The 137,621-nt window shown below is 45.9% G+C and overlaps 7 protein-coding genes and 1 pseudogene across 26 annotated transcripts; 7 read left to right on the top strand and 1 right to left on the bottom strand.

The window, feature by feature from the left end:
• Nucleotides 1-55,143: 55,143 nt before the first annotated feature.
• On the top strand, nucleotides 55,144-74,632 carry Dusp11 (dual specificity phosphatase 11). The gene is made up of 9 exons (XM_021634514.2): nucleotides 55,144-55,400; nucleotides 57,518-57,593; nucleotides 58,201-58,332; nucleotides 62,921-63,044; nucleotides 64,018-64,078; nucleotides 65,628-65,674; nucleotides 66,090-66,186; nucleotides 66,385-66,555; nucleotides 68,765-74,632. Exons 1-9 carry the CDS (start codon nucleotides 55,300-55,302, stop codon nucleotides 68,901-68,903), a joined length of 948 nt encoding a protein of 315 aa, XP_021490189.1. The 5' UTR covers nucleotides 55,144-55,299; the 3' UTR covers nucleotides 68,904-74,632.
• A 6,292-nt stretch (nucleotides 74,633-80,924) lies between these two features.
• On the top strand, nucleotides 80,925-82,364 carry LOC110547171 (probable N-acetyltransferase CML1). The gene is made up of 2 exons (XM_021634543.2): nucleotides 80,925-81,061; nucleotides 81,510-82,364. The coding sequence occupies exon 2, from the start codon at nucleotides 81,582-81,584 to the stop codon at nucleotides 82,248-82,250; it is 669 nt and encodes a 222-aa protein (XP_021490218.1). The 5' UTR covers nucleotides 80,925-81,061; nucleotides 81,510-81,581; the 3' UTR covers nucleotides 82,251-82,364.
• Nucleotides 80,943-102,578, top strand: LOC110547168 (probable N-acetyltransferase CML1). Of its 2 annotated transcripts, none has more exons than XM_060383654.1 (2): nucleotides 80,943-81,061; nucleotides 100,601-102,578. In XM_060383654.1, the coding sequence occupies exon 2, from the start codon at nucleotides 100,673-100,675 to the stop codon at nucleotides 101,339-101,341; it is 669 nt and encodes a 222-aa protein (XP_060239637.1). In that variant the 5' UTR covers nucleotides 80,943-81,061; nucleotides 100,601-100,672; the 3' UTR covers nucleotides 101,342-102,578. The 2 variants fall into 2 exon arrangements, with proteins under 2 accessions (XP_060239637.1, XP_060239636.1); XM_060383653.1 differs by lacking the exon at nucleotides 80,943-81,061 and adding an exon at nucleotides 95,751-95,888.
• Tprkb (TP53RK binding protein) lies at nucleotides 84,640-95,828 on the bottom strand. 12 transcript variants are annotated; one of them, XM_060383659.1, is made up of 6 exons: nucleotides 91,776-91,914; nucleotides 91,541-91,623; nucleotides 90,613-90,775; nucleotides 87,209-87,331; nucleotides 85,985-86,161; nucleotides 84,640-85,255 (listed from the first exon to the last, which is right to left on the bottom strand). In XM_060383659.1, exons 3-6 carry the CDS (start codon nucleotides 90,751-90,753, stop codon nucleotides 85,169-85,171), a joined length of 528 nt encoding a protein of 175 aa, XP_060239642.1. In that variant the 5' UTR covers nucleotides 90,754-90,775; nucleotides 91,541-91,623; nucleotides 91,776-91,914; the 3' UTR covers nucleotides 84,640-85,168. The 12 variants fall into 12 exon arrangements, with proteins under 12 accessions (XP_060239642.1, XP_021490223.1, XP_060239644.1 ...); XM_021634548.2 differs by having other exon boundaries at nucleotides 90,613-90,772; XM_060383661.1 differs by having other exon boundaries at nucleotides 90,613-90,712.
• On the top strand, nucleotides 91,192-92,514 carry LOC110547170 (syntenin-1-like; annotated as a pseudogene).
• LOC110547169 (N-acetyltransferase 8-like) lies at nucleotides 93,260-111,863 on the top strand. Of its 8 annotated transcripts, none has more exons than XM_060383649.1 (2): nucleotides 93,260-93,397; nucleotides 108,844-111,863. In XM_060383649.1, the coding sequence occupies exon 2, from the start codon at nucleotides 108,916-108,918 to the stop codon at nucleotides 109,600-109,602; it is 687 nt and encodes a 228-aa protein (XP_060239632.1). In that variant the 5' UTR covers nucleotides 93,260-93,397; nucleotides 108,844-108,915; the 3' UTR covers nucleotides 109,603-111,863. The 8 variants fall into 8 exon arrangements, with proteins under 8 accessions (XP_060239632.1, XP_021490214.1, XP_021490216.2 ...); XM_021634539.2 differs by lacking the exon at nucleotides 93,260-93,397 and adding an exon at nucleotides 95,758-95,888; XM_021634541.2 differs by lacking the exon at nucleotides 93,260-93,397 and adding an exon at nucleotides 107,151-107,227.
• Nucleotides 111,864-124,433: 12,570 nt separating this feature from the next.
• LOC110547165 (N-acetyltransferase 8) lies at nucleotides 124,434-125,241 on the top strand. Its single transcript, XM_021634531.2, has one exon. It carries the CDS (start codon nucleotides 124,434-124,436, stop codon nucleotides 125,130-125,132), a length of 699 nt encoding a protein of 232 aa, XP_021490206.1. The 3' UTR covers nucleotides 125,133-125,241.
• A 3,164-nt stretch (nucleotides 125,242-128,405) lies between these two features.
• LOC110547186 (N-acetyltransferase 8-like) lies at nucleotides 128,406-136,263 on the top strand. Its single transcript, XM_021634562.2, has 4 exons — nucleotides 128,406-128,597; nucleotides 131,835-132,047; nucleotides 134,913-135,049; nucleotides 135,427-136,263. The coding sequence occupies exon 4, from the start codon at nucleotides 135,499-135,501 to the stop codon at nucleotides 136,171-136,173; it is 675 nt and encodes a 224-aa protein (XP_021490237.1). The 5' UTR covers nucleotides 128,406-128,597; nucleotides 131,835-132,047; nucleotides 134,913-135,049; nucleotides 135,427-135,498; the 3' UTR covers nucleotides 136,174-136,263.
• Nucleotides 136,264-137,621: the final 1,358 nt, after the last annotated feature.

Raw genomic sequence — 137,621 nt, 5'->3', positions numbered from 1 at the left:
TCTAAGGCATACAAAAATGGAATAACTTTTATTCCTATTTCAATGTTGACTTATTTTTTTTTAAGATTTTTAATGTATTGGTGTTTTGCCTGCATGTATGTCTATATGAGGGAGTTGGATATCCTGGAGCTGGAGTTACAGATGGCCATTTAGTCGCTGGGAATTGAACCCAGGTCCTCTGGAAGAACAATCAGCGCTCTTAACCACTGAGCAGTCTCCCCAGCCCTGACATTCTGAACTTATTTAGCTATTGGACACACATAAGAACATGTGTGCATGTAGTTGATGTTACATGACATGGCAAAGAAATCGCAGGAAGAAAACACAGTATCTGTACAAACACATCTTAACCAAATAAGGCAGAAGCACTCATGTCCATTATAATCGTCATTTCTGCACCTGGCCAGTGGCCCCAGCTGGTATTTATAACTGCCTTCCTCTACTACCCATTCTGTATTCCCTCCACCCTCAGGAAGCACCTCAGGTGGTCTTGGCTTTTTTCCTGGAGGACTGACTTCATGTGTGCCCTTTTGTCATTCTGCCTGAATTAGGTTGTTGTAGTTTCCCATTGGCTTTAATCTCAGGATACGGCAGCACCAAGAGGTGTCCTGAAGGATCTCTGGCCCTCCAAAGGTGATCTTTCTTACCCGCATCGTGGGGAGGCAATGTATCATCCCTATGTCCTGGCTGTAATTATGGCCTTTATTTCTTCTCTGTTGTATGGACAGAGGAGAGAGGTGTGCTCTGTTTATGTTGATGGAACACTCCTTGTGGGCAGAACAATATGTCCTTTAAGCCATAATGTTCATTTTTAAGAGTCCACTTATGAAACACGAACATAGGGAAGTGCTAACTCATTGGGATTCCTCCCATGATGCTCTCTTTCCTGATGGCAGAAAGTCTCTTCTCCAACCTCTGGCCACAGCTGACTAGAGGTTGTGATCATGGAATTTAGTGTCCGCTAACTGGATGGAGCATTATTTCTGAGCATAAGAATTTCTAAGGAAACCGATATATGGGTGCCTGGGCTCTGTGGGCAAGGCCCACTCTCAACATGGGTGGACATCACACAGCCAGTGGGACTGCACTGGTGCTGTGGTCATGAGGGGGCTAACAGAGACTTTTTCTCAGGAGCAGGCCTCCACAGAGGGTCTCCTCTAAGGCAAGGTGCAGGAGCATGGCAGCCCCTTGAGAATCTGGAGCTGCAGAGATCCATGTGCACCTGTAGTTTAGAAAAGCTGCCATCCTGAGACTGCCCGTGACAGCATCTGCTGGGCTGAACCCAGGCGGAGATACAGCGCCAAAATGGCAAATGAGAACAGTTCTAATGACAGGACAGAGAAAGGTTGGGAGGAGTAGCAGTGTCCAGCATGCATTGACCTCCCCATCTTGCCCATCTGTGCCACTCTGGAGGAGCAGCATCAGCTCCTTTCCCCTGCCCGGTACTCAGGATCTGAGGCTTTTGTCTCAGTAGCTCTGTGCTGCTCTAGAGATTTTGTCAGCCACAGAGACAGTGATGACCCACCTTAGGATATTATTTCTTGTCCTAGTGGTGACAGTTGTTTGATATTCGGTATGTTTTTGCATTTTCTCAACAAGAAGTCTAAGGAACCAGCTAACATGCACCAATAATGTCAGTGTGACTAAGGTTGTACAGAAGAAATGTGTAAACATCCAAGTGAGGCCCTGAGGCAATGTGGCTGCTGTATGTAAGATTCCAGAGGTGCCTGGAGTGAGAAGAGGCACACCCTGAAAGCCCTTGTCTGCTTTCATCCCTCCTTCATCCCTGTGCCTGGAGAGAGAAATGCCTGGGATCTTTTCAAAACCAGTCACTTGGTTTTGATGTACATGAGATGGGGAACAGAGGAAAGGGGAAGGCTTGGAACAGACATAGGAGGAGGCAGTAACACAGAGAATCTCCAGGGAGGGAAGGCAGTGGGGGAGGGAAATAAAACAACTCTCCTTCCATCTTTCCATGCCCACAAAATTATAAAAGTCGCCACTATGTTTGATAATAGAGCTGTAAGGACCGTTCTTGAGAACTAAGATGCACCAGTAGTGTCAGTGTGAATTGAAATCACTTTTAGGAGACATCCCAGAGGCAACTTAATGGGTGAGGGGGACCAATTCTATCACTAATGGTGGCCAGTGAGCCAAGGTCTAAAGTCAAGGATCTCCAGTGTCAATAGAGAGGTCTATTTGCCACCCCAAACTCCATCACCAAGAGAGGGACACAGTGGTCTGAGGAGATATCAAGGGACCTGTGGACAGGATTTTTGGATAGTTAGAACCAACACTGGACTTTGGCAGAAGGGCCACCAAAAGCAAAAGGAAAAACTGCCAACCAAGCAAAATTGAACAAGATGTGCCTGCCAGCCATTTGAGTGAGTCTGCCATGGCTGCTGAAGGCCATGGCAGGGTGTGTTCTCCCACACACACACACAAGACAGAGCCAGGATGACAGATGAACCACGGTCATAATCCACTGTTAGGATGGCTAGCAAGAGGAAACTCGCCAAGGAGCCCCCGTTGGATGAAGGAAGCACCGAGGCGGGATGGTTCAGAGGTGCAGTGGCATGGTGGAGGGTGGGGGTCCTACAGACTTGTTAAAGTGCCAATGAAGGAGCCTGGGAATTGGCACAGAACACACCCAGACACCAAATTCTCAGCACAGAGGAGATTTTATTTACGCTGGATCAGGCAGAGACAGCAACAGGTGGCTCTGCAGGAGCGGTTTTTAAGGAGAAAAGGGGGAAGTGTGGGCTGGGATGAGTTGGTAAGTCCTGATTGAAGGTCTTAGTGTAGCCAAATAATGAATTTTGATTGCTGGGCCTTGGTAATGCACCTCAAGAATGAGTCATGTGTAAGGAAATAGCCAAATAAGGGAAGGGCCCATGGAGGCTTGAGGAATATGAAACTGGAGGAAGGGAGATCTAGCAGTGCCATGCTTTCAGTACTTAGGCCTGCTAGAGAACCCTTCAAGAATAATCCTGGCATTCATAACAGAAAGAAACAACACTCAGATGCTATGTCTGGAGTGCAAATCCTTCAACACCTAGCACTTAAAGTCCCTTCATTTGCACCAATAGATGGGATTTCTTGAGGTCTTACCTTAGAAAACTAGCAATGCTATCACCGTATCTTCTAAGAACACCAGTATTATTTAGATGTGAGCCTGAAGGAAGGCTTTTAGAGCAAGCACTTAGGACATTCTGTGGATTTTATTTAGTTAGTACACAAATTTGAACCAGACAGATATTTGCTCCTGTACATTCCAGAACTGTCTCTGACATTCTCACTGCATTTGTGGGAACACACCACTGTGAGGGATTCAATCATCCACTGATATGCAAAATGGAATTGTAAATTAACACTGAACAGGAAGGCTGTCTGGGTGGAATGGTTCTGAGAACATGAAAAAAGCCACGAATTCTCAAGGAGCCCAGCCAGCCATGCCTGATCTACCAAGGAAGGTAGGCCAAGGAGCTTCAACAACTGACACCTGCCATGATTCCCCAAGTTAGAGGAAACACTTTGGTCTGCTAGGTTGAAAGGAAAGAGAGGAAAGCCTGTTTTGTTATCTTAAGTCATCAAGATCAAAATAAGCTGAGCATCTCTCAGTTTCTTCCTACATGGGTGCTCACTGAGGGCAAGACTCCTTTCTTCATCCAGGCTTCTACCTGGTGTGTAAACAGTAACATTCCAGCTTCTAACCCCTCTGCTTCCCTCCTGCCAACATCTAGCTTTGATTCCATCTTCACCAAGAGTTCCCATGACTACCTCAAACATGAGTTCAGCATTTTTCTGGGTCCTCAGCTGCCCGCTTCAGTCCTGCCCATGGGACCTGTATGATTTCTCCCTATGTGAAGAGGAGCCGCTCTGTCGTCCTGATGGGGTACTGTCTGACTGTCACATTACCTCACCCCCCTTGATCCCTTCCCCTCCTCCCCTGGCTCTCCAGGTGTAAAACCCACCAGACAGCTGCACGGCTGAGCGGGGGTGAGCCTTGCAGGCGTTAAGCCACGCAAGCAGATGTAAAGTTCCACACCTAAGCGCTGCATTTCACGAGGGCGAGACCCAGCAGTGCTGAGGTGCAGCGTGCAGGGAGGCACACTTAGGGGTGAACAGACAGGATGGTGGGAGCAAGAGAGGGGTCAATCTCAGGGGAAGGAAGTGGGAAAGGTAGGCCAGGCTCCTGGAAGCTTCCTGTTTCCCTTCTAAATAGTGTATGCACAGAGATGTTTGCTCAAGGAGTCATTACACTGCACTGTTCATGTATGTGCACTCAGATGTAAGCTACATTTTAAAACATCAAGCGGTTGGATAACTAAAAGAAGTCAAAGAAAAAAAGACAAAACAAACATTTCACAATTCCCACACATGCCAGTACTCTGTTAACCCAAAATTTTGCAGGCTGTTCTGCAAAGAGTGGCTTCATCACTCTCTCTGCCCCTAGATCCAAGCCTCAGTGTGACAGTAGTGACAGGCTCCACCATAGCCATAACTCTCATCCAATGACTTTTTTCTTGAGGCAGGGTCTTCCTGTGTAGCATAGGATGACTCCAAAGTCACCATCCAGCAGTCTTGTCCACCTGAGTGCTGGGATTCCAGGAGTGTGACAGTACACCCACCTTCCCATGATCCTTTAGACCTTGAAGGCTCTGCCCACCATGGCCCACAACCCATGAAGTCAACTTCCTCAATGAGCCCCAACTCCAGCAGGAGATGTGAATTCTTTCCTGCTGAAGCCTGGCCCTGGGTCACATCCTGAATTCCTTCTGCCACTATCCCTGCTGTGTGTGGCTTCTGGGAACCTCATAACCAGTTCCTATAGCCTTGTTCGTCCCTGCTCCCCTCTGTAACCTCCTCCTCAGCTGCAAGGGATCACTTCTCTTGCAGCCAGCTCTCCCATTTCTCAGGTTTCCTGGGCTAGCTCCAGGCAGAAGCCATCCAGGTCCCTCTCCTGCTTTCACCTTGCTTCCCAGAACCTGCCTCCAACTGCCAGCCATGGCCCCAGAGATCTGAGCTCACAAGTGCCTTAAATGACACACACTAGGACTAAACCCTACTTCCAAAATCAGTCTTCCTCCTGACACCTGACTCATGCTTATGGGAGGTCACTGCCATCCCCCCAGAGCCCAGCTTCAAGCCTGCCCTGTCACAGACCTGTCACACCCTAGTCCTCACTCCTTAGATCTCTGAGATCCCACATCCCCCACATATGACCATCACAAGCATCATTCAATGTTAACATCCTCAAACCTTAACTGACCTCTGCCCCTCAACCAGTCTTGCAACTCCTTCATTTCACCTCTGCAGTCTGGCTTTGGTCACAGCATTATTCTTCCGGAAGTAGCCTGAGGAGTTCTCCCTTTACTCAGAAGCCAGGTTCTTCCTGAGCACATGTGGCTTCATGGGGAGAGCATGGCTCTAATGGGTCCTGTCAACACATGCCTTTCTGATACCAACTGCAAATCCCAGCCAACAGAACTAGCTGCTCCAGTGCTGACCCTCCCTGTGAAACTCCCCACTGGTCCATCTTTACAAGTCACCATAAGTCACCTCAGGTGTGACCCTCTTCCTCTGAAACCCACAGTGCCTGCCCTGTATTTATCTCCTGAAGACTGTAGTACACTCTGCTTCATGTGAACAGGTGCTCATTTTCTGTGTGATCTCCCATTTGTGTCCCCAGGCACAGCATGCAAACCAGTAATGATTTATACAATTGAACAGGAAAGGATGAAGGCACAGGAGACTATCTCACGGTCAGCACTTCCTGAGAGCTGAGTTCAAGTGGTTGTGAGTCTAGAAATATGCCACCTAGCTGTGCATCTATACCTGTTACATCCCAAGGAAAGCAGTTGTTCTGTGGATTTCAGGTCTTAAAAGAACAACATTGAGAAACACACTCTAAGGAAGGAACTGTGTTTCCTTGACAATCATCAGAAGCATACGCAGCATGTGCAAACACTTGAAAATATGCATGAAGGAGCTCTTTGGGTGTGCAAAAAGGCAAGTCTGCTCCATAAAGAAAAAATGCAACCATTAGAAAGAACTCCCTTGGCTTATTTAAATGTTTCCAATATACAGCTTTCAGGTGTGAGTGCTATATGCTCACCTTTGCCTTGTGACAAATGATCTTCATCATCCGGGCTCACAAGGAACTGGAACTTTGAAAAAATACTTTTATTAACAGATAAAGTTTACACTTGTTTTAAAAGCCCTCCATGTTGGAACACAAACACTCACATGCGCTCAGAGAGCAAAGTCGTGGAATGGCTTGACTCAGCTGAGAGAAGGACTTGCCCAGTGTGCTTCTAAGGGACAAAGAGGAGCCCCACCGCTGGGGACATCAATTTGCTAACATGAGTCCAGCCTAGGGTGAGCAACCCCAGTTTGTCCTGAATGAAGAACAGCTCTCCTCATTCTGCGCATGACAATAATTAGGGCCTCTGTTCTGAGTGGGGATAATCAAGTGTGTTATGATGTACGCCTCTCTCACCTGCCAAGAGGAAACAACTCCTCACAATCCCCTGGAGCTCTCAGTCCCTCTCTCTCAGAGCACAAGTCAGTGAGGCCCCACCCACCCCACTGAATGACTCTTGTCCTCCCCCCTCCCTCAGTGTTTCACCACCTTGGCTGCTCCTGACCTCTGCTGGGGTACTGTATAAAGGCACAGATGCTGAGATGAACCTGAGATGTCCCTCAGCACATCCCGGGGCCAAGGGTCTTACTGCAGCAGCCAGCAGGTCTGCTCAGGGATCTTGAGGTGTTCAGGAAACAGCCCCATCCCTCTGCTGCCTGAAGCAGCTTCCCTGCTCCTGCCTCCTCATTTAAGGCCTAGGTGAGGTTTGTTTCACAACACTCACTGGTTTGTTTGGGAATGAGGAATGGGACCAAGCTCTCCCTTCAGCGGCCTCGCCTTCCTCACAGTTCCTACATCTCCTAGTGGACACACTGCTCAGCACTCTCCATCCCAGGTGTCTTCCATCTCTGCAAAGGACTGCACGCTTTGTGGACACACACGAAGACCTTGGATGATTTGTATCCCCAGGCCTTCCTCTAAAGTGGAGCTCAGAACAGGACACAAAGGAAATGAGTCCTCCTCCATCTAGAATTAGTCAAGAAGGCTGTCTCCCTGCCTCCTGCCTGCCTGCCTGCCTGCCTGCCTGCCTGCTCTCTTTTACTGTGAGACAATGCCTCACTCACTAAGTCTGGCCATGAACTTGTAGGAAGCCTCCAGCCTCAGTCTCCAAATGGCTGGGAACACCAGCATTAGCCACCACTAGAATGAATATTTCTAACCATCACATTGAAGCGAATTGTTCAATTCAAGGGTCTCTGAAAATCAAATACAAAGTGTTACTGGCCAACATGGCCAGGGCTGGCCAGACACTATTCCCTCTGTGCAGCAATATGTACAAACACAGACACTGGATATATTCTCTGAGAATCACTGGAAGCCAAGGGGGAAGAAATGATGTCAGGAAGAAGTTTTCCTTCCTTTCCGAGTGTTCCACACAGGACACTGCGTGTTTCTATCCCTCTCTGAACGTTCTTTCGGGCAAATGGAGGAACCGTGCTCACAAGTCATGTACAGTGACCACAGGGCACAGGAGCTGCAATGGCATCCTGGGAGAGATGCTAAGCCATTTGGATTTCCTGCATGAGCTCCCCCTCTGCCATAATGACCCAAAGTGAACAGAAAATCTCTTCTCCAAAGTCAGGCCAAGACTGATTGGGAGTTGTGACTGTGGACTTTGCTCTCAGCTTGAGAGGACAGAGCAATATTTCTGGATTTGACTGTGAAGTGATTTTTAAAGAAACTTCTGTGTGGGTTCACAGACTCAGGCAAAGGGCCCCTTCAACTCAGGTGGCAGAGTGAAGCCTCCTGGGAGTCGCACTGGACAAAGTGCTATAGAAAAGACACTTCCTGTGTCTGTCCTGGGGTAGATATGCTTTCTTTGTCCTTAGTTCAGATCTCTAGGCCGGCTGGCCTCTGGACTCTGAGGTGTGGGCTCAGAGCTGTGTTTCCCTGGGTTGTTGGGACTCTCAATTCAGACTGAGACTCATACAAGTGGCTTCCCTGATCTGTGCCTTTCAGAGATGGACTGAGCCAAACTACCAGTATTCCAGATTTTCGCCTTGTAGAACACCTGTTGTGGGAATGCTCAGACATACGGCCTCCGTGTCCCCAGCAGAGCAATGCTGTCTGGATGGGGCAGCGCCCTGAGACCCTGGAACAGCAGGGCGACCCCTGTACACACACAGCCTGGAAGTGCTGTGGCCTGAGGCGCCACCTGAGGGTGAAGATGGTGCACCAGACCCGGCAAAGCTGCAGCGATGGGTTCTCGGCTTAGCTGGGACCAGCCACCCCTTTCCTGATCATCTCTTAAGGATGAACAGGAACTGAGCAGCTTACTCCTGCTCCTTCATTGCATTCTGCAAGTGTGTAGACTGCTGAGCGCACAGGCCCACAGCTGAAGAAGGTATCTGACTCTCACCTGCATCTGGAAGTGTATGGACTGCTGAGTGCACAGGCTCCAGGCTGGAGAAGGCTGGCTCTCTGACCTTCATCAGGAGGTATGGTAGTTACAGCCGGGCAAGGCTGTCTCACCCATGTCTAAGACAGAGCACTGCAATGTGAAGATCTTCCTCATTCGAGAAAAGGTTTTGACTTATCCAAGTCAACAGTCATTTTCTCAAGACAGTCATACTCAGTACATGAGGTTCTGCGTGTGACCATGGAAGCAAACGAGACTGAGGACATGGATAAGGGAACCCAGCACTCTCTGTGGTGCTCAGTGCCTTGGACTTCAGACACCTGTCCACCAGCTCTGCCTTCCCTTACCAGTGAGCTCCAGTCTCCCTCCTGTGTGGCTGACCCAGATGCAATGGGGACCACTTCTACACAAGTCTTTTCTGAGTCAGGAACCGGTGGTGACTTACCTGGCCTTGTTGCCGTCACACTATCCCCAGGCTGAGTGGCTGATGACGATGTGCTGGGAGCTGAGTCCTCAGACCTTCCTCTAGGCCACACGCCAGTGTTGGCTTGAAAGGTGTGGTTCCTGCTGAAGAGGCTTCAGCCTTTGTAGGTGAGCATGCTGAACTGGGGCCCCCTCCCCACTCCTATTTTCCTCATCACTAACCACTGGCCCAGCTGGATGAAGGCCCCCTTTGGCAAATCCTTCTGAAGTTTTTGTAGAATGTTTTTTATATCTTCCCAGAAAGCAACATTCTATGCCACTTCCTTCTACAGAAAGAGAAAAGGACTTAAAATCTCAGAAGAAAAAGCTTAGCCAGCACAGAGATGACCAAACTGTAGTTCAGGCCTGACATCTCAGCATGGAGTCTATGTTAGCCTCCATAACCTTGGTGCCATTGCTATGCAGCCACCACCCCTTTCTCAGTTGCCATATGGCTGTGTTCAGTGACAGCTAAGTCTCAGTCTTCTCAGGCCCCTACTACACTCAAGTGTGAGTGTGTGTGCATGTGCAGATGTGTGCAAGTGAGTGTGGAGGTTAGACACAGATTTTCTGTGTGTACTTGCAGTGTGGTCTAACATATTGTCAGAGGAAGGTCTTTATTTGGTCTGGAAACTCACACAATTTACCTGGCTGGCTGGCCAGTGAGCCCCAGAGGTCGATTTGTAATTGCCTTCTTAGTGATGATGCTACAAGCATAACTCTGCATTGTTTTTTATTATCACTATTTTTATTAACACCTGGGTTCTTGGACTAGGGCTCAGATGCTCATTCTTGCCTCAACTGAGGATGTCAATTCTTCATTTTAATCTTTGCTATAATCTCAGGTTCATCTTCACTGTTCCCTGTAACCTGTCATCTGCAGTTCCTTGCTGTAATCTTGGTGAATTTTCACTGTAACCTGTCAATTGCAGTTCCGTTCTGTAATCTTGGTGCACCTTCACTGTCTGTCCCTCTAACCTGTCATCTATAGCTCCGTTCTGTAGCTGTGATGATGTGTGTATCTGTATCCCAAGCAAGGCTGAACAGTCAAGCCAACACCACAGTTAGACCTGCTGTCTTGGTCTCAGCTGAATTTGAATTAGAAATGAAGCCTCTATTTTTGCTGCTGAATATCCAGTGACATTTGAAACACAGATGTCATGTAATAAACTTCTTTCACTCAGTGCTTTAGAAATGTTTGAGTGAGTGGGCTGATGAGATGGCTCAGAGGTTAAGAGCACTGTCTGTTCTTCCAGAGGTCCTGAGTTCAGTTCCCAGCAACCACATGGTGGCTCACAACCATCTAAATGGGATCTGATGGTCTCTTCTCACCCTGCAGGCAGGCAGAACACTATACACACAATAAATCTTAAAAAAAAAAAATGTTTGAGTGAGAGCAGCTTAGCCCCTGCTGACCATCAACACCAGCACATGAACAGCCCAGAGAACAGATACACAGCCGTGTGCAGGGGACTCAGCGTGCATCCCTGGCAACCACCGGAGCACTGCAGGGCCCTGGGATCATCTTTGTGAGTGAAATTAACTCTATCCAACAAGACCCTCTGCATAGTGCTGGGAAGATCAGTGACTGCACAAAGCTTTAGGGCCGTGCTTCTCGGCCTTCCTAATGCTGAGTCTCTGTACTACAGTTCCTCATGTTGTGGTGACCCCCAACCACAAAATTACTTTGTTGCTAGTTCATTACCATAATTTTGCTACTGTTATGAATCATAATATAGATATTTTTGGAGACAGAAGTTTGCCAAAGGGGCCAGGACCCACAGGTTGAGAAGAGCTGCTTTAGGGACCAGCACCTAATCCAAATGTCCCCCCTGTGATCTGAAGCACCTTATGTTCAGTGGTAATGTTCACTGTGGTCAGGTTTCTTGCTGTAAATATGGCAGAAAGGTCACAGATGTCTGTCCACAAGTCACCCTCCTGAGTCCTCCATAACACCATTGGAAATGGCCATTATGCTCCCAATATGAACGAGGCAGTTAAACTCATAGGCTCCATTGGCCGCAGCACAGCACAGTCCAAAGGCACCAGCTGAGGAGCTGACACCCAGTCCTCGTCTCTGGGATCCTCACACTGACCTTCACCACCAGCTGCTTTCACTCCCTGGTGTACCTCTGTAGGAGGCGGCTCTTCCGGTTCTCAGTCCTGGAAAAAAAATGACATTGACAGTCTGAGACACAAAGCAGAAATGAAGAGTTAGAAGAGCTCTGTTAGAAAAGAGAGAAGACAGGCTGGGAGATGCAGCAGTGTTTCATGACTTAACCCCAAACCTGCCATGGTGATCCTCTCTGCTGCTCCCCTTCTGCCCAGTGCTCAGGGCCTGAGCATGTCAGGTTCTGACCTGACAGAAGACAGGTCTGTGCTGCTCTGGAGCTTTACGTCAGCCACAGAGACAGAGATGACCCACCTTCTTCCTTTGTCCCTGTGCCAACAGAGCATCTATATGTGCTGTCTTTATTCAGTTTTCCCACAAAGCATCTAACAGAAGAGACCAGACAGAGCACACACCAACATGGATACACCCTGCTTACCTGCCAACACTTGCCTAACAGCTGGGCCATGTGGGCACAGGCTCAAGAACTAAGTCTCCTACTCATGAAATTCTTGGGTCACGACACACCAACTTTGACCCTTGTGTCTTTCACTAGCACAGACAAGCATGTGTGTGAGCTGCCAGAAATGTGGTTAATGAGATTGTCAAGTTCTGTCAGCAAAGGTGAGGCGCATGAACAGGAGGCAGGATGAGTGAGGGTCAGACACGGAAAAGGAGATGGAAACTGCAAGTTTTCATGTTAGAAACTCATGGTATAGATGAAAGCCTCCTGTAGATGCCTGCTTTTGTAAAGTGTTGATGCCATATCTAGGACATTATTTCCCAGGCCAAAGTAGGAGGGACAGGAAATGTTTGAGTTGATTTTGACATTTTAGCCAAGATCACTTACAATCCTAAGTCACTTTTATTGTGAGAGACTGGTGATGGTCTTGATGACCACCAATGGAAATTTTCTGAGAAGAGACAGTAACATCAAAACTAGTCTCCTAGCATTCCAGTAGTAGCATGCATGCATGATCTTGGCTAAAATGTGTGAGAGAGAGAGACAGAGAGAGCTCTCTAGAGCAAATAAGACACCCACATGTAGTGAATCGGCTCAATAAATTTAGAACAAGCCCAGCCTGGGATATTCTCACTATGGGTAGTAAAGTGGTAGAGTAGGGACTAGGGACATCTGTGCCCCTTGAAAACAATGCAAAGAAGCTCTTGAGGAGCATTTAAGGAACAGACTTTACAAGCAGCCTATTTGTTGAGATTAGCACCAGAAGACTTTGTCGCAGTGAGTGGTTGTGCACACACACACACCAGAGGGTTGTGCATGCACATAGACTCAGCAGTCACCACATAGGCTCCTCCTGATACCATCAAGACAATGAGGGACACCTCAGCTTGGCAGGGACACAACTTCCACAATGCAGTCCCTGCTAGAAGCAGAAGGCTTTGTGAGGGGATGTGCTCATTCATTTGGCCAGTAATGTGCTGAAGTCTGCAGGCACACTTGGGGACAATGAGGAAGAAAAACTCAGGTCCCTTATTTGAGCATGTCTGGGACTAGATCTGAGAAGCAGCAGAAGGAAATAAACCTTTGAGAGCTGGGAGCTACATGAGCCAAAGCACTATACAAGCCTGTCAGGAACTTTGCTGGGGATTGAGGTGTCTGTGAGAAGTGTGATGTTCTCTAAAGACAAACTGGTCACAGTATCGACCTGTTTGCTCTGATCCACTGGCAACACAGAACATGACGGGACCACGTGAAGGGAAATGTGAGGTTAAATGTGTGGTTTAAGCACAGAAAAGGGCACAGGGCTTTTACACTTGCCACACGTGACTGCATGCAGATTACCTTTTCAACTGCAGTGAGACTTGGCTCACTTGGAGCTCCAGCTGTGAAAGACCCTGCAGGACCTGCACTGTTCTGTGGTCTGAGCGCCAGGCTTCCTTAAGGCTACTGCCTGTCACCAGAGAAGTAGTTCTGAAACCAAGTTCCTCTGTGTGGGGGGAGATCCTTAAGTGTGTGCATTGCTAAAGTAGCACAGTGATATAAACTCGTAATACTGCAGCTGGGAGGCTGAGGCAGGAGAGAAGTCAAAACATGCGTGGCAGAGACACTATAAGAATTTTAAAATGGGTCTGAATCTACACCTAAATTTATACATGAGGAAAATCCCTGTAATATAATAAAGCTTCACTTTATAAGCTAGGTTTTCTAGGACCTCATTATACGGCAGAGATTAGCCATGAAAGAGTGGTCACCCCCTGCCTCAGCCCAAGTGCTGAAGTGACACACCTGAACAAGCAGTCCTGGCACTATTTCTAGAGAGTTTGGAGGGTCACAGCAGGGAACTCAGTTGCTCTTGCACCCTAGACAGGAAAACAGTCCCATTTCTCTGTCAGAAAGGTCCAGTTCTAACTGTAAACCCCAGGTCCAGGAGGGTTGTACACTGAGCCCTGAGGAGGACACAGTTACAGCCAGGTCCACCAAGGGAACCCTACTCATGGAGGGCCGGCAGATGTGGCAGTCAGTTCCCTCACATCCCAACACACTGCTGAACTGCACTAACACTGAGATGCTACGTGGAAAACTGGAGGATGGCTACAACAGAGAAGCATCTTGGCTCTGAATGTGTCTGTCTACACCCTCAGCCCACTCTGATTCTGTGGAAATGCTTCTGGTGTCCTTCCATATACTTGTTAAGTCCAAAATCGCTGCATGGAGACCATCACTTACATATGTAATTGGCAAGAGTGTATTTTTTAAAGCAAACATTCTGCATGCAGAGGTCAGCCATGTTACAAAATGGCGACCCTAGATGTCAGCTTGCAGACCTTTTTATGGGTAAAGAGGGGAAGTCCAGCAACAGTTAGGTAATCAAAAACCCATTATATGGGTCAGTTTTTGATTGGCCGATGCCCAGGTGGCCAGCAGACCACATTCTTGTGTCATGAATGTTTAACCTTAAGATGAGATACCTAAATCATATAAGGGCATCAAGAACAGATGGCCAGTCCTGAGATGTTTTATCCACATTCCTGTGGTTATCTCCTGGCTGCCTTTTCTGATTGGCTGCCCCTTGGGTTGGGGCTGTTTATGGTCTGTTCCTGGAACCGATGACTTCTCAGGGTCAGGCCCGGTCCTATAATGAGGGCCAAGCACAAAACGGAGTTAGTCAGGTACTCTCATACTGTGCTCCTAAAGACTCATTACCTCAGTGAGCCCAGATCCCAGCCTGTCTGTTATTCCACTGAGGAAGGTGAAGATTCGTTTTGGTTGAGAGGAAATAATCTATTGAAAGTCAAAATCCCAAATATATCAGAACCAGCAATGAAGTTAGAGCACCAAATCCTAGCTCAGTACTTTCCTTTCTGTGACTCCACATTATCTGGACTTTGCAAGATATAGGGGGAAACTAAGAACTAGTTTCTTTACCAGACATAGCAGCATGGTAACAAGAATCGGAGAAAGAGATGAGAACACAGATTTTAGAAGGAAAAATCCCATGTAAGGGTGATGATTGCCTTAGAGAATGACATAAAGCTACATTGGTAGATCCAGTCCAAGACTTCCTGAAAAAAACTTAAAAAAAAAACCAAACACATATATGGGACTTGTTTTTTAAGTCCATGTCTTTTCCCTCTAGCTCTATAATTCCTGTAGAGTGGTGTCTTGTGAAGAAAATGACTCTGAAGATAAGAAAGTGGCTTAGCTTGAAAGCTGCTCCTGAAGGGACTCAGGTTCAGCCTTGATTTCTACAATTCCTGTGTTGTCCCAAGGTCAGAGAAGAAGGACGTCAAGAACCGTCTCTCAGCCCCTTATAACCTATTCAGCAGCATGGGCACAGGAAGAATTCTATTCTTTCCCAGGAATAATTTTGACTTTGTGGGCAGAGCTGGCTTGTAACTCAGAATTCATCCTAGAATTGCCACAAACCAGCACCAACCCTCCTGCATCAGCCACTTGGGAGCTGGGATTTCACCCGTGAGCCCAACACTGGGCTAAGAATTGTTATTACAATGTAGTTACAGGATGTCATCTTCAGAACTGTAAGCATCATCAGCCTTCTCTCAGTGGAGGAAAAGCAAACACCACACCTGTCCCAGCGGTTTACTTCCTGGTCTATTAACCTTTATGTTTACTAAATCCCCCCCCCCCCGCCCTGCTTGCCCTGCATTGAGCAATTTCCATTCTGAGTCTCTTTTTAAATTTATTTTTTTGATGAAGTCTTTGACTCCCTTCAACATTTAGTCCCAAGTAACCTGGGTTACCCTGAGAATACCTCTAGGCTCCCTTTCTTGAATTATTCCTCATATTTCTATTTTCTTTGTCTCCAGGTCCAGGTGGCCCGTTCTTTCTGTAAACAGCCTCAAACTTGCTTCTTCCAGATCACTAGCCCCTTCCTTACCCTGTGCTCTTCCCTCCACTATTTTGGGACTTAGGAGAACCCAGCTTGAGGCTTAATTAAGACACGGAGACATCTATATAGTTTAAAGCTGTTGGCCTTTTGCTGGGGCAGTCTCTCAGCTAGCTACTAATTTAACCTGATTCCTCACCCTCCATCTCTCCACTGTCTACCTCCCTGTTCCTTTCTATTTCCTCTCCCCTCTGTCTTCCTTCTCCACTAGCTGCTGCCAGAGTCTCTACCTGCCCAGAAGTTCTGCCCCTACTTCTTGCCCCACTCAGGTTGCCAGCTCTTTATTATGCAAAAAGCCACCTTCCAATCTGAATGTGAACGAATCAGCAACAGGACAACAGTGATCCATCATATGGGCAGGTGAGAAAGGACAAGCATTTACATAAACATTCTGCCAGCACTTAGCTCTGCTGGCACAGCAACTGAGAATTGAAAATACAGGGATACACTTTCCTACAATGTGGGGAAACTCATTCCAACACTATTATGTATATAACATTCTGCCTGCATGTGTGCCTGCGCACCAGAAGAGGGCACCAGATCTCACTGTAGATGGTTATGAGCCACCATGTGGTTGCTGGGAGTTGAACTTGGGACCTTTGGAAGACCTCTGAGCCATATATCGCCAGCAACCCAACACTCTCTATTTCTATTTAACTAGACAGAAAACATTGAGTATGTTGTCTAATTTTCTGAAACTCCTTGATTTTCCTGCCACCCTCCTCCTCCAAAGGTCTGAGGTTACAGGGGTGTGCCAGTAGGCTCTGACTAATATCCTTAAGATTTTGTCTGGAATGTCTGCCATGCTTGAGTAGCTACCTGTGAACTGTTCATCAAAACTATGTGGCAACCTCCTCTATCAGGAAGGTGGCTGTCCTTGACCCAGTGTGTAGCGTGAGAGGGAGCACAGCTGCCCTGTGTCCTTGACTGTGGCAATCATGCTCTGCCAAGGAAAAAAGACTTTCCTCTGCTCCACAGCGTGAAGGAAGACACATGTGCAGCCACCGAGGAGAAAGTGACATCTGCCTCGCCAGAAAAGGGCAGCCAGTCTCAGCTGCTGACTTCACAGTGGCAGATGTGTTATTGAGTCCCCTCTGATCACAATACTACTGTTGATCAGCAACAACTGTGAAGTACTGTTGAGGAAAACTGTGTGGAGGGCGGCCTCTGAGGGGAAGCTAGTTGCCCTTGAAGGTAGTGAAGGTGACAGGGCTAACTCCATTTTGTTTCTCAGACTCCATCTTAAGTTGACTGTCCTTAGAGTGACTTGGCCCCACCTTCAGGTTCTGAGAAAAACCACCTGGCCCTCCACCTGGAAGATTGTCGTGAATACCACAGAATGTGTTAATAGATAACTGTAATCAGGCCTCCACGCTGCTGGTTGTCATAAATACCACAGAATATGTTAATGGGTCCTCCACCCAGCAGCTATAGTACAGATATCACAGATATCTTGCAGTTTGACCTGGTGGCTCAGAACAAACAGCCTAAAGGTCACCTGGCTTGCTGACCTCCACCCCACACCCAATCTTACCCAACCCCCTATAATGATAAAGCTTGGAATTCCCCACTTGCGGTTTTTCCCTTTAAAGACTCTGCCCTCCTGAGACTCAAGGCCCTCTTTCTAACCTGCTGCGTAAGGGACGATTGGTGGCCTGAGCTTAAGCTTGAATAAAGCCCTTGTGTGTTTGCATCAGACTCGTGTTCCTAGTGATCTCTTTTGGGGAGGAGTCTTGTGGTCTAGACATAACATTTGGAGGTCCCACCGAGATGTCCCAGACCCCAGGGCCTTGATCTGGAGGGTCTTGTGCTAGCTGGAAAGTCTCTGTGCAATGTCTATGTTTTGTGTTTACCATCAGCTCTGAAAAGCCTCAAGCTGTCTGTACAAACGGCAAGACGTAAGAGCAGACGCACTAGAGAGTCACGGCCATGGGAGTCAGGTAGAATCCACCTGTCAATTTTTGATGGATGCTCAGGTAGAGTCCCACTGTCAGGAAGTGGGTCATATAGAACCCACCCAGTTGGAGAGATTTTCAGTGGACGTGGAATCCCACCATCTACTCTCTCCATGCTGCTCTTGGATTGCACGGCAGAGCCTGTGGGTCCAAGCTTTGGATCTATTTTTGTTTCCAGTCAAAGAGCAGCTACTTTGTCCATGTTTGTCTATTCTGTTCTTTGTGTTTGTAAGTCTTCGTTTGTATTAGACTGTGACGGACGCTATGGGACAAACCACCTCTTACCCCTTTGATTTTCTCCAAGCCCATTTCAAAGAAGTTAGGGCTAGGGCTCATAACCTTTCAGGAGATGTAAAGAAAGGAAAGCTGACCACATACTGCAGCTCAGAATGGCCAACTTTTTTAATGTCGGATGGCCGCAGGAAGGAACCTTCCATCTTCCGACTGTATTAGCAGTAGAGGACAAAGTATTTCAGAAAGCACATGGACATCCTGATCAGGTCCCTTATAGTAAAGTCTGGAAGGACCTGATTGTTAACCCATGCCTGTGGGTTAAGCCTTTTCTCTCCCCTCCTGTTACCAGCTCTTCAACAGGAACCATGCCAACTCTGGTAACCGGCAAACGAGAGCCTCCCAAGCCAGCAGCTCCCTGCATCCTGCAGGGTGCCACCCAGGAAGATCTCGTTTCCCCACCGCCTTATAGGTATCATCTGCCTGCGCCGCCAGGCAATGAAGCAAAACCAGCTCCAGTACCGCCCTGCCACCCCTCCAACGGCACCAGTTCTGGGAGCCGGAGGGGGATCATCAGTGGACACCAGGAGTGGGCACAAGTGCCTCCTGAGTGTACTCCACTGTTCTTCCCCTTAGGGCAACAGGGCCAGCAGATGAGCATGGGAATCAACCTCACCATTGTTGGCCCTTGGCTACTTCAGACCTCTATAACTGGAGGACACAAAATGCTCCTTTTTCCCGAAAGATGCTCCTTTTCCCAAAAACCCAAAACAACTTATTAACCTTTTGGAAACTGTCTTGTTTACTCACCAACCCACTTGGGATGATTGTCAACAGCTTTTGCAGGTTCTTTTCACTACAGAGGGAACACATCCTCCTGGAGACCCAGAAAAAATGTTCTGGGGGAGATAGGTGATCCCACTCAGAATCCAGCCAAGATAGATAAGCCTTTCCCATTTCTCACCCCAACTGGAACTACAACACAGGTGCAGGCAAGGATTAACCCTGGGTTTAGTGCCAAGCTCTATTTGCATATCTCAAGGTGGCCGCCAGATGGCTCACTAACTTGGCAAAGGCGTATGATGTCAGGCAGGAGCCTAATGAAAGCCCAGAAGCTTTCTTAGAGAGGCTCATGGAGGCTTACAGATGCTATACTCCTTATGATCCTGAACACTCTGACCAGAAATCATCAGTGGCCCTGGCTTTCATTAGCCAGTCAGCACCAGATATTAAGAAGTTACAAAAACCAGAAAGATTAGGAGAAAAGTCACTGAGTAATCTGAGGTGGCAGAGAAGGTTTACAATAACCGAGATAGCCCAGAGGAGAAGCAGATTAAGGCAGAAAAGAGGCAGAATAGGGACTTGGCTAAAGTGCTCCTGGCCACAACAGCTGAGCCTGGAGAAAGAAAGCAGCAGCTCCAACAACTTGTTAATGGGAAAAACCCAGAGGAAAGACACCAAATACCGTTCGGTAAGAATCAATGTGCATACTGTAAAGAGGAGGGCCACTGGGCAAGGAAAAGCCCAAAGAGGAGGCCCAAGCCCAAAGTCATGTTTGCTGAAGGAGAGAGTGATTGAAGGAGATGGGGTTCGGGACCCCTCCCTGAACCCAAGGTAACCCTTAAGGTGGAGTTTCTGGTGAATGCAGGAGCTTAACATGCAGTATGCCAAAAGGCTCATGGGCCTCTCACTTCAAAAAAATCTTGGGTCCAAGGGGCCACAGGTACCAAACAATACTCATGGACTACCTGAAGATCTGTGGGAATGGGACGGGTAGCCCATTCATTCATGGTCATTCCAGAATGCCCTAAACCACTTTAGAGAGGGCCCCACTAACCAAAATGAGGATCCAGATACATTTTGGTCTGAAAGGAGCCCAGCTACTAGATGATAAAGGTAGGCCTATCCAAGTTCTAATGGTCAACTTGGCCTCCAAATATGAATACAAATTATATGAGCAACCCCTTGCTCATAAGAGAAATATGGATCTTTGGTTGGAGGAATTTCCTCAGGCTTGGACTGTAACAGGGGGAATGGGACTGGCCAAACACAGTCACCCAGTGTTTGTGGAACTTAAGCCAGGGCCAGATCCAGCCTGGGTCCGCCAATGCCCAATGTCCCTAGAGGCAAAAAGGAGAATAACTCCACATCCAAAAATGACTCAGACTTGAGGTTCTCAGGCCTTGCCAATCTGCCTTGAATACACCTCTGTTGCCTGTTAAGAAGCCTAACTCAAATGTCTATCGGCCAGTCCAGGACTTGAAGGGAGTCAACGGGCAGGTGATGGACATTCCCCTCACTGTAACCTAACCCATATACTTTGCTGAGTTCCCTACCACCTGAAAGAGACTGGTATACTGTCCTAGACCTGAAGGACACCTTCTTCAGCCTCCCCCTGACACCCAAAAGCTAGGAATACTTACTTTGCTTTCGAATGGCATGACCCAGAGGCAGGCATCAATGGACCGCTGATTTAGACGCACCTACCCCGAGGATTTAAGAACTCACCATCTTCAACGAGGCTCTGCATGAGGACTTGGGCGAGTACTGGACTAACAACCCAGCTGTCACCCTTCTCCAGTATGTAGATGACCCCTTGGTGGCAGCCAAGGACCAGGAAGGCTGTCTGGAAGGGACCCGGAGTCTCTTACAAGTCCTGGAAGACCTTGGGTATTGAGCCTCAGCCAAAAAGGCGCAACTCTGTAGAACTGAAGTGACCTACCTCAGCTGCATCCTAAAGGGGGGACAATGCTGGCTCTCCAAGGCCAGAAAAGAGACTATTCTCAGCATTCCAGTTCCAAGCAGTCATCACCAGGTAAGAGAGTTCCTAGGCTCGGCGGGATTCAGCAGATCCCAGGCATTGCAGAAATAGCTAAGCCCCTCTATGAAGTCACAAAAGAGAATGAGAACTTTAATTGGACAACAATGGTCTTGCTGTTGTCACCAGCCTTAGGGTTGCCAGACATTACTAAGCCAGACATTACTAACCTGTTCGTGGATGAACGAAAAGGGATTACCAAGGGAGTTCTGACTCAAACACTGGGATCTCGGAAACATCCAGGAGCATACCTGTCAAAAGTTGGACCCAGTAGTAGCCGGATAGCTCCCTTGCCTGCGCATCATCGCAGCCACCACCTTATTGGTCAAGGATGCTGAGAAGCTCAGCCTGCAGCAAAGCCTAATTGTTACCACCCCAAATGCCATTAAAGGAGTGCTAAAATAACTCCAGATCAATGGCTTAGTAAGGCCAGAATGACTCATTACCAGACCCTGCTGACAAACTCTAGCAGAATCAGTTTCCAGCTGCCTACTTCCCTGAATCCAGCGACCCTCTTACTGGACCCAGACCTGGACCCCCCTCTACATGACTGCACAGAGATATTGGCCGAACTGCACAGCACCAGGCCAGACCTGATGGACGTCCCCCTGACTGGGGCCCATCACACTTGGTACACGAATGGAAGCAGTCTCATCCATGAGAGCCAGAGAAAAGCTGAATCAGCATTGACTACTGAAAAAGAGGGAATTGGTTATGTTCCCGGTCTCCCCACAGGAACCTCTGCACAGAAAGCTGAGTTCATAGCCTTGACCAAGTCCTTAACTTTGAGAAAGGATTTTGCAGTCAATGTCTACACAGATAGCAGGTACGCCTTTGCCCACGGCCCATGAACATGGTGCCACTTACCAAGAACGAGGCCTGCTCAATGCTGAAGGAAAAACCATCAGATATAAAGAGGAGATTCTGCAACTGCTCCAAGTACTCTGGTTATCTAAGAGGTTGGCTATCATCCACTGCCCAGGACATCAGAAAGGAACCTCCTCTATAGCCAAAAGAAATAATTTTGCTGATCAGATGGCTAGGGCAGCCGCTCTGTGAGAAACTGCCCTCTCTGTTCTAACCATTGTTCTACCCAAACCACCTAACCCCAACCTGCCAGAACAACCAGTCTATACTGAGGAAGAAATTAAATGGGCTAAGAGCCTGACCATGAGTCAATGTTTGGAGGGCTGGTGGCGATCAGCTGAAGGTAAGCTAATATTACATAACTCTTTAGTAAGAACCATTCTTAAGAAAATTCACAGAGTCACCCACATGGGCACCAGAAGATGGCAGATGTGGTCAGACAATCTGCAGTGACTTTCAACAACATACAGAACATCCTTGAAGACACTGTGACAAATTGGAAAGCTTGCCACCTAACTAATGCCTCTGGTAATCCCAAACATCCAGGCTCTCAACTACAAGGTAAGAGACGGGCCTATTGGGAAATTGATTTTACAGAAATCAAGCCAAGAAAATATGGCTACCAGTATCTGCTAGTGTTCGTGGATACCTTATCCAGATGGACAGAGGCATTTGTGACCAAGACTGAAACCGCAAAGGTAGTAGCCAAGGAACTTTTGGAGAATATCTTACCCAGGTATGGATTTCCTCACAGGATAGGGTCAGATAATGGACCAGCATTCATGTCTAAGGTAAGTCAGGACATAGCAAGGTTCACTGGGGCAGATTGGAAACTGCATTGTGCTTATAGACCCCAAAGTTCAGGACAGGTAGAATGAATAGAACACTAAAAGAGACCTTAACTAAATTGACCTTAGAGACTGGTGGGGACTGGATGATGTGCCTTCCCTTTGCCCTCTATTGGGTGAGGCATTCTCCTTGCCAGATGGGGCTCACCCCCTTTGAGATCATGTATGGTGTTCTAGCTCCCATTGTGCGTAACCTGCAGCCAGCAGCTATTGCAGAACTAGAAGATGATGACTTACAATTCAGAGTTAGAGCAACCCAATGGGCTCATCAATATGTTTGGCCTAAATTGCGTGACCTTTATGAAGAAGGCCCAGTTCCAGAGCCACATAAGTTCCAACTGGGAGACTGAGTCTACGTGAGGAGGTTTCACCCAGGCACACTCAAGCCCAGATGGAAAGGACCTTACATCATTCTGCTGACCATGCCAACAGCTCCTTTGGCTGAAGTTATATTACAAAATAGAAGAGGGTTAGACCTCTTATTCCTACAGCAAGGTGGGCTTTGTGCAGCCTTTAAGGAAGAATGCTGCTTTTACATGGATTGCTCAGGCAAAGTTAAAGATTCTATGGCCAAAGTACAAGAAGGCCTGGAAAAGAGGAAAAAGGGAACAGGACAATCCCAAAGTTGGTTCCAATTATGGTTTAATGCTTCCCCCTAGTTAACAACATTGGTTTCCACCATAATGAGTCCCCTCCTCATTCTGCTATTGCTATTAACCTTTGGGCCTTGCGTTCTTAAAAATCTATAACAATATATAAAACAAAGATCGGCCTCCCAAGTTACTAGAAAAATGGGGGGGAGGGAGATGAAGGAATTGAAGATAACAGGGCTAACTCCATTTTGTTTCTCAGACTCTATCTTAAATTGACTGTCCTTAGAGTGACTTGGCCCCCACTTTCGGGTTCTGAGAAAAACCATCTGGCCCTCCACCCCACAGGTTGTAGTGAATGCGACAGAAAATGTTAATAACTGTAATCAGGCCTCCACCCCACAGGTTGTCTTAATTACCACAGAATATGTTAATGGGTCCCCCACCCAGCAGGCTATCATACAGATGTCTTGCAGTTTGACCCGGTGGCTCAGAATAATCAGCCTGTAGGTTTGCTGACCCCATGCCTTCCCAATCCCATTCTCCCTCCCTCATCAGTTCCCATGCCTCTCCCCAAGTCCACTGATAGGGGAGGTCCTCCTCCCTTTCCCTCTGACCCCAGCATATTAAGTCTCATCAGGACTGGCTGCACTGTCTTCCTCTGTGAAAGCTACTTTTTCGAACTTGCTGCATCAGGGACGATTGATGTCTTAAGCTTGAATAAAGCCCTCGTGTGTTTACATCAGACTCGTGTTCCTGGTGCTCTATTCAGGAGTCTCACGATCTAGGCATAACACCCTCAGTTCTCCTGCCTACATACCCAGCTCTCTCTCTCTCTCTGCCTCAGCTGAAACAGTTCAAGGAACTCCCTGGCTTCCTCCTCTATACACCATGCTCCTAAAGACTGAATACCTCAGTGAGCCCTGAAAACTTCACCAAGGAAGGTGAAGACACATTTAGGTGAGTGAGGCAATGCTCTTTCCAATGTCACAACCCCAGGAAACATCAGGACCAGGACCAGATAGGGCACTGGCCTGCTGTTGAGAAGAACTCCCCTTTATCCCACATTGTTTGACTCCTCCAAATTCAGGTCTGTTTTCTCTCCTCCTGCTTTAATTGAGAGACCAAAGACTTAAAAATTAGCTGATATTGTTTTAAAGTCTAAAGCCTGAAGGAAGGCTAGCTAGGTGGAGACATTTCCAGTAATGCCCTGAGGGAAAGAACTGGCCTTACTGCATTCTTTCCCTGCTCTCTAATTATACAGTTGCTAGGAAACCAGCCCATATGACCATATGTAGTCTTGGCTCCTAAAGTGGACCAATCATTTCAAAAGTCAGTTTCCTTTACGCAATCATGTAATGTCAAAGCATGTACTTCACTGCTTGTGTTTTTTTTTTCCCTTAAAAACTCTGTGCCCCTAGACCTTGGGCCACATTCCTCTCCTGTTTCCACAGGAAGTTTGCACCCCGTGTTCGAAAGTATATACAATTAAAAAACCTCATGTATTTACAGTGGAGTCTATTTATTCCTGGTCTTTTGGGGTTCATGAACTGGGCATAACATTAAACCAAGTCTCACAGACCCCAAAGACCACCAAGGAGCTGATTCTGATACAAACACACTAGGGTCTTTTATTACAAGCTCGAGCTCCAGCCCACACCACCACTAATGCAGCAGTTCTCTAGTGAAGAGCCCCGAGCTCAGGGAGAGAGGGGTTTTGTTTAGGGTTATAGCACAGTTACACAATTGGGTGACATTCAACAAAGTGATTGTGGCTAACTAACATTGAGCAAGCTATCTATAAACCTCAGAAATGTTAGGTATTTCCATGCCATGAAAGTTCTACTAACAGTTTGGTGGGCTGCCCAGCACAGATGCCCCACCCTAATATAAGATACTTTCCCATTCTTGTGGTTATTCCTTGGATAGGAAATTTTATTGTCTTGTTCCTAGAATTGGTGACAAATGGCTTTGTTTCTAATGATTTGGGGTCAGGGGGGGTGTCACTAGTTCCTGCTGACTTCTGGGGATGTCAAGCCTTGTTCTTTCACTGCCAGTATCGAGACTGTAATATGAATAGAGTAGCAGGAATTGGATAATGGGATGAAATATGGCTTGTTAGGTTTGGAATCAAATATCCAGGACAGAAATGCTGAACACTGATGCAAACTTGGTTAGTCAGCTCCATGGGAACCCCAAGACACTATCGGGTGCTGATTAAATAAGATGGAGAATGACTCCTTACAGCAGGTAAAAGCCAATAGGAATCTCAGATGCCATGTATAAAAAGGGGCTGAGTTCCACCCTACAAGAAGGCTACAGCAGCCCCACATGGCTGCAACCTGGCAGCTAAAACACACAACCTAGACTTGACAGTTCCTTTCTCCAAGACTCATAGTTCAGGATGAGTGTTACATGTACAACTGCTGACCCATATACTCACATTAAACGGATAGCCTCAGTATATGGTATAGGGGCAGGTGATGATACCCTTGGTTGGGAAGGGAATAGGACTCCAAGCTGAGTGAAAATAATCATTCTGAAAGCTTGTCTTTCAATTTGATTTGTAAATTGACAGCAACTTTCATGAACCAAAGGACGTGTTTGAAAGATCCTTTTGTGGCCTGAGAAGCAGCTGAGCAGTTAAAAGCACAGACTGCTTTTCCAGGCCACCCACGCTCCTTTCCCTTCCACCACACAGCAGTGCACGTCCACGCGTAACTGCAAAGGATCCAGTGCCCCTTCTCACCCTTCAAATACCAGGCACCCACACGGTGCAGATCCACATGTGTGTGAAAAACACCTCTAATCATGAAGAGAGGAGAGAGGAGGGTGGGGAGCTCCTGTGGAAGCTCCATTGAAGAGAAGAGTGAGGTGCCCAGGGTGTAGCTGTGTGGGGTCCTAGCATCCTGGCTGGAGATCTCTTATTCCTTCTTGAGCTTGAGAGACCAAAAAGATAAATTAGCAGCTATTATTAAGACCTGAAGTAGGTGGGTGGAGAAGTCCAGTCATGCCCTGAAGGGAAGGACGGCCTTACTGCATTCTTTCCCTACCCACTAGAGATAACAGTTGCTAGGAAACTGGCCTATCCCCTCTAGGGAGGGACACCAGGTCATTATGGTCTGGGGACCTTCCTATAGCCAATCAATTCAAAATGTAGCATTTTGACCAATAGATGCTTGCCAGGCAGGAATCACCCCTACCTTAGGCATGCTGGGATGGACCAGAATCTGTATATCACCCAACTAACCTGGGCACAGTGTGCTCGGCTCCCACTGCTTGGGTGGTGGGGGTGTGTGGGCCCAAGCTGCAGCTTGTAATTTACAATAAAAAGAACCTCGTGTGTTTACAGTCAAGTCTGTTTATTCCTGGTCTTTTGGGGTACATGAACTGAGCAGAACAAGCTCTCCCTCAGAGCTGGGCTGGGCCAGGTCATCTCTTATTTCTAATTTTCTGTTCACCCGTGGTAACTGATCTGTGGCTAAGTCTTGATTGTACATTCTTTGCATACTCATGAAAGGATCTATAGAGATAAATACTGTGTGCACACAGAGCCTCGTTCACCTCTTCTAAATAGGTTTCTCATACATATCATCAAATAAGAATTCTTATATCTTTTTGTTTGTTTTGTTGTTGTTGTTTAGTTTTGGGGGGTTGTTTTGTTTTTGAGACAGGGTTTCTCTGTGTAGCCTTGGCTGTTCTGGACTCGCTTTGTAGACCAGGCAGGCCTTGAACTCAGAGATCTGTCTGCCTCTGCTTCCTTGAGTGCTGGGATCAAAGGTATGCACCACCACCACCCAGCAAAATAAAAATCTTCATGTCTTTATAGAAGGAAGAGCTGGCAGTACAGAGACAGAGCCTAAAGGGTAATATTTTCAAATGTGTTGTTGTTTTAGCTCAGTGCCATACTTCAGATACCCGAGGCTAAAAGCTACAGTTTCTATGTGGACCAGGTTGGCTTTGAACTCACAGAAACCTATCACCTATCTTTTGGGTGCTGGGATTAAAAGCACATGAGAGCGCATCCTCCTCTAGGCAACGTTTCTGTAAGTCACTGTGATCTCTGTTTCCCCTGTGTTCTCGTGAACATCAGGAGAACGCACAGCTGCCTGGGTCACGGCAGGCGGCACAGTAAGTGTGGTGTGACAGTCAGCTTTCTGGCGTGAGAAACACCGGGGAGAGCTAACTTAGAACATGAAGGTTTATTTTGCCTCTGTGCATTTTTGTCCTGTGGCAAGGGAGAATGTGAAATGCAAGGGACACTCAGTGGAGCAAGTCCCTTCTGTTGTCCTGGAACAAGAGAAAGAGGGCCTGTGTGGGGTCCTAGCGTCCTGGCTGGAGATCTCTTATTCCTTCTTGAATAAGGAGGAATAAGAGGGCCTGTAGGCGGTTCAGCTAGAGGCGTGCTAGCCCAGCAGCCTAGAGTACTTGGTGTGATAATATGTGCTCGAAGTCCCCAGTGTTTGGCAGGTGCAGACAGGAGAACCGCAAGTTCAGAGACACTCGGGTACAGAGAAAGTTACAAGAGAATTTGCCTATGTAAAGACGTTTGTGACTGTGTGTCTGTGTGTGAGAGAGAGTGGGGGGGAGGGGCATGGTAAGCTGGGTCCATTTCAAAGACAAACTCCCAGTGATCAGAAGCCTCTTCCTACTCCTAAATTTTGCATCCCCTTCTAATAGAGCTCATGTAGGACTAGACTGGAAACACAAGGACTTGTATGAGCATCCCTGATCCAGCACAGCCTGTGGAAGGGTCATGTCGCAGAGAGTTGATGCTTACACACTGAAGTATGTGCTTCCAATACTGCGTTTCCTGCCCTGCACAATCCGAGTCTCCTCTCCTTGTGTTAGTTCTGTGTTCTGCAGCTGTGCTGAAATTGTTGAGCATGCCTAAGAGTTTTCTGGCAATGTCTTTAGCTGTCACATGTAGAATCATATCCTCTGCAAATATGGACACGTTGATTTCTTCCTTTCTTGTTTGTTTCTCATTTCTTTCCCTTGTCCTGTTGCTTTGGCAAAGATTCCAGGGAGAACATTAAATGAGAGTGAAACAAGCAGACATCTTTATTTTGTTTCTGGTTTTAGTGAGGTTTGTCTGGCTTTCTTCCCTTTAGTGTGATGTGTAGCTGTTGGTTTGTCATGTACAGCTCTTCCCCCACAGACATCCATCCCTGCTATGCCACGCCTCTCCTGGGTTCTTACCATGAAGGGACACTGAAGCCCATCAAAAGTGCTTCCTGCATAAAGAGAAATGACCAGTGACAATGTGATTTCTGTTCCTGAGTCCATTTATTTGATATAGTAATGGCTTGCAAATGTTGAACCATGCCTGCAGCTCCAGAATGAAGCAATTTTCATCATAAAGAATTAGTCTTGGCTCTTTTCTTGAATTCCATTTGCAAGTAGTTTATTAACAATTGTTGCATCTCTGTTAATCAATACGTGAATTTTCATAGGTCAATTTATAGTGAGTTTGTCCTCACTCTAAGTTGTTTGATACTTCAGCTTTGAAGCAGAAGATCAATTTGGCTTTTATAGTTCCTGAGAGATTTGTGCCACAATTGAATATTTTCATGTCACCTATAGGCATCTGTTCTACTTGTTCTGAGGGTAACAGTCCAAGAGTTTTCTATTATTTCCAAAGGACTATTTTATCTGTTAATGTCAATTTAGAATGTGCATAATTCATTCTTACAATAGTTTCAAAGGTAAACAGATGTTTTCTGGTAACATGTGGCTTCTATTTCCAATTAGCAATTTAGTAATACTGACCTTTTAAATCATTGGGAGAATTTTCATAGTTGCAAATACACGTGGTTATAAGATCAACTAAAATATGACTATCTGCCAGAAGTTTTAACGAGTAGTCATCTGCCTGTTCATTCACTCATTCACTCAACACCTCTGACATTCCTACCAGATCTAAGTTGCTGTAAATGTCCTAGCAGTGGCTGTGAGGTCCCTTCAGAAATGACAAACTAGTGTATAACTGATTTCTTAATGGCTGCCGTAATGATCCACAGTCTAGGCTGGGACTCAGCCCACTACTCTGAAGTCACTTAGTAACGTGGTCACACTCCGACTTCAGATGTCCTGCCCTTTGTTTCTACTTGGAGATGACTCAGAGATTTCCTAGCAGGCACAGGAGCCTCTGAGCCTGAGTGCTGTGGAAAGCTCGCACTTGAGCGCCTTTTCTTCCTGTTCTCATTGATGTTTGCTAGAACATAAAGCCCTGCTGGGCACAGGTGCCATGACACTTGGATGGGTGGGCTGTCGTAAGTTTTGGCAATTGAAGGGATTGTTTAAAACATTAGCCTGTGTTTTGTTCTTCCATTGTATCCCTTCATAAGGCTGTCCATAGCACAATTTTCTGTTACAGCAGATCAAAATCACAACCAATCAATCAAACAAACAAACAAACAAAAACTCATGAACAGGCAGATGCCTGTCAGTACTGGACAGATTAAATGAATTCTGGTACATTGCATTATACTCACTACAACCAGTGAACTGCTCTGAGGCTTTTAAAACTAGTGTGGATATATAATATATATATAGTACATAATATATATATGTGTGTGTGTAGAATATATGTATATAATATGTACATCTGCACACATTTTGGGAAAATGTAGTGTTTGCTTTTATATACATGTGTTAAAGTAAACACTATAAACAATGCATAAAATGCCTACGTTTGCCTACATTGTGAAGGACACATAGGCACTGTGGCAGGGTGTGGGGAGAAATTGAGCGTGGCAGTGCCACGGGAGGGAGCCTTACCAAGCATACCTGCACTACTTGCCATGAGCCACAGAGGGCGCTGTGGGGCCAAAGCCCGGCTCCTGGACAGCCTCCACCTGTTACACTAGGGATGCCAGGACAGGGAGTTCCTTGCTCTGGATCTGGGGTCATCTTCTGGTCCCCCGGTGGTCTATGTTCTGGCGATTGGGGCCGGTCCCGCTTTGGGTAGGCGGTATCCCGGCACCCACGTAAACGGTGGCCTAGGTGGGAGCAGGACAAAGATGGCTGTGCCCCACCAAAGAAGAAGAGCAGAAACCACGTCCTGGCGCTCTGCAGCGTCGGCGTCGTGGGTCTCTAAGTTCCCTGTAATCTTGGTCCCTTCAGCCTCCCAGAGTTCTTAGCAATGCCTCTCCGCATTCTGGGGTCTCAGGTCTGACCCGACATGGCTCCGTCTGTGGAGCTCGGGCCCGCGCGAAAGGGCGCAATGGGGCAAGGCTGCCCGTGCTGGGTCGCCTCTTGATCATAGGAACCCTCAGATTACTATTTGGTTGTAAGCAGCGTGAGGGATCCGGTCTGAGCTGTACACACCCTGCCCTCAGTACCAGCTGGAGATGTTCTGTCACTTCCAGGACTCTGGAGGCGGAGTTATCATTTGAGGAGTTTCCCCTGCCTGTGCCAATGGTTAGTTTTACAATTTTGCTTTGGGGGGGGGGGGCGGGGGGGCGGGGAGGCGGACGGACTCTTCTTGCTACTGTTTGCTTCCCTCCCCAGATTTCAAAAGTGTCATTTTACCTCCACAGGTAAGGAATAGCTGAAACCAGACGTGGCTGGCCTCTTCCCACCCCAGAATTCATCAAGTCCTGTGTTCTTATCCCCATAAATGAGCAATACCTAAAACCCAGGATGCCTCTCCCCCAACCCGGACTTCAGTAAGTCCTGCGTTTTATCTCCTGGATATCCTTAGAGTCTGACAGCTCCCCTCCTTCAGCACTGCTGTTCGGAACTTGCCTGACTTACACATGAACATTTTTCTATTCTCCTTTCCCTCCAATGCATTTTTTTTTTTCTACAAGGAAAACCCTAAATACAGTGGATTCTTTAAAATGGAAATGGATGGAGGAGACGGCTCAGATACAGGAAAAGTTTTAAGAGATAAGAAGCCACCTCCTTGTCATGGCCTCTCACTGTTCTGGGGTCTGCTGTGTCTCCAGCCAGCTCTATTGCCACTCAGTCCTCACTCTCTGTGTTCAGTTTTACTGAATGAACCCTATTTATTTATAATTCATGGACAGAAACTACCTCAGCTCTTATTCTCCCCCCTGACCCCTTGGCATGACTGAAGTTCAGAGTGTCTATTATGCAACAACTTTGGGGCGTCTTTACTGATGGACTTGATATCAGTTGTCAGGAGATTGAAAACACTTCAGTAAAGGATAGAATTTGAGCCTTTTCAGCCAGTGTTTATGTATTCATAACTCCTTAGTATTTTTATATTAGTGCCTTAACTTGGCATACAAAATGCAGGGTTTCATTATATTTTCATGTGCACAATCACCACACTTTGCTCATGTTCACTCTCCCATAGTTCCCCTCTGGATCCCTTCCCCCAAATCTTCACATGATGCGTTGATAGCAAGCACAGGTGTGTGTATATGTGTATACATATTAAAATTTGGATTCCACATGTGTGAAAATACTGCCTCCCCAGTAGCCCCACCCCTCCTTTCAGACACTTCTATTCTCTGATATAATTTCCCACCTGCTTCATGTCCTATGTGTTACCTTAGTATTTCATGCCAGGCTGATATTTGTCAGGGACACAGAATTTGGTTAACCACAATCCTCTGTAGCAACTGGAAAGTAAAGTCTTAGCAGACAGCAGACACTTGGGGCCCATTGTGCTGATTTCAATATTCCTTTGCGAAAGGTAAGTGAACGGTAATTATGTATTCTTTCTGAACTCTAACTTCCATGTTTAGTATACTGGTTCTCAAACAGGCCACTTTCCACTTTTTTCTTTGTATAGTACAGTGACATTTTGATAACAGTTTACTAACCAGAAATAGATTCAGATCAGTCTAATCTCCATATAATTTTGAGAGAACACCGCTGTAACACCATTACTATAATACAACAAGGGGAATTTATGCTAGTGTGTTTCCATGTGTGAACGTGTACACTGAGCACACTGGGAGCAAACAGCACAGCACTCCTTGTGCCAGATAGACTGTTACTACTGAGATTCGCTGAAATTCACACTGGGCGGAAGAAAAGATTTTGAACATTTGTGAAATGGAAATAGGCACTAATGTTTAGATCAGTATGAGCAAATATATTCTACTCCTGTTTCAGTGTTGACATTCTGACCTTATTCTAGATTGGGGCACAAATAACAGCAGAAACACACACACACCCCTACACTCACACACACACACCTACACACACACACACACACATACCTACACTCACACATACACACCTACACACACACACACCTACACTCACACATATACACCTACACACACACACCCCTACACTCACACATATACACCTACACACACACACACATACCTACACTCACACATACACCTACACACACACACACCTACACTCACACATATACACCTACACACACACACACATACCTACACTCACACACACCTACACACACACACCCCTACACTCACACATACACACCTACACACACACACACACACACATACCTACACTCACACACACACACCTACACACACACACACACACATACCTACACTCACACACACACACCTACACACACACACACACACACCCCTACACTCACACACACACACCTACACACACACACACACACATACCTACACTCACACATACACACCTACACACACACACACCTACACACACACACACACACACACACCCCTACACTCACACATATACACCTACACACACACACACATACCTACACTCACACATACACCTACACACACACACACACATACCTACACTCACACACACACCTACACACACACACACACATACCTACACTCACACACACACCTACACACACACACACACACACATACCTACACTCACACATACACACCTACACACACACACACACACACATACCTACACTCACACACACCTACACACACACACCCCTACACTCACACACACCTACACACACACACCCCTACACTCACACACACCTACACACACACACACCTACACTCACACACACCTACACACACACACACCTACACTCACACACACCTACACACACACACCCCTACACTCACACACACCTACACACACACACACCTACACTCACACATATACACCTACACACACACACATATTTCTTTTTATGTGTGTATATCTTGGCTAGAGTTGTGGCGCCTCTGTGTGATCCCAGCATTTCAAAGGCAGAGCCGAGAGAATCATAAGTTCAAAGCCAGGCCAGTCTTCATAGCAAGTTCTAGGACAGCCTGACCTACAGAGTAAAACCTGCCTCAAAAAATCCATTATTAGGGCTTGGAGATAGCTCAGAGGTAAGAAACTTGTTATACAAGTGTGAGGACCTTAGTTTGAATATCCAGCTCCCAGTCACTGAGGGTAGGGCTTCCGGTCAGGGTAGAGGGTGGGGTATGCCAGCATATCACAGGATTTTTTTTTTTCATAAAAGCACACTGAATTTTATCAAAAGCTTTTGGTGCATTAACTGAGACCACCATGCTGTCCACTCAGAGTTTGAAACCACGAGGGAAGGACCCCCAAACAAAACAAAACTTAAAAGATAAGAAAATCAGTTTTCCTTTTCATAGCACCTTTGTGACAGGCAGTCTCCTTTCTAGTATGAAAGCTGCTGCAAAAGGGGAAGGCAGGGCTTAGAGCTGTTAAAGGTACAAACCACAATTGTGTCAACTCTGGGGACTTTTCTGCTTTGTTGAGGCATCATCATTGTTTTAGTGTTTTTTGTTTTGTTTTTTTTTTTAATTGTTTTTGCTGTTCTGAATAAGCCGTGGTTAATAGAGATTACAGAAGCAGAATGAACATCTGGATTTTGGATAACAATTACATCACAGGGGAGAGGCCCTGAGATCAGTTTCCTCTTTACATTGTTGTCAGGACTCAGCTGCTGATGGGTTGACCTTGGGCTCGTGGTCTAACATCTTTAAGCTAAGAATAAACGTGTGCTGATTCCTAGGTTTTCTTTTCTTTACTTTCTTTCTTTCTTTTTTACAAGAACTTAATCTGAAACTCAGCTTGCAAAGGAGCTAGTTTGCAACCTTTGCATTCCCCAGTGTTCTTCATTCTCCAAATCACATCACTGATTTGTGTTGAGTTACAGACTGACATTGAAACTGCAGGGCTACAGTTTAGTAGTCAGTTTTATTCCCAGCTGGCTTTAGGAGAATGAGTCAAATCTTGGGAATTTAATTTTAAGTTATCCATAGTGTTTGACATTGATATCCACTAGTGAGCTTTAGAATGCACAAGATCATGAGACAGAGAAAATAAACATCTATTTTATCCAGGTAAAATTTGATAAACAGGAAACAAGCCATTCATTCAAATCCCAACCTCCAATTTGAATAGCCCTTTTTATAAGTTTTGATTTTTGACAGGTATTTGTAATGCTTACTGGAGGCCCAAATGTGCCTGGCATGCCAATATGCAGCCACAGGTAGTGCTGCAAGCGAGAAGACAGATGCACATAGTATAACAAAGTTATATCTGAGTATGCTGGGGTTATTACATAATGTTTACACTTTAAACTTTTAACTACAGTCCTAAGCCTATTTCCCCATGGCTGTTCACTGCGTGACATATTTTAGCTGAAGGTTAGGTTTAGCTTTTTACAGAAGTTTTTGATCTGAGGGCTAGGATTTGGGGGAGACTCTCCAGCCACAGGGCGGATTAAGGTGGTGCCTCTCCAGATGTGCAGAGCAGAGCATTGCTTCTGGGTTTTGCTTAGATACTGCTCAGTGGGCATTATGGGGTTTTAGGATTGTCTCTGGTTATTTTGAGTGAGTGATGTTACTGAGTTTTAGTTATCAAATGCAGCCTTGGGTATAGTGGGGATCCTGATTAAGCTTTTTTTTTTTTTTTTACTTGTTTTTAAAAGACTTTAAACTATACTCATTGCATTTTTGCTCATTACAGGTAGTCATTTTCCCCTTTTGCCAGAAAGAAGAGAAGTGATTTTTCTTTCTGGCAGAAGGGAACTAGTTTCCTTTAGACCTGATATTCCTGTCCTTTGTGGAGGATGAGGGGTGATGTATTCTCTTCTGTAATTACTTCTTGATGAAATTAGGATGTCATTATCAGGGCCCAGGAAGACTGGAATACCAGTCAAAGGCTAGGTCAGAGCATACCTGGTTCACTGTAGGTTCTGCTGGACTACTGGGGGCTAGCAAAATGCAGACAGCTTTGGAAGAGTCTGGAATGCTGCCCCAGAGTGAGGGCTCAAGCCAGTAGGAAATTCCACCAGAAGGATCTGGTTAGCTGACCCAGCTAAAGACACAGGAGTCGACCACACTGGCTGGAGTGGTTTACATTTGCTTTCAGCAAGTCCAGAGCAACGTGGCCATTTTGAAGCAGTTTGTAGTCTGCAGCTGATTCCTGGATGGTGTCTGTCAGCCAAGTGGACATGTGCTGGGACAGATATAGACTAGGGACAGAAGTTAATAAGAATTTAAAGGGAAATCTGACATCTGGAATTCCCAACTCAGGAATAGGCAGTAGGTAGGGAAGTTTAGGTTGTCACCTGACATGATAGGAATACTTACCTGGAACCCATTTGACCTGGGACAGGTTGATCCAAGTCATGACTCCCTGAAGTGTACATGGATGTTTTAAGTTACAAAAAGTGTGCACAGAAGCGCACACCTGTAATCCCAGCACTCGAAGAGGCAGAGGCAGGTGGATTACTATGAGTTTGAGGCTAGCCTGGTCTACAAAGTGAGTCCTGGACAGCCAAGGTTACACAGAGAAACCCTGTCTTGAAAAACCAAAAAAAGAAAAAAGGAGAATGAAATAATAAAAGAGAAATCATTACTACTGTTTGTGAGCTATAATCAAATTCTCATTGTCTGAAAAGCAGCCAAGAAGTATCTGCAGACAATTGGATCAGACTCAAGTCTGATAGCAAATACTAAGGAGTCATAGCAAAAAATGATTGTTAGTTAAAAGTATCAACATTTTTTCTTCTGTCCAGAGGGCTGGATGTATAGATTGGAGAGAGATGTTTTCGGTATCATGTGCTTTTAAATTACTTCCTTAGACCTGGGTCTCTTCTGTGCTGCTGTGTCTGCCCAGCCAGCTGTGCTGTGAGAAGCCAGGGCTTCTTCTGTCTCCACAGCCCGTCTCTCCTTAAGAGAACTTTGAAGGTAAAGGTGGCCACCATACCCAGTTTCCGTGTGCTTTCTGGAGGCTCCATTGCAGCACCTGACACGGTCACTGCTAGGGCTTTGCCCACGAGTCATCACCTCCCTGGCCCTACGTGAGAATTTCCTGTGAGGTTGACCAAGTGCTGGAAACACAATCTCATGCAACTGAAATTCTCTTGACTCCACATCTCTCCTTATGTCCTAAGATTATCTGAGACTCCAGCTTTCAGAGAATAACAGCTCACAACACCTTCCTTATGACAGGAAGTGATTCAGTATTTTCTTAATGTGCTTAATGTGAGTCTTCACCTCTCCACAGAGCTCTTAGAAGGTGAGGGTCTGACTTTCCCCTTTCCAGGTCAGGAAGCTGACCTGGCTTTAATCTATGTCACAGGTGATTTTTACAAGACAGGGTGGCAGGACACAAAGGACAGTACTCATCACACGAGGTTCTGGTACCACAGCAGTGTTAAGTGTGACCATGGACAAAAACGAGACTGAGGACATGGATAAGGGGACCCAGCACTCTCTGTGGTGCTGGTGCCCCGGACTTCAGACACCTGTCCACCAGCTCTGCCTTCCCTTACCAGTGAGCTCCAGTCTCCCTCCTGTGTGGCTGACCCAGATGCAATGGGGACCACTTCTACACAAGTCTTTTCTGAGTCAGGAACCGGTGGTGACTTACCTGGCCTTGTCATCACACTATCCCCAGGCTGATGCTGATGACGATGTGCTAGGAGCTGAGTCCTCAGACCTTCCTCTAGGCCACACGCCAGTGTTGGCTTGAAAGGTGTGGTTCCTGCTGAAGAGGCTTCAGCTTATGTAGGTGAGCATGCTGAACTGGGGCCCCCTCCCCACTCCTATTTTCCTCATCACTAACCACTGGCTCAGCTGGATGAGAGCCCCCTTCGGCAAATTCTTCTGATTTTTTTTTGGTAGGTTTTTTCCCCTTCCCAGAAGGTGGCATTCTGTGCCACTTCCTCTTCTTTTTATTTCACATCTTAAAGGAAAGCAGCCTTGTCAGCATGGAGATGAACACAGTGTAGTTCTGTTCAGGCCTGACATCTCAGCATAGACTCCAGGCTCACCATGGACCACAGCTGTCACCTCCTTATTCAGCTGCTATATGGTTGTCTTCGGTAACAGCCAAGTCTCAGTCTTCTCAGCACCCCACATCCCTTTGCTATCCCAGCACAGAGCATAGAACTGGAGGAAACGGGCCATCCTCCTTAACTTCAAAGAGAAAATAAGGACACTGTGCTTTTCTGCCCCCAAGAACCTGTGGCTCTTTTCTCACACAGCACCTTGGTGTACTGCCTCCCGGCAGGGCACGCCTCACCTCAGAGAGCATCAGGTAATGGCGGGAGACACTGGGGTGCCCAGAGCCAGGAGGACCTGTGTGTGGGCACCTGTAGGATGCTGCACCCAGGGGTGCTGCTAACCTGCTCCAAAGCTGACGTCAGTCCAGGAACCCAGGAGGATTCAGGGCCGTGTCAGAAACTCTGCTTGAGAGGAGGGTGTGACCAGAAACTCAGTGTGACAAGCTGATGTCTGGAAGGACATGAGTCCCTGGTGAGAGCGGTTGTCTTTGGATGGGGGAGAGAATGAGGAGATTTCAAGAACAGGCCTTTACCTTACAGAATTCCAACAGCAGAAACTAAAAGAACCCCTGTTCTAAGAGTTGCACAGCCTGGGAATTGCAAACTGTGGACCCGAGCTGGTCTCTAAGCCCGACTTTCTCCTCTGTGGCACAGGAAGGCAGTGTGCCCACTTGGCACACACAGCCTTCTGAAGATCAGTGAAGTCATGCCCAGGAAACCCCTCCCAGCTCTAAGCTCCTCGGTGTCACGTGCATCTCCTTACCAGACTTTCTGCTTTACCAGACTCAGGGCTACACATGACTGGTAAGACTTTTCCTACCATTCCCTTCATCAGTCACACCGCACTCTTGTCACTGGGGCTTTGGGAGTCATTTCCTGGTGACAGCTCTGTGATCTTGTGTTTGTTCTGCCTACCTACGCATATGTACATAACAGCTTGGAGACATGCCTTACTGTGCTGAGCCACACGGACCCCAGGTGGTCCACAGTCCCCTGGTGATTGGGCCATGGGGCACAGACAGAACTAAATCTCCTACTCATGAAATTCCTTCTTTGTGACACCACCACCTTCAGTCCCCATGTCTCTGAAGAGCAAGAACAAGCATATGTGAGCTGCCAGTGCTGTACTGTCAGCAAAAGTGAGAAGCATGAAGCAGGATGAATGAGGTATCAGTCACAGGAAGAGAGGAAAACTTCAGGTTCTCATGTGAGAAATTTGTGGTATAGCATTAAAGCTTCCTCTGGATGTCAGTGTTTGTGCTGGGCTGCTGTTGTTTTTTTTCCCCAGGCCAATGTAGGAAGCCAGGGGAATTTTGTTGTTTATTTCGATATTCTGGCCAAAAGCACTTAAAATTTGGGATTACTCTTGGGGTGGGAGACTGATATATTCATGTCTAAGAATGGAGCTATTCTAAGGCAGAAAAGCAAAGACAGGGAATTCCAAACTCATCTTCTGCGATCCTGTGGTTGTTTTGTGTGTTCTGGCCTGCCTTCCTGATCAGGTGGGGGGGTGTCCAGGCTGCTCACAACTCCGAGGGCCGCAAATCTGAGTCACAGCTAAAAGGACTGGGAAGGTATCCTCGCTCTGAGGTGGGACAGAGTCCCACGGATATCCTGAGACACAGGAGCCCAGGAACCTCACAGCTCCAAGAGGAGGCCTCCTCAACAGGGGAGAATTTCCCCAACCCCTAAAGTTAAGGAGCCTAGGGGCCTGGGCTCTGGTCCTTCTTAGTTTCTTCTTTTTCTGACAAGTGAGTCAGAGTAGGCAGTAAATCTCCTAAAACAGATTTAGTGAAGGGACCAATTCAAGAGCGGCTGTCTCTGCTCTCAGGAGAAGGCAGCAGGGAGCTGGGGCAAACACAGCTTTTATATAGGAATTCTTAGCGGGTGGAGCCTTCTGGGGCACCTAGAGTGTTTATTGGTGGGATTTCCTGTTCAGGGATTTGTCAGTTTTCCTGCTCAGAGATTGGTGGGTTTTGTCCAGTCTTTTCACCTCAAATTTGCATAATCTGAGCTGAGTCCTACTGGAGATGAGAGTCACAGGGGTCTGGGGTGGGGGTAGCTGGGCTGCTTGAGCTTCCTCAGGCAGAGGTCTGGCCGCTTTTCTGCCTTGAGGGGTTATAAAGTATACAAAGTGTCCAAAATTTAGAAAGAGCTCACTGTGAAGGCAGTACACTGAAGCAGGAATGGAGGAAAGGTTGTCCTTATCATTGACAGCTCCCATGGAGGTGGCAGGAGGCATTCTGAGGCAGGAAATGTGTCCGGTTCCCATAGGCGGAGGCAGGAAGAGTCAGCGTGGACAGCTCTAGCTAGAGTTGCCCACCATTTGCTCGCCTGCCTCCACAATCCCAGGACAGGAAGGAGGGGCTGACTGCCCTGAGGCGGGAGGGGGGGCTGGCAGGGAACCACTTGCTACTACCTATTTAATTAGCCTCTAAACTTAGCTCTAGCAGGGTGCAGCGGGCCCTTCAGATTCCGGCTGCCTCGAGGGGGAAGTGGATCACCACGGCCTGTGGGGCATCAGGATGGCTTTGGGTGGCCTGCTACCTCAGCTTGGTGGTGGGTTGGGACGCCTAAGGCTTGGGATTGCCTCAGCCTGGGGTGTCCACTGCAGTGGGCATTGCGGGCTTGGGGTGGCAGGTTGTCTCAGCTCCAGCCTTATAACCCTGCCATTCTAGTGGTCTAGCGCACAGTGTGATTAATCCCATTTTTAAGTGTGTCACTGCGATGTAGGTTGTGACTACCAACCATGCCTTTGTTCTGAAAGGTTATAATGACCAACTGTTGTTATGACCACCTTGTTATGGCCACCTTGTAACCATGCCTTTGTTTCAGAAGAGGTGGTTATGACTAGTGTGTTCTGCTTTGTAACCCCTCCCAGTAGTCTGTCAACCCTCCCATTTGGAAACCCCCTACCCTGAGCTATAAAAGCCCTGAGCTTGTGCGTGTCCAAATGCTCACCTACTGAGCCCCCCATAGGGGGAGGCACCCTGTGGATAGGAATGAAAAGCTTGCTTTAATTAATTTGCTTTAATGAATTCATTAAATTCATGATGATTTGGGTCAGTGGTCTTTCTCCTTGCATCTTTGGGATTAACAATTATCACTAGAAGACTTTAAGAAATTATGAGTGGTGATGCACACACCACAGGGTTGTGTACACACCAGAGAGTTGTGCATAAGCATAAACCCAGCAGTAACCCCACATAGGCTTTTCCTGATACCACCAAGGCAATTAGGGAGCACCTCAATGTTGTGAACCCTGAGATTGCGAACTGTTTTTTGTTTGGTGTGGCTCATCCCTAGCACACACCTTTAATCCAAGAACTTTCTCTACACAGTATTTAATAAAGTTAACCCTAGGTCAAGAAGCAGAGAAAGAAACCAGCTGACAGGGATTAATTAGAAAGGAGGGGCATTGAGTTGAAGGATATTTAAGACAGTGTGGAGAAAAAGAAGGTTTTGGGCTCTTGTTTTGCCTTCCTGGGCTGTTGGGTGGGTTAGCAGGCGTTTTCCTCCTGGGCTGTCAGCTGAGCTAGCAAGCTCTTTGGCTTTTGGTTTTTTTTGGCTTTTTCCTTCTGGGATGTGAGCTGAGTAGGAAAATCAGGGTTGCTTTCTCTGCTTCTCTAAGCTAGTATTTTACCCCAGCATCTGACTCCTGAGTCTTCATCGGTAAAATTGAAGGATTTGGAATCTTTTTTTTAACAACACCTCAACAAGTAAAGAACTAAACTCATGTCTTCCACAATGCAATCCCAGCTAGAAACAAAAGGCTTTGTGACAAGGTTCCCTCAGTAATTTAATACATATCTATGATGCTCGAGTCTTCGGGAGCATCCAAGGGACAATGAGCAAGGAAAACTCAGTTCCTGCTGTTTAAGGATATCAGGGACTAGGTCTGAGAAGCAGCAGAAGGAAATAAACCTTTGAGAGCTGTGAGATCCTTGGACCACAGCACTGCACAACGCACTGTCATGAATGTTTCTGGGGAGTCAGGGTGTTTGAGTGCAGAAATACAATGCACTCTCAAACCGTCCGCAGTATTGACCTGATCTCTGCGACCTCAGTGCCAATGTAAAGAAAAAGTGAAGCATGACCACTTGGGTGAATAAATATGAGGTTAACTGGTTTAAACACAGAAAGGGGACCAGGCTTTTACACTTGCCACACGTGACTGCATGTAGATTACCTTTCTTTTCAACTGCAGTGAGACTTGGCTCACTTGGAGCTCCAGCTGTGAAAGACCCTGCAGGACCTGCACTGTTCTGTGGTCTGAGTGCCAGGCTTCCTTAAGGCTACTGCCTGTCACCAGATTAAACAGTCAGGAAATCAGATCCTTGGCTTCTCTGTGAATTTATGTTGATGAATGCGTTGCTAAAGTAATGACCACTTTGGCCATGGAGATACAAGCTTTTAGTCCTGCAATTTGGTGGTTGAGCCAGGAGGGTAGTCACCTGAATTACAGAGTGACACACTTGAAAACAATTTTAATTAACAAAACAAAACAGGATTGAATCTCTTTTACACAAATTTACAATGACTTTTAACACGAAGAAAAGATTCCTCTAAATCATGACAGGGTTTACTTCATACAGCATGCTTGCCAGGAACTCATACAACAGAGAGTGCTAGTCATGAACTAGTGATGACCCAGCTGCCTCATCCCCAAGTGCTGAGGTGATACACCTGAAGGACCAGTACAGGCTGGTCACAAGACTGATGATAGGGCACCAGGCTCTAGTTCAGTACTTTCCCCATATGACTCCATACTGTCTGGACTTTTCAAAATGTATGGGGAAATTAAATTTAAAAAAATGTTTGAGCTGGGTGGCGGTGAACACACACCTTTATTCTCAGCTCTGGGGAGTCAGAGGCAGGCAGTTCTCTGAGTTTGAGGCCAACTTAGTCTACAGAGAATTTCAGAACATCCAGGGCTACACAGAGAAACCCGTCTCAAAAAGCAAAAACAAACAAACAAAAAACACCATGATTTGGGGCTGGAGAGATAGATCAGAGGTTAACTGGCTACTGCAGAGCACCCAGGTTTAATTCTCAGCACCCACACGGCAGTGCACAACTCTCTGTCAACTCCAGCTCCAGAGGATAACATCAATGCATACATGCAGGGGGAAGAAACACCAATGCACATAAAATAAAAATAAATCGTTTTTAAAAAAGGTTTAAATGTTTTTCTTTACCAGATATTGTCAGGAGGGTAGTATCAACACAGTAACAAGAACCAGATAAAGAGATGAGAACACAGGTTTTAGAAGGAAAAATCCCACATGTCCAGGATCAGAGATGCTGGCACTGATGAGAATTAGGTTTGTCAGCATTATGGTGCTGGCTGAATTAGACAGAAAGTGATATCATAAAGCTACACTGGTATCCCTAGCCCAGGACACCCCCCCCCCACCCCCAGAAAAAAAAAAACAGTAAAAAAAAAAAAAACATAAGTGGGAGTTGTTTTTTGTTAGGTCTGTGTCTTTTCCCTCTAGCTCTGTAATTCCTTACCAAGATTGTAGAGTGGTCTCTTGTGAAGAAAATGACTGTGAAGATGAGGAAGCGGCTTAGCTTGAAACCCTGCTCCTGAACCTGAACTCAGGTTCAGCCTTAATTTCTACAATTCCTGTGTTGTCCCAAGGTCAGAGCAGAATGAAGGACCTAGCACCATCTCTCAGCCCCTTATAACCCATTCAGCAGCATGGGCACAGGAAGAATTCTATTCTTTCCCAGGAATAATTTTGACTTTGTGGGCAGAGCTGGCTTGTAACTCAGAATTCATCCTAGAATTGCCACAAACCAGCACCAACCCTCCTGCATCAGCCACTTGGGAGCTGGGATTTCACCCGTGAGCCCAACACTGGGCTAAGAATTGTTACTACAATGTAGTTACAGGATGCTCATCTTCGTAACTGTAAGCATCATCAGTGTTCTCTCAGTGGAGGAAAAGCAAACACCAAACGTGTCTTTCCTGATAAGCTGGTTCTCCTAGCCACACCCTGTCCCAGCCTGTTTACTTCCTGGTCTATTAACCTTTATGTTCAATAAATCCCCTTCTGCTTGCCCTGCACTGAGCAATTTCCAATCTTTTTAAATTTATTTTTAGTAAAATCTTTGGCATTATTTTTGGATGAGACCACAAGGTGTTTCTAAGGAAACTGGCATGTGGATCCAAGGACTTTGTGGGCAAGGTATACTCTCAACATGGGTGGGTACCATGCAGCCAGCTGAGAACTGCATAGAACAACAGGCTGAGGAAACTTCCTGTGTCTCTCTGGGGCCTGGCATGCACTCCTCTGTCTTAGAACCAGGTTTCCTAGACTCCGGACTATGGATGTGTGTTTTCCTGAGTCCTCTGGTCTCTGGCCTCAGAATGATAGTCACACAAGTTGCTTCCCTGGCCTCTACCTTTCAGAAGAAGACTGAGCCAAGCTACCAGTTTTCTAGAGTCTCCACTTTTGAGAAAGGCTGTTGCAGGAATGGTCATCCATATAGGCCAGTTCCTCTAAGTGTGGCTCTGGAGAACTGAACTTAGATATCAAAAAATCTCACCGCCTATGAACCCATGCAGAGACTTGTCTCAAGGGGAGAACTACACAGAGGGTCCTCTCGGTGGAAATGTAAGCATAGGATGACCTCTTGAGACCCTAGGACTCTAGGGTGGTCAGAGAATACCTATATTCTGGAAAAGCTGCAGTTCTGAGACCCCCCAACTATGAGCAGCTGGTGGAAAGAGCCTGGCAACAAGGTTCTGGATAGAGTTAGGCTCAGTCACCCCTTCCATGTTTTCTCCCCTCTGGAATAGAACTGAACATCTTACTGCTATTCCTCCACTGTGCTTTGGAAATGTGCAGATTGCTGACTGTACAGGCTCACAGCTGGAGAAGGCCAACTGTCTTGCTTGTATCTGGAAGTGTGTGGGTTGATGACTGCACAGCCTGGCCCATGAAGTGAGGACCACCTCTGCACAGGCTTTTCAGGGACCAGAGGTGACTTGTGTGGCCCTGTAAGCATCACACATTTCCTGCCTAAGTGGACAATGCTCATATGCTGGAGGCCAAATGTTTCAAAATAATACTTCCCCACTCTGAGTGGCTGATGCTAGTAGACTGGGGTCACATCTTTTTGAAGGTTACATTCCCCAGCATGAGTCACACCTTCATAGGCATCTTCTAGGCCATGCACCTGCAGTGGCTTGGTAGGCAGGGTTTCTATTTAACAGGCTTCGGTCTTGGTGACCCCTTTGTGGTGGAAACCTGCCTCCTCAAAGGGATTTTTCTGCATCATCTACCCCTAGCCCAGTCAGACCTGAGTCTACCTCAATAAAATCTTTAGATAACTGTTTAACTGTTTAACTCACGCCAGAAGACACCAGTCTGGGTCATCACTTCTTGTTCGTGTAGAGAGAGAGAAAAATATTTACATGCATAGTTCATGTCTCAGGAAAACAGTCTTCTCTTCATGGAGAGTTCAAAGCATAGTTCTCTGTGGTCTCCTCTGGATACTCCTAGAGCCATGGAGCACCCTTACTGAATTACCTACCATATAGCTGCTGTAGGAAGAGCTAAGGCTAACATTCCTGATAACTACTTCCCTTTTGTGTGTTCGTGTATGTGGATGTGGATGCATGTGTATGCATTTGAGTGTGTGCATAACCATCTCCTTTGGGTGTCCATCTTCAGTTGTGGCCTACTTTACTTTTTCTGGGAAAGAATCTTTCATTGGTGTTGAAATCACCCTTTTGTTGATACCATCAAGCACCAGGGATCAACCTGCCTCCTGCCAATGGCAGTACTGGGTAGCCCAGTCAGAAGAGTCCTGGAGAGCTCGCCCTGGTGGTGTGAATAAGGGAGAGCCAGTGGACTGACTGGCTCAGCTGCCATTGGGCCCAGATCCAGGGCTTTGAGTTAGCCTACCCCAAAATCTACATCATCTGTGAACTGTTGGGGGATGTGAAAGAACCAGCCCTGCCTATCCAAAACTGCAGAATCTCTATGACACAGGACAACAACAGGATAATTGGGAGGAGTCCTAGTGAGGATCCAATACAGAAGCCAGAGACCTTGAACCTAAAGTGACTTATTACAAGGAACTTATGCAAGTGAAGATATGTGGACAGAGGGCTATACTGTGGGACACACTGTGACATGCTACAGCTTCTATGATGAGATGTTTGCTATGTTCTGTTTTGTTTTATTTGTCTGTTTGGTCTGTTTTGTGTGTGTTTTTTTGTTTTTTGTCTTTGTTTTTTTTTTTAACTTCAGGGCAGGAAAGGTTGCCAGGGCAGAAGGCAGATATGAGGGGGCACCGAGATGAGTGGGACTGGGGTACATGATGTGAAACTCACGAAGAATCAACAAAAAAGTTGAAATAAATGAATAAATAAATAAATACATGTGTTATATAAGGGGAGTCTTCTGTGCTTCCCTTTATAATGGCTGACACTATGCACATGACAGTACTTCCACAGCTGACATCGAAAGTACAAGGGAAGTCTTGGTTGAATTTGATTTTGTAGCCAAGTTCAATTCTTCATTCATTCTTGTGATAGGAGACAGAGACTGGGTCACTCTGAGAAAAAGAAAAATGAGAGAAAAGAGGTAACACCAAAACCCTGCTCCAGCCATGCCAGTGGTCTAGCACAGAATGTATGTATCTCACCAACCTCTCCTCGAGATATTAGAGAATGTGAGCACCACATATGGTGACAACTCAAATAAATTTAGTGAACAAGTCCTCTGGGGACATTAACACTAAGGAAGCAGATTGGTGGAGTAGGCAATTGGGACTCCTGTTCCTGGAGAACATAATACAACACAGCTCTTGAGGAGAGTTGAACTTGAGGAGGGGAGTGACAGCCGAGATACTGAGATCATCACTAGAAGACCGAGTAGCCAAAGGTGAAACACTTCAGAGGGATGTGCACATAAACCCAACAGTAAGCACACGTAGGCTTCTGCTATCACCAAGGCGATTGGGGCAGCTCGGCTTGGCAGGATCCCAGCTCACGCCTTCTACAATGCTATCAGAGCTAGAAGCAAAGGCATCAAGGCCAGGCACCCTCATTCATTTAGTAATGACATTCACATTCCACCACTTTCATGTTTGTCTCAGCAACTGAAAGACAATGAGGAAGGAAAACTCAGGTCCCATTGTTTAAGAATGTCTGGATCTAGGGCTGAAGGGCAGCAGAAGGAAAGAAACCTTTGAGAGCTGCAAGCTCATGAGCCAGAGGACTTCATGGGGGAATCAGGATGTGTGTGAGAAGTGTGATGCACTCTAAAGGCAAACTGGTTACAGCACTAGCCAGTGTGCTGTGAGCCCACTGGGAATGCAAAAGACAAGAAGTGAGACATGAACCTTGGGGGAACTGTGACATTCTAAGTTAAGGGTAGGTAATACAATAAAACTGAGGGGAGGGTGGCCCTGTAGTGAGTTTTCTGTCATGTTAAACAGAGCAGGGAGCTACTATAAAGTGAAATGTTTACTTTGGCTCACAGTGCTGGAGATTTCAGTCCACAGTCACTTGGTCCTGTGGATTTTTGTCTGCTGACTAAAACTGACTTTTTTCCTTAAGTGGTTGTTAGTTGGAGATAGCTTCTTGGTTAGGAATGAAAAACTGTGTCCACTTCCGTTTGGTGCTAGGACCCCATCTGGATTAGACTTGTGCAGTCTTTGTGCATGCTGCCAGTCTCTATGTTAACGTGTGTGTCAGGCCTGTTGTGTGTGGAAAGACTGTATTTCCTTGGTGTCATCATCCTCCCTAGCTCTTGCAATCTTTTATCCCCTTCTGCCAAACTGTTCTCTGAGCCCTGGGGAAGGGATCTGATGAAAACATGTCAGTTAGGACTGAGTTTCCCAGAGATTCACATTCTCTACACATTGCCAACTAACTCCTACAAGCTGAAGACAATTTGAAATATGCCCAGTTTATGTTTACAGTCTTTTTTTGTTTGTTTTTCAAAACAGGGTTTCTCTGTGTAGCCTTGGCTGTCCTGGACTCACTTTGTAGACCAGGCTGGCCTTGAACTCACAGAGATCTGCGTGCCTCTGCCTCTCCCAGTGCTGGAATTGCAGGTGTGCACCAGCACTTTCAGTTTGTTTACATTCTTTTTAATTGTACAATCTTTTCAATTGTTCTGTTAATTTATGGCTTTTCTCTTTACAATTAGCAAAATACTAATATTGATCTCTTTTTAATTATGGGAGGATTTTCAGAATGGTAAATACATATGGATTTGAAATTTACTAAAATATGACTACCTCCCCCAAAATATTAAATGTAAGAATTTGGGTGTCTTTAAAAACCTAGTTGTGTTATGTAAGCATGCTTTTGTTTTAATTCCAGGTGTAGGTTGTGGGCTGTTTCAGACTGTCCACAGCAGCAGACTATTTGCCTCATATATGCTCTGGCAGGGTGGGATTCTGCCTTCTGAAGATTCTTTAGTTCTGGGGACTTAACAAGGGGTATAAAAAGACTAGAGCCCAAAGAGAGGGGTGTGGCTGTTGCTGATTTATCAGGTGGTTGAAAGAAAAAATAAGAAGTTGGAGATATCCTGATAAAAAAAGAAAGATCAAGAAACTCAGTGGTCCTAATCAGCAGGATGTAGTATAATTGTATCAACCACCCCCCACTAACCTCCTCTCTCTCCTATCCGGTGTTGGGATGATGGAAAGGACTGGGGTGGAGAAGGTTGGTAGATAAAAGAACCCAAAAAAGTAGCATAAACAAATATGCCAACATTTAGTGTGGTTTATCCATTTACTCAATACCTCTGACCTTCCTGCCAGTTTACACAGATCTAAGTTGCTGTGAATGTCCTAGCAGTAGTTGTGAGGACCCTTCAGAATGACAAACTAGTGTATAACTGATTTCTTAATGGCTGCCATAATTATCCACAGTCTAGACTGGGACTCAGTGCACTACTCTGTCTTCAGATGCCTTGTCCTTTGTTTCCACTTGTTGGTGACTCAGAGATTTTCTAGTAGGCACAGGACCCTCTCTGCCTGAATTTGGTGTAAATCTCACCCTTGAGCTCCTCTGAGACAGTGAACAATTGCCTTTAATTCCAGACTGTGGGAATTATGACACCCTCTTCTGATAGCCACAGGTACTGAATTCACATGTACAAATCCACACAGATACAGAATTAAAAGAAATGAAATGTCAGATGAGCATGGTGGTGCACCCCTTGTGATCCCAGTACACAGGGAGGCAGAGGCAGGCATATCCCAGTGAGTTCAAGGCCAGCCTGGTCTACCAACTGACAGCCAAGGCTACACAGAGAGTACACAGAGAGTACACAGAGAGCCTTGGTTTCTTTCCTGTCTCAAGAAACCAAAAAAAAAAAAAAAAGAAAAAAAAAAGAAAAAGAAAAAGAAAAGAAACAAAGGAAGAAAGGAAAGAAAGAACCTAACAAGAATCAATAGAGGATTCCAAGTAAATCAAAACTTCTCCAGATAAACACAACAAAAGGAAAAAGAGTCAAGGAATGAATTAGGCCTGTTGAGATGGTTCCAGGCCAGGAATACACAGAAACAAAAGAGGAATGCTAAAAACAGAGGCCACTAAGCCCTGTGGAATAACATCCAGGAGACAAAAACAAATAAATTTTGAGAAAGAAGGAGAGAGGGGAGAAGGAGAAGGAAGGGAGGAAAGAAAGGAGAAAGGGATGGTGGAAGAAGAGAGAGAAAGGGAGGGAGAGGCTCTCCCTCTTTCAAAAAAAGAGGTTTTGACTCATACAAAGTAAGATGACCCAATACTCCAGAAACTTCCAAAAAGCCAAGCCTGTCGGTGCACACTTGGAATTTCAGCATTTACTTGCTGAGGTAGCTGGGTCTCAGGTCAGACCTATTCAGGCTACAAAGCCAGAAGTAACAAATGAAAAACAAATGAAAAAATGGCTGAGATATCTGAGAACTCTTTTTTTCTGAAATATTTGTGGATTCCCCCTTTTAAGTCCTTATAATGATCTGTGTGTATTTGTATGTGTCTATGACCTGTGTTTGTGTCTATGACCTGTGTATGTGTTTTGTGTGTGTCTATAACCTTGGTATATTTTGCAGATGTGCACACTCACGTGTGTACAAGGACGCACAGGGGCTTCAGCATACCTGCAGACGTGAGCACACTGCCTAGAGTTCTGTCCTTCCCTGGCTTTTTAGTCCAGACAAGTCTTTAATGTGTCTACCCAGCCAGCTGTGCTGTGAGAAGCCAGGGCTTCTCCTGTCTCCACAGCCCGTCTCTCCTTAAGAGAACTTTGAAGGTAAAGGTGGCCACCATTCCAGGTTTCCGTCTGCTTTCTGGAGGCTCCATCACAGCTCCTGACATGGTCACTGCTAGTGCTTTGCCCACGAGTCATCACCTCCCTGGCCCTACGTGAGAATCTCCTGTGAACATGATCTAATGCAAACAAAATTCTCTTGACTCCACATCTTTTCATTATGTCAGAAGATTATCTAAGAGTCTGGCTTTCAGAGAATAACAGTTTACAACACCTTCCTTATGATGGGAGGTGATTTGAGTACAATCTTACTTGTGGATTTAGTCTTTCAGAAGTCAGTTTATATGCCAAGATCCCTCATAAAATACAGTTTGTCCCCTAAGAAGGCATTACCAAAGCAGCTTGTAAGATCTATCCAGGATGTCAAGAGCCATTTATGAACTCTGCAGAGAAGCTGTCTGGGATGCAGCAAGCTAGGGGAGGAAGGAACTTCCTCTGCCATGTTTTCATATTAAGAATCAAGAAAAGCATTTGTGCTACATCCACATATTGGACTGTAAGACCTAAAGCACTGGAGAGGGCAGCACAGACCTGCAGACTGAGCAACAGCACTTTGACAACTCACAAACTCCAACCAAGCCAGTGATCACGCAGTCCACTCTTAGGAGGCATGTCTCTGCCCACAGGAAACACAAAGGAGAAAGACTCGAGGCCTGGATGAGGAAGTTAGAACCTAGTTATTGACAAATGATGGCACTATAGGGAAATGATTTTTAAAATACTGAGAATAAAAAGATCTCTAGGAGTTTCATAGGGGTTGAATCAATCTGACTGAACAGACAGGAACTGGAGCTGCTTCAGGAAAACAGGGAAGGCAGAAGCCAAATCTAGATAGAAGCCAACAGACCTGTGGGTAGAACATAAGAAAGTGCTCCCCAGAGCATAAGGTGTGCAGGAAGAAGAAGTACAGGGAGAAGATTGGGAACGGGGTAGGGAACAGAGCCCTCACTCCTTCTTACAGGCAGTTGAGGCTGGGACACTCAGGTTTATGAATGAACCAAGTAACCACATGCAAGGCACAGTACTCACATTGACCAAGCTCCTTAGGGACACCTTTAGGGCAGGATGATTCTGTGGCCTTTTAAAAAAGCCAACTACTGCTTTGCATGTGGCACTAAGCATTTTAAACCTTTCTAGGAAGTGCAGCCATTAACCTCTAGTTCAGATCTCTACAGAGCTCTTAGAAGGTGAGGGTCTGACTTCCAACAAGTTTTCAGGAAGCTGACCTGGCTTAGCCTAAGTTAAAGGTCATTTTTACAAGACAGGGTGGCAGGACACAAAGGACAGTACTCATCACATGAGTTTCTGGTACCACAGCAGTGTAAGTGTAACCATGGAAGAAAACGAGACTGAGGACATGGATAAGGGGACCCAGCACTCTCTGTGGTGCTCGGTGCCCCGGACTTCAGACACCTGTCCACCAGCTCTGCTTTCTCTTACCAGTGAGCTCCAGTCTCCCTCCTGTGTGGCTGGCCCGGAAGCAATGAGGACCACTTCTACACAAGTCTTTTCTGAGTCAGGAACCGGTGGGGACTTACCTGGCCTTGTCATCACACTTACCCCAGGCTGATGCTGATGTGCTGATGGCTAAGTCCTCAAGGCTTCTTCTAGGCCACACACCAATGGTGGGTTACCAGGTGTGGTACCTACAGAAGAGGCTTCAGCCAGCCTTTGTGGATGACTATGATTCCGCAGGACTTACCTTCTCACAGGCATTTTCTGCATCAGCAACCTCTATCCCAGTTTGACCAAGGCACCCTCCCCACATCAAATCTTTAGTTACCTTTTGTAGAAAGCTTTTGATTTCTTTCGAGAAGGAAACATTCTGCACCACTTCTTTCTCCTTCAAATAAAAGAATTTAGGCTGATACTTTTCATCTTGGAAGAAAAAGCTTTGTCAACATGCAGATGCCCAAACTGTAGTTCTGTTCAGGTCTAACTTCCCAGCTCACAATCCATACTTGCCAGGATATCCCTGGAGCCATGGAACATAGCTGCTACCCCCTTCCTGAGTTACTACATAGTTGTCTTAAGTCACATGTTAATCTCAATCTTCTCAGGACTGTGTGTGTGTGTGTGTGTGTGTGTGTGTGTGTTGGCACTTGCATGCATGCACATGTGCTTGCAAATGAGTGTAGATGTTAGCCATCAACTTTCAGTATTGATCATCAGGTGTAGCCTGCATCACATTTTTTCTAAAAAAGTGTCTTTCATTGGTCTGGAAACTCACACCATTGGCCAGGCTGGCGGTCTCTACCTTCCCAGGGCTGGGGTTACCCATATATACCGCCCTGTCTAGATTTTTATTATCATTATCAGTTGATACTTGGGTTCTGGGCCCAGAGCTCAGGTCCTCACACTGTGTGGGAAGCACTTCATGGACTGACAGTCTCTCAGGCCTGCACTCTATTCTTTCCTGAAGTCTGGATGTGCCTTCACAGTACCTGATAACCTGCCGTCCACAGATCTACTTCATAGCTTTGCCAACATGTGTTTTCTCTATGCCAGCCAAGGCTGAACAGTCAAAACAGCTCCAAAGTTACATCAGCTGTTTCGGTGGTCTCTAGTGAATTTGGACTGAAAATAAAGCCTCCAATTTTGTTTCTGAAGATCACCTAAATTTAGTGACATTTGAAACAACACTGATGTCTTGTAATAAACTCCTTTCACTCAGTGCTTTAGAAATGTTTGAGTGAGAGCAGCTCAGCCCCTGCTGACTGTCAACACCAGCACAGGAACAGCCCAGAGGACAGATACACAGCCGTGTGCAGGGGACTCAGTGTGCATCCCTGGCCACCACCGGAGCACTGCAGGGCCCTGGGATCAGCTCCATGAGCCAAATTAACTCTACCCAACAAGAGCCTCTGCACACTGCTGGGAAGATCAGTGACTGCACAAAGCTTTAGGGTTAAGTACAGGATCCAAATGTCCCACCCCTGTGATCTGAAACACCTTATGTTCTGGTGAGAATGTTCACTGTGGTCAGGTTTCTTATTGTGTAGATATGGCAAAAAGGTCACAAATCTCAATCCTCCAGCTTCTCTTCTGCCCAGTGCTCAGGATCTGGAACTTTTAGGTCATCCACAGAGATAAAGACAACCCACACTAAGGATGTTCTTCCTCACTGCACTGGTGACAGTTCAACATTTGCTGCACTTCAATGGTTTCTCAACCAAGAGTTCAAGGAAAAAGATCAGAGTGACTAGGATGTACAGAAAAGATCCAAATGAGAACCTGAGATATGACTTTTGCATACAGGGTTCCAGGTGTGCCTAGAGTGAAAAGAGGCACACTTTGAAAGCCCTTGTCCCCTTATTTTGAATTATCAAATCTATCTGTGATTATATATGGAAAATTTGGCAATATATATATATATATATATATATATGGCCTAAGTCAGTGATTTTTTTAAAAATACTTTGTTGGCATATTTTTAAAAATTCTCTTACATTTATTTTATCTTTCTCCCTAATCCACCCTAATCCCTTCCAACACCAGGTAGGAGAGAAAAAGGGTTAGTGGGAGAGGGGGTGCAGTTCTCTTAGCTGCTTCCTGCTGGTTAGGGTCATCCTGTTCCTTGGAGCCAGTCCAATCCTTGTTTCAGGAGATCTCCAACTTCTTGTCTCACTGCAGCAACCAGGAGCTGCAAGCGAGAAGCAGGAGCAGCCTTGTTCCTTCTCAGAGCTCCCATGCTCTTTGGGCTCCGGCATTTATTCTCTCTCCAGAGTCCTCAGAATTAAACTATCTGTAGCTGGCAAAGAACTTCTCTCAGAGCCCGCATGAGGCAAATGGTTTGCTGCTGTGGACCATCTGAATCAGTCCCACATCCCACACCTGGGACCAAAACAAAAACATGTTTCTACCCACAACAGTATTTGCTTTCCTTTTAGCTCAGTGAAATACTTGAGATAGCCCACTTTCATATTCTACCTATAGAGGCTGATACATATAGTATATATGTCATATATAAACTATACACACACATTTTCTGCAAGCCAAACAAGTCTCTTATGGAAATCAAGAGAATCCACATCTACCACAGGTAAAGGTGGGTGCTATAAGACCAAGAGGAGTGTGATATTGTAGTCAGTTTTTTAATCATAAAAAAAAAAACACCTAAGATAGTTAGCTTATGAATAGAAAAGGTTTGTTTTGCTTCATAGTGTTGGAAGTTTCAGCCCACAGTCAGTTATGGGAGGGTGCCATTGCAAGGAACACTCAGTAGAGCAAGCTGATCACTGAAGGCCTGGACAGAGGACAGGAAGTGGTGCTGATGTGGCTCAGTTGGCAGAGTGGTACCTAATATGCATGGTAGTCCTCGGATTTCTCTTTAGCATTTCATAATCCTAGGTGTGGTGACACCTGCCTGTAACCCCCGAAGTTGTTATGTGAAGGCAGGAGGATCAGAAGTTTGCAGACATTCCTGGCTACATAGCAAGCTCAATGCTGACTGGGCTGCCAGAGCCCTTGCTTTTAAAAAGCTGGAGAATGGTCTGAATATGGTGGTTCATGCCTTTAATCCCAGCACTCAAGAGGCAGATTGGGGTGGATCGTTATTTAGCCTCGTTTAGTTTCAAGCCAGTCAGACTTACACAATAAGACCTCGTGTTGGAAGACAGAGAAGTGGGGAGAGAATGAGCTGCATCTCCTTATCCCTTCAATTGAATACTCCCAAAGACCAGAAGCTCTGACCCACTTTTAAAGGTTCCATTGAAAGGGTTAGGCTAACTTTGTAACCTATATGTCTTCTAAAGCCTATAGTTTTGAGTTTTAGGTCCAGGTTAAGCTAAAGCCTCTTAGTACCTTTCCAGAGAGTGAAAAAATGTGACCCTATCCGTGAGGACAGATATAAAAAAGGGCAAGCAAGCAATGACCTTCACTCAGCAAAAGAACGACCAGACCCTTGTCCTTGAGATAGCGTTTCTTAGCAACGAACCTAGACTTCTTCTGATTAGCTTTTGACCTCCAGCCAAGAGTCCGCAGCCCCTAATCTTCAAGGATGAGCTAACCACCCCCACCTTCAATTGCAGCTGCATCCACACTTGGCAGGACTGGCCAAGCTTGAGCATCTAAGCCTAACCAATTATCTTACTTTATAGCTTCCTCATCCAATCCTAAATTGCCAAGACTGCAACTTCAAATCTCCCACAATTTTTCTTTTAAAAACCTAAAGGCCTTTGTCTCCCGGGGGCCACTCTTTGCTGACCAGCGGGGGTGACCCCATTGTACAATGGTAAATAAACCTCTTGCTTTTGCAACGAGTCTTGGTCTGGGGGAGTTTCTGGGAAGGGCGCGATTGAACTCCTGAGCTGTGAGACCCCAGGTCTTACACCATGACCTAGTAAAGAACAAAGCCTGAAAAACACTGTAGAGGAATTTTAATCCAGAAATAAGGCTTTCCCCCATCCCAAATCCCTCTGAGCCGCTCTCCTAAATTCTCTTTTTCTGTCTCTTCTGCTGAGAGTTGGGCATATCCTATCCTGACTCATTCTATCAAATCCTTTTCTAAGGGCGTGTCTGTATTCTAGTCAGAGTAGCCAGGCTGCTGGATTAAAATACCTCTGCAAATATATATTTAAATAAGGAAAAATGTGTTGTAACAAACTTTTGGTATCCCCCCGCCCCGGAGGGAAAAGGATACTCGTGTGAAAGTAAATACCATAAATACTATACAAAATGTAAACAAGTGACGAGGTCGTGAAGAACTCGCAGGGTGGGGCTGGACTGTCTGTCCCCGGTCCTGAGCAGTTCTACAAGTGCACGTATTAATTAGCGTAGCTGTGACACCGGCCTCCAGCTTCAGAACAAACAGAACCAAGGGCGGGTTGACAAAACCCACTCTACGCCCAGCGTGTGACGTCATCACGACGTGGCAAGGCGCACGCAAATTGCGGAGGCACCGGACACGGCGCTTTCCTGCGCCGACGCTCTGGTCCCAGCGGCGTCTTCTGGCAGCTCTGAGGCGCCACTTTGGTCGCTCTGGCACGCCTGGCGTTGGGTGGGCGGCATTTCTGCGCCCACATGAGCCACTGGCATTATGGCCGCAGTGTTCGCGGTCGGGGCCGGGACTTCGCTGTCCGTGCCGCACCCAAGAAGAAAGGCGGAAACCACATCCCAGAAAGGTAAGGCGCTTTGGTTCCGGGCTGGGTCGTTCCGGCCGCCTCGGCGGCCTAGGTCTCGGTGTTCTCCCGGCCGCGCGCCCTTCCGCCTCCCAGAGTCCTCCGCGCCGAACCCCACCACACACTTCCTACTCGGCATTCTAGGGTCTTAGGTGTGTCCCGAGGGGCCTCTCTCTGTGGAGCTCGGGCCAGCGCGGAGGGGCGCCGTGGGGCGCGGCTGTCAGTATTGGGTCCCTTGAGAGTCTTAAGATAGCTTAGGCGCTGTGTGAGGCTTCCGCTGTGAGCTGTACACTCCCTGCCCTTGGCACTAGCTGGAGAGGTTCTTTTGCTTCCAGGACTCTGGAGGCGGAGTTGTCATTTGAGGGAGTTTCCCCTGCCTGTGCCAATGGTTAGTTTTATGATTTTGCTTACGGGGGCCGTGAACACTTTACTTCCTGCGACTGTTTGCTTCCCTGCCTAGGTTTCAAAGTCGGTCGTTTTATCTCCACAAATAAGGAATAGCTGAAACCAGGCGTGGCCAGATCGGCCTCTCCCCTTCCTAGAATGCATCAAGTCCTTTGTTTTATCTCCACAAATGAGCAATACCTAAAACCCAGGGATGCACTGAATGTCCTCTCCTCAACCCCGGACTTCAGCAAGCACTCTTTTATTTCCACGAATGAGCAACACCTAAAATTCAGGATGGACGTAATGTCCTCCCTCCCTAGACTTTTATCTCCTGGTTATCTTTAGAGTCTGTCAGCTTTCCTCCTTCAGCATCCCGCTGTAGAACTTGCCTGTCATGTTGCAGAAAACAGGTGTCCATTTACCTACTGTCATTCCCTTCCAATCCATTCCTTTTTCTATTTTTTTAAGATTTATTTATTGTGTATACAGTGTTCTGCCTGCACGCCAGAAGAGGACACCAGATCTCATTATAGATGGCTGTGAGCCACCATGTGGTTGCTGGGAATTGAACCCAGGACCTTTGGAAGAACAGCCAGTGTTCTTTACTTCTGAGCCATCTCTCCAGCCTTCTCTAATCCATTGTTAACATACCTTTATATGGTTCATTATGTAAACTAAATATTGAATAGTAGTTGGGAGACAGCTCACAGATGTAAGGTAAAGCTTGGCTTTAAAAATAAAAAAATAAAATAAAAAAACATAACAATCCCTGTCATGTCCTGTAACAGTAGGTTCCACTGTTCTGGGGTCTGCTGTGTCTCCAGCCAGGTCTCTTGCCCACTCAGTCCTCACTCTGTGCTTCAGGTTTACTGAATGAACTCTATTTATTTATAATTCACAGACAGAAACCAGCTCCGTTCTGACTCTCCACACTGACCCTGGGCATGACTGAAATTCAGAGTGTCTATTCATGTAACAACTGGGCAATTTCTACACATTGAATTGATGTCACTTATGTGGAAACCAAAAAAACTATGTGCAGTGAAAGTATTGAGTTTGAGCTCTTTCAGCTAGTGTATAGGTAGTTATTACTTCTTACTGTCTAACAGTTTTAGTTACCATACAAAATATGAATTTCATTGACATTTTCTACATGTGTATCAGACTTTCTTGTTATAGTAAGACACACAATACAACTCCCCCCCTTATTTTTCTAGTTTCTTTCCTCCTCCTAAATAATTCACCAATGTTTTCATGTCTCAAATATGTATATTCATTATATATTTAAAACTAGATTCTACATAGGAGGGAAAATGTACACTATCTGTTTTCCTTCCCCCTTTCTGCCTCTTGTTACTCTCTCCCCTCCCTTTAGGCCTCTTCCCTGATACAATCCCCCATCTGCTTTCATGTCTGATATATCACCTTAGTATTTGATGCTAGGCTGGATTTATTAGGGATACAAAGGTCTGACCATTCTTGCTTTTGGGTATTTCTTGTTTTGGAGACCTGTGTGCTATTTTGTTGTCTTGTATCTGTTTTCAAGATAGGGAAGCAGGTGGAAGGAAAGTGTAGGTTGTTATTTGTGCAGAATGAATAGGTTTGAGGGACGAAGGGCAGAGCAGAGTAAAGGGACATTTTGTGTGTGCTAGGTGCCCCATTATCTTGGAAGCTTATTCTTATAGGAGGCAAGGGTGACATTCAGTTTGATTAACAAATACGCTATGTCACAGATGGAAAGACTATCTTCCAGTTGGACAACGGATGCCTGGGACCCGTTTCATTGCTTTCAAAGTTCCTTTGCAAAAGGTAAATGAAAGTTAATTCAGTATATTTTCAGAACTCAGCGTTTCCCGTGGAGAACACTAGCTCTCAACCTGCTCGCTCTCCATTTTCCTGGTTTGTGTCACTTTATTGTCCTGAAACTAGATCCACAGATAGTAGAATCTACATCCATATCTAATTATAGGAAAAGACAGTGTAATTCCTTTCCTGTATTATAAAGAGCCATTATAGTATGTCGTATTTTGTGTTTGCCTGACTAAACTAGATGTGTTGATATAGTGGTCGCTCTACTGGGAATTCAGTAGAATTGGCGGGGATGGGGGATGTAGGTAGGTAGGTGGTTGGTTGGTTGTGAAATGCAATAGGTTTTAAGGCTTAGAGAAAGTGTTTTTTTTTTTTTTTTTCCTTACCTTTTTAACTCTGAAGTCATTCAGGCAGGGGGACACAAACACAGAAGTAAGTATATAAAAGTGAGCTTTTGTTCTTCCCGCCACTGGAAGAAAGACTGTTCCGAGCTTTCAGAAGAGCAGAGCCTGCCCTTTGAGCCGCGTGTGCTCATCGCATAGGGCTGGAATAATGCATAATGTGGTACGGACTGTAAGCAGGTGGCTCTCTCTTCACTCTCCGACAGAAATTTGAAGCGAAGCTTATGCCAGAAGAATGCTTTTCTCCTTTGGATCTTTTTAATAAAATCCAAGAACAAAACGAAGAACTTGGATTGATAATCGATTTAACATATACTCAGCGCTATTATAAAATAGAGGTAAGTGGACTTTCTAACTGAAAACAAAACTCACAGTAATTTAATAGTTTTCATCCTGTGCTGATGTGAAAACCATGCTTTATTCATAGGTAGTAATGATTTTAAAAGAAAAGCAAATAGTGTCCCTAATTCCATATTGAAATGAGATTGGAGGCCGGGCATGGTAGTGAATGGCTGTAATCCCAGTTCTTAGGAGCCTAAGGCAGGAAGATCACAAATTCAAGGCCAGCTTGGGCTATATAAGTCTTAAGCAACAGCTAAACACACACACAATTCCTTGGATACAGTAACTGAACTATAATATGTAGTAGTCATTACCCAAGTCTTTCATCAGGAAAAGTTCTGTAACCATTGAACATCAGTTCTTCCTTCTCCTACAGTCCTCTTACCTGCTTTACTACCACAGATTTCCTAGTTCTAGGTATCTCATACACATAGCACAATGTAGCATGTAGCTAAATGTTTTTAATTTAATTAAAGTATAGTTCTGTCATTTCCCTCTTCCTTTCTTTATCCTCTTCCAGCCCTCTTTTTCATAGCCTCTTTTTCTTTACTGTTGCTGTGTGTGTATGCAAATATACAAATGCAACCTGCTGAGTCCATTTACTTTTGCTTGTATGTTTTTTCAGGTTGACCACTTTAGAGTGCTTATTAGAAGGTTTAATTCTCCCTCTCTCTGTAGTTTTTAATTGCCTGTAGTTCTTCATCTAGGGGTAGGGCCCTTTGCAATTTCTCCCATCCATGTTGGCTTGTCAACTGGTGTTATTGTTCAGATCTTGTTTAAGCACCCATATTGTTGAAATTTCATGGGTGTAGCTATCCCTGTTATATCTATAAAGAATAATCTTGCAGCGGACTTCCTGGTCCTTGAGCCCAAGTCTTTCTACCTCCCTCTTCTGAGATATTCTCGGAGCCTTAGATGTAAGGGTTATACTTTAGGTGTATCGATTGGGCCTCACAGTCAGTTGTTCTCTGCATTTTGACTAGTCGTAGCTTTTTGTAATAATTTTTTTGCTGCTGGAGGAAAAAGTATCTTTGATGAAGTAGGAAAGTTATCTGTGGAGTAAATTTTTTGAGGTTTATTTTTATTTATTTGTATGAGTGTTTGCCTGGTTGTACATATGTGCACAAAGGACATGCTGGGCCTGTGGAGGGCAGAAGTGGGCATTACATCCCTATAACTGGAATTACAGATGGTTGTGAAATGTTGTGTGAGTGCTGGGAATTGAACCTGAGTCTTCTGCAAGAGTAGCCAGTGCTCTTAACCATTGAGCCATCTCTCCAGCCCCAGTATCATGTAACACTTGTCTTTTTCTGTCTGAATTATTTTAGTAATTATATTTCTGACATTTATTAAAGCACATACCAGAATGTTTTTCTTTTCTGGCTCAATATTAAGTTATATGTATATGCTGTGTTTCATTATTGCTCCTATCTGTTTCAGCCCATTCTGCCTTCCTTACTCCCTGACCTCTGTGTATGGGGGGAGGGCTAGTCTTTGTTTTGTTTTTTCACGAGAAAGAGTCCCACTATGAGGCCCTGGTTGGCCTGAAATTCATTATATACACCAGCTGGTCTCCAACTGCCTACTCCTGCTTCCCATGTGCAGGGATTCAGTGTGTGCACCACCACCTCCAGCATGTTCTGTCTTTATTTTAAAGGAACCCTCAGATGTTACAGAATTTATCTCTACATCTTTGGTCTGCATATTTAAGATACAATATGTTTTCTTAATATCAGTTCTTTTATGTAAGATAGGCAATCTGATAACTCCTAAGTATCATAAAAATTGCCAATTTGCAGGTAGTTTTCTGCCAAATTTGATTAAGTGTCCTGAATGCTGTCTCTGTCCCTTTTATTTTCTTGTTGTCCCTCTCTTGAATTCTGTGCTTTGAGAGACCCTGCTAGGCTGTAGTGTCTCAGTGCTGGCTGAGCAGCTCCCTGTGCTGGCAGACTCCTTTTGCTGTCAGCAACTGGGCTAGCACAGCCGATTCCAGACTGAGTTTTCCGTCCTCCTTCTCTCCCTCCTCTCTCCTTCTGTTCCCCTGGTTTCTCTTTTCTTTCCCTTTCCTACCCTCCTTCCCTCTCTTCCTTATATTTTTGTTTTGGGTTTAGTATTTGAAACAGAGTCTTAACATTTAGCCCTGGCTCACCTAATACTCCTGATCTTCCTCCTCAGTCTCTCTAATGCTGGAATTATAGATCTACAGCGCTCCACCTGCCTTGATTCTTTTCTTTTTTTTTGAGATGGTGTCCCCTATTGCCCAGGCTGTCCTCAGTCACCTAGCCTCTTGCCCCTACCTCCCGAGGGCTGTGATTATAGGCATGGACCATCACACCCAGCTTGATTTCCTTTTCTAAAAAGTATTTGTTTTAATATGTATGTTTGTGTCCCAGCATGAGTTTATGTGCGCCTCATGCGTACTAGAGCCTACAGATGTTAGATCCACTGGAACTGGAGTTACAGACAGCTGTAACTGGCTATATGAGTCTTGGGAAGCAAACCCTCACTCTGCCAGAGCAGGAAAGGCTCTGAGCTGAGAGCCACTGCTCCGGCTGCCTTGATTTTCTTTGTAACATGGCACTTTTGAGCATGTATATTTTGAGATGGGTTCTTGCTATGTTGCCCATGTTGATCTTGAACTCTTGTGCTCAGTTGGACCTTCTGCCTCAGCCTACTAAAACGCAGAGACAGCAAGGGCGCACTGCCTTGCCTGACCTGAGATGTTTTCCCAGCTGGTCATGTGTTAGGGTTAGATAATGAGTGGCTGTGTCTTATGGTATTAGCAGTTGTTGATGACTAATCTATCCATTCCTTTGAGGGCTCAAAAAGTTGATTTTCTTCTTTCTTTTTTCTTTTTTGAGACAGGCTCTTGCTGTGTAGCCCAGGCTGACTTCAAACTCAAGAGTGTCGTGCCTCAGCCTCCCAGAGTCTAGGATTACAGGTGTGCGCCACCATTCACCAGGCTGTGCAGGTGAATCTTACCATTCATGTTTTACTTAATGACGTTTTTTGCTTGTTTATTTACTCAGTGATGTCAACAGGGTATTTCCTCTGTGTAACAGCTTTCAAAATAATATCTTGGTTCCCTGATCCCTGCCAATAGTGGCTAGTCAGATCTATTTAATTAATTAAATTTTTTCTATCATTACAAATGCCCCTGCAATTGCCTTTTGCAATTAGAGTACAGGTGGAGGGCTTCCCGTTGGATAGTTGGAACGTCTCAGTATGTCTCCTAAAACCTTTTTTAAAAAATATGTTTGAGAATTTCATACATGTATAATGTGCATTTTGATCACAATCACCCCAACACCATAGCTAATTCATCCTGATTTTCACTCTCAATGTCATGTCCTTCTTTTATTTGATTTTTATAAGTTCAACACATGCATGAAGGTACCGTGGAGGGTAGAAGAGAGTGTCACATCCTCTAGACCTGGTTGCGAGCTGCCTCATGTGGGTACTGGAAACTGAGCCATTTCTTCACCCCACACCCATGCTGCCTTTTAAAAAGGAACCACTGCATCCAAAATTAGCACTGTTCAAGTGCACGTGTGTGAAGCATCTATTGGAACATGGCCGATTACCCAGGGCCACACTCCTGAGGAAGACTGGCTCCCCCTTCCCAAGCCGCTATCAGCTGCCAGTAGCTCCTCAGCCTGACTAAACCATTTCTCAGTGCTAATCTGTTGACGTGTCCTGATCATCTGTGATCACTTTTTCTACATGAAAGAAGTTTCAGGCTCATCTTAGCTGTTTCCTGCTCCAACTTGACTCAGCCCTTGCAGAAAACTTTGTGCTGATAATTTTCCAGACACTGTTGTCAAGCATATTCATTGTTAATAGAATGTTCTGAAGCTTTTCTTGTGGATAGAGCTAGGAACTCTGTAAAATTCATGTTAATGCTTTCCACCTAAACCCAGAGTTACAGATTTTCACATAACCTCTCTTTTTTCCCTGAGATTTCTTTTATTTGTGTGCGTGTGTGCATGCATGCATGTGTGTGTTTTGTCTGTGTGTTTTCTGTGTGTGTCTGTCTGCCACATGTGTGTAGGTGCCTGCTGAGGTCAGAAGAGGGCGTCGGATCCTCTGGAGCAGGAGTTACGGCTGTTGTGAGCCATCAGACATGGGTGTTGAGAACTGAACTACGTCCGCTGGAAGAACAGCAAGCACTCTTAAACTCTGAGCCATCTCTCCAGACCCACACCTACCCTCTTTGTTTTTTTGTTGTTTTTTTCCCCCAACCATAAACTCCTTTGCCCAGCTCATTACTACTTTGTGAAGGCACAGAAAGGTGAAATAACTAAGTAGAACTTGTTCATATAATTTTTAGTCACGCAATATATGCACCCTCATTCAAATTGAATTTGGTGTATTTTGTATACTTCATGACTGTTCTGTAGTTGTAATGAAAATCAAGTGCTATTTCCTAGTTGAAACGGCTTTGTAAGAAGTACCTCTTTATCTTTAGTCAGAATTGCTATCACAGTAAGTTTATCATTACCAGTTTATATTCAGGCTCCTCATATCTTTCTTTATCTACCTACAAATGAAATAATATATACTTTTCTTTGTTTTGCTTTCTAGGATTTGCCAGAAACTATTTCTTACATAAAAATTTTTACAGTTGGTCATCAGGTACCTGATAATGACACTATTTTTAAGTTCAAATGTGCAGTTAAAGAATTTTTAAAGAAAAATAAAGACAATGGTAAGTCCTTGTGGTTTCTTTTTCTTTTTATCTTGAACTCTTTTGTACATTTTGAATAGGTTTGGGGACTTTTTTTTAATCTTTCTTTTTTTTTTATTTTAATGTGTGTGTGCTCGTGGCTATGTGCATGTGAATGCAGGTACTCAGTCCAGAGGCATCAGGTTCCCTCCACCTGGAGTTATGGGCAGTCGTAAGCCATACAGTATAGGTGCTGGAAACCAAACTTGGGTCCTCGTCAAGAGCAGATGTCCTCTCAAGCACCGAACCATCTCGGTGTTGTCTTTGAAAATGTCCGCTGGTAGTAATAAAGTGTTTTTCCTCTTGTTGGCCACATAAAACAAAACTTAAGTGAGAAATGTGTCTATGATGGAAGTGTTTCTCTTATCCTTTTTGCTAAAGGATGAGTGGTAGAAGATTAAAAATCTCAGGGTCCGAGAGTTCCATAAAGAAGCAACAGAAGACACAGGTTAGGAGTGACAGCCCCGTAGGAAAACAGCACAAGTAGGCCTAGAGAATTGCATCTTTGTCACACATACTGAAGGTGTTTCTGTTGTTTTCCCATTTTGAGTATAGTTGTGGTTGTTACTAGCACAAGTGGAGGCTGGACTGAGGTCTGTAGATTAACTGCAGAGCACTTACCTGGCTTACATGAGTCCTAGCTTCAAACCTCAGCACTGCATATACAATCAATTCCAGTTTCCTCTTTATGTCAAGATAGATGGCTTTGTCTAATGCAAGTTTAACCTAATGGTGCCTCTGTAGTTTACATCATTGTATCTAACCAGTACTTGCAAAATTCCATAACAATGAGCTTTTGGTAGGTGATTCTTGATAACGTTTTTAAAGTCACTTTACTTTTCAACATAGCAGTAATATTTCACTAACTTGTAAGTGTTGCTCTTCAGAAAGTTTCCCAATTTATTTTTGGTGTATCTTGTTTCCTTTACTTAACTCTGAATTTCTTGTTTTATAGACAAACTTATTGGTGTTCACTGCACCCACGGCTTAAACAGGACTGGCTACCTCATTTGCAGGTGAGTTGCCAACCCAAAAGCCAACAGTGTTTAATGTGTCTGTGTGGTTGCAATAGTAGTGTAAGCTGGAAGTGGGTAAAGTATAGAGCAGTGTTGTCTCTACCCAGAGACTGCCATCAGCAGTATATTGCAGAGCTCATAAATGCAGATATAAGCACACCTATGTCTATCTGAAAGTACATTCAGATTTGCAATTTAATATGCAGTAGGTATCTTCCTGTGGAAGTATTTGGAGACCTTATATTTTAAAGGCTACACTGTTTTTGGTGTGTTTTTGTTTTTGTGTTGTTTTGTTTTGCATACTAATGAACATGCAAATCAGAACTTGGGGTATGATAAAATATAAAAGCGGTATGAGCATCTTTGGATCCACATGCCCCTGACTGAGCAATAACCTTACTTGACATGCAGATTCTGAATTCAGATGTGATTCTTAAAGAATTGTGTTGTGTGACTTTATGTTTGTCCATTCAGACAATCCTTACCGAGATCTGGTTTGTGTGAGCAGTGTGAGTGCTGGCAAAGAAATTTAACCTCCGTGTGAAGAAATAATGAAGACTATAATAATAAAAATAATAAGAATATAGATCTGTCACTGTCGTGTGCTAAGGAAGATGGGTCCATGGTACCATGAGATCAAATGATAGGGCAGTCTGACCTACCATCAAAACAGTACATTTCCAAGGAAGGGTTGAGCAGTACCTGACAGTTTTCCTAGTGCTAGCGGTGTAAGGACACTGAAGAGAGACTACGGCTCAGCCAAGACCCTAGAGTAGGAAGGGTATGCTGCACTGGAGGAGGTGGCAGTGCAGTAAGTATGGCATTGAAGTGGAGCTGCAGGTGTGGGAAGGCTCAAAACTAGGCCATGCAAAGTGGTATTTCAGTCTGCTTGTTGTTGCACCTTTTGGGGGGGTGTTGAACACATCTCTTTCTGCTGAGTAAGAACATTCTAAGGAGGTAGAGCAAGGCGTCATCAGGTTTTTGTATGAACTGAAGTGTGGTCACTTGGACCAGGATGTCGAGGCCATTTTGGTGGAAGGATGTTGTCATCACTGTCAGGACCCTGGTGGCAGATTGAGGGTGAGAATGAGGAAAAAGTGGGTGACAATAATGGTAGCTCCTGTTTCTGGCCCATATAAGTTGGTTTTCCAGTATTTTTAGCTATGTTACTATTTTTCCCAGTTGCTTTATGTGTTGTTGGTTCCTGATGAATATACAGTAATATTAAGGAAGCCTCCTGTTTTTAGTTCACAAAGCATTTGATGAAAATAACTACTGAATCTATCTTTTAAGCATTTTCCAGTTTGGTCATGCATTTCCTTTATTAATTATGTTGTTATATTAATGTAAGTACCTTTATTAATAAATTTCTTAGTCAATCTTTGGGTAGTCTTTTTTTCTATGGTCATGACCTGTCATTTTGTAACTGTTGGATTAGATATCTAGTATTTTCTTAGGATCTGTATGTCTCCACTTGTAAGTGAAATTGGACCTGTTTTGATTTTTTTTTTCTTATATTTAAGTGACCCAAATTATGTTGTTTTGTTAGATATTTGATTGATGTAGAAGGCATGAGGCCAGATGATGCAATTGAATGTAAGTATGAGGGGTGTCACTATTTTTCCCTTTCTATAAAAGCTAAATGTGGAAATGGTAGATCCACTTTTTAGGTTTTGGAAAAAATTTCATATCCAATATAAGATGCCAAAAAGAAAGTGAAGAGAGAGAAGGAAGGAAAACTAGCTCTTGGGGCTGGGGATGTGGCTCAGCGATAGAACATCTGCTGAGCCTGTGTGAAACCTGAGTTTGATCTCCAGTACCAAAAGAAAGAAAGAAAAATAATAGCAGCATAAGTTGTCTTTTGCCAAAAGCTTATGAAGGAACCTATCTGCAGGTAGTGAGGTGTAACAGCATAATGATTAGCCAGTGCATATGAGCTTTGGTCTCAACCTCTGGGCAAGATTTCTTCTGTGACATTGTTTCTGATAGTACATCTTCATCCACCCCTCAGTATTCAACAGGTGTCGGGGGCACTGCATAGAAAGACAGAACTACATTGAAAACCTGCAGAATCATCGTGTCAAAAAGGAAGTCTTCCGTTTGGTTAGGTGAGGTTTGTGGTTAGGGAATCCTCTTTGAAGTAATTCATGTGCTACATTACCCTGGAACTTTCTCACTTGCTGAGTAAACCCTAAACCAATAGAAATGGGGAAGATGAGATCATATGTTCACAAACCAAAATACGTAGTCACTAAACTAGCCACTGGAACTGGAGTCTTGTGACACTGAGGACACTTCTCTTCTAGAAACCGGAATGTTAGTACGTCTAAGTCAGGTGGTCCTGAAGACGCAGCACATCCTATGGCACAAGTCCATACCACTAACAAGCCTCTGCACCAAGGACCTAGGAACAACCGGCCTGCTGGCCGTCCACCACCTTTCCGGCGTTTTCATACCCAGACCCAGCAGCCACTCAGGTACCTGTTCTCCCTTTCCTCGAACTGAGATGGAAACTGTCCTTTAAGCCGGGAAAGTACATTGTGGTAGTGGCCAGCAGCTGCCGTTTCTTCAGATCAGTTTCAGTCACGCTGCCCTGCAAATGAAAACCTGAGTGGGAAATGTGTGGCTCTTCAGAGGCAGATGAGAAAAGGAAATTTTATTTCTTATTTGCAAATTTAGTTTTATCCAGGAGGAGTTAGATGGGGCCACTAGAAGATAAAATCTTACATTCTTGGGATCAGACCCAAGCCTCTACCTCTGAGATAGAGCCCTAGGCTTTGAGACTTCTGAATTCTTCAGCTACGTTGTGTTTGGAATAAGGAAGGCTGTTACTCAAAGAACAAAAAAAAAGCCAGGTGGGGTGGTGGGTGCCTGTAACCCCAACACTGGGAGCTAGGGACAGGGAGATCAGGGGCTCATCAGTGTCTACATAGTGAGTTTGAGGTCAGCCTAGACCACATGAGACTCTGTCTCAAACAGAAAAACAAAACAACAGAGAAAGAAATTTTGAGAGATAATAAACTCAATAGAGATATTTGCAAATGATTTGAGCAAATTAAATCATAAAAGTATTTCACTTAGGAAATGAGAAAATTCTTGGTTCAGTCAAAAAAGGATTCTCCAGAGAAAAGGAAAGCTAGAGAAGGGAGAGAAGAGGGTAGGCGGGTAGACAAGAGAGGCCTTTATTAAGGTGACTGACACGTATGACTGTAGGTGAAGTCCCTCAGCAAGTCCTCTGTAAGCTGGAGGCCCAAGGAGTATGGTAACTATAGGAGTTGTGAGGAAAGGCCTGAGAAGCCTTGGGATAGGGGGTGGAGGAGCAGGAGAGGGTAACTTTGCCTTTCCTCTGCCTTTGTTCACAATCCCATCTACATGATTTGTGCCTGCCCCATGCGAGGCAGATCACCCTTATTCAGTCTGCGCTTCATGCATCAGTCTTCTGTAGAAACACTCTGTTGACAAGTGCAAAAATAACACTTCACTAGCTCTGTAGCTGTTCCTTACTCTAGTCAAGATGCTATCTAAAATTAACTATCACAGCTTGCAAGATATTTTTGGCTGCTAATTTAGGTTAAGTTTTTATGAGTACTTGAGGGTTCTGTCGGGCTGGGTTTGAATTTGTCTCCTTACTCTGCCATTCATACTATGTGCAGTCTTGGGTGAGACCACATCTTTAATTTCCATTCTCTGAGGTGGAGATTTTCAAACACACAACCCATAACTATGGTTGTTGTTGCTACTTTTGTTAAAGCAAATTGGTACATTGTAACACTTTTTTTTTTCTTTTAATGCTGCTGGTGACACTGAGCATGGGAGTTATCCTTTTGACTTAATTTTGATGGCCATGAAAATGTTCAATTCTATTGAGACTACTTTTCAAATTCTGCTGTCTAAGACAGAGCTAGATGCACTGTGTATTGTAGTATATATTATGAGATGCTAATCCCCAAAATATTGATGGTCGGAAAACTCATAGTAGCCTGTGATTCTAAGAATGGGGAGACAGCTAAGTGACCATAACCGTACTGTGACATTTTATAAAGCTACTGAAATTGAAACTTATTTATAATAGTAAAAAATAATAGCAGGGGCTGGAGAGTTGGCTCAGCAGTTAAGAGCACTGCTCTTGAAGAAGACACAGGTTCAGTTCCCAGCAGCAACATAGCTGCTCACAACTGACAGTAACAACAGTCAAAAAGGTGAAAAGGAATAGAGACTAAAGAAGCAAATCATCCTTTTTGACAGAGTGGGATTGTGTGAGACAGAGAGAGCGCCTTCATGTGAAGTCAGAGGACAACTCCAGGTCACCCCCCACGCCTTCAGCTTGTCTGAGACAGAGCCTCTTGGAGTTCCCCTGCACCTGCTAGGCCAGCTGCCTTGGAGCCTCCAGGGATCCCCCTGTCTCTGTTTCCATATTGTCATAGGGATTACAGACACATGCTACTGTTTCTCGGCTTTCTATGGGTTCTGTGGTTCCAGCCCCACGTCCTCACACATGTGCCACAAGAGCTTTACTCACTGAGCCATTGCCCCAGTCCTAGCTCCATCTTATAAAAGTGAAGAGAAAGATAAGTGATTATCTGCTTGGGTCATTCAGGTAGGAAAGAGTAGGATCAGAATATCTCTTAATTTTATAAAGCTTATTATATGTTACTGTTGATAATGATTTATTGCTTCTTGTTTAAGAAAATTTTCACAAAGTCAGAGTGTTTTCCGGAGAGGCCTTATCCCTCCTCCTGGTCCAGCTGGAGAGGACTATTCACAAAGAAGATTCTTCTGGAACATGAAGCCAAGTGCCAGTCAAGCAGCCCAGAATAAGAAGTGAACTTCTGCCAGTTACCAGAGACATTTCTACCCAGCCTGCCGGGGGCGGACCCAGTGAGACACCCTTGGCTAGACTGTTTAGGGGCCACCTGAGACCAGAGCTGAACAGAAGACAGCTGGATGACTTTTAATAAAATCAGGTCAAATGAATTAAAACAATTTTAAGCATTTTTTAGCTTTTTTAAATCTTTGATTACTCCTTCCTGTGTGTTAGGTTAAAGATGAATTGCATTGCTTTTTACCTGCTGATGAAGGCACAGCGATAGCAGCAGTCCAGAACACAGCGTTCCAGGCTTCAACTTTACTCAAAGAATTTTCAGTGGATAAACTATTTTTTAATTGTCTTTTGCTTTCCCTGCGTATTTCCTTTGCTCATGCTTGTAAAGTGTGTGTAGATGCAGAGATTCATTGTGCTTTACCATTCTCTGTTACTGACAATCTTGAGGATATCTGTTTTTCTTTGACTGTTCAAATTTTCTACTAAAAATCTAGCCAGGAGACAAGTTTCTTTGCGCCTATTCTCTGTGCTTGTAGGACTCTGATCAGCTTTCTTTCCTTGGTGGTCATTGTTGGAATCTGACCAGCTTCTTACTGAACTGCCAAGTGAGGCAGCTAACACAAAGAAGTGTTAGAGAATTTTAGGAAATGATTTTAGGGAATGATTGATTGCCAACTTGGGCAAGAGAAACTAATTGATAAACCAGAGTTCTGGTTAAATAATAATTTACCTGACGAGGCAACTGCCACCAACTATCCAGAAGGCTTGAAAACCTCTAGATTTTGAAGGTTGAACAGACGTTCTTGGCTACCTGGGAAGACTAAGGGTGGCGCTGATCCTGAGGACCTGTGTTCAGGATCTCTCTCCAGTGGCCTCCCACACTGGAATGGTGCTCTTCCTCTGGAACACACTTCAGGCTACTTGGAGGTGCTAATTCCTTCAGCTGTAGAACTCACTCAGGAAGTTGCTCATCAGAACACACCGCAGTCCATAACAAGTGATTGTTGAATGACTGGGCGATTTGGCTCTTATCTTGAAAGCTTCTGGTTCTGAGAATTGTCAAAGTGAGCAGCTGATGCTACACAGAGTAGCATCACACAGTAGTTATCTTCCTCCACATGTGAACGTGGAGCCTCACCCTAACGGAGTCCCAGTAGCTCACCCAGCCTTGCCTGGGGCTGATTTGCTCCGCACTCAAACGATGGCTCACCACATTTAACAGATGCTTGCTATGAGGCGTCCCCTGCAGAATTGTCTCCTGGAATACACTTTTTAGGAAATGAGAACAGACAGTTATGAAGCAAAAGAGGACAAGGCTGGGGCAGGTGCAGACGTGCACCCTGTCTAGAAGGGGCAAAGAGCACCTTGGCCAGGGACTTCTGTGGGGGACACTGCCGGGAGACAGCTACTGCATGAGCTCTGCTGCCTGCCTGTTCCTCTGTCTTTGGATTACCAACACCTTAAGACCTGGTTTATCACAGGGTACCTCATAGCTTTTATTCTTACACACTGGTGTGGCTTCTGTCCATGTCAAACCATCCAAAGGCCTAGTGGAAGGAAGCAGCAGCTTCTTTTTAACACATTTCTAGTGGTCTGTGTAGTATTTTTAAATAGTATTTTTATTTTAGAAGCACACATGAGTACTTTCCCAGGTAGCTTTCCTGAGATTACCATGGAAAGGCATCCTCCTCCGTGTTACCTGGTTGTCAGGTCTCACAGGTAGCCAGCTTAAGTACTTCTGTCTTATTCTATTTATCTTCCTTCATTGTTTAAGTACTATTCTTACAGATCACCATTTCTATGTTTTTCAGTTTATGATAATATGTGATGATGAATTCTTGGCAAACGAGGATGTAGCTCTCAGCCTATCCACCCCACAGCTGTTTGCCAGGTTTTGATGAAATTCTTGATAAGTGTTAGTCATCATGAGCCATAGTGCTCCGTGGTTGTGGGTTCTTTTATGTCTTCACCTTCATGTTCTTGCCTCATTCCTTTGTCCTTTTCCCGTTGCCATGTCATATTCATCCCCCATAGCTGATAGTATTATAAACTGTCTCCGTGTAAGTGATGTGCCCTTGTGGTTTGACCCCTTTTCTGGAGCTTCTTAAAATGCCCTGGTTAGATACCAGCACCAGTTGTTAGGGCTGCCATGGTCGAGTGTCATAGATGGGGCAGTGTAATCTGCAGGAATGTTCTATTTCTCATAGTTGTAGAAGCTGGGGAAGACGGAGGCAGTGAGAATAGGATCTTGTAAATGGTTGGTACCTCACTGTCTTCTATGTCTTAATACATCTCTTAACCCCTCCCTCCCTTTTTTTTCTTTTTAAATGATATGCCAAGATGTATCCTCAGCTCTCCTCAAAGATGCCAGTCATTAGGTTCTTTTTGGAGACTTTATTTTAATGTTTTTGCCTCTTTAAAGATTGTACCAAATGCAGTGCTATTTCAGATACTGGGGCTTAGAACTTTAACAGGAATCTGAGGAAACACAGCTGTCCACAGGAAGCACACTGTCTATTCATTACACCTGGGACCCAGCTCCTGACTTGAGCCCTCTTCTATCTTACTTGTCATTTCTTAGAACGCCCTTATGTCTCCTGGGTCCCAGGGTGCTACTTTCATGACTGCAATTTCCCATTTGATCATTATGTCTGTCCTTCACTAGCTTCTGGGGCTGGGTGGGATGTCACCGCTGAATCAGAACTGACCTGTTTGATTCTTTCTCTGTTCCTGTACTTTGATTAGCTACAGGGTCAGGTAGGCACTTTCCAGTGCATCTCTTCATGCTGTTCCGGGTGTCGCTGCTGGCTGTTGAAATCCTCTATCTTCTGGTCTCGAACCTCTGTCTGTAACCTGTAATTTGTCTCTTGAAGTCTTAAGGTCTTCATCTCAGATGATAGAGTGTTTTCTATCCACAGTGACAGATAGCAAGTGAGCCCTTTCAGTATGGTGAATTGCAAGAAGTTTTTATTTACTGCTGTTGTATTAGTACTAACCCTAACCGTTGGCAGCTTCTGGTTGGATGTTGGGTTCCTTTCCTGGAATGTGCCTTTGATTTAATTATATTTTTTTTAACCTGTTCACATTAATCTCTAGTATTTTTTCTGATGTGTTGGAGATGCTGGGCTTGACAGGGTCTCGAGCATGCTAGACATGTTCTCTGTTATTGAGGCATGCCTCCAGCCCTCTTCTGGTCTATACATCTATATGATTTGTGTAAGCATAATAAAAACATAAAAGAAAATATTTCCCAATATTTAAATATATTACATATATGCTTTTTTAAAAAACCAGACACGGGTCTCAGTATGTTGCGCAGGGTGGCCTCCAGGGCTCCATCAGTCCTCCTGCCCCAGTCTCCTGTGCAGGTGAGACTTCAGGTACATGCTCTCGTGCCTAGCTCTAAATTTTAATTTCTAAGAGTTATCTCTAGTTTTTAATAACTACATTATACATCTTTTTAAATTTTTATTTAATTATTTATTATCTTTACATTATTTTGCCTGCATGTATGCCTGCAGGGCAGAAGAAGACACAGGATCTCATAGATGGTTGTGAGCCACCATGTGGTTGCTGGGAATTGAACTCGGGACCTTTGGAAGAACAGCCAGTGCTCTTAACCTCTGAGCTATCTCTCCAGCCCTACATTATACATCTTAACTATTAACACTCATTATGGAGGGAGGCCCCATGTGGGATCCTAACTAAATGTTCTTTCCCATAAAACTAACAGCTTCCCAGAACTGTGTCCTGGAAACAAGTTCCCATGTGTTCTTTCCTCTTGCAAGTGCCAAATGGCATATGGCTTCGGGGTTCCATGATCCTCTTTCTGCCAAGGTTTTCTGTGTCTAGCCTCAAGCTGAATTTGCTAGCCATTTTGTGGCTATAATAGGCCATACACTCTGCCTCATCTTTAAAGTTATCTTTGGTTGTCCCTTGGTCTGAGCCAGTCATTCATGCTCAGCTGTAGGAACCACTATAAAGTCTTCTCCCCCAAACCCTACCCCCAGTGAATGCTCTCTCTGTGTACACTGTACCTTGTGTCATTATTTAATTCAGGTTCTGTGCCACGATGTGAGAGTGGCACAGTATGACAGTATCTTTTGCCAGGGATGGGAGGCTGCACCCTGTTTTGCTTTTATCAAAAAAGTCTTTACATTCCCAAGCTAAATCTGTAATCCCAGCACATGGGAGGCAAAGGCAGGCAGATCTCTGAATTCCAGGCCAGCCTGGCCTACAGAGCAAAGTTCCAGTACAGCCAGGGCTACATAGAGAAATCCTGTCTTGAAAAACCAAATGAAAAAAACCAAAAAAAAACGATTCCCAAGCCAATTAGGAAACATCGACTCTGGTCCTGTGTGTTACTGTAGCCCCACACCAGGGGCTACGGTATGACCCCTCTTTCAAGTAAAGGGGAGTGGTACAGGCCAGGCCATGGGATCTGAGTTCCTGAGCTGCTACCAGAGGATGAGGTGATTATCCAGAAGCATGGAAAATCCACTGCTGGAGAGGACAGGAGCCTGGTAAGCAAACTCCTGTTCTGTCATGCTGTGAGTTGCTTGCGTGGTTTCACCTAAGGAGCCCTCTGGAGAGAGTCCGCAGTAATAATACCGTGGCAGAGAGCCTTGGCTGGCTAAAGCTGTGCAACAGCACATCACATGGCTTTGTTCTTTGCTTAAGATGCTTCCTTACCACTCTGTACCTTTTTGTTATTTTGTTTTTTGATTTCTCTGTGTAGCCTTGGTTGGCCTCAAATTCAGAGATTGCCTGCCTCTGCCTCTCAAGTGCTGGGATTAAAGACATGTGCCACCAGTGCCCAGCAAATACCAGTGACTTAATTTTTGCCTCACAATTTGCTTTCTAGAAGACCTCAGGTGTCTTATGGATCAGGCAGTCACGAGCTCTTAATGGTTTAACCTTACACATGCTTGATACACCTGGTGTCTTCTTCTGCCTTGACATAACTACAAACCCTTAGATTGTTTGAGACCACCAGTATCAGTTACATTGAAGATAACAATTTATCAATAATTAAGGTTTCATTTGGAGTTATATTTGCACGACATGGAGATAAATTTTAGAATCTGGATTAAAATTATATTCAGTTAATACAAGAACAATTCAAGCCTATCTTACAAACATAACACTCTGCCAAGCCTTCTGAACTTGCACATGCCATATAATGCTCTCCCTTGCATCTGTAGGAAGAGCGGAAGAGCAGTCATTAGCTCTGAGGTAACTTTAAAAAGAAAACGAAAATGTTTTGTGCATTCCAACAAAAAGAATATGCAACAGCCCCAAACTCCACCCTCCAGTGCCCCCACTCACCCACAGCTCCTCCCATCAACCCAGCCCCTGGCATCTGCTGATCTAGTTTTCCTCTTTTCTGAAGTGCTGTGCAGGTGAAATTAGTATATAGACTTCTGAGTGGGCTTCTTCATTTAGATACTTCTTTTAAGGTCTGTGCCACAGAACAGATCTGATGCTCACTCTTCCCTCTGTTGCTGAGTTACTGCTTTTTATGGTTGTCTTGCACTTGGCTTATTCCTTGACCAGTTAAAAGATATTTAGGTTGTCTGTAGTTGGGGTTTTTTGGTTTTTAATTTTTAAATCTTCCATAAACATTTTTCATATTGGGTTTTATGTGAATATCTTCATCCCCCTCCCACCTTTGAAGTGTAATTGCTGCCATGTATGTTTAACTTTACAATAAACTGTCAAACTTTCCCAAACAGCTGTACTATTTTGTATCCCACCAACAGGACGTAAGTGTTCCAATTACCCTCACTAGCAGTTAGTACTGCCAGTGTGTGTGTTCATGTGTGTGTGTATCCTCAGAAGGCACTGTCTACCATGGGAGTTTTTGGGTTGGTTGTTTTTTTCTTCTTTTTGTTTTTTTCTTATTCAGTTATTCAAGACAGAGTTTCTCTGTGTAGCCCTGGCTGTCCTGGACTCTGTAGATCCGCCTGCCCCTGTCCCCAGAGTGCTGAGATTGAAGGCATGTACCACTGTACCTGGTTCCACATTTTGTTTTTGTTTGGGGGCAGGGGGGTTGTTTTGATTTAAAGACAGGGTGTTTCATTGGCATAGAGCTTTCCTGAGTAAGCTGACTGGCCAGCCAGTGTCAGAAATCCACTTGTCTACCCTGCCCACCTTTCCATCCTTTCGCTGCCTGATTGTCTCTCCAGCTCAGATTTTAGCTATTTCAATGTAAAAAGATGTTGCCTGATTTTCAAATGATTTTAAAGATACAATTGATACACACTGTACATGTTTAAAATTGTTTTGGTATGTGTGGTGGTTTGAATAGGAATGGCCTCCAGAGAGGCATGTGTGTGAATGCTTGGCCCTTTAGGCATGGCACTCTTAGGATATGTGGCCTTGTTGGGGGTAGTGTCACTGTGGGGTGGGTTTTGAGGCCTAGGCTCAAGCTACGCCTAGTGTGGCACACCAGCCTCCTTCTGCTGGACCAAGATGTAGAACTCTCCGCTCCTTCTCCAGCACCATGTCTGCCTGCCATGCTTTCCATCGGGATGATAATGGACTAAACCTCCGAACTTGTAAGCCAGCCCTAATTAAATGTTTTCCTTTGTAAGAGATGGCATGCTCATAGTGTCTCTTCACAGCAATAAAACCTAAACTAAGACAGTATGTTTGAACATGTATGGAACCACAATGAAGGTAGCACATATCTGTAACCCCTTTCCATCCAGGCCTCTTCCAAAGACTTGCCAATCAGTTGTGACAGTATACATTTGTTTTATGTAAATGGAGTCACAGTGTGAACTCTTCATATGTGGCTACTGTTCATTCAGCGTCCTTGAGGCCATACCTGTCATGGGACATGTGTAACAGTAGTATAGTAGCCTGAGGTGCCAGAACAGCCTTCCTTAGTAACAGACGGCTCTTTACATCTTGACCGGCGGGTCCTATTGCCACAGACACCAATTATAAAACCTAAGGTTTGTCTTCTGGGCCCCCTCAGCTGTGTGGAAATGGGGCAAGTATAGGCAAAATTTCCTCCACTGTAGGCCGCTTTCCTGAGTATTGGGAGGCCATCTCACAATGAATTCCAGGCCTCCAGTGTGTCAGTGCCTGTCTGTAATTGAATGAATAGTTTTCTGTGTCCCACTTGACTCAGAAAAATGGTAACCAATGGAAGGCGAACCTGCTCAACACAAGCTTTGCTTGGGTGCTTTCACTTAGTGTTTATGCGTGTATATGGAAGCCAGAGTACAACTTCAGATTCTGTTCCTCAGGAACCATCCATCTTTTGTTTAATTTGATTTGAGACAGCATCTCACCATGCAACTCTGGCTGGCCTGGAACTTCCTGTGCAGACTAGGCTGGCCTCAGATTCACAGACATCCACCCGCCTCTGCTCCTGTGTGCTGGGATTACAGGTGTACATACCCAGCTCCAATCTATCTCTTTTTGAGGTGGGTTTTGCAGTAGTCTGAAACTTCCCAGGTAAGCTAAGCTAGCTAGCCAGTGACCCCAGGGGCTCCACTGTTTCTGCCTCACTTGAGGGATTACAAGCATGCAATATCATACTCAGCCATTTTTTTTTTTAAATGTGGGTTCTAGGGATCCAACTCGGGTCTCTGAGTGTTTATAATATATTCTTAAGTAGGTTTTCTTTACCACTTTCTCCAGATGCCAGCAATGCCTTACTGTGTAGATGGTTAGTCTTGAACTCACAGAGAGAGGCCTGCACCACCACCGGCCTTGGATGCCAGGCTTACTAAGTCATAATGAATTTAAAAATTAAAAGCAAAATGAGTATGTAGTTCAGTGGAAGAGTGTTTGTCTACTAGCACAAAATCCAGAACTAGGAAACTATGGAAACACTGTAAGCCTGCACACCTGTTTTCTCACAATTCTTACTGTTGAGCGAAGCGCTGCTGTCCCTGATAAATGGAAGACTTCCTTCCTGACTTCCTCCAATCACTGATTCAAAATGGCCCTTTCTGATACCCTTTCTTCACTATCATAATTAAAAGAGTAACACCAGCAGCCTAGCATTCCCTCTTTCAGCTTTGTCTTTATTGCATGTATCACCAGACACCTTCCATGAAAAGAAAGTACTGATAAAGACAAACGCCAACCTTTAGTCTGGGAGGCTTGCAGATTACAAATCACCTTCCTAACTTATTCTGGATAAAGGACTGTACTTCCTCAGAAGCAAATCATTGAGGGCTCTGGGGTCCAGGGGGGTGACTGCTGGGATATCACGAAGCAAACTGAGTCCCTATTGTGGGCAGTAATGCAAAGGGTTACTCATTTCATTTGGGTTAATACTTTGCTTATCACAGGAAGAAATGACACCTCTCAAAGGCCACAACATAAACCTTCAGTAGATTTAAAACCTGACCTCAACTTCCAGCCTCCACCCGTGAAGCCCTTCCACAGGAAGGTCTGGACGAGACTCTTGTCCTTTGTGTCCAATCTGCCCTCACACCAGCGGAGTCAGCAGAAGCACACTCAAAATGATGACCTGCTCCTCTAGGTCCGGAGATTAGGGTACTTCCAGAAGTGGAGGGACTTGTTTCTGGGGTGGGAGGGATCTTCTAAAGCTTGTCAGGAGGCTGGTGGTGAGTTCCTGTGACCATCAGGATAGGTTCAAATTGCATTACGAGTAACCAGGGCCTGGATGAGGACGCTCTTGGGTGCTAATTAATGAGTGATGGCACGTACATGACAGGGATGAATCAGAATTTAGACCTGGAGGTAGAGTCAGAACACTGACACTGGACGTATTACAGCGAGAGGCATCTGCTTTAGACCACCTTCTGTTGCTAATACCACAGTACCTCATAGGTAAGGTGAGGTGTGGTTTTTTTGTTTAGTTGGTTGGTTTTTGTTTTTCGTTTGTTTGGTTTTTAATGGCTTGTTTTTGTTAGTAATTTTGGCCTGAGATCCTGGAACCAAATTAGCAAGAAGAGATAGGTAGCAAGATAGGAGACCTAGCTAAAGTAGTTTTAAAAACACTCACTTTGGGGATAAGCAGTTAATTTGATAGTTGTACAGTGGGATTAATGCATTTATGAGGTTAAAGTCCAAATTGCCTTCCAAAGGTTCTACATTAAACTTGAGAGCCCAAAGGAAAAAAGATCAAATCCAGGATTGCCAGTTAGAGCAAGCTGTATTCCTGGGTGCACCCAGGCCTGGCCATCAGGCTGTCTTACCCTAAGTTGGGATTTGAGAGAGCAGCCCCTGCTGGCCTCCTGAAGTCCCTTTTATAGGAGAGATAAACTCTTCACATGGTGAGAGAGTAGGCTGTAATACATTGTCAGAAAGATACTGTGAAATGGAAGGGTTAAGGGTAGGGATATATATACATTGTGTGGATGGGATTGCAACTTTAATGTAATTTTTTTTTAACTTGAGTGTAATTTAAAAAACATGTTTTGCAGTTTACATGAGATCTAAAAAGAAACCGGAACTTAATTACAAATAGAAACCTTAACCTGCAAGGACTTACACTGGACAAACTGGAACTTATTCTTTAACTACAAATAGAAACTTTAACCTGCACAAGACAAATAGGAACTTAATTCTTTAATTACAAACAGAAGCCTTAACCTGCACAGGACAAACAGGAACTTGACTGCAAACAGAAACCTTAACCAACAAGACATGACTTCTGCTGAGTCACACCCTTAGTCATCAGTGAGCCTAGACCAGTGGTTCTCAACCTGTGGGGTCATGACCCCTCTGGGGTGTCAGAAGATCCTTTCAGAGGAGTTACCTAAAACTATGAAAAAACAGATGTTTTTATTATAATTCATAACAATAGCAAAATTACAGTTATCAAGTAGCAACAAAAAAAATTTTTTTTTTTTTGGTGGTCTTCACAATATGAGGAACGTATTAAAGCATCATGTAAGACCTGGGGTCTCACAGCTCAGGAGTTTAAGATCGCGCCCTTCCCAGAAACTCCCCCAGACCAAGACTCGTTGCAAAAGCAAGAGGTTTATTAACCATTGCGCAATGGGGTCACCCCTGCCGGTCAGCAGAGAGTGGCCCCGGGAGACAAAGGCTTTAGGTTTTTAAAAGAAAAATTGCAGGAAATTTGAAGTTGCAGTTTTGGCAATTTAGGATTGGATGTGGAAGCTATAAAGATAACTGGTTAGTCTTAGGTGCTCAAGCTTGGCCAGTCCTGCCAAGTGTGGATGCAGCTTCAATTAAAGGTGGGGGCGGTTAGCTCATCCTTGAAGATTTGCCTGGAGGTCAGGAGCTACTCAGAAGAAGGATTGAGGCCATCTGGGTTCGTTGCTAAAGAAACACTATCTTTAAGACAAGGGTCTGGTCGTTTTTTTGCTGAGTGAAGGTCATTGCTTGCTTGCCTTTTATATATCTGTCCTCACAGATAGGGTCACATTCCTCCATTCTCTGGAAAGGTACTAAGAGGCTTTGGCTTAACCTGGACCTAAAACTCAAAACTATAGGCTTTAGAAGACATATAGGTTACAAAGTTAGTCTAACCCTTTCAGTCACAGCGCTAGGAAGGTTAAGAAACTGCTGGATTAGACGCTCCACCGCAGGCTGGTCCCTACCTGTGAGGCTGTCCTGCTTATCTCTACCAGAATGATGCTGACTTTTTGTCATTTCTGCCCTTGATGCACCACAAGGTAGTGCAGATGTCACTGTCTGGCCTGTGTCATAATGGACAGGCCACATGAATCTTAGGCACGCTGCTAGTGCTGATGTCTCCTTAAATAATACGGAACAAGGTACCCTTCCAAACAATAAATCTACTAGATCCACATTTCTTTGGACAAACAAGACATTTGAGCAATGAGGAAACATGTTTGTCCTTCTGTCTAACTTACTATATGACAGGACACTTAATTTTCAGGGCACCTTCTTAGCCAGGGGCTGTTGCAGGATGCAGCCTGCACACCTGGAGACCCTTGTTTTGCCAGGGCCATCATCTGCCTCCACTACCACACCTATCCCGTAGCTTCCCAGCCAGATGTATACTCCTGACCTCAGGTGCATCTGGAATAGGGTATCCACACTACCTGACTGTGTGCTGGATCCTGTATAACCAGTTCTCTGCTGCTGTTCACCACTCCTTTAAAGATCCTCCCTTCCAAAGGGCTGGGCCTTGGTCCTACCTCTGGGAGGGTATTGGGGGAGCATCCTTGCTTCTCTCCTGTCACAGCTTAGGAGACTAACCTTTTCTGAGGTGTTGGCTCTCTGGGCATCCTTTCTGAAAAGCCTCACTGCTTTGACCCTGACATCTCAGCATCTTCTCCCCTGGTCTTTGTCATGGGTGTGAGGGTGTCCCACTCTCCCCTGGCCTCACAACTCCCTCAATGAATCTATCGTAGCTTCTCCACCTGTTTCAGAGAGCCTGCTTGACTGGCAACAGTGAGCCTGGGTAAGAGAAGGATAGTACAGCTCTCACTGGTCAGGGTTGGTGGCAAAGGCAGAGCATCCCTTCCAGAGGGACCGTCTATAGAGAAAGATGTTGCTCTTGTCTCAGGGAACTAACAACTTGGCTAATGCACTTGAGAAGCATAGCATGCACGTTCTGAGAGCCCCTAGTGCTCATATAGCTGTCCTCTGCCCAGAGCACGCCATCTGGAGGGCAGCGTAGCCGACTCTGAAAAGGACACTATGGCTAAATCAAGGCTGATGGTGAGGAGGAGGGGCATAAGGGCAACGTGAGGACTCTTAGGATCCATTTTATCAGGACCAGACACAGCATAGAGAGAAAAGTCCACTGGTAGACCTTGTTGCTGTGGGAGGACATGTGAGCCCAGAATGTACATGTCTTGATATCAGGCCACTCTGAGCAGTTATGTGCAGGGACCAGGCTGACTTCAAAAAGGGCAGAGAGATGCTGCAGCCTGAAGGGAATAGTAAGCAGGGTGGCAGGCTTCCCATGAAGATGGAAACTTGGGAATCCACCTCCTACTTTTCTCTATAAATTATTAAGCCAGAGTTCAGAAGGTGAATGGGTAGGACCACTGTGCTGTCACTGCTCAGCATTATGACCCTGGGATTCATGATTAACAAATATCCAGGTGCCGCGCAATGTGGTGCCAACTCAGATCTGCTCACTAGTTTTGAGGCAGTCGCAGACCATCTGTACTGCAAGTCACCAGAGGTTGATGCCATTCTGAACACTCCTGGCTGTGTAGTACCAGGTAGGATTCACATACAGCACTGTGGGGAGGGTCTCATTGTAGGCCTGGAGTCCCAGAATCTACCTGGGAGTTCGAGGACAGGGTTGGGGGTATTGTAGCAATTTTTTTGTTTGTTTTTACCAACTCTGTAACCTAACCTTTTATAATCTTTGGGAAGGAGAGTTTGTAGAGGTACACACTTAGAAATATAGTCCACAGACAGCGAACAAATGCTTGCTACATGGGGTCCATCTACGGCACTGTGCTGTGTTCATGTACCAAGAGGAGCAGAATGCTTCTAATAGGGTGAAGAGGGTATAGTCGGGTGTTGCTGAACAGACTTTCTACCAACGTTAGTGTCCTGCTTCCTCTCGTGACAGCAGAAAGACACACCCTTGAGCAGGGCCTACATGGGCCTGGGAGGTTGAGAGGGAGAGGTCAGGAGACTCACATGGCTCCTCTTCTGCAGGACTCAGGGAAGGTGTGTGGGCAGGTATAGCTGTCTCTCCTGGATGCCAAGATTTGGGACCCAGAAGTCTCCATGGCTCCCTACCACATCCGCCAGTACCAGGACAGCGACCGTAAAAGTGTTGTGGACTTGTTCTCCAGGGGCATGGAGGAGCACATCCCCGCCACCTTCCGCCACCTGCTGCTGCTGCCCCGAACCCTCCTGCTCTTACTTGGGGTGCCCCTGGCCCTGGTCCTGGTGTCTGGCTCCTGCCTGCTGGCTGTTGTAGGCATTATCCTTTTGCTCCTACTCCTGCGGCTCCTTGCCAGACAGCCCTGGAAAGAGTATGTGGCCAAGTGTTTGCACACAGACATGGCTGACATCACCAAGTCCTACCTGAATGCCTGTGGCTCCTGCTTCTGGGTGGCTGAGTCTGCGGGGCAGGTGGTGGGTACAGTGGCTGCTCTGCCAGTCAAGGATCCTCCATTAGGGAGGAAGCAGCTGGAGCTCTTTCGCCTGTCTGTGTCCTCACAGCATCGAGGACAGGGGATAGCAAAAGCGCTGGTCAGAACTGTCCTCCAGTTTGCACGGGACCAGGGCTACAGTGATGTTGTTCTTGAGACCAGCACCATGCAGCAAGGTGCTGTGACCCTCTACCTGGGCATGGGTTTCCAGAGGACAGGCCAATACTTCATGGGTGTCTTCTGGAAGATAGTAGATATTTGTATAATTCAACTGAAGTACTCCTTCCCTTCTGCCTAGGAAGCGGGGCTGTGCTCTATGTCCTGTGCACTCTGCTACAGGACCCAGTGAACGCTGTCATGTCAGTGTGATGAACAATAAAAGTTCCTTGCTGGTGTACACCAGATTCCAATACACGTGATGGCTGAGTGAGGGCCTGGGGGGTTCTGCTACACTCTAGATTTCTGGGGAGCCTGTGTTTTACTTACTGAGCCAAATATCACTGTTGTATTTGAAACAATGCAAACTAGTACTGCATGTATTTGTATAAACCAGAAAATTTCTGCAGGGCAAGAGGGGGCGGTTCACCTAGCCCATGTGTGTGAGCATCTAAGCTGACTAAAGTGGCAGATGTCTATGTGCCATGCTGTTCCAGAAGGCCAGCTGAGCAAGGCTCAAGAACTTTGCAGGGTAGCCAAAGTTAAGGCAAAGGAAAAAGAAACAAGAGTTTCCCAAGCAGGTGTCACCTGCAGAACATGTGAGACCTGGAGATTAATGTAGATTGTGTTTACAAGATATGTAGAGTCACAGATCAGAAGCTGGTGTGGAACTGAGAAAAGGACCAGAAGTTTGTTGTATCGTCGTCGTTTTTCTGTCATGGCAGAGGACGTCAGCTAAGATTGAGTGAGGACTGATCTATAAGAAAGACACCTCACGGCAGAGCTGCTGCTGTGGGTAGCTTCACAGGCCGACACCACTTTAAGTAGGCCAAATATACAGCTCTGCATTTCTAGAAAGATCTGGGGGTGGAGGCACCCTACAGCTGCCACTGGAATTCAGGCGGGACCCAGTCTGAGTTCAAAGGTCAGGAACTTCAGAAACTCAGGTGCTTTGTGCTTGGTTGTACCAACTTTCAAGCCTCTGACACAAGGCTGTGATGAGATGTGGTTCTGTGCATATATATGCAAGGCTGTCCCTTTCTCAGCTAGTGCATCCGGGATACTGGGGTGTTATTAGAGAGGTGGGATACCTCCCTATGTCTCCCACCCTGCCTAGAGACTGCTGAACACAGAGATCTGGGTACCCCTGAGCCAGTAATTATGATACTTGGGCATTATTATGGGTCCTGTTTCATCCTGGCATCACCTCTGATACAACTTAACTCCAGAGGAAACAGCTAAGCTAAACCTTGCCCTGGCCTGCTGACAAACCTTGTCATCATAGACAGACCAATTTCAACTACACAAAGACCCCCTTGCTATGCAACTCCAAACACAGGTGACCTGATTACTGGGACTATATGTCTCACCCTCTCTTGCCATGTGGCTCTCCTTGACCCTGACCTTGATGGTCACCACAGTATGTTTCTTCTCCATCGTCACCTAGGCCACCCTCCTTGGGCTTCTGTGAGACCTTCTCTATCACCCACAGCTCACTAGTATCTGCCCTAGGTGTCTGCATCCCCTGTGCTAACATTCCAGCTGTAAACTCAGTATGGTCCCTTATGAAAGCCCATGAGAGAGACGGTGACGCTGGGGGCATGCACACCCTCTCCATAATTGTTAGAAGAGGAATCAAGACATCTTTCTTTTTGGACAATCTTGGGCAAGTGTGCAAGTGGCACTTATTCTTTGCTCTGCACCATTTCTGTCCCCCAATGTAGCAGGCTTGTCTGAGTACTCAGAGGTGTGACTCAGAAAGGGATTCTAGGTATGGGGTACCTAGAGAACAACCCCAGAACTACACGATGACGGGAGTTTGCAGACCAGGAGTTCTAGAGGGGACTGAGAGTTAGCACTGACTGTGCATGTGGGAAGACCATGGAATCGCCATTTTTGGAGTTGTCTGAATGACATGAGGTGAGAAATATCTGTTACTTCCATGTAGATGCTTTTAAGCTACTATGCCTTCCCAGAGTTTCTGTTCAACTGTGCAGTGACCTAAAAGCCCAGGCTGAGAAGCCCCTATCAGGGAAGGCTCCTAAACACTGCTATGGGTTTTCCCTTGAAGATAACAATTTGTTTCCTTCTGCTGTACTGAGCCAGTGGGTGTCAGGGACTGTCACTGTAGCCTAACCAACCCCAAGCCCACAGACCACAGCCTCAACTCTAGAGCCGCACACCACTTGTTCAAGTCAAGGTTTACTGGACAGAGGACACTCACTATGTACACATCCTCTATAGCTGCTGTCAGACTGCAAAGGTGGAGCTGAGTAACTGCAACAGGAAACAGCCTTTGAGAAGCAAAGCACTTATCTGTTTCTTCTGGGCTTTACTGACCCTTGATCAAGGCTATCTTGACTTTACATAATCAAAATATAAGATAAAGTGAGAAAAAAAGAAAGCATCAAATACAGTTTTTTACTAGTTAAATGACGCTGGGCTATAGCTGATACTGCTACACTCTTTCAGTTGCCTTGTGTGTAAACTGGGCACAAAGACATTTCTGCCTAATAAAACCGCTGTGAGAATTAAATGAATTACTATTTATTTATTGAGATAGGATTTGACAAAGTACGTTAGAATGATCTGGAACTTCTGGAATATCCTGAGCTGACCTCGAACTTGTGACTTTCTCCTGCCTCAGTCTCCTGAGTACTAGCCTATAGGAGTGAGACAGCACACCCAGCTTAGAGTTAACGAAATTGTTAGGCATAAAACACTCAAGATCCAGAAGCTTAGAAAGGCAATGTGGAAAAGCCAGAAGTACCAGGTTAGTTGCAATGATAGGTGAATTGTAAGGAAGAGCCTTGAACAGTGTAGCCTTCACTAGGTGCTTGCACTTTTTATTCCAATTGTATAAAAATAAAATGTATTGAATATAAGCAGAAGACTATAAGTCAATGACAAAAACAGTGACAGGGGTTATCTTTAAGAAATAAAAAAATAAGTAGGGCTGGTAGTGGTTTCTTTTTCCATTTTTCTGTGATGACTATGTTAATTTTATAACCAGGAAAAAAAACCTAGTGACTGAGATTTTCTGTTGATATTTTAAACATCTTATAATACATCCTTTGTTGACATTCTACAAATGATTCCATCCAATAATGTCCCAATACTCTCCTCTTGTGGTGACAGCTTATATATCTGTAAAAGTGAATGACAATCTATGAGTTCTCGCATGTCCATTACATAAACATTTATAAGTGGATCATTTTATTATGGCATTAATGATTTGAAATCATAAATATGTTTACAGTATTCAAAGTAGGTGGCAACTTTGAAGTGTAGTTGTTAATATAAAAAACCAAATTTTCTGATATATAAACATTTGTATCAATTTTAAGAGTTCACATCTAGCTATTAACTTCATAAAATCACTTAGTATTGAAAAAGATCCCTTTTCTTACAGTTCTCATTCCACACAAACTTGAACATCCCAATTCTTTTCATTTACAAATACTTTCCAATTATCTAAAATTATGTTAGTATTTCTGAGACTTTTTAAAAATTTTACTTATATGGGTGTTTGCCTCTTTGTGTGTGTATTATGTGTGTGCATGCCCATGAAGGCTAGAAGAGACCATCCAATCCACCACAACTGGAGTTAGAAATGGTTATGAAGTCTGGCAGGAATCAGACCTAGGTACTTTGAAGAACAAGTGCTCTTAACTGCTGAGCCGCCTCCCCAGCCCCACACTATTTCTTAACAGCTCAGAAGGAATTGGGAGTAAACAAGGAGGCAGAAATGAAAGAGTAGTAACAGGGTTTGTGCAAATGTAGAGAATACCATTATCTTGTGTGCTACGATGATAACGGTCCAAACAGCATCAGCATAACTCATCTAATAAATTCTTAAAAATGTGTACTACAAACCTTTTTGACTTCTGAGAGCTTTGTTATATCTGGCAGACTTTCCAAAGGTACCTGCTGGCCTTCCACTTGAGATATTAGGTGTTCCTGATGTATTTGTTGTCTTCCCTCTTCAACGTAAACAATCAGGACTGATGTGTTACTTTCTGAGATACCAAATTTCTTCAAAGCCTCTGAAATCTATGATTTAAAAAAAAAAAAAAAAAAGACAATGAGCCAGTGTCTCCTGTCTGGAATACCTCCTGGCCTGCTCAGCCTAGCCTCCCAGTTTCTCATCGTGTACTTTCCCCTTCAACAATCCCTGTCCAGCACCTGCTATTGCTGTCCCTGCTTAGACTTGCACTTTGCTCTTCTGGATCAAGCCCAGACTTCTTGGCTCTGCACACAATCACCTGTCTCCAAGTGATCTTTCCAGGCCAAAATTTGTATTCCTCTTGTCATTTATTATTTATCTGAGCTCAGACATCTTTTTCAGTTTTAACATAAAGAATGCTTCAAGAACTTTCATTTAAAAATCACTCTTACTTTCATTTAAAAATCACTCTTGGATCCAGGCACTGTGGTGCACACCTGTAATAACAGCACTCAGGGAGGCAGAGACAGGTGGACCACTGTTGAGTTTGTGACTAGGCTGCTCTACAAAGCGAGTCCAGGATAGCCAATGCTACAGAGAAAAACCCTGTCTTGAAAAACAAAAACAAAAACCCAAACAAACAAACAAACAAACAAACAAAAACAAATAAAAAGCACTCTTGGGCTGAGGAGATGGCTCTGTGGGTAAAGTACTTGGCCACACAAGTATGAGGACCGTGGTTCAGTACCCTAGCACCCCTATAAAGCCAGGCACAGCAACACTGTCTGTAGTCCCAGTACTGCTACAGCCAGACAGGAGGTGAAAACAGAAGAACCCAGGAAGCTTGCAGGCCAGATAGCCTTGTGTACTCGGTGGCAAACAACAGAGAGACCTTGTCTGGAACAAGGTGAGGTCCTCTAGACCTCCACGAGCACATCATGGCACTCAGGCACCCATGCTTCCACACATGCAAACGCACATCCCATACCCACATACACTGCCTGCGCATGTGCGCGCACACACACACACACACACACACACACACACACACACAGCAGGGGTGGTGAGGGGGCAGGAAGCATATTACACTGGGGGAGGCTGGCCATATGCTATGATGACAAGACCAACAGAAATAAAGTCAGTCACCACATTACGTTATTATTTGGGGAGAGGTTGAAGATAATTTCAGTAGACAGAGTTCTTGTCTTCATTTTTCCCAGTTTGTAGAGATGAACAGCTTTGTTCGCTGCCACAAGTATCTGAAATGGATCAACAATCTACCAGGGAGAATACAAAAATTAGCACAGAGAGAATCAGGAGTATCCCTAACCTTATGCCCTGTCTGAGGTAACTCTAGTCCAGCTGTTTATTTGATCATGATTCTTATGGACTGTATTTAAAAACTGACCTCAAGGGCTGTTGCAACATAAAAAAATTATAGAACTTTAAAGCTACATGCTTCTTGATGGTGAACAGGGAACAGACCATATCCTAACTTCAACAGCATTGTTTTCTTTAATCCCCACACTCAATGAAAACAGTGTTTCTCACAGAATAGATGAGGTGCCCCTGTTTCTTACCACGTTGGGAACCAGGCAGTCTCACCTATCAGAGGGAGACTGCACATGCCTCCCCTTGCACGACTATTGAAGATTGTGTTAGGATATGCACCACACACAGAACAGGACACATCTGTAAAGCTGGCTGTGACTTCCTCAGTTGCAGTAAGTGGGAAACTGGTGTGCTCTCAACCCTTCTGCCATTTGTGTTGGTTGGAATGAGAATAGAGTCCGTAGGCTCATATACTTGAATGTTTGGTTCTCAGTTAGTGGACTATTTAGAAAGGACTGGAGGTGTGCTGGCTAGATTTATGTCAACTTGACACAAGCTAGAGTCACTAGAGGGGAGAAAGCCTCAATTGAGAAAGATCAACAAGGCAGGCCTGTAGGGCATTTCCTTAGTGATTGATGTGGGAGGGCCCAGCCCATTGTGGGTGGGACAATCCCTAGGAAGGTGGTCCTGGGTTCTATAAGAAAGCAGGTTGAGACCAAAGAGCCAGTCATTGAGTTCCTGTTAGAAATAGTCCCTGTTCCCCTCACTTTGGGAAACCAATTGGTTACTGAGCTAGCACAGGCTACATCTGAGTGGAGGTTCTAGGTTATATCCATACATGGTCCTTGGTTGAATGTCAGTCTCAGAAAAGACCCTGTGCCCAGATATATTTGGTCCTTGTGGAGCTCCTATCCTTTCCCCATCAGACGAACTCCCCTTCTTTCTTATGATTCCCTGTACTCTGCCAAAGGTTTGGACATGAGTCTTTGCTTTGAAAACACTGCTAGTTAGAGTCTTTCAGATGCGCTCAGTAGACTCCTGTCATACGTTCATTGGTCTCCCCACCCCCGAAGGGAGGAGCAGTCCTGTTAGGCCACGGAGGAGGGCTTTGCAGCCAGTCCTGAAGATACCTGATAAAACAGGATCAGATGAATGGGGAGGAGGTCCCCCCTATCAGTAGACTTGGAAAGGGGCACGATGGAGATGAGGGAGGGAGGGAGGGACTGGGAGGGAATGAGGGATCGGGACATGGCTGGGATACAGAGTTAATAAAATGTAACTGATAAAAATAAATTAAAAAAAAAAAAAAAAAAGAAAGCAGGTTGAGCAAGCCATGGGAGGCCAGTGGGTAAGCAGCACTCCTCCACGGCCTCTGTATCAGCTCCTGCCTCCAAATTCCTACCCTGTTTGAGTTCCAGTGATTTGGAAATGTAAGCCAAATAAACCCTTTCCTCTCCAAGTTGCTTTTGTCATGGTATTTCACAGCAGTTGTGACCTTAATTAATGATGGAAGTTAGTACCAGGATAGTGGAGTACTGCTATGGATAGGCCTGACCATGTTGTTTTGGGGGAGGACTATGGAATGAGTTTTGGACTAGAAGTCTCTGAGTGTTGAAAGTTCAGTGAGCTGTTCTGTAGGAGCTTGTGAGATAAGAATGTTGAAAGCAGTGCAGATGATGGAGGCCTGACTTGTGAGTTTTCAGAGGGAAGGGAGGACTCTACAGGGCCTTTTATGTGAAGAATCTGATCAGCTGGGACTGAAGAGTCAGCTGTGATTAACAACAGAGCAGCCCCACTGACGAGGGATCTTTGAGTTACTGGGACAACTGATGTTGGTTACCTGGAACTGAGAAATTAGCAGTGATTAAGAAAACACCTCTATCATCAAGGTGAACACTTCTGGGAAGTGTTTCGTGAGAGCACACAGAGGTAGTCAAGGTTGTACTTGTGCTGGCAGTTGAACTTGGTAGTGTAAGAGCCACTCAGGTGGTACTGGTTTTGAAGGCATGAAGGGGTCATGCAGGGCTGCTGAGGCTTGGCACTAGGAGAGGCCATTGGTGAAGGTGTGGCCCAGCTGCAGATCCCAGCATTTTGGAGCTGCCAGGACCATGGTATGACCCCCAAGAACAGCAGCAGTAGAATGGAGCCTGCCTGAATTCAGAAGACAAGCTGTGTGTAATACAGAGGGCAGAGCCCTGTGAAGGAGCCCAGAAGATTGTGAGTGGATCCACATTGGACATTGTGTTTTTTACACAGCTGCAATTTGATTTTGCTTTGACTGTGGCTGTGCCGTAGTTCTTCTCTCTCGAAATTTTATATTTTATTTATTTTATTTTATCTTATTTTATTTATTTATTTATTTATTTATTTATTTATTTATTTTAATTTTATGAGCCCAGAGTTGAGAGAGCTTCCCTTTTTCCATGACCTTTATATAGGCTTCTAAGCAGAAAGTGTGGCCCAGATTAGAGGTGGATTTTCCATCTCAAAAGATCTGGATTAAAGGTGTGTTGTCCCATCTCACAGATCTGGATTAGAAATGGATCTTCCCACTTCAAATGATTCAACTGAGCAAAGATTCCCTCACAGGCATATTTGGGTTTTAGTTCATTCCAGATGTAGTCAAGTTGAGAACCAAGAATAGCCATTACAGGAGATGTGGCCCTGTTGCAGGAGGTATATGACTGGCTTTGAGGTCTCACTAGGTTTGAGGTATCACTAGGATGGGCTTTTGAAACCTCAAAGCCCACAGTAGGTGTATTCTCTCTCTCCATCTTGCGGACCAGATGTAAATTCCTAGCTACTGCCTCAGTGCCAAGCCTGCCTGCCTGCCTGCCTGCCTGCTGCCACACTCCCCACCATGATGGTCACGGCCGAATCTTCTGAAACGGTAAGCCCCCAATTAGGTGCTTTCCTTTATAAGCTGCCTTGGTTATGGTGTCTCTTTCTAAGAAGAGAACAGTAAATAAAACATTATGCTTCTGCAGACTCACACTTCACATATGAGAAGCACAAAACTCAGAACACACATGTGGTCACACCCAGGCATAGCCCTTTCTATTTCCTAAGACAGCATACAGCACTTTAGACTCTACTTGCTGTTCTAAATTTAAAACTCCAAGTGTGACATGGGCACTTTTTATGTGAATATAAAATAATTTAGGGTAAAATTAACATATTCTTAAATGCCTGCCATGATTAATTCATTCTCATATTTTATACTTACCACATTAGGGTTTATCAATGAACCACTGATAGATCCTTCCATGGCCTTTTTTCTCAAGTCTCCTGCATTTTTTACATCTTTAAATAACAGAAGGGTCACCCTGCATTCGGGAAACAAGTCCAACTGCTGTGATAACTGCATTTCATAGACAAGGAGGACTCTACTAGACAAAAAAAAAAAAAAAAAAAAAATCAGCAGGTTATGGAAAGGATTGTATTCATCTTTCCCACCCAGTTTCTCCTGTCTTTCTCATCTGATAGTCTTGCTGTCCTATAACTTGCTTTGTACCACCATCCTCCTGCCCCTGCCCCTCAAGCCCTAGAACTGCATGTGAAAACACACTCAGCTGTAACCAACCTAACAAAATCCCTTGCGTTCTACTTTCCTGTTTCTGTTCTCACTTCATCTCTACTGCTGTGATGAAACATTCTGACCAGAAGCAACTTAGGAGAAAAAAACTTATTTAGCCTATAATTACAGGAACTCTAACCACAGAGAAACACTGCTTGCTACTCAGTCACTGGCTTCTGCTTAATTAAGGAGCTTTTAAAACACAGTCCCAGACCACTTGCCCAGGGAATGGTGCTGCCCACAGTGGGCTAGGCCCTTCTACCTCACCATAATTAAGAGTCAAGACAGTCTATCACACACAAGTCAGTGGGCCAATAATATCTACGTAATCCCTCAACTGAGACTTCCTTCTCAGGTGACTCTGAAGGCTATGTCACGCTCACAGTTAATTAAGTTCATAAACTGTAGAATTACTAAAGTAGAAAAGTCCACTTCCAAAGCATGTCTGCCATCTTCATAAGGCTACTGAAAAGAGGTGCTGAGAAGGCAGTTTAGTTGGTAGAAAGCTAGAATAACATGCATTAAACCTTGGGTTCCATCCCGAGCACTGTATAAAACCAGGTGTGACAGTGCTCACCTACAATCCAGTCCAGAGGAGGTCAGGAGAGGAGGATCAGAAGTTCAAGGTTGGAGGAGATGGGGAGCATGAGTCTTTACAGTCTGGAAAATGCCTCAAAGCAAAACATGTCTTTAACCTTCTCTTGGATATCTGTAGGTAATCCAAGCCCAAACTAACTTCTCCACCAACCCTGCCAGCCCAGCAATTTCAACAGAGGCTTCTGCTCCCATCATTCAAAATTAGAAATCTTTACCTTAAACCATATCCAAAGTGCTTCCAGATACATGGAACACAGTTTATATAAAAAAGAAGTATGTGCAATCCCAGCCTTGGTCCTTGGAGTAATAGCTCAGAGACAGCTGGTAGCAAGATCTTCCTGTGAACTATGCGGTGACACCTCTATCAGGTAATGATACTGGAATTCATAGAGCAGAAATTAAATGAGGGATCTCTGAAGTCATTTTCTGCAAGGATTAGGAAAAAAAAATGGGCTTATGCTGAAATCAAAAGATGACAGTCTATTGTTCAGCTAGTCCAGGCACACTCTGGCTGGTGTGAGATTTGGAGAAGTGACCCAGATAAATGCTGAAAACTCTTCAGGCTGGAGCTCCGAAAAGGCACCCAAGGTGCTCAAGCCAGGCTTTAGAGAAGATTACTAAGATGACTATTTGAGACAGGTCCTTCTAACAGATAATCCTTATACCTAAGTACAGTAGTGGGCATGTTGGTTTTATCTCTAAAAGTGTAAAAAAAATAAAAAAAATTAAACCGTGACTGTTGACAGAAACAATCTTCATCACTCAACATAACCTCTGTGAAATCAATGCACAGAACATCATTGGACTGAAGGACTGGCAGACATACCTGGAACTATGGTTACCATTACACTCCTGCCTACTTTTATATTTGTGCAAATTACTAAGCATTACAAAGACCTACTTCTGAGGCTCAGCTGCCATGCACATGTAAACACAGCTGGACTCTGCACATGAAGCATCTCTAGAGCCAGGGAGCATGGCTGAAGGAAGGCCTTTTCATCTCACACTATAGCTGGAATCTTGCCGTGGTGTGATTGGCTATCACCTTCAGATTCCAAGATCTGAAAAGCCTGATCCTGGTTTTATAGATATAAAACTATCTAAAGATTTACTGATTTTTCTAGAATAGTGTCTCTCCTGGAAACCTGATGCTTTTATAAAACAGCCTGATTAGGCCAGGCTACTTTTACCCCAAAGTAGCCTGTATTAATTTAACATCAATTTTTAATACATTACCATAGTCTAGCTAGGGTAGACTGCCTTGATAGTTGTTTTAGTTTTCTTGATTGCTGTGTAAAATGCCAACTAATGAAGAGTTCATTCTGCATAAACATTATTTCAAGAATTATCACGATTATCATTAAAATTCAACTATCTTCACTTAATGTGTGTCAACTGTTGTCTTAACCATGGTGAGCATCAACTGAGCATAGTGGCACATGCCTTCAATTCCAGCACTAGGGGACAGAGGCAGGTGGGTTTGAAGCCAGCATGGTCTATACAGTGAGTTCCAGAATACCAGAGCTACACAGTGCGACCCTGTCTCGAAAACAAAAACAAAAAACTACAGTGAGCAAATACAATAAAACCCAAAACATAATTACTGCTGCCATTTTAAACCCTGAAATGTTGGCTGAGAGATGACTCTCAACCAAAACAACATCACCTGAAATGTTAGTTCTGTATTACACTGGCAGGTACCCTTGCTTCAATCAGCTTAATGGCACTGAGGACAGCACAGCTGGTTATCTGTACTTGAGATTTTCCAGTACCTGCACAATGGAAGCCACTTCTAAATGTTGCCCTATCACTTTCTGAAAAACAAACCGTCATACAGGTAATGTAAAACTTCTTATACTAAAGAAAATTTTGGACTCTTTTTATTACATGTGTAGATTAAGTGGGTAATAGTTATCTTTGGTACCTAAATCCTAATTCTATGCTCCTGAGCTATGTTCGAGCCAGTCTTGGAATGTTTCCTCAGCATCCTAGTTTGTTCCAGTTTCTTACTCTTCCTTCTTGCAAACAAAATTGCATCGACTCTTTCTCCTGAATTTCTTCTTTGTTTATGCCTATCCTATTTTATCCTCGTAAATATGTATAAAGTTACATTTTCATCTGAAAAAGAGATCAAAGTCATCCTCAATTACACAGCTCCAGTTCCAGTCTAGCTTGGGTTACATGACATCCTGCCTCAGAAAACAAAACAAAACATGAACCACAGGGCTAGAGAGTTGGCTCCGCCATTAAGAACATTTGCTATAACTGCAGACAACCAGGGTTTGATTCCGACCGTTCACAGGTGGTTCACAACCATCTGTTACTCCAGTGCCAGGGGGCTGGTCTCCATTGGTACCAGGAACACAAGTGGCACATACATAGATACAAGCAAAACATCAATACACATAATATTAAAATTTAAAAAAAAAAACATAAAACTTAAATGTAACAGGAAGCTACCTCTTTATTTTCTAGAATTATCTGAGGGTTACTGTTACAGAACAAGAAGAATTTTGTAAATAATGTCCTGACACAGTCTTTTTTCATCTAACATCTAATCTGGCATTTCAGTTAGGATCATATTGAGAAAGGCTATGGTAGGATAGGATTAGTATGCTGTTATGTAAAAAAAAAAAAAAATGCATAGAAAAAAGTAGGAAATGTAACAAAATACAAAAAGCTTGAGTACTAAGGTCATTAGGTGACTTTTATTGTAATTGTAAAATATTCTGTTGTGCATGTTCTGAACTCTCTACAGTCACCAAACAAAACTTAAGTACTTATAATCAGGGAGTAAAATGATGTTCCCTGTTTTTGTTTTTAAGCGTCTTTTCAAAAATAGTTTGAGTGTCTGCCTCCATGTATGTCTGAGTACTACATTCTTGTCTGGACCTGTGGCAGCCAGAAGAGGGTGCTGGATTCCATGGAACTGGAGTTATAGGCCTTTGTGAAAAGCAATGTGGGTGCTGAGAATCAAAACCCTGATCTAATCTTTAACAGTAAGGGAAAAGAACTGTTAGTGTAAGAATCTTGTTTAGACCAAAAACTTTGGGATCATCACTTAATATTGATCTGGTTTGACACCTGTAAAAATCATTGGGAAATTCAGTTCCCAATGTGAGACAGTAAAAGGTGGGGCCAAGCAGGGCCTTCACAAGGTGCTCAGGGCATTGTACTAAAAATCATTAATCTACTCATGTGACTATAATAGTTTGTCTCGGGGGCAACCTGGACCTTGAACGCAAAAATTCGTTAATCCAGTCATATGATTATCAAAATAATGGCTTATATCTCCAGAGTGGTTCTGTGACGAACGCAAGTTTGCCTAGCCTCCTGACCTGTTGCCTGGCTCAAAGCAGAGACAGGCAGATATCTAAATTTGAGACCAGCCTAGTCTACAGAAAATGAGTTCTGTGAGTTCTACACAGAAAAACCCTGTAGCAGAAAACAAAACAACAAAACACTTCACCCATGAGGTACTGTGGTATTAGCAACAGAAGGTGGTCTAAGGCAGATGCCTCCCACTGTATTACCACTTCCAGTGTCCATGTTCTGACTCTACCTCCAGGTGTAAATTCTGACTCATCCCTGTCATGTACACGCCATCACTCCTCATCAGCTAGCACCCAAGAGCGTCCTCATCCAGGCCCTGGCTACCAGTAATGCAATTCGAACCTATCCCGATGGTCACAGGGCCCTTCAGGAGGAAGTCAGGGCTGAAGCTAAAGCCCTAACTTTATGTCGCAAGGTCCCGCGTGTAACATCTGGATCCTGCTTGATTCCTCGACTGGTCAGGCGTCCCTGGCCTCGGGGCTTCCCGTCGCCGTCCCTCCAGGGGAAGCAGGGCCAGGGGCAAACTCTCTGACGCGCCTCCCTCCAGCGCTGGGCCTCGCTGGGCCCCGCGGGCTGCACGCAGTTCCTCCAGCCCCAGCGTCCCGCACCGCCTGCTGGGGGCGACCACGCGAGCGCAGCGCGCGACCTTAGGGCAGGAGCCGTGCTCCTAGGGCTGCATCGCTCTCCGCCTGCGGCCTGGGAGGGCTGACGACCCACCCTGGCGAAAAGAGACGCACTCATCGCCCACAAAACTGTCAGAGCACGGAAAGAGCTGGGGTTAGGGCCGGGCGGAACTTACCATCAGTCTCCCGTCCGTCTCAGAAGACCTTCCCCTAGGAAACAAAGATCTCTTCCGGAAGTGCTCAACCTTCGCTCAGCTAGACACGTTCCGAGGCACTCTATTTCCGGATCCTGGTGGGCGTAGTCCAGTCTCGGTCCGTCTGAACTTTTGCGGACTCCTACCACCGCTTGCCTCTGCGGACCTAAAAGCTGAGGTATGGTGTGGAGTGTCGGCTTTGTTCTTAGTCTGTGTTGAACGCCCTCAGGCCCCCTTCTGTGGAAAAAAAAAAAAAAATTCACCAAGACGAGAGTCACAGTTTTTCAGAGCTTTTTTTACTGATTGTGTCTCGGGAGGAAGCGGGGATGCAGCGTGGTGGGGTCTTACATTGAAGGAGCTATTCCGGTGGTTGGAGGTCTAGAGACAAGTGGACTCTTAGAGCTGTGACAGAGAAAAAAGAGGCAAATCCTTGGAGCAGACGGGAGGAGGTGAAGCGGAATGCTGGGGTCAAGTCCACAGAAGCCACCGGCCTCAGGCAGGTGTGCAAGACCAGGGCGCTGCTCTTTGAGAAGGATGACCGCCGAGGTAGTGAAACCAGATATTGTTGGCTCTGGCTACCTGTCAGAGAACCCAATGAATAGAGGAAGGGATTGAATCTTAAAATTGCGGTATATGCAGAGAGAGCCAGCCGTATGAGAAAGCAGATTAATTATCCTGAAGACATGTATGCCACACCATCTTTACCCAGAAGATTGTATAGGTAGAAGGAGACAGGACTGGAAGCAAAGACAGCCAGTTATCCTGGAGCTCCGCTTTGCCTCCCTGGTCAAGTGGATAGCTACATTTCTGAGTTACGATGTCTGCGTTTCTTTTGTTACTTTTTGCACTCATTCCTCATTTGCGGATGTTTGGACTCAGGCACTTGTTGAAACTCAAAGGGAGTCTAATTAGCTTCTACTTAACCTTATACTCCTTCAGCGGTATCTGGGTTGGGCTGGGAAATTAACTCAAAACAAATGAGCGTGTGCCCATGATAAGCTAATAATTCAGGTTCCTTTCTACAGTATGGAGTACAAGTGTGTCTTCATAACACAGAATATGGACATGGCTCCATCTGTCCCCAATCATTCTTTACTGTCAATAGTAACTGAAATCTGTGTCATATGAAAAATGACATCCTGATACCACACACCTGGTTGATTGTTAGAATGCCTTCTTACTTGTACTAGAATTCTCTGGCACATAAAGATGTTCGCCAAAACATACCATATGTAGCAGGAGCAGCTATGGCTTGAAGTAAGAATTTCTAAAACATATCTTTGTCTGAAACAAATATAAACAAAAAATAAAAAGAATGAACCAAATTTGGAAAACAGTGTCAGATAACCATGCATAGAAAACCATTCCTCTTTAACTTCCTGGCTTTATTTTTGGACAGTAGTGACTCCATTCTTACTGTTGGTTTTGGGTCAGGATGTCATGAGGCCCAGACTGTCCTCTAGTTGTCAGTCTTTGTATTTCAGCTTCCCAAGTGCTGGGATTGCAGACAAGCAACATCATGCCAGTGTGACTTGATTCCAATTCTGACACCTTTCCACATCTCTGAAGAATGTCTCTAAAGACATTATTGATTGACTGGTGGTTTGATCCTGTCTCCCACCCCTGGGATGAAATCTGTCCCAATTGGTTTGATCTGAGTCTATGTTGAGGGTGTGAATGAGTGAGAGATGTCAAGGAATTAATGCCAATAAACCCTTTATGTCCAATTTTAGGCTACTAAGAAATATAGAAGGAATGGTTCTTAGGCTTACCTTGTCTGTTTTTTACATTGTTTATCCTGTTGGTGATGTTCTAGCGTCTCAAAACACTAATGGGAGCTCCATTAGAGGCTGTACTTCTGCAGAAAGTATGTATGTATAATGTATATATACATACATAGTGTGTACATATATACATATGTACATATATATACTTGTGTGTGTGTGTATAAGAGCCAACAACAGTTTGCATCACCATGGAAGAATTACACAAAACCAAAGTGCCTCTCACCATTATTTATCTATCAGTCTGTCTAGTTTTTGTCTTTGAATCAAAATGTAGGTTCTTTGGCTGGGTAGGGTAACAGGTCTACAGCACTGACTATTTAGAAAGAAACTTTAGACCCATAATGGGGAACAGTGTTAATTATCACACACAGATGTAGTGACTGAATTATGTTCACAGCAAGAAGGTATGTCTTTTGTCAAAGGGAAGACATGTAGACTGGGATTTTAAATGACAGTACTGCTCAATTGTGATTTGGTTTTGCTTTTAATTCTGAATGGTACTGGTTAAAAATAGTAGAAATCACACAAAAGAATTTATTGGCCACAATGAATTCTGTATAAAAGAGAGCATGTATTGATCATTTGTATTAATTAAATGTCTTTAACTGCAAACAAGTTCAGTTATAGATCAAGACACACAGATACATAGGGTATTAAGTTTACCTGGGGAAAATATTTATTCAAGTGGTTATTTAAATGTTATCATAAACAAATGAGACTTCATGAGCATTGACTTAACACTGGGTTCCCTATATAGTTAAAATTCTGACAAACTTAACCAAAAGCATTAAGTAATTTTCTTAATTAAACTTCGTTTTTAAAAGTATTTTTGCAAATGCGGAGAGTGGGTTAATATCTCACAAGAACTGTTTTGAACAGTACTGGCTTTTAGGGTAGACTTTGTGCACCTCACTTTTGAGCATTGGCACTCACTTCAGCTTCTTAGTGTTACCTCATCATTTTGTTTTGTTTTGTTTCATTTTCATTTTGGAAAAGTCCAGTCATTTTTCCAGGGCAAAATCCTGTTTTACTCAACAAATATTCTTCATTATCTAAAACATTCCTTTTTCACTTGGCATGCTATCATAGGTCTTTAATCTCAGCACGGGGGAAGCAGAGGCAGGTGGAACTCTTTGAGTTTGAGGCCAGCCTGGTCAACATAGTGAGTTCCAGTACAGCTGTGTAGCTATGTAAAAAGAACCTGTCTTTAAAATAAATAAATAATAAAAAAAATAAATACTCCCCTTCTCTTTTTTTCTTACCAAAAACATTCTTATACTTTCTTTAAAAAAATATATTCTTGGAGCTGGAGAGATGGCTCAATGGTTATGAGCACTGTTGCTCTTCCATAGGTTTTGAGTGCAATTCCCAGCAACCATGTGGTGGCTCACAACCATCTATAATGTGATCTGATGCCCTCTTCTGGCCTGCATGTGTACATGCAGACAGAGCACTCATAAATAGATACGTTATGTGGAAAAGCCGTTTGAGCTACCCTTGCCCACATGGGTGGGGTCATATCAATGCTGGCTGATGTAAGAAGATCCTTAGATGTGATCATGGCTCCGAACTCCAGCAGCTGTCCTCCCTGGGACTGTCAGATGGAAAGGAGATCTGCTGGGACAGGAAAGGGCCCATGAGTCATAACAGTTGTGCCCTCCACAGGATGGCTGAGGAGTGGGGAGGTCAGTGTAGACTAGCGATCCATTTGAATAGGAACAGGTACAGCTGAGGCAGGGCTAAGCACTGCTAAAAAGGCCCTTACTGAGCCAGGAGGTGTCAGCACATGGCAAGTGGCCAGGCCCCAGGTTCCTCCTAGAACAGCGGTTCTCAACCCTCCTAATGCTGTGACCCTTTAATACAGTTCTTCTTGATGTGGTGACCCAACCATAAAATCATTTCATTGCTATTTATAACTGTAACTTTGCTACTGTTATGAATTGAAATGGAAATATCTGGTATTTCCGGTGGTCTTAGGTGACCCCTGTAAAAGGGTTGTTTTACCCCCAGACTTAGAAACACTGTCCTAGCAGGGCATGGTGGTGCATGCCTGTAATCCTAGCACTTGGGGAGGCAGAAGCAGGCAGAGCTCTGAGTTCAAGGCCAACCTGGTGTACAACGTGAGTCCAGGACAGCCAAGAATACACAGAGAAACCCTGTCTCAAAAAAAGAAAAGAACCACTGTCCTGGCAAGTGCATTCAGGTAACCAGGCTGGGAATTGGAGAAAAACACGGAGAAGGGGAAGAAACAGGAAGACAGTGGTGGACTTCATAAGGATGGGGTCCAATGTGACATGCCAAGGCTCACCTGTCTGGGTGTATTCTGTGGGGTCACAAGGAAAATGGATGTGTGCCACCTCCACTGTCACACTCCAGTTCTTGGCCTTTGGCTTACAATTATTCTGGAGCCATCCAAGGAGTTGCCTCCTGAGTCTGCTCTCCAGAGAAAGGGCAGGTGCCAGCAGTTTCTACTTACTGCTACTCAGAGGTGGGAACCATTCTAGACACTCCTGGCTCTGTGGTAGCGGGCGAGAGGAAAGAGAGGCAGGGTTGGGACTTACATTACACAGTATTTAAAGGTGGCTGGCTGGGGGCTTAGCCTTTCCCTTTCACCACATCAAGTATTTCTAATCGGGAAAGAAGAGGCTTTGCTAGAACTTGAGCTTAGAAACACAGCTCTGTGATGTAGGGACCGTGACTAGGAAACAGTTCTTGGAACATCACGTCTTCCTGTACAAAGATGTCATCTCAGTACCAAAGACCAAAGAGCCTGTAACTGGATAACAACAGAGAGGAAACAGTTTGTATACATGCTGCATACAGGTCATAGCATGAAAACCAGATGGTCTTTTTCCTGAGCAACAGATGAAGACATATCTGCTCAGAGAGGGTGAGAGACATCCAGAGCCCTGTGCCTAGAGGCTGGAAAGGGGGAGTAGGCAGGGAATAATCAGGTTCTGTTGACATAATACCTTTTCCCAAAGTTAGTGTCCTGCTAACTCTCTGGTGACAGCAGAACAATAACCCCTTGAACAGGGTGAACATGAGTCCTGGGAGGTTGAGAGGGAGAGGTCAGGAGACTCACATGGCTCCTCTTCTGCAGGACTCAGGGAAGGTGTGCGGGCAGGTATAGCTGTCTCTCCTGGATGCCAAGATTTGGGACCCAGAAGTCTCCATGGCTCCCTACCACATCCGCCAGTACCAGGACAGCGACCGTAAAAGTGTTGTGGACTTGTTCTCCAGGGGCATGGAGGAGCACATCCCCACCACCTTCCGCCACCTGCTGCTGCTGCCCCAAACCCTCCTGCTCTTACTTGGGGTGCCCCTGGCCCTGGTCCTGGTGTCTGGCTCCTGGCTCCTGGCTGTTGTAGGCATTATCCTTTTGCTCCTACTCCTGTGGCTCCTTGCCAGACAGCCCTGGAAGGAGTATGTGGCCAAGTGTTTGCACACAGACATGGCTGACATCACCAAGTCCTACCTGAATGCCTGTGGCTCCTGCTTCTGGGTGGCTGAGTCTGCAGGGCAGGTGGTGGGTACAGTGGCTGCTCTGCCAGTCAAGGATCCTCCATTAGGGAGGAAGCAGCTGGAGCTCTTTCGCCTGTCTGTGTCCTCACAGCATCGAGGACAGGGGATAGCAAAAACGCTGGTCAGAACTGTCCTCCAGTTTGCACGGGACCAGGGCTACAGTGATGTTGTTCTTGAGACCAGCACCATGCAGCAAGGTGCTGTGACCCTCTACCTGGGCATGGGTTTCCAGAGGACAGGCCAATACTTCATGGGTGTCTTCTGGAAGATAGTAGATATTTGTATAATTCAACTGAAGTACTCCTTCCCTTCTGCCTAGGAAGCGGGGCTGTGCTCTATGTCCTGTGCACTCTGCTACAGGACCTAGTGAACGCTGTCATGTCAGTGTGATGAGCAATAAAAGTTCCTTGCTGGTGTACACCAGATTCCAATACACGTGATGGCTGAGTGAGGGCTGGGGGTTCTGCTACACTGTAGGTTTGTGGCATGCCTGTTTTTCATATGCCTAGCCCCATATTGTTGCATTATAAACAATACAAAATACTACTACATGTATTTTTGTAGGCCAGGAAGTTTGCAGGGCTGGAGACAGCAGCCCACCTAGCCCCAGAACACCTACTTGGTTGAATGTTAACCTGGGAAGTAACTATGTTGAACGTTTTCTTCCTGTATTCCAGGAAGCGTGAGCTTTGGCCTGGGGTCATTGACCTCAGAATTAGTGAATGATACATTGAGTCCCATTTTTTCTTAACCTAGAGTGTTTCATACATTTATACACTGAGGTTTTTGTGCATCATCTTTACTCACACAGGTTTTCATTACACCTAAGCTCAGTCCAGGAACAAGACAGAAGGGCCCACATGCTGGAGACTGATGCAATATCAAAGGGTTCTTGCAGGGGAAAGACCAATATCCCAGGCCCTTGAGCTGTTTTAGCTTATGTTCACACCCTCAGGGTGGAGACTCTCATTAAAGAGACATGCAGAGATGTACAAAACACTAAGAAAGCTGCTTTACCAAGAGCTTCAGGAAAAGTAAATTTCTAACGTATGTTTCAGGCCCCAAAGTTCAGTTCTCATACAGAAGAGCTCTGACTTCTCAGAACTAAAATGTGTGTGTACACATGGTCTCCCTGTTTAGAAATTAGAAAAAAAAAATGTGCTTTTATCTCTTTATCTTACAGCAGTGTGGTCATTAGTAAACTTGCTGTGTAGCTATTTCCTAGGCAATAAAATACTGCTTTCTGAAAGGAGAAAGTCTGTTCCTGAAACACAGGACCAGGAGATAAGACAACTGAGAAGATCAGGAAGCACCTGAAAGTTAAAGGATTGATTCACTGAGGCCCACCCCAATGTTATAGAAGCAGTAACTGCTGTGGAAAAGGCTCACCTTCAGAGCTCCCTGCGAGTGGTTCAAGGTTCCAGAATGCATCTTCTGTGAGTCATGTCTGGCCTGGGCTTTTCAAAGATGAAGCTGCCTTTGTATCATCCATGCTCCTGTAAGCTAAGCTCATATCCCTATACACGTCTCAATAAACTCGCTAATTCAACTAAGCTAGCTCGGGTGGAATAATTTATCTGGTCTGTTAGTGTCCAATCTGGAATACATCTGTTCCTGTGTCTGCAGGAAAAGCCTCACAGTGCTTGTTTTCGTCAGTCTCCTCTGCCACTTGGAGATGTGTGTAAACCTTAAGAGTCAGCAATGCCATTCAAGCTGCACACCAGCACTGCTTCCTCAAGCACTGGGTGCCCTCTTGCTGTGGAATCACCCAGAGTGTTAGTGCCTACGTACCAGACTCTGGGGACCTTGGAAGCCTACCTTGGGCCCTTGAGTAGGAAACTGATGCTCTCATGAAGATGAGTCTCTTGTTGCTTTGCCTCATACAGTTAGGTAGGTGCCATGAATGGAGTAAGGTGAGTGCTACCCTCCATGATGGAGTGTTGTTTTCAGGAGCATGCGGTGGGTGTGCCTGCGACTATATGACAGGGGGAAGTTCCATCATGTCTGGAATCCTGTCATTTAGACGCAATGGTGGCATCCCACTGGGGAATTCCCAGTTCAACCATGAGTTTTTTCTCTCCTACGGCTGCAGATAGGCCTTCTGGGTCGGAAGGTTTTGTTTTCAAATCCGCCAACTTTAACATGGTCTAGCTAGCCTGGGCTCAACACAGGAGCTCCATGGGCAATGGGAATGCTCCCTATGCCTCAGTTCATGGCACTGTAGTATGTCTTCTAGCCCACAAAGATGGTCACCTACCTGCTAGAATCCCACTGAGTAGATTTTTCTGAAAGCATGTGGCTCACTGGCCTCTGGGAGGAAGAAGGCTGTGGTGTATATGACCATCTACATAAGGAGCCATGCCTGGGGGAGGCCTCTGTACAGGAGCTGCCCCAGAACCTGAGGAGATGACATCCTTTTGAGGCAGTCTTTTTTCCATCCATTCCACTCTCTGACCAAGGGACAGCAGTGTGTCTGCTTCTCACTGAGGTGTCCATCCCGGTTGCTGATAAAGGACACCTACTATAGCCACTGTCCTTCAGCCAGTGCTGGGATGCTCAACCCTTGCTGTGATGCTAGCTGGTCCTAGTTTGGTGCTCTGTTGAGAAATCCAGAGGCCACCACACCCGGGTCTCATGTCTTCCCAACCCATCCAGCCCAGGGTCTTGGACAATCTCCTGACCAGCGTCTGAGCAGCCTGTGAAGCCTGCAGGGGTCCCTCTTTTAGAGCCTCTGCGGGCAGCTGGGTCCAGTCCTGGAAGGGACTATCCAAACCTCTGAACCAAAGCAAGCCTTTTCACTTTGCAAGTGGGTTGTCTCAGGGACTGAACGGTAGTGATGTGAATCTGACTCACCATGAGGCGCAGGACTCACACCCAGGTTGCTCTAAAGCCAGCGTGCTGTGGCTTCAGGCCTAAGCACATGAGCAGGAGCTGGAAGTCAGCAAGGCTGCCTATTCTGGACAGAAAGGAGGGAGGGTTTGGGGAACATGGACAGCCTGTAATAGACCTGGTTCTCCAAGAGGTCCCAGACAAAGCACCAGATCACTGTCTCTCCCTCTCTCTCCCTCCATCTTCCAATCTCTCCCACACCATTGCCAACGTGCCAAACCCAAGTGAAGACTGAGAAGTGGCCTCTTGTAGCTCTGGCTGTGGCAGTACAGAAAGTCAGGCTCTAGGACAGGGTGGGTGGGAGGGAAAGTGCTGTCCTGGGTACAGAGGGCTGTGGAAGCATCTAGGACAGCAGGTTGTGATACATCTAAATTTTGTCCCCAAAGCAGCTGACCCAGAAGGCCATGCTTTACTCTCCATGGTGACTGAATGAAGTTACAGTGAAGCCAAGAAAAACACAACAACAAAGCCAGGAGTGGCCATGAGCCAGTGCTGCTCCAGGCTGCTGAGCAGGCACAGATTGAGATTGGGGTGAAGTAGGAGGTTGGCAGCAGGAGGCCATAGACAGAGCCTGAGAACCACTGGGTTCGCCTAAATTGTAGCTGGGGGCTTAGGAAAGGCTGGGTTCTGATTGGTGGATGGGTTGTGCCAAAGACACCTCCACCATGCTGACTCAGAGCCCTGCTTGTCTTCCCCAAGCCTGGGGAGCAACAGTGACCAGGGGTCCACACATCCCCTCCCCCACCTTGTTCCTGCTGGCTTTTCATCCAAGGAGCCAAATACATGTGACCTACAAAACTATATCTTCTGGTCTCTTTCCCGTCCCTCTCCCTCCCTCTCCCCTTTCTCTCCTTTCTTTCCTCCTTCTCTTCCAAATAAATTAAAATAGCACTTGATTGAGGGGTGCTGCTTTGGGAAGTGGGCTACCATAGCACTGAAGGCCACTAAGGTATAGTCACTGTCTCCTGGATCAAAAAAAAAAAAAAATGGACAAATGCCAGTGCCTGATATCTTAAGAGTTAATTCAGGGGCTGGAGAGATGGTTTAGTGGATAAGTGTACTGGCTGCTCTTCTAGAAAAACCAGGTCCGATCCCAAGCCTCCACAAAGCAGCTTACAACCTATAGCTCTAGTTCTAGAGAATGCAATAGCTTCTCTGGCCTCTGTGGACACATAAGTGCACAGACATACAGGAAAGCAAAACACCTGTAAACATACTAGTACTAAAAATAAAATAATTCTTTATAAAAGAGTTAATCCAATTGTACCTGTCAACAGTACCATGGAACCATCCTCAGCATGGGGGGTTCATGTACACACACACACACACACACACACACACTCACATACACACATCTACTTGCCACAGATAAGGGTTAATGACAGACCAAAATACAGACACCATCAAAGTCCAGCTTAGTGAACCAATGTGTTTCATTGGATCAAATACAGAAATATTGGTGAGTGGTTATTTACAGGAGCAGGAGTGATTCAAAACAGCAAAACAGCTCCATCATCAAAGCCTATCCCATCATGAGTGACAGATCACAAAAACAGGAAAACTTTACCAAACTGCACACTGGTGGCTCAACAGGTTGGAGAGTGTCCTCTCCAGATGGCTCAGTAGGTCTGAGTTTCTTCTAGGTAATTTGGCTGATATCAATTCCTTCCAAGCAGCCTAACTTGTGTTAGAGTCTCACAGCAGTCCTTATTGCTCATATATGCTTATATGCTCAAGGAGGGAAGAATAGTAAATCTGGTCAGTTTCAGGGACTTCCTGAAGTTCTTGAGTTGCTTAATTCCTGAGCTCAGGAAGCTTCTCTGCAGGTGGAGCAATTCACCTCTCCTTGCAACGGTTCATTGTTTTACCTCTCTAAACATCCTATGTCTTAACCAGCTTCTCTCCAAGATGGAAGGTTTTAATAATAGGAAACTGATACACAGCACCCATTTTCTCATGAGCGTCTTGAGAATGGTTAACCTGAAACCCTAGCTTGAAGAGTTGAAGCATCCTGAGTTGCCACATCCTCCACCAGGACCTGGGTTTCAGCCTCTGGTTTGCAATGAAGAAGCTACAGGCAGCATCCCTGAGCTTTTAAAAACTGGCTTCTCCCACCATGAGCTTAGACATTCTGCTGCAGCCCTCTCCACATCTCTGGGTGGTCCTCCTGTTCATCACTCTCTGAGTCGTGCTGACCCTTGTCATTTCTGCCCTAAATGCACTTCAAGGTTGTGCAAATTTCCCTGTCTGGCCTGTGTCATAATTGCCAGGCCATAAGGCACACTGTTCCTGCTGATGATGTCTCCTTAGTCAACACCAAATAAGGTTTCCTTTGAAAACAATAAACCCACTGGGTCCACAACATTGTAAGCAAACAAGACCTTTTAGCCATTAAAAATATCCTATCAACTTGTCTTCAACTCAGCTATATGTGCCGTGGTTACTATTGGGAGCCAGCACTGATTGAGTTCCAGGACACCTTGTTGATCATGGGTTTCTGCAGCATGCAGCCTGAATACCTAGGGACCCTTGTCTTACCAGGACAACCCACACAGCTCCTCTTCTTGCCATGACTAACCCGTGTTCCAGGTGAATAAACACAGATACCCAGATTCACCTCCACACTTGTCGCTTAGCTTCCCAGCTAAAAGCATATTGACAGCCTCAAGTGCCTCTGGAATGCATTGCCTGCAAGCTTGGCTGGGATGGTATTCCCATGTAACCAGGTTTCTAACGAACCAGCCACTCCTTCACATGAGGTCACCTTTTCCCTAGGGCTATGCCTTGGTCCTACCTCAGGAGCATTCCCGCTTCTCTACCTGCTCACACTGCTCAGGAGACCAACCTCTTCTGTACTGTTTCTCTGGGCATCCTTTCTCTATCATGACATCTCAGCATCATCCCCCTCTGGTCCTTGTCACAGCCTTGAAGGTGTCCCACTTTTCCTTGGCCCCAAAGCTCTTGTGGGACTCCTAAGTAAGAACTCACTGTAGGCTGCTCTCCACCTGTTCGGGGAGTGTTGGTATAATGTTCTTCTGAAATGTGTACACCTTACCCTTCATTCAAAGGCTGATTCCCACCCCCACCCCTCTTCTGGTTTCAATCCGGATATTGCATTGTGATACTTACTCTAAGCATCCTGTCTCAACTGTGTGTAAACAGGCCAAAATAAAACAACTAGCTACAATGTTGTGCAATGGGAGGAGCCGGAGGACAAGAAAGAGGGGAGGAGCCAGAGGGCAGAAAATGAATGGGAGGAGGAGGGGCGAGAGGAGAGCTGGGAGACGGAGCTGGAGGAGAGATCTTGGAGGATGTGGTATGAACCAGACCTAAGATTTCACAAAAAGCAAGTATAATGTGGGAAATCTAAATGTTAGGAAACTATGAGGACTTGGAGGTTTAAGAGGGAGTAACTATTGCTCCACATTGTGTTCTAGGTTAACTAAATAAAACCAGTCTCTATGTGGTGATTTGGTTATACAGCTGTCTAGGATTAACAGTAAGCTTTACTAAAAGATAATTATTAGTAAATATTAATCGCCTATTACAACAGGGGAGTCATGAGAGAGGACAGCAAGACCTTCACAGGCCTGCAGGTCAGGGTTGAGGGCAGAGGAGGAGCATTGCTTCCATCGGGACAGCTCCTTGGAGAATGGTGGCCGGCTGAGTTGCCTGTGAGGCAACCCCTCAGCTAAACCATATGAGATGGGTGAGTTGTCTTCTGGGCTCTCAGCAGCCCCCAGAGCTCACATGGCTGTCCCCTGCCCAGGGCCTGTCCTCTAGAAGGCAGCCCTCCTGAAGCTGAAAAGGCAGCCCAACTGGTAAATTCACATGATAGTTGAAGGGGAGGAGCCAGCATTCATTGCCCTAGAACAGGTACAGGCAGGCTTAGACAGAGAAAAACCTGCCACAAAGGACTTTGCTGCTGAGCCAAATAACCTGGACTCTTGACAAGGACATTTGAACATGGGGTGATTTGCCCTGTTGCCTAGAAGGTGTGCACAAAGGACTAGGATATCCTCAGAGAGGGTAAGAGTGTGCTGTGTAGGAGACAGTGTGGCATGAATGGACCAGGGAGAGAAGTAGCAGCCCTCTCACAAGGTTAGGGACCCAGGGACCACCCCAGGCCTACTTTTCCCCTCAGAGTAGCTCCACGGGGATCAGAAAATGAGTGGACAGGTCCTTTCCCCTCTGTCACAGTCTAGTGCTTGCCCTTTGGTTGGTGATTATCCAGGAGGCAGCCAAGGAGGTGCTTGCCCAAGTTTTCTCCCCGGAGGTGGAGGCAGGTCCAGGCAGGTTCTTCTGAAAGTCCAGTCTGCAGTGTCCTGGGATTTCCTGCTCTGTGCTATCAGGTGAAAGAACAGAGAGGCAAGGCTGGGGAAGGAGGGTCTCTGTGGGTCTGGAGTTCCTCAACCTTCCTGAGGATTCAAGGATAGGATATGTTGGCTTGAGCTGTTATTCTTCATTAAATTAAACTCTCTGATTAGCGGGAAGAGAGGTTTTGCTAAAACTTGTATTTGGTATGCACCCTAAAGAGGAAACGGCTAGATACCAGATTTCTTGCCACAAGGCGCCAAAAACTTTGAGCGCCCTTGAGTAAGGACAGTGACAGGGAAGGGTTGCCACCTAACATATTATTTAATATAATCCTCACGATTACCTAGGAAACCAAGTGTTATTTTACTGTTCTGCAGATGAAGACAAAGATTGAGAAAGGCCGAGTAGCATGACTAAAGTCACAAAGATGTAAAAGGGGAAGCCAGAGGAATAGTCAGGTGTTAGTGACCTCATTCTTTCTTCCAGTGAAATCCTATTGCTTCCTGGGTGACACCAGAAAAGACACTCTTGAGTAAATTTTACATGGCTCCTAGGAGGCTGGAGGAGGGTTGAAGAGTCTCCGTGGATTCACATGGTTTTCCTTCTCTTCTGCAGGGCTCAGAGGAGGTGTGCTGGCAGGTCTGGCTGTCCCGTGTGGATGCAGATTTGAGACCCAGAAGTCTCCCCATGACTCCTTATCACATCCGACAATACCAAGAGAGAGGGGACCACAAGCAGGTCCTGGACTTGTTCTGTAGGGGCATGGAGGAGCACATCCCTACTGCCTTCCGTCATGCATTGCTGCTACCCCGAACTCTCCTGCTCTTACTTGGGGTGCCCATTGCCCTGGTCCTGGTGTCTGGCTCCTGGTTGCTGGCCATTATGTGTAGCTTCTTTCTGCTCCTGTTTCTACGGCTCTTTGTCAAACAGTCCTTGAAGAAGTTTGTGGCCTTGCGTTTACGCACAGACCTGGCCGACATCACCAAGTCCTACCTGAGTGAGCCTGGCTCCTGCTTCTTGGTGGCTGAGTCTGTGGGTCAGGTGGTGGGCATGGCAGCTGCTCTGCCAGTCAAGGATCCCTCAATAAAGAGGAAGCAGCTGCTGCTCTTTCACTTGTCTGTGTCCTCACAGCATCGAAGACAGGGGATAGCAAAAGCACTGGTCAGAACTGTCCTCCAGTTTGCACGGGACCAGGGCTACAGTGAGGTTGTTCTTCGTACCACCGTGCTGATGCGTGGCGCTGTGGCCCTCTACAAGGAAATGGGCTTCCAGAAGGCAGGCCAGTCCTTCTTCAACACAACAGCAAAGCTACTGGCTGTCCCTTCAATTCACTTCATGTGCCCGCTCCCCTCTGCTCAGGAACGTGAGCTGTGATCTTTCCCTGTGCATCTGCCAGCCTCCAGCTCACAGTGCTATCACAAGCAAACCCTAATCCTGAAGTGGATCATAAAGGCGTATTTGTCTGGCTCGTTGGAATACTGTCTGTTTGATGGTGTGTAAAGAACAGGGGCAGTCTTGCACTCTGGTTCCTCCAACATCAACACCATGTACTGGGGGGTCTGTGAGCACTGATGGAGTAGGGTGGTTTCGTGGCTTGACCAGCATGTGTGGCCCCTGCTGGCACTGACTAGACTCAGCCTCATGGGCCTGCATGACTGAGTAGAGGCCAAGTATGGCGTGTTTCTGTAGGTCCAGGAAGAGGGTAAGAGACTATTGACTGTCCTAGATTTACTACTCTTGGGAACTGAGGCTAGAGTGGCCTTAGTCCTGAGATATGATATGAGTCCTTGTTGATATGATAATGGCATAGACGCTATGGGTACAGCCAACTACTTTCTGAATGAATTGCAGGTTCGCTGCCCAGGTTTGGTGCAATAAGGTAAAATTCTGTGGCTAAGAGAACCTATTTGAATACCTTCCTGTGTGCCCACAGTCCTCTCTTCAGACCCATCCTTCTTCAGGCCCACCTCCCAGTGCCTCTCTAAAGCACAACAGTCCACCACTTTCCTCCTGCTCACCTACAAGACAACTCTTACACAGATGTCTGTGACTACTGAATCCTCATCAGTGTCTCACTCAAATGGAGGCTCTTCAGACAGAAGTACAATAATCGCCCTTCCCAAGCCTCTATTGTTTGCACATACTGTCCTTACACAGCAATTCCAGGAGCACTTCCAGGGCATTCTGGGAAGGACATAGGAGTGTTTCTAGGTAGTCGCTGTCCTTGTAAATGTATATACAATAGCAGAGAAATGGTTTTTACTCACCTAGGACACACATGCACTCCGAATGCTGTGAACCTGTGTGCTTTTCTGTGGCTGTGGTAAAATTCTCCGACCAAAAACAACTTAGGGGAAGAAAGGGCTGATTTCATGTTACACTTTCAGGTTACAGTCCATTACTGAGGGAAGCCAGGCCAGGAACTCTAGGTAGGACTGCTTGCTAGTCCATGCAGCCTTCTCTCTGACTGGGGAACTCACTCATAGCTGAGGAAGTACAGCAGGAAACAACCAGCTGCTTGCTAGCTGGTTTGCTCTCCCGTCACTCACAGGCTCATGCTCAGCTAGTTTTCTTATATGTGCCTGGTGTCCTGGGAGGCCAGAAGACAACACTGGACCCCCTGGAACTGGAGTTATGGATGGTTATAAACCATCTTGTAGGTTCTTGGAATCGAACCGAGGTTCTCTGCAAGAACAATAGCGCTCTTAGCCACTGAGACATCTCTCCGGGCCCCTGCAAACGCATTTCAACAGATGACTTGTGAGCAGGGTGGAAGCCCTTTGTCCTTTTGTTGTTGATAGAAATATTTCAGTTTATTTAAGCTGTTAAGTGCCATCCCCACTCCAGCGCCTGGTGCAGCATGTCAATAGATAGCGCTACTCAGACTAAGAGATATGTGTCCTTCGGGATTATGCTCTCTGGAGGTCCCTGGCAGACCCCCCCCCACTTGGCAAAGAGACGTATTCTGAGATTTCTGTGCTTTTTGGGTGCGGTCTTGGGGATGGAATTTTGAATTTTTTGATCTTTCTCTGTGACTCCTGAAACAGCACAACTAATTTTATAAAGAAATTTATTACTAGTAGATTATTAAAAGCTTTAGTAAAAATAATACGTAAAAGAAATAAGTTTTAAAAAGTAATGAATTAGATTTAGTATTAAGTAGGCATTAAGAATAGTAAAAAAATAATAGGTTCCTTCTTAAGAAAAAATAGCATGAGAGGTGCAGCTGGCAGGAGTTTCCCCTCCCTTCAGTGCCTTGTTTCTAAGGAAGATCATAAATCTTAAGCAGGACATATGGGAGGATGGTTAACAAAGGTGTAGTTAGATTTTGATATAGAGAGGGATTTTGGCAGGCATCTGACTTAGCTCCTGACTTTCCTCTTCACTAGTTAGCAATAATGAAACTACATTTGAGGTTTCTTTTTCTTTGTTTGCTCTGATCAAAAAGTTTTTAGGCCAAGATTACTTGTGGGCACTGCTTTATGTTTGACTGCATTTTGAGTTAAAATGTAAACTTTGTATTCTTGGTAAAAGTCTGAATGTTCTGGGAAGTATGCCAATTTTAAGGTGCCTTTTGTGAAATCATTATAAAAATACTAGCTTGATTTCAATAAAGTGCAGCAGAGCCAAAACCATCAAGGTGTCTCTGTCTGTCAATTCATCGCTGAAACCGTGTCTTCCTGTCCAAAGCCTTGTTCTCCCAAGGACGCCGGGAGCCCGACTGGGCCGGTCCGTGGCAGTTAAGTAAACTATTAAACCAAACTTGTAGCTTGTACCCTAGAGTGGATGGACCTACTGGTGTTTTATGAGGACAGCTTCAATATCGATCCCAAGGGACTTGCAGGAAAGGGGAAAGCCATGGTATTAAGCACATAAAATATGTTTTAAACAGATAGTACAGAATTGGCTCTGAGTTCTTGTTGCTCTTCCGGAAGACTCAGGTTCAGTTCTCAGCACCCACACAGTGGCTCACAACCACCTGCAACTCCAGTTCCAGGGGATCCAATGTTCTCTTCTGGCAAAGGGCAATGCGTACACACAAGTGAAGCACATACGCACACACAGGTGGTGCCGAGGATCAGACCACACTGTGAACTCTGAGACTGTATTGTTGACTGGAAAAACCTGTTTCTAGTTGTGGTGTGGCTCAGCTGTAGCACACACCACACATTCAAGAGCTTGCTGCTTGAAATATCGTAAAGAAGATTAAATAAAGTTAACCCCAGGTCAAGGGCCAGAGAAAGCAACCAGCTGACAGGGAGTGAACATAGGGAAAAAACAGAGAGAGTAAGAGAAAGTCAAGAGACAGACTTGACAACACTGGACCCCCTGGAGCTGGAGTCAGTCTGGACAGAGAGATGCATAGGAAGTAGAAGGGGAGAGCATTCAGTTTGAGGACAGAGTGGAGAAAAAAGATTGCTCTTTCTTTTTCTTTTTTCCTTTTGAGATGTCTGCTGAGGAGGAAAATCAGCTGGGTGATTTCTCTGCCTCTCTGAGCCAGCATCTGGCTTCTGAGTCTTTATTGGTAAAACTGAACATAACAAAGATGTCCCTATGCTGTTGTTTTTGTGAAAATTAGGGCTTATTTGGCAGTGCTGCTTTTGAGTAGTAAACAATGATGAAGTCCAGTGAGAGGAAAAATAAACCAAGAACAGCCATTGAGGCTTACAAGTGTTTTTTAGGGTACTATCTGAAACGCTCAGAGGTTTCATAGCAGAGATGTCCCTGTGCTGGTGATTTTATGAACCAAGAGGTCATTTAGCTGTGCATCATGCCACAGAAATCTTTTCAATGGAAGCTGCTGTCTTAAGCTCGGCCTCTGCTTGGAATGGTTTGTGCTATTCACAATTGTTCCAGCAAAGCTCTCCTCTTGGCATGCTGGCAGCCTAGCAAGATAGCCCTGCAGGAAAGACGGGGGAGAAAGGGTGAGAGGCTCGGCTTTGTGTGAGAAGCCTGTCATGGTCCTTTTAAAAAAATCTGTGGTATTAGTTTGCCAGGAGGCTGTGAAGATAGGACTTTAATATAAAGTGTTTCTAAATCTTTTTGTTTTGTTTTTCAAGACAGGGTTTCTCTGCGTAGCCCTGGCTGTCCAGGAACTCACTCTGTAGACCATGCTGTCCTCGAACTCAGAGATTCCCTTCTGAGTGCTAGGAGTGGACGCATGCATCACCACACCAGGGCAAGTGGTCCAAGTATTTCTAAATCTTAAGGTAAAGACAGTGTTCTGCAGAGGCCAGATGCACCCGGGGAACATGTTCATAAAACCACTCTTCCTGCCTGCTTACACATTTTTAATTTTATAATTTAATTTTAAATTTTATGGGTACAAGTATATTTCCTGAACATACAGATGTGCACCACAGGCATTCTAGTGTCTATGGAGGTTAGATAGGGCATTGGCTACCCTGTAACTGGAGTTACACATGGTTATAAGCAGCCATGTGGATGCTTAGAACCAGCCCTGGCTCCTCTGCAAAAACAAGTGTTCTTAACTGCTAAGAGATCTCTCCAGCACCCTGTTTTTTGTATTTTTATGTTGTGATTTTTTTTTTATTACTTATGCTTATTCTTTGACAACTTCTTGCTGGTATGTAATGTATTCTGATTATTCTTTTGAAAGGGTTAGGCTAACTTTGTAACCTATATGTCTTCTAAAGCCTATAGTTTTGAGTTTTAGGTCCAGGTTAAGCTAAAGCCTCTTAGTACCTTTCCAGAGAGTAAAGAAATGTGACCCTATCTGTGAGGACAGATATAAAAAAAAAAGGGCAAGCAAGCAATGACCTTCACTCTGCAAAAGAAGGACCAGACCCTTGTCCTTGAGATAGCGTTTCTTAGCAACAAACCTAGACTTCTTCTGAGTAGCTTTTGACCTCCAGCCAAGAGCCTGCAGCCCTAATCTTCAAGGATGAGCTAACCACCCCCACCTTCAATTGCAACTGCATCCACACTTGGCAGGACTGGCCAAGCTTGAGCACCTAAGACTAACCAATTATCTTACTTTATAGCTTCCTCATCCAATCCTAAATTGCCAAACTAGAACTTCAAATCTCCCACAATTTTTCTTTTAAAAACCTAAAGGCCTTTGTCTCCCGGTGCCACTCTTTGCTGACCGGCAGGGGTGACCCCGTTGTACAATGGTTAATAAACCTCTTGGTCTGGGGGAGTTTCTGGGAAGGGTGTGATTGAACTCCTGAGCTGTGAGACCCCAGGTCTTACACTTTCTTCCCACCCTCTTTTATTTTCCTTCAATCTCTATGAACATTCCCTCCTCCCCACAAGTCTCTTTCCCAGAATCATGTCTTTTTTAGTTTATTTTGGGACTCACTGAGCTTGACTAGAGCCATCTGTATTGTATTTTATTTGTGTGTACGTGTGTGTGTGTGTGTGTGTGTGTGTGTGTGTGGTGCATTCATGTCCACAGGCATATTCACATGTGTTAGGGCATGGGCAGACCTTGACATCATCAGGAGTCTTCCTCAGCCACTCTCTTTGTTGAGGCAGACTCTCTCATTTGAACACATAGTTTGCTAATCTGGGGAGTCTAACTAGCTAGCTAGTCTGGGAATCCCCTCTCTGCTTCTCATATGTCAAGATTACAAGTTAACCATCACCTGACATTTATGTAGCTGCTTGGAGGTCTGAACTCTGGTCCTCATGCTGGTAAGACAAGAACTTTACTCTCTGAGCCATCTCCCCAACTCCCTACTTTTCTATTAAACCGTTGTTACTGGGTTATCAAACTGCCAGAGAATCTGTCAAAATGGAGATGTTCAAATAAAAGACTTAAGGAAGAAATGTGAATTAGTCCTAAATAGAAAGACAGACAGTGAACTCTTCCATTCCATACACTTAATGGATACAAAAGGAACAGGAAAGAAGGACAACAGAGAATTCAAACAGAGAGACAGAGTTTTAGGGGTGAGAGTAAATGAGAGCAGACAGCACTTAACTGCCATTCGACCCCAGGCAAAAGTCAACTTTCAGCCCACTTAGCAAACGAAATTGGTGCTTTACGTTAGGCTTGGCAAACCTACTGTTAGTATTTTGGAACACAAGCTGCTTCTGGATTGCCCAGCAACCTATCATGTGTCCTCAGCCAGTCAGGTGACCACACCTGGAGGGCGAGGTTACCTTCCAACTTAAAGGGCCCACCCCGACGGGTGGTCCCTCTCTTGCTCTCTCTCTTGCTCTCTCCTCCCTCTCTCTCCCTCTCTCTCTCTCTCTTCCACCTCATCTCTCTGCGACCCCCTTCCCCCTTCCCCTAATAAACCTCCCACATGGAACCGATCTCGTGGTGTGATTTGTGAACCCGCCGTGTAATCTTCACAGGCGCATGTTTCCTAACACCTACCAGCTTACCCCTTTTGTTTAAAAATTTTGTCTTTATTTTCTAATTATAAGTTTTTTTTTTATTCTTGAGCATTTCAAACACGTATACAATGAAATGTGATCCTATCCACCCATTTCTTCCCTCAAGCTCTACACACATCCCCTCAATATGTCCTCCTCTCAACATTGTGCTTTTTACAGAACTCATCCCCTGAGTGGCAGAGAAGTAACCAAGGCTTCACGCCAAAGCTGGGCTGCAGAGAGTGGGGGAGGACATGGGCCCACGGCAGGAACGCATTTAAATAGCAGGGCCATTGAAAATGGGCTGAGCCACCGCTGTCATTTCTGCATTTCCCTTTATCCTCAGCCACCTTAAAAACTCCAGCCAAGGAGCTACTGTGATGGTTTATGTCTGGACGGAAGCCTGCTGTACATGCTTCCACCAGACGAAAGAAGGAAATCCCAAGAAATTCCTCCCCTATTCTGGCACAGGACGAAATCAACTCCACCTCCAGAGCCAACGTGAAATGTGCATTTGCCTGACTTTTGTGCTTTGCTAACACGTGTCAGTAGGTTACACGGACTTGAACGCACTGTTAGTGTCAAAAAGTTCCACTACTGCTCAAAATAAAATGGTTAACTTTAGCATTTTTTTCACATGCATGCGGCATGCGTGTACAGGCACATTCATGTGTCGGTGCATATGTGTGCGCAGGTGCTTGTGCACATGTGTGCGCACACTTGTGGAGGCTTGAGGTTGACATGTCTCTTCCTCAGTCTCTTTCACCTATATTTATCGAGGCAGAGTCCCTCACTGGGCTTGGAGCTCTTCTGGCTAGCCAGCTTGCTCTGGGGATCCCTTGTGTGTCTCCTGAGTGCTGGGATTTTACTCAGCCTCCTTGCTTGCTCGGCTTTTCTATGGGTTCTAGGGATCGAACTCCTGTCTTTGCACAGCAAACACTCTATATGCTGAGCCATCTCCTGGTCCCTGCGTTTATTTGTACACAGTCTTCAGAATAGAGTTGAAATGACTGTTACAGGTTTTGCTGTGGATAAGAACTGGGCGATAATGTAGCTGGCCAGGCACGCTCCGTCCCCTACTTCTACATTTTCACTCTGCGACCCTTATCCTTTGGCTGGATAGCATCAGCTCGTGCGGCAAACACCCTTTTGCTTTTTATATTGCTTTTTGCAATAATCTGCAAAACCCTAATGCCACATTCCCTTGAAAGCGGGTCTTTGCCTATAGGTTCGATTCCATCGGCTGTATCACATCTTCCCTAGCAACCTTCATGCTACAGGTCTGCTGACAGGCTCAGCAACGATTCTAAGCTACTTTCTTCCACTGGTGATGTCGCGTGCTAGCACACCACCTATCCTAGCCTCTCTGTAGGAAGTTGTGGCGGTGGAAGTCACCACTGGCTTGCGGGACCCCTTTTGGTAGCTTGGTCTTTCCCTGTAACTTAAAGTTTACTCCTCATCTCGAAATAAAGGTTGCACTAAAGGAAGCATCCGAGGAAAACGCAAAAGGACCAGGTCTCTCGCTGCTCGCCACCCCGCAGACACCCCAGAGCAGGAAGGGCAGGTCTTCTTTGGCAAAAGCGCCCTCAGGAGTTCAGAGCTTCTTCCTGCAGCCGACTCCTCCCTCACCCCGGCCCCTCGGGTCGGAAGGGAAGTTAGAGCGACGCAGCGGGAGACCTACTGAGGCTCTGAGGAGGGAATGCCAGTGGTGGGGGCGTCCCTGCCTCTAAGCCTTAGAGTCTGAGGTGGCAACCATACCTTCGCAGCTTCTCGGGAGCTGGTTGGAACACAGTGTCCTTCCGTTCACCCTCAGTAAGTTCCCTGGGACATTCCCAGGGGCCGGGGAGCTAGCTCTACAGTCTCTGAGAGTGGGCAAGTGTGCATACTGCCTAACCCCCGACCGGAACTCGTCGCAAGGACTCTTCAAGGGCAGAGGAGGAGGGCTGCCAGCTCGCGAACCCAGATGGACCCCTTTGTCCAGCTTGCATCGTGGCAGTCACCGAGACTGAGCCCTGTGTTCCTGAAAGCCTTGTTCCCTCACCACCTGTGATGTTGCCTGAGGCCTGTTCAACGCGGAAGCGGAAGCAAGGCATCTTCAGTCCCCAAGGCAAGTAATAACGAGTTTTTCAGGAAACCTGAGCTCGATTTCCAGTATGTTTATGGGTGAAGCATCTTCAGAGAGGGCTGGGACCACTTTATAGTCCAAGATAGTTAGCTCAGCTCTTCACCGCATGCGCGTGGGGAGACTGTGCGGGTGGGTCACACGGACAGTTAAGAGCAGCAGCAAGTCCAGTGGGACCTCACACTGCTGAAGTCCACGTGGCAAGTAGGAATTGTGCCAGGAGGGCTGAGGGGCTTGCTGGTAGCTCAGGTTTAGGGAGGAACCAGAGAGCTGCAGATACCACAACACAGGCCGGAATCTGTCCTGGGGATGTTTAGCATTTGAGAAATAGTGAGTAAACATTGCCAGCCGGCCAGACGCTACAAAGTTTCATGGTGTAAAAGGTTAATTTTATATAGATTTTATCACGAAATTAAAAAAGCAGTTAGGAGGGTCTTAACTCACACACATGCATGCACACCCACACACAATCACTGAACAGAGAGTGTACAGTGTTCTTAGGAATTCAGGGACAGTGTCTAGATCCATTGGGAGGTGCCACTTTGACCCCCAACTGTACAAATAGAAAAGGGGGCTGAGAGCCGAAGGCATTCCCTGGGATCTGAGTCCTGCTGGGTTCCACTGTAGCTTTGGTATCTCCTGGAGCCTGGGCCTACCTTTCAGCCTAGAAATCAGGAAATCCAAACAGGATTTCTCAGAAGAGCGCACGCTCAGAATACAAGACTCCTTTGCAGCTCAGTCGACACTCCGCCTTATCTGTTCCACAATTCCAAGAAGCAAGAAAGACCCATTTGGGGGTCAAAACCAGTAAAACATCAAATGGGCTTAGCCCTTCTAGTACCACTGATCTTAAAGATCTGATATTTATAAAAAAAAAAAACAAAAACTCAAAATTTGGCATAGCAACTTCAGTAGAGGTGTGCAATCTGGCTAAAGTTAGGAGGGTCCATGACATCCTGAAACTACAAACTCTGAACCTCAGCACTCAGCAGAGTGGGCAGTGAGGCTGCCCTCAGCATTAAGAAAGCACCTTTGAACTCTCTCTGCTGTGCTTATGTTATACCCAGTTCGAGAGCCCCCAAAAGATCTCCAGGAATTGACTCCGTTTCGAAACACATGAGGGTCTTTTTATTGAAAATTACAAGCTGCAGCTTGGGCTACACAGCCCCACCGTCTCAGCGGTGGGAGCTGAGCGCGCCGCCCCAAGTTAGTTGGGTGATTTATAAGATTCTGGTCCCTCCCAGCATGCCCAAGGCAGGGGCAATTCCTGCCTGGCAAGCATCTATTGGTCAAAACGCTACATTTTGAATTGATTGGCTATAGGAAGGTCCCCAGACCATAATGACCTGGTGTCCCTCCCTAGGGGGATGGGCCAGTTTCCTAGCAACTGTTATCTTTAGTAGATGGGGAAAGAATGCAGTAAGGCCGTCCTTCCCCTCAGGGCATTACTAGACTTCTCCACCCACATAGTTCAGCCCTTAATAATAGTTGCTAATTTTTAATTTTTTTGGTCTCTCACTTAGAAATCCCACACTCAAGGCTGGAGAGATGGCTCAGATGTTGAGAGCAGTGGCTGCTCTTCCAGAGGTCCTTAGTTCAATTCCCAGCAACCACATGGTGGGTCCCACCCATCTATCCTGGGATCTGATGTCCTCTTCTAGCATGCAGGTGTACATGCAGGTAGAGCACTCATGTAGAATAAATAAATAAATGTATCTTAAAAAAAAAAATCCGGAACTCCCAGGAGGCAGGGAAGCCTGGTCAGCCAGTCTCTTCCAGACAGATTCTGTCCCAATCCTGGAAGGGATTTTTCTGGAAGCTTCCACTCTGGGCATGGAGACTGAGGGCCAGACTGCAAGGCCTGAGGAAGGACAGGCCCGCATCGCTGTGAATGTCCTCTACTCTGCTGACCTGTGCACAAAGACAGGAATGTGTTGGTAAATTCCAGGGATGTTATGCGGGTTGTCTCCACCCAGACTCCCTTCAACCAGTTCCTCACCTGATGAATGACTCAGCAAAGAAAGCTGGCTGGTCATGGAGGACAGATCTCCAGGATGAGTGCCCTGAAGCTAGTGATGCTCACCAAAGACCCAACTAGAGCCACACCTTGCCAAAAGGTCACCGCAACCTCGTACTGCCTCTGCCCCGTTCACTGTGGGAGTGGTGCTGTTCTAGCTGCTGCTCCTTGATCCCTCTCGATTTCCACCTTTGCTGCCAAGAAAGGTTATGTAAGAATGTTATGCAACTTCCCCCCTTTATTTGCACCAGCCATTGGAAAGCCCTGTGTCCTTAACACACATACACTATGTGTGCAGTGCCTGAGATTGTCCACTGAACTTGACTTGTATTTGGAGAATCAGCCTCTGCCTGTCACTTCTACCACTGTGAATAAGAGGGAGGGCACTCCTAGTTTAGTTTTCCCACAGCTTCTTACTGTGGACACTGCTGTCATTTTGAACTTGGAACTGGGTGGCCACATGGCAAGAGTGAGGAAGGGGCCTGAGGAAGGGATTCTAGGACTCATGTGTGCAACGCTTAGTGTCGGCCAGAAGGAGAGACAGAGGTCTCTGCCGCCTCGAGCTTCAAGCTCTCTCATAACATCTTAGCCTCGTAAGAAGGTAACTGTGGAGGTCAAGATAAAGTTGGACTCCTACTCCACCCCATACTGCGCTGAACAGGACAGGTGAAGGGAGGGACCCCTGACACCAAAACTCAGGAGACATCGTCCTTGCAAACCGACTTTTTAAGAACGAAATACTCTTTTTGTATGTGTGGGTACTTTGCCTGTATGCATGCCTTTGCACCGTATGCATGAAGTGCCTGCAGAGGCCAGAAGAGCCAGCACTCAGCCTCTGAGCCGTCTCTCCAGCCCCCACCCCAAACCTGCTTTTGTATCATTTACATCTTCGTTGTAGGAACTCTCAGGACTTCTGAACACCCTGATGGTGGGCAGAGCCGGTCCATGACTCACCCCCTCACTCCTGCATGCACAGAGGTCCTTTATCCTCGTGTGCTGCTTGTTTCCTTTGGCGCATGGTATTTTCTCCTTCTTTTGGGAGATGGTTGCATTACATCTGTATTTCCATGTAAGTTTTCTTAGGTTCCCAATGGTCTTTTATCTAAATTGGGGGGCGGGGGGATGTACCAGTCTCAGTCGTCAGGGTACCAGCAGTGCAGTCAAACAGCAAAGCAGCAGACCCAGCAGATGACAGACCTGGACAAACAGTATCTGCATGAGATCTAGATGTTGCTCGGTGTTGGAGCAACATACACCATGCCTACCACCCCCAGCACACAGCACAGTTTAAAATGTGGATTGTGTAGAGAAGGAGTACAGGTTAAAGATTTCAAATACTTAATGTGAGAGTAAAAAAAAAAAAAAGTCCCACCAACTGGGGACCATTGTAGTTCACGCTGTCACATTTGATGAATTTTTGTTTTATGTTTTGCCTTAGAGGACATTAAAACTCATTAGGGAAAAATCAAAATTGAAAATCCAGGTCAAGTAGAAGAGCAAGAGCTGGTGGGCTTTCCCTGCCCTCTGTGTCTGTATCTTTGAGGTTTTCTCAAAGCCCAGGAGTCTATCTCCCCAGGCGACTTGCAGGTGGTTTGGACTGGAGACTGAAGTTAAAGTTTTTGGTTTTTTTTTTTTTTTTTTTTTGGAAACTCAATTGTGTCATGTGAATATGTTTCTTGTTTTGGTTTCAAGTGTGGGATGTGGGAATATTTTCTTCCCCCCACCTCCCTGGGGCACTTCGTTCCAGGGGTGTGGTTTTTGCCAGTTGGAAAACATCCTTGTGTGGACCCTGAGAGGAGTAAACAGAAGCCCACAGACCGTGGGACAGGGCTTTTTGCACCTCTATGCTTTGGAATGGTTAGGCTCGCTTTGCTGGTTTTCCAAGAGAGAAATGCTGCAGAGAACTCTTGGTGCTGCTTTGCAGCTCTGGCTGAATCATGCCGTTTGGGCGGAGTCTGGCCACTTCTGCTGAGTGGTACCACGTGTGGCTGCTGCCTGCTGTCGCTGCTGTGGTCTGCTTCGGTCTGCTGCTTTGCTGTTTGACTGCACTGCTGGTACCCTGACGACGGAGACTGGTACATCCCCAAAGAACCCAATGGCCCTACTCAGCAGGAAGTAGCTTAAAGAGCTCCACAGCCCCTTACTCTGTTAATTTAAGGTCTGAGAAGGGAGGTAGAGGTGTTTAAGAATATTAAATAAAATAGGTGTTTGAAAAATCTAAGCCCATAGAGGACTTTTCTGCTGTTCTGACTGCAGGATGAGTGCTCTCCCACCAGCACTCTTCTGAGACAATCAAAGCTGGAGCTTCCTAGTTCCCCTCTGCCTCAGCAGCCCAGTGTCAGGGATGTTTAGCTGGTCAGTCTCACATTCACTTGTATTTTCTGAGGATAGGAAGTGTGCATTTGCCATTAAAGGCCGGTTCCTTGTCATATTAAAAAGGCTGAGTCCCGAGGACACCAGGTTGATGGAAAGTCAAGCCACTGTGAGTCCAGGTAGGTGGTCCTGGCAACAGTAGTACTGGTGACTCAGAGGTAGAGAGGTTTATGGTGACAAGAGTGGACATGCTCCAGCATGGATGGAGCTCCTCAGGGAGGGCAAGAACAAAAGCCATCTAATGGAGGAGTGTGAGTGAGGGTCTGCTGGTGAGAAGGGCTGCAGAAGGTCAGTGAGGACCGCCAGACCCAAGGAGCAGGCTCAACTTGGAGACACTCAGTAATGAGGCTCTTGTTCCTGAGCCCATTGACCTGGATTCTTGCTTGCAACGAGTGAGGTCCAAATAAGTGGCTGAGTGTCTAGTTTACTTCTAGCAAGTGCATGCAGAGACCAAAGTGGGCATCAGAGAGGACGGAGTGTTCACAGGACAGAGTGGTCACAGTGTTCACAGACTGTAGGCTGGAAGGGACAAAGAGATGAGCGGGCAGCCTCCCACAGGGCTGATGGCCCTGGCGGCATCAGAAGCCCTTTCCCTTCCAGGTTAATTCTGTGGGGATCACAATGTTAGCCGGCCTTTAGCTCGCTGCCTTGTCACAACCCTGCTCCTTCACCCCAGGGTTTATGATTATCAAACATCCAGGTCCTAGTCAATGAGACCTCTATTCCGCTGAGCCTAGGGTGAGTCGCACTGTCTCAGAGTTTACCTACAGGTGTTCTTGGGCTTCAGATGGATAAGAGGTGGTATAATATGTAGAAAACCAGGAAAAGAGATGGCAGCCTTCCACAGGAGTAAGAACCATCCCAGAGCTTGCTTCTCCATGTCGATCATGTGGGATTACAAAGGGAGTGGGACAAGGGCTCTCCCTTTGGCCACATTCCAGCTCTTGACCTCTGGTTTATGATTATCCAGGAGCCAGCCAATGAGGCACCATTCCAAGCCTGTTCCTCAGAGGTGAGACAGGCCCTGGAAGGTTCTGGATGTCATCAGAGGCTGAGGCTGTCCTGGACACTTGGCCTTACTAGCAGCTAAGAGAACAGAGAGACAAGGTTGGTGTTTCTGTGGGTGTGGAGTCCCACAGCCTTTGGGTATTCAAGGGTGGTATGCTTGGGGCTTAACCCTTGTCTTTTAGTGAATTAAATCTTCTGAGCACAGGAAGAAGATTTGCTGACACGTGCTATTGGAAACACGGATTCTGAAATTTATAAATCCTGAAGAGGAAACACACCTGGGGACACGTCTTCCTCTGGGTACCATCTCAATGTTCTGAGGATTGGAGAGCCTATAACTGGGTGAGGTGAGAGGTGGAAAGGACACTGTACATTGTGCCTGTGCTGTATCAGATCCCCCAAATTACCCCAGAAACTGTAAGACGTGGGGTCTCACAGCTCAGGAGTTCAATCCCGCCCTTCCCAGAAACTCCCGAAGACCAAGACTCGTTGCAAAAGCAAGAGGTTTATTAACCATTGTACAACGGGGTCACCCCTGCCGGTCAGCAAAGAGTGGCACCGGGAGACAAAGGCCTTTAGGTTTTTAAAAGAAAAATTGCAGGGGATTTGAAGTTGCAGTGTTGGCAATTTAGGATTGGATGAGGAAGCTATAAAGTAAGATAATTGGTTAGTCTTAGGTGCTCAAGCTTGGCCAGTCCTGCCAAGTGTGGATGCAGCTGCAATTGAAGGTGGGGGTGGTTAGCTCATCCTTGAAGATTAGGGCTGCAGGCTCTTGGCTGGAGGTCAAAAGCTACTCAGAAGAAGTCTAGGTTTGTTGCTAAGAAACGCTATCTCAAGGACAAGGGTCTGGTCGTTCTTTTGCTGAGTGAAGGTCATTGCTTACTTGCCCTTTTTTTATATCTGTCCTCACAGATAGGGTCACATTCCTTCACTCTCTGGAAAGGTACTAAGAGGCTTTAGCTTAACCTGGACCTAAAACTCAAAACTATAGGCTTTAGAGGACATATAGGTTACAAAGTTAGCCTAACCCTTTCAAAACTAGGTGCTGCTTTACCCTGCTCTGTAGATGATCATACACAGGTGCACGAAGTTGACACGCCTGAAATCACATGACTTGGCGGGGGTCAGGGTCTGGGGTATAATGTCCTGGAAACCAACACTTTGTCCCAGAATTGGCATTCTGCTCCCTCCTGGGTGACCGTGGAGACACACACCTGTGAGGCTGGAGGTGGGGAGCTGGCTGGTGTGGAGAGGTTTGGGAGACTCACTTGGCTTCCTCTGGCTCCCATAGGGCTACAAGGAAGCAGTAATAGCAGATCTGGATATCTCTCGTGGATGCAAAGTTTCTCCATGGCTTCTTTTCACATCCGCCTGTTCCAGGAGAGGGACTACAAACAGGTCGTGGACATTTTCTCCAGAGGCATGGAGGAGCACATCCCCGTTGCCTTCCGTCACCTGCTGACACTGCCCCGAACCCTCCTGCTCTTAGGTGGGGTGCCCCTTGCCATAGTCCTGGTGTCTGGCTCCTGGCTCCTGGTTGTCATATGCATCTTCTTTCTGCTCCTATTCTTGTGGTTACTTGCTAGCAAACCCTGGAAGAATTATGTGTCCACATGTTTGCACACAGACATGGCTGACATCACCAAGTCCTACCTGAGTGTTCGTGGCTCAGGTTTCTGGGTGGCTGAGTCTGCGGGGCAGGTGGTGGGTACAGTGGCTGCTCTGCCAGCCAAGAATCCCTCGTTAGGAAGGAAGCAGCTGGAGCTCTTTCGCCTGTCTGTGTCCTCACAGCATCGAGGACAGGGGATAGCGAAAGCTCTGGTCAGAACTGTCCTCCAGTTTGCACGGGACCAGGGCTACACTGATGTTGTCCTTACGACTGGCCTTTTGCAGCAAGGTGCTGTGACCCTTTACTATAGCATGGGCTTCCAGAAGACAGGTGAATCCTTCATGAACACCCTCATGTGGCTTACAGATGTTTCTCTAATTCATTTCATATACCCGCTCCCTTCTGCTCAGGAACATGAGCTGTGATCTCTTTCTCTGTCTATCCATCAGCCTCCGGTTCACTGTGCTGTGGGAAAAAGTAACCCTGATATTGTAGGGGACAAATCATAAAACTGCCTTTGTTGTTTTCATCACATTCCTGTCTGTTTGATAGTATGTAAAGAACCAGGGCAATGAAGTGCTTTGTTTCCTTTAAGTCGGTTTCTGGTGGAGGGGGATCAGTGGCCACTGATGCAGCAGGATAGACTTCATGGCCTGCCCAGCGTGTGGGATCGCTGCTGGCACTGGCTAGACTCAGTCTGTGGGCCAGTGTGAGTCTCTGGAGGCCACGTGTGGAGTGTTTTTGTGGGTCCAGAAAGAGGATGTGGCATTAGAGAGTAATTTCACCTCTACCTCTTCTTGCAACTGAGGCTAGACCCATCCTGCATCCCAAGGATGCGGGCCTCAAGGAATGTAGGTGTTCCAGACCTGATCATCCTATCCTACAAGTCTCCAGTACATTGTTGAATAAGACATGGCTCCTTATTCCTGTCTGCTAGACCACTTGCTGTTTCATCTCTGCCACTGTCATGCCATTGGGTGTACGGAGTCTCTCGTTGCATTTCCCCAGCCCAGAGGGTCCTGCTGGCTACAGTTGTCCAGGTTTCCCCTCATACAATCATTTGTGACACGCAGGAAGGACCAGGGCTACAGTTCACCTGCCATTTCATTCTGCTCACAGATATCTCTCCTGAGGGAAGAGATAGGTGACTGTCATCCTGCCAAATGGCCTTGTCACAGGCCCATTTACCATCTTGACATCCCTTTGACAAGCCATGGAGTGGTTCCAAACCCAAGTAATTTATTACCTGGGACTATGGACCTGGGACTCTGGTGTGGCCTCCCACACAGCACTCTTTGCCTTTTGCTGCCTTGCAACATAACCTTCAGTCCTATCTTAAGAGCCATCCTCTTCTTCAGGCCTGTTTTCCTGTGCTTGTCTGACAACTCAGCCATCCATATCTGTTCCCTGTCCATTCCACCCCGACCACTATCCAAACCAAGTGACCTTTTGACTCTTTAAGTCTGCATCAGCTTCATACCCAACTGTAGGCCCCTCAAGACAGCCTGATGTCAGGGAGGTGTAGGATTTGCCCTCTCCAAGTCTCTCCTGCTTTCTTCACGCAGTAAGGTCAGGGCTTCCAGGAACAGCTACAGAGAGATGGGCCTGGCCAGATGGCTCAATGGTTAAGGGCACTGAGTGTTCTTAAACAGGATCTGGTTTCACCTCCAGTACCCACACGGTGCCATACAGCCAGTTGAGGAGACCTGGGGCTGCTTCTCCGTGGGCACCAGGTGTGATCTAATGGTCCCTATCCTTTGAAATACATACCGAATAGCATGAAGATGCTCTAAAACACAGAGGCCACACATGGGATCTGAATAGCAGGGAGCAAATGGAGGCTATAGAGCAGGCCAGCAGGACGATGAGAACCTTTCATAGTGACATGATGGGGACACTTGGGTGTCTGAGAACAGCTCCCGCAGCTCCAGCTTCTCACTGGTATGGCTCCATCAGGGCTGGGGCTTCTGCTTCTGAAGTGTAACTTTTCCTGTGAAGACATGAAGTACCATCCGGATGTGGGAACACTGTAGGTGAAGGAAATCATTCCTTCCATGCTACCCAATGAGCCAGTGCATTCTCTAGCCTTTCTTAAAGCATCATGGGTCCTTGGGCAGCTGCATAACCAAAAGCCCACAACAACGTGGTTATGGCCCATGAGAACTGCAGCCCACACCGACATGGTGATAGCCCGGGAGAACTACAGCACTGAAAGAGTCCTTACACAGCCTGCAGGCTGCGACGTCGTGAAGACTTTCTTCACCTTGGCAGTTGTTACCTGCTCATATAACATTAGACATGGGTCCCCTGACTCCTTAAGCTGTCTTGGTATTTCATAGCCTCCCCTTTGCTTCCACGAGGAAATGTTCACTCTGGAAATGATAGCTACACGGCACTCATCTCCTTAATCCAGTGTTTACAATTCTTCACTGCCTTCCCTGGGCCATGGATGGAATGTAAATTCTAACATTAAAGACCACAGCATAAAATACTTATTTTCTACAGCTTAACTAGCTGTCCTTATCCATAGTAACCACTGTCCATTGTAAAAAGAAATTTCTGCCATCGAGGTTTACAGCAGTATAAACACAAATGTTTAGAAGGCAATTTGACACCCATTTAATAAAACAATGTCAGTAGCCTCCCTTGGAAGTCAGTGACCTCCCATGGGTGTCTGACCCCTTACAGCACCAACTCTAAGTTTCCCATGTGTGGCAGGTCTTCAGTCTGACCAGAAAGTTATTAGTTGCATGTGTAACAACCATGCCACCATTTGTGACAGTTCTCCCTCAGGAGCCCAGGCAGCACTTCCTGGTAAATGCCTGCCGCTTGGGAGAGTATGCAGCCTAGCTCTGGTCTAGTTCCCATGCCCTGAACAAAAACGTACAGCATTTTTAGCAGTCGTGGTTTGCCGTATAGTTTTGGCATGCAACCAACAGCAGTGGCAATGGCCTGTGTTGTGCCAGCCAAAGGTGCTTCCAGGCATCAATAAGAAGGCAAACCATGGTCAGGGGAGACGGCTCAGCGGTTAAGAGCACTGGCTGCTCTTCCAGAGGTCGGGAGTTTAAACCCTAGCACACACATGGAGGCCCACAGCCATCTATAGTGAGATCTGGTGCCCTCTTTTGGCGTGCAGGTGGACATGCAGGCAGAACACTGTACCAAATAAATAAAAATAAAAAATAAAAACAAAAAGGCAAACCGCATCTCACAAGGATGTTTTGATCCAACAGCCGTATGTCTTCCAGGAGTCATGTTTTCTACCCATAGAGGTATGTTTATTCAATTGTTTTTGAGCCTGGCTCGAGTTTGGAGACCTGTCTTTGGCTTCCGATTTAAGAGGTGCCACTTCGGTCAAAAGTGATTCAGCATGTCTGCCTTAAAATCAACCCTGCCTGGTAACTGTTACGTGGAGTTTTGTCGCTGGCCCACCTCTCCTTGCACTACCTAACCTTGCCCTCTACATCATCTTCCCTCACTTTCTTAATCCTGCCTCCTGACCTAAACCTATAAAAAGGACCATTTTATTCAATAAACCGAGTTTCTGCCGAGTCCTGACCCCCCGGCTCCGTGGTGGTTTATTCCCTGGGGCATCTGGGGAGGTCAGGCCATCGACACTCATCATCCCGCTCAGCCACGGAGGTCGTCCAGCTGGACTGGCCACCCTCCTCTCAGCTCCACCTGCCGGATATCGACCGGCATTTGCTCCTTGCAGTCTTGGTGAGGGACATGTGGCTTTCTTCTGAGTTCTTGCGACTGTTCTGGAAGTTTTGTGAAGTTCCCTCCATCTCCCTAGAGGAGCTAGCTGATGATGGATCCTGGGAAACTGGCCACACGCCTCCTCGCTACAATCTCTGATCTCCCGCTGCAGACATGGCCAGCGACTCCAGGTCAGTGACTCTTGGCCAGCAGGTTCTGCTGGAGACCATGACCCACTGTTCCCTCGGGTGCAGCCGTCTGCACGCTTCTCTGTCGCCTACACGCTTATAAATCTGCAACTACATTTTTGTTTCGTTTTTTTGAGACATAAGTTCTCTATATAGGCCTGGCTGTCCTGGAACTCAGACCAAGTGGTCCTCAAACTCAGAGACCCACTTGTCTTTGCCTCCTGAGTTCTGGGATTAAGGGCGTGTTGTCACTACTGCCTGGCTGTAACTACATTTTGAACAGAGGGATGAGTGAGTTGGAAGAGCAACTTGTGGGCACCCTGGTGCCACTAAGATTTAGTTCTGTGGTCCCAAAGTGCAGACTTCCCTCCATCTGCCCTGTTGTCTGGTGGGGGGGGGGGGAGGGGAGGAACGACTGTTCAGCACGAAAGTGAACATGAATGTTTTCTGTCTCAAAGAAAGTACCAGAAACACGGAGTAGGTATCCAGGATGTTGTGTGGAGGGACTCCAGGGAGAGTGGGAGGCCGTCTCTTACCTTGTGCTTCTGGCTGGTTGTTCTCTGGGGCCACGTCCACCTCATCCAGTAGGTAGGGATGGCACCATTCCTTCAGGGAGGTGCAGAGGGGAGGCCTGTGCCATGGGAACCTGCACATGTATGTGCACATGGGGAGACTGTGTGAGTGGGTCACGTGGTCAGTTAAGAACAGCAGGAAGCCCAGTGGGACCTCAGATTGCCGAAGCTCCACATGCTAAGTAGGGATTGTGATAGAAGAGCTGAGGCAAAACCTGGAATCCAGAGCAGACCATGTTGAGAGCTTGCCGCAGGCGGAAGACAGATTAGAGTCTGTCCTGGGAATGTTTGAGAAATGCCGGTGCCAAAACATTGTCAGCAGGCCAAAAGCTGCAGAGTTCCACAGTGTAAAAGGTTACTTGTTCCTATCGATTGGCCTATGGTAAAAAGACTGTCATGGTGGGACAGCGCTTGGTCATAGTATGCCTTAAATCCAAACAGAGGGTAGTTTGTCGCATTGATAACAACTATGCCCATAGTGCATCAGCAACTAGTGAAAGTATAAAACTTCTAACTTAAGGGTGGCCAGAACAGATTAGAGACCTGGTTTAACCTTCTAGGACCCACCTCCAATGATTGTCTCCCCACCTCCTAAACAATCTAAAACCTTCCCACAGTGTCATCAGCTGGTGACAAAGCCTTCAATACAGGAACAGTTCAGTTCTAAACTGTTTTACGAGCCCAACACCAATACTATGAAGAAAGCTTTCTCTTATTAATTATTAAAATAATTCATATATTTTATAAATCTGCATGTTAATTTTCAGAAAAATCATAACCTGAGGGAGTGGAGCTAGCTGAGGTAGCTTAAGGTCCTGGATTATTCATACAGTCACCTTAGCCAGGTATCATCAGTTTAGGTGGGCTGGCTGAGACTCCTTGAACCTAAAGGAGGCTGTCAGAGTGATCACCAGACAGTCTCATTATAATCTGCATTCTAATAATACCCCACCTATCCGCCAGGCAGTTGACATTGCCATGATGAGGAAAGAAATTTACTGGAAACCAAAGGATGTGATATGCAAATTCCTGGACCGCCTCTACCCATTCCCGAGGATGTCTACCCTTTGTTAGTCTGTCCCTCCCTCCACTCTTTCACTGTACAGCTCTCATCTCCAGAGCCACAGTGGGGAGAGAATTGATCCCACTTGTACCCTTGGCCAAGAATACCTGTCTGCTTTGTTGCCCACCCAATGCTCAGTGTTTGAATGGCCCTAGGTGTAAAAGAACACAGGGTGTTCCATGTCTAAAAGAAAAAGCTCAAGGTTTATAATCAAAGACATCTGGAAAATTCAGTATGTAGAAAACTTACCCAGAAAATTGGCCCAGGCAAATCAATGACTTCACCAGAGGCTGGGAATCTGGCTGAAGGTGGGCGAGCCCACATTATCATCGACATGATGGTGCTGAACCCTGAGGCCACCCTCTGCACAAAGCCTACTGTACGCCGTCTGCTGGGCTTGAAAACTTGAAACTCCCTGAAAGTGGAGTGCCCTGTTTCTTCCCACACCCACCCGTGTCCTGACATCATATGTTATTCTCAGGCCAGGAAGGATTTCTCTACTACCCAGAGGCAGAGAAGCCTGCTCAGCCAGTTTCTTCCAGACAGGTTTATGTCCTGGTCCAAGATTTGAGTCCTGGGTTTTCCTTGGAGTTTGACCCTAAGCTTTGAAACTCAGGCCTCAACTGAGCACTGAAGCCAGGTCCCATCCCAGTGTTACGAATGCCCTTCCCTACTGAACTGTGTGCTAGGAAATCCCAGTTATTCTGTACACACTGTCAGAATCAAACCAGAATCACTTAAGGCAGTTCCTACCAATGAGTAAGTCAGTAAAGAAATCCAGTTGGTTATAAGGGAAATTCATCAAGATGGTGTGCCCTAAAGCTAGAAGAACCAAAGATCCTGCTAGAGAGCCCCCCTGCACAAAGGTCACCACAGCCTGCACAGCGAAGATCTCTTCCAGGCCACCTGCCCCGTGACTGTCAGTTTAAGACGGGAGTGGCACCATGGTGACTATTGATCCTTGAGCCGACTTTTTCATCTGTGTGGCCAAGAGTTGCTGTTTCACTGTCTTATATAATACTCCCTGTGACCTTAAGAACCCTCTTTTGCCTCATCCATTGGAGTGCTCACATGGGTTTCCCATGGCACACAGATGCTGCTGTGGCACTCAGTATTTCTGCACTGACTTTCATGCATCTGTTTTTTAAAGGACTTTAAAAATGTGTGTGTGTGTGCACACGCACGCGTGCTTCTGTGTTTATACATGCATGTATGAATGCACTTCCTGGAGTTACAGACTGTTGTGGGCCACCCAAGATACAGGTCCCTGTCCTCTGGAAGAATAACAAACTTAGGATGCCTGAGAGTTTCTTTTTCTACCCGTGCAGGTGCCTTCATTCATGTTTTTCCTGTTCTTCCAGATGTTTTCACAAGTTCTCACTATACTCAAATGTTAGTACTGTGTGAAGAAACAATTTTTACAGAGGGTGCAAGATTGCTAAAGGGTCACTGCTGGCCCTTTCAAGAGAACTCCACTTAGTGTAGTGATTCCATGATTAAAAAAACACTAAAGATAAATTAGAAAGGTCTAATGATAGTAGGAAAAGATTCTGTGGTGGTATGAGTGAGTATGGTCCCAATAGGCTCATATGTTTGTGTGCTTAGTTAACAGGCCTGAAACTGTGTGAGAAGGACTAGGAGGCATGGCCTTGTTCGAGGAGGTGTGGCACTGAAGGCGGGTTTCAAAAGCTCGTGCCAGGCCCAGGCTGTCTCTCTGCCTGCTGCCTTCCGATGAGGATGTAAAGCTCTCAGCTACTGTTCCAGCACCGTATCTGTCTCCTTCCCACCGTGATGACCATGGACTAACCCTCTAAAACTGTAAGCGAGCCCCGATTAAATGCTTTCCTTTTGTGAGTTGCCATCATCATTTGTCTCTTCACACAATAGCCTTAAGACAGATACAACAGATTTTGTCAATTGTTTCCTCAAAAGAGCAACGTTACATTCAGTTAATTCTCTATTGCCTACAATCCTTTTCCAGAAACCATTTGCTCTCTTCATTTTGGGGAGCTTCTCAGCATTTCTTGCCATTTTCTCATTCCCATTGAGCTGGGAGTGCCTAGCTTGAGTGCTTGGCCAAACTCCAGGCCATGTTCATGCCTGCCATGGTCACTATTTGAGTGAGCTCTCTGCTCTGACAAGTTCCAGGCTGGCTCCATTGCTGTTCTCCATTGGCCATACCTGGCTGCTGAAAGGGCCTTGGACTGGATGAAGAATCTCTGTTGTCAAGGGGAGAAATGCACACAGCATACTCAGAGGCAGAAAAATTTTCCCACCCTGCTGCTCTGTCTTTGTGTCTTTTCACTGTTGCCTGTCACCTCGGGTTCTTTGGAGAGTTGTCATCAACCAAGGCACACATGGCCCCAGTGTCAACCAATGCTCAAGCATTTTGTATGTCAGAAAGGAAACTTGCAATTCAACACAGGGCCTCCAGCTGCCCACCAGGGCTTCGCCTGCAGGCAACCTTGGGCACCACATTGGGGAAGTGGATGAGCTCTTCCTGCATAGGAGTAGGTGTGGAGAGGTGTGCAGTTTAGTTTTGTGTCAGCTTGATACAAGCTACAGTCATCTGGGATGAGGGAGCAATCATTTTTTAGAAATGCCTCCATAAAATGGCCTGTGGACAAGTCTGTGGAGCATCTTCTTGACTGATGATGATACAGAAGGGACCCTCCGGTTGTGGACAGTGCCACTACAGTGGTCTGAATAATGGCCCCCACAGGCTCGTATACCTGCACACCTAGGGAGTGACATATTTGAAAGGCTTAGGAGGTGTGTGTGGCTTTGTTGCATAGGTGTGGCTTTGCTGGAGAAGTGTGACACTGGGGGTGGGCTTTAAGGTTTCAAATGCTCAAGCCAGGCCTCGTGTCTCCTTTCCTGCTCCTTTCAGATCTAGGTGTAGAACCCTCAGCTTTCAGGTCCGTCTACTTATTGCCTGCCATGAGTACAGTGGACTAAAACCCTGAACTGTAAGCCAGCCCCGATCAAATGCTTTCTTTTCATAAGAGTTGCCATGGTCATGGCATTTCTTCACAGTAATACAACACTGCTAAGACAGCCACCTGTCTTAGGGTCATAGAGGTCTTTTTGCCTCCAGATCACCGGGGAAACCAGGAACATTAAACACAGAGGCCTCGCCTCAATGGAGGAGATGAAATGCCTGTTCTCCCACCCAGAAAGTTGGGAGTGGGCACTGTTAAAGACCTGCTGACCTTTTTGCTATCTGTGCAGCAGACCCTACCCAAATGTTTACCCCAGACTCTCCCTCACTAGCTCAGTTAATAGAGGCCATCCTTGGGGGAATGCCACCTGTAGGTTATGGCCTGCTGACTTCTGTGCTATCTCAGTCAGAGACTGTACTAGATTCTAGTCCCTGGAGCCATGGAACCCAGCTTTGTGGCCACGTGAACTTCGTAGAAGAGTTCCTTAGTAGTCACAGCGTGTGCTTCACTGTGCAGCTGGAATGGGAATGACTCTGGCCTGGAAACCTTTTCCCATTTTCTTTAAACTGTGTTTTAGATATGCTGGCAATGAACTGACTGTCCGCTTGCCGAGGTCAATCTGAACCAAGTTTTCATTCTCATCTCTTCGTGGGTTCGCTTCCCTGACTAGACACCTGCAGGGTCCCCTTCAGCCACCTTGAGTTGGTGGTCCTGAGAGGAATAACAAAGGAAGCTGTGCGAGCCATGGAGGCCAAGCCACTAAGCAATCTTTGCCCTTGCCCTGGGCTTCAGTGCCTGCCTTCAGGTTCCCGGCCAACTTTAACTCCTGCCTTGGCTGCAGTGATGGACTGTGAATGGAATGTTGAACCCAAATAAACCTTTTCCTGCCCAAGTTGTCTAGCCATGATATTAACCACAGCAACAGAAATCAAACTGGGACAGGAGGCCCTTCAGCATCTCAGTGGTTGAGATTGAATGTCTTCCGGGAGCTCACAGACACATCTTCTGGTATTCTATCACCTGTCCTTAGGCCTGCTTGAGCCTGGGGGGCTACATGACTGACAAAAAGGACATGTGCAGCCCAGCAGGTACCCCCCAACTATGGCTCAACTAGGGTCTAATGAGGACAAACAGGAGGGCAGTGTTGGGGCTGCCTGGATCTATTTTTATATGTTCATGTATAGCTTGGACAGGGAGAAGGCCAGAAGTGAAGGGCTGCCTTTTGGTTCTGGAAGGCCAGACCCACATTCAGGATATGTGAGCCAAGTGAGTTGCACATGTGCAGATGTGCACAGGGAAGCATGGTGCACTTGAGGAAAGCCGAGTGCGCTTGGTGGGAGGTGTGGGGTGAAGGAATCAGGGATGCAGGTGGCAGTCCTTCCATGAGGGCTGTCCCAGAACCTGCTTCTCCTCCAGATTAACTCTATGGTGATTGATCACAACATGAGTGGACAGAACTATGTCCTCTGGCATACTCCAGTTCTTGACCTTTGGTTTATGACTATCCAGGAGCCAGCCAATGAGGTGTCAGCTCCCCGGAGCTGAGGCAAGTTGTAGCAGATTTTCTTGAGATGCCATTTAGAAGCTGGGGCTTTGCCGAACACTCCCGGCTCTGTGGTACAGGGTGAGAGAACAGAGAGGCAAGGCTGGGCGAGAGGTCTCCTGTGCACCTGTGGCCTAACAACTTTGCTGGGGATTCAAGGGTGGGATGTTTGGAGATGACCTTTTGCCCTTTGGGCAGATTAAATCTTTCCAACCAGGGGGAAGAGAGTTTTCTGAAACTTGCCTGTGGGAACATGAGATTCTGCTGTGTGCAGACACTGAAGAGGAAACCACGTGAGGGGACACCACATCTTCCTTCCAGTGTGACATCTTAAGGTATCAAAATAACAGAGAAGCAGCTACTGGGTAAGGAGGGCAGAGGGGAGGGGACTAAGCAAGTCTTTGTTGCACACAGATGCCCATGTTAAATCCTCAAAGCAGCCCAAAAGCAGGTGTTATTTACTCCGTTCTATGACAAAGACAAGCAGGCTCTGAGACTTTACGCAACTCTTTCAGGACCACAGGGCCAGAAAAGGGAAGGCCCCGGGGATTAATCAGGCATTGCTGACCCAACACTTTTCCTAGTCATATTCTGCTTTTTCCTGAGTGCTCCTAGAAGACACACCCTTGAGCAAAGTTTGCATGGCTCCTGGGAGGCTGCCAGCAGGGTGAAGGATGCGGGGAACTCACATGGCTTCCTCTCTCTCCTGCAGGGCTCAAGGAAGGCGTGAAGAAAGATCTGGTTGTCTCTTGTGATTGCTGATATTTGAGACCCAGAAGTCTCCATGGCTCCTTATTACATCCGCAGGTTCCAGGAGACGGACCACAAACAGGCTGTGGACTTGTTCTCCAGGGGCTTGGAGGAGCACATCCCCGCCACCTTCCGCCACCTGCTGCTGCTGCCCCGAACCCTCCTGCTCTTACTTGGGGTGCCCCTGGCCCTGGTCCTGGTGTCTGGCTCCTGCCTGCTGGCTGTTGTAGGCATTATCCTTTTGCTCCTACTCCTGCGGCTCCTTGCCAGACAGCCCTGGAAGGAGTATGTGGCCAAGTGTTTACACACAGACATGGCTGACATCACCAAGTCCTACCTGAATGCCTGTGGCTCCTGCTTCTGGGTGGCTGAGTCTGCGGGGCAGGTGGTGGGTACAGTGGCTGCTCTGCCAGTCAAGAATCCTCCTTTAGGGAGGAAGCAGCTGGAGCTCTTTCGCCTGTCTGTGTCCTCACAGCATCGAGGACAGGGGATAGCAAAAGCGCTGGTCAGAACTGTCCTCCAGTTTGCACGGGACCAGGGCTACAATGATGTTGTTCTTGAGACCACTATCATGCAGCAAGGTGCTGTGACCCTCTATGAGGCTGTGGGATTCCAAAGGACGGGTGAATACTTATACCCCGGCATTATTAAATGGTTCATGGATTTTTCTATAATTCATTTCACATATCCTCTCCCTTCTGCTCAGTAACACGGACTATGACCTTATTTCTTACTATATCTGTCAGGTTCCAATTAACCGTACCATAACAAGTAATAAAAAGCACATTTTTCATGCTCATTGGATGTCTGTTTGACGATATTAGGGTGACAGAACTGAGGCAATGAAGCAGTTTCCATAAAAATCACCTTCCTAAAGGTAGCAGGTCGGTGGCTGGACGAAGCGGAAGTGCTTTCCATGACCTGAACAGGATGTGTGGCCCCTACTGGCATGGGCTAGACACAATCCCGTGAACCAGTATTTGGAGTGGAGGCCAACCATGGCACGTTCTGGGGGACACAAACAGGTCCCGGAAGAGGATGTGTGAGCAGAGATTGTGTCAGACATACAACTCCTGAGACTGAGGCTGGCTCCAGTCTCTGTCCCAAGCAGCAGGAGCTTCAGAACATAGGTGCCTTTAGCTTCACCATGTCATCCTGCAAGACTCAGACACATGGATGGGGGTGTGTCTCCCACTGCCGCCTGTGGCACTGCTTCTCTTTGTTGCAACTTCATCTCTAGCAATGCAGTGTCATCTGGTGTCTTTCCTTGTGTCACTTCCCGCCCAGCCGGTCCTTTCAGTCAGCATTGTCCAGGCTCCCCTTATCTGATAACGTGGTTTCCAGGAAGTATTAAGGCTAGCATTGCAGAGCCATGGCATCGCATCCTGCTTGCAGCTGTCTCCTCAGGGAATCTGACTGACGACTCCCTGCTGTCCTGCCAGCTGTCCTTGTCCACCAGGCTTCACCTCATATAGGCTCTTTTCCAGCATCTGGAGCTGTTCCAAGCCTGAGCAACTTGCTTCCCAGGAACAGGTACCTCTCTGTACCTGCACACACACAGTTCTACTTGCTCCTTGCTGTGTTGCTGAGTACCACAGTTGCCTCCACAGCCCCGATGCCCTCCTCTCCGTCATCATTCAGCCACCCAAGCCCATTTCCCTATCCTTCCTAACAGGCCACTGTCCACAGCAAGTATGTGTTAACTTGAACCCTCTGAAAGTTGAGTTTTCAATTATAGACCCTTCAAGACATAGACCCTTCAATTATAGACCCTGTGTGTCAGGAAGGCACCGGCCTTGCCTCCATAAGTCTCTCTTTCTTTGCTTGCACCAGCTTCCCCCACGCAGCAAGGCCAGGTCTAGGGGGTCACAGGACAAGACAATAAGGGAGGTTCTGTTAAGCATGTAGGCAGTCGTCTTGTCTGCCTCTAGGTTGCTCAGCAACCTGGTGTCACCATCTGCTCCCTGCCACATAAAGGCAGTGGCCACCACCTGGCTTACCTCTCTTGTATTCTGTGCATGTCCCTCTGTGTGTCTGTCTCCCTCCCCATTTTGCTCTTCCACACTGTCTCTCTCATGACTAACTCAGATGATAACCCTTTCCCTCACCCCTCTGCCCTTTTTACAATAAACTTCCTTGTACCACACCTGTTGTGTG

The sequence above is a fragment of the Meriones unguiculatus genome, chromosome 5 (assembly GCF_030254825.1).
Source record: "Meriones unguiculatus strain TT.TT164.6M chromosome 5, Bangor_MerUng_6.1, whole genome shotgun sequence".
Taxonomy (NCBI): Eukaryota; Metazoa; Chordata; class Mammalia; order Rodentia; family Muridae; genus Meriones; species Meriones unguiculatus.
The sequence above is the reverse complement of the archived record's forward strand: the minus strand, read 5'-3'. Positions and strand labels throughout refer to the sequence as shown.

Coding starts and splice junctions, on each gene's coding strand:
- Dusp11 (XM_021634514.2), top strand. CDS start 55,300: ATGAGCCACTGGCATTATGGCCGCAGTGTTCGCGGTCGGGGCCGGGAC. Junction 55,401..57,517: donor GGAAACCACATCCCAGAAAG/GTAAGGCGCTTT, acceptor GCTATGTCACAG/ATGGAAAGACTATCTTCCAG. Junction 58,333..62,920: donor AGCGCTATTATAAAATAGAG/GTAAGTGGACTT, acceptor TTTGCTTTCTAG/GATTTGCCAGAAACTATTTC.
- LOC110547171 (XM_021634543.2), top strand. CDS start 81,582: ATGGCTCCCTACCACATCCGCCAGTACCAGGACAGCGACCGTAAAAGT.
- Tprkb (XM_021634550.2), bottom strand. CDS start 90,753: ATGCAGTTATCACAGCAGTTGGACTTGTTTCCCGAATGCAGGGTGACC. Junction 87,332..90,612: donor CATTGATAAACCCTAATGTG/GTAAGTATAAAA, acceptor TCTCCCTGGTAG/ATTGTTGATCCATTTCAGAT. Junction 86,162..87,208: donor ACCTCTCCCCAAATAATAAC/GTAATGTGGTGA, acceptor TTTAAATCATAG/ATTTCAGAGGCTTTGAAGAA.
- LOC110547168 (XM_060383654.1), top strand. CDS start 100,673: ATGGCTCCCTACCACATCCGCCAGTACCAGGACAGCGACCGTAAAAGT.
- LOC110547169 (XM_021634541.2), top strand. CDS start 107,162: ATGGGAGGAGGAGGGGCGAGAGGAGAGCTGGGAGACGGAGCTGGAGGA. Junction 107,228..108,843: donor GAGAGATCTTGGAGGATGTG/GTATGAACCAGA, acceptor TCTCTTCTGCAG/GGCTCAGAGGAGGTGTGCTG.
- LOC110547165 (XM_021634531.2), top strand. CDS start 124,434: ATGCAAAGTTTCTCCATGGCTTCTTTTCACATCCGCCTGTTCCAGGAG.
- LOC110547186 (XM_021634562.2), top strand. CDS start 135,499: ATGGCTCCTTATTACATCCGCAGGTTCCAGGAGACGGACCACAAACAG.